The sequence below is a fragment of the Lontra canadensis genome, unplaced genomic scaffold (genome assembly GCF_010015895.1).
Source record: "Lontra canadensis isolate GAN:19392208 unplaced genomic scaffold, GSC_riverotter_1.0 scaffold60, whole genome shotgun sequence".
Lineage (NCBI taxonomy): Eukaryota > Metazoa > Chordata > Mammalia > Carnivora > Mustelidae > Lontra > Lontra canadensis.
In genome coordinates this window covers 8,099,207-8,240,172 of record NW_022631054.1, presented here as the reverse complement: position 1 = coordinate 8,240,172, position 140,966 = coordinate 8,099,207, and the positions used below count along the sequence as shown (strand labels likewise).

The window sequence follows — 140,966 nt, the reverse complement described above, 5'->3', positions numbered from 1 at the left end:
CGCAGCCCAGTGCAGCCCGGCGCAGCCCAGCCCGGAGCAGCGGAGCCGCGGCCGCCCGGCAGGTAAGCAGCGAGCGCTCCGCGCGCCGCGCCCCACCGCGGCCTGGCAGCCCCGGGGCCCCGCACCGCCGCGGAGCGGCGAGCAGCCCCGGGCCGGCGGGCAGCGGACCGACTGGCGGGCGCCGCGCGGGTGGGAGCGGTGCTGGGCGCGGGCGCGTGTGCAGGAGCGCGCCGGTGCCAACTCCGGGGACCTCTGGGACTCCTCCGTAGCCTGGGGTTGCCTGGTGCACGCGCTCGCAGCCTGTGTTTCCCAGACGCTACTTCTGTCACCGCCCTGGGGTGACACAGGCGTTCCCGCGTTCACACTTCTCTCGAACACTCGCGCCTGGCACAGCCCCACTCGCCGCTGGCAGGCGCAGCCCCCGGGGTCCTGGGCAGACCCTCACCCCGGCACACCTTTCTGGCCTGGTGCTCCCTACCCGGTGTGACCCAGAACACCCGTGGGGACTGCTGAAGCGCTTGGGCAGCCCTGGCCGCCCTCCCCCCTGGAGGCGGTGGCAGTTTCAGACTGTCACCGCCAACCAGCTTGGTGCTCCTCCGGCTTACTGGGAGTGAGTGAAGCAACATAGCTCTGGCTCTAACCGTCCTCCTTGCAGAATGGCACCTGGCGCAGGGGGTACAGCCTCGGAGGGGGTGGGGGGAGGCTGTCCCTGGCATAATCCGGAGGGTGTGGTGCCTGGCAGGGAGCTACTCCCCGTCTGGCCGCCTGGGTGTTTCCAGAGTAGTTTCTACTCCATGGGCATTTCTTGGAGCACCTTCCCCTGCCCTCTCCTCAACCAATGCAGGAGGCCAGGAGTGGGGACGGCTGCTGAGCAGGTGCAGGTGGTGTCAGCCACTGCATCTTGCAGGGGCCTCTGCTCGGTGGCTGCAATTGCTTATCTATAGAATTGATCATGTCTTCATTGATGGTTTGGTCAAGGACCCAATGCAAACTGATAAAGTCATTTTGTCATCTGCAAAGTGGGGCTTAGGGTCCGCAGATGAATGTTGTCAGGAAGAATTGAGATCATTCAAGTGAAAATGTTGTGTAAGTAGAAAGCCCTGTGCACGTGCCGCTTACTGTGGTTTGGATGGTTCTGGGCTGGTATTTGCCATGGCTCTGCTCTGTGATTTAGGGAGATGGAGTGCCGTTTCTGTTCAGTCAGCTGCAAGAAAGGGGACACTAATAAGTATCCTGTGTGCCTGCTAGCAGAGGCCCCAAAGCGTGTTCTGGGAAACATTAGTTCCGAAAGCCGTGCCATGAGTAAAGGTTTCCCTGTTCTAGTAAGTCTGGCTTAAAGATAAGCTCTTTATCATCCTCCTGGCCAGTTTCAATCCATATTGGCATATTAAAGGTTCTGAGAAGTACTGCAATAAAAGAACCTGTTTAACATTGTCAAGCCCAGCATTTTTCCAGGGGACCCTATAGCCCTTTTCAAGTTCCACGTGCTTGCTCTCCTAGGAAACAGTGCTTCTGAGGCTACCAGCAGTGATGGTGTGTTGGTGTGGATTTGCAACCAAACTCTGGGAGTGAAGTTCTTGTTACCTTCTTGAATGAAGAGTAGGCAGAAGCTCAGAGTTGTTCACTGGCTGCTCTGAGGTCACACAACTAAACAGCAGCCCAAGATAGCGGTAAAACAGGGACCAGAACCCAGACTCCTCACCCAGTGCTCTCACCCCATTCAATTATATCCAGAGGTTCGTCATTCTCTTCTCAAACCAGTTTTGTTGCCTTGTGTGGACACTCTGCAGAATATATTTAACAAGCCCGAAGATTGAAATGATTTATTGGTGAATGAATCAAATGATGATTGGGTAGCTACTGTGTGTCATTTGTTTTGGGGACTTTAGCATGATAAGTGTTAGGACCTCTGATGAAGAGGAGGGGAAGCGGTGTCCTCACACACACACACACATGCACACACACACACACTGACTCCTACACACATCAATTTCTAAGCACAAATCCCTCTCTCCCTGAGCACACACATGCTTGCACACTCGATCCTGTGTACTCATTCACACTTAGATCCCACACCTACACACACCCTCCTACCTCTCAGCCACCTGCTTCTACACACACACACACACACACACACACACACACATACACACACTCCTAGACATAGGGTCACTCATGTGTATCCATCCTGTTGTGCTCCAGGCTTCAGCCAGGAGGCACCTATAGCAATGGGCATGTCCCCTTGTCCCCACCTCCCCAGAGCTGGTGGGGGTGCCTGGAACCATCTCGCCCAGTTGAGGACTGAGCCCTTAGGAAGCCCTTGCAGGGTCTGTCTGATGTTTGCATTTCCCCAGAGTTGTGCCATTTATCGTATCTTCTGCCATACTGATCCTCCCACCTTTTTGGGGGGTCAGCTATCATGTGGTCACACATGATGTGACTGACAGCTCTGGCTTCTGTGTTGTTTGTTTTAATCAACGGTCACAGCTCTGTTAGGGTAAGGACTCTGTGTCATTTGTTTGATTGGAATCCCCAGCTCCTAGCAGTATGCCTGGCACCGAGGAAGGGTTCAGTAAGCGTTTATTGAATGAGTGAGTGAGTGAGTGAATGGGCAAGGGACGGCGGGCTGCTAGGGGGGCTGCGACCCAAGCCAACATCCGGGGGACTCGCTGAACATGTTTGCTAAGTGCCTGCTGCGTCCTAGGCATCTTTCTAGGGATGACAGCACCGAAAATCATTTAATCCTCTGTTCGTGGAGCCTGCGTTTCAGTGGGGAGAGAGAATGAGTAGTAATGGGCTAGATAAGGCTAAATAGTGATACAACAAAAGGATGACTGTTAGGCAGGAATAGGTGAAGCTGAAGATGGGGCCCGGGGAGTCTTCTCGTGAGGCATTGGCATTTATCCCAAAATCTGAATGAAACAGTGACAGCCACGCTGACTTTTGGGGAAGGAGTACTCTGAGCAAAACAGCAGGTACAAAGGCCCTGTGACATCAAGGAGCTGGGCTCAGGGCCGGTGGAGAGGCCACACTGGCCACTCCCTGCTGCGTCCCCTTGGAGGGGCCAGTGGCTGGTGCCTGATCTCCGTGGTTCAGTCGATAAAGCCCAACTTGGTGTGACCTGGGCTTTGGGGGCGGGGCAGCCCCTGCAGTCTCAGAGGGCTGACCCTCCCCTCTTGTCCACCCCCCACCCCTATGAATGAGCCAAAGCCTGGACTCCTAAGGCCCCTTCCAGTGCCACCGTGATAAAATCTGATGCTATCTGCAGGAGGTTTACAACATTTCAGGTGGTCCATCTGGAGGGATCGTGAATTAGTTGCGCCGCTTCCATTATTAATAACCATGATGTCATACATCTGTGCAGTTCCTGATCGGCTGCAGAGCACTCTCTCCTATTATCCCGCTCACTCTGTGGGCTCATCTGCCAAGGGGGGAGGGCCCACGAAAGGGGGGATGTTGAAGGGGGAGAGAGCTCAGTCCCTTCCATGTGGCCACTGCAGGTTCATGCAAGTCGCTGATGCAGCCCTTGGATCCCTGTGTCCTCAGCTGCAAAGCATGATACAGGAGGAACCTGCCTCCTGAGGTGCTTAGGGGTGTGAAGAGAGAGCCAGCACGTCCAGGACCTGACACACTGTCATAGGCAGTTGGTACCTGTTGGCTCCTACTTTGTAGATGAGGAACTCTGAGTTAAGAGAGACGGTGGCTTTTTTGGGCCACTTCTCCATCTTCCCTCTTCCCAGTCCCGGGGCTGATGCATGCATAGCAAGCTTTGAGGAACTATTTTGTTGAATGCATTTGCTTAAGGTTGCGTGGCTAGTAAAAGGTAGACCTAGGACCCCAACTCAGGACTCTGGGCTCCGAAGTCCTTTTCATAAACACCACACTGTTTGGGAATTGTCGTCATGGTGAATAAAGACACACCTTTACCCCCATTTGTGGCAGTCAGAATTAGTTTTGCTCTCTTGAGAATCCTAGGGTCGTTAGGCCTCAGCTTCCGAGATATCCTTTGTAAACTGTGAAATTCTTTGGATTTCATAAGAAACATTTTAGAACCCTCTGGACGAAGGTATGGATGTGAGAAAATCCCTCCTAACGGCTGAGAACCTGGCTCTTGCCCAAGGGCATCCTTTGCTGTCACCTGAGGGTTTTTAACTGAAGAGTTCCAAGTCCCATCACAAAAGATTCAAAGCCTGTCAGGATGGCATGGGTTCATGTGGAGAAGCACCCTGGTGCTAGAAGGTCAACCTGGGGATGAGAAGCCCAGCCGGCTGACTGCCCAGGAAGGCTGGCAGGCTGTGCCTCTAGTCTCCGTGCATCCTTAGCTATGGCTCTCACCCCCGTGTCCCAGGCCCACACCAGCTTCATGGTGGGAGCACGAGCTGTGGAGGCCCACAGGCCCAAGTCTGCATCTCCTCCTTTACGGCATGTTCCTGGGCCAAGTCCCTTTACCTCTCCCAAGCCCCAGCTTCCTTGTCTGTAATAAGAAAACACGAACACTGACCTACGAGGCGGCCGGATGGGGTGTAGGAAACCATGTGTGTCAGGCATCTTATGAGATGTGTGTGCCTGGCATGTAGTAGGTGAACAGCCAACAGTTGTTTCGGTTGTTGGTATAAAACATGCATGATAATAAAAGCAATGACAGCGTTTGTGAATTGGGTCCTAAAGGGTTCAATAAAAATGGACCACTTGGCTCCAAACAGCAGACATTTGACAAGAAGGTGCACTCCAGATCATTAGCCTCAGTCACTGGGCTGAAGAGTGAGCCCTGCCATCTTCCCACTCCTCTTCATCGTGTAGTTCCAGCTCTGGTGGAGAGCTGAGGGCCAAGTGGGAACCAGGGCCTGTGTCGCTTTCCAGGCCTCCGACATATCCACTGGCTGGGAGAGGGGGTCTGAGGTTTGGAGGTCCGTGTTGATGTACAGGCTCAGGCTCCCCTGCATCAGCCTGCTCTCTCCTCCCCAAGGGCAGCTGGAGGGAAAGCCGTGGCTTATGGGAGATACAGGAGCTGTGCTTCTCACCTCCTCTGTCATTCATACGTTGTTTCACCAGCCATGGATTGCATCCTTCCCTGGGCTCGGCTCAAGGCTAAGCACTAGGAGAGAGGCTGCCTCCTCGAGAAGCTCGGTGTCTGGCCGATCCAGCCACTCGCTAGCCACGTGGCCCCAGACAAGTGGCATTTCCTTTCCAGATATCAGTTTCCTCATCTCTAGAATGGGATTATTCTGGCTCCTTTTCCAGAGGAACGTTCTGTTGTTTTTAGGACCTGTCTCTAGAGTGCTCAGTGCTGGGGTCTCCACGAGCATGGTCAGGCAGAGCACAAGGGCTTCGGAACCAGAAGGAACTCCACGCTGCTGCTGGCTCGGCCACATACTGGCTGTGTGATTTGCTGCATTTTAAAACTTCTCTGTTTCCTTTTCCTCGGTGTGTAATGTGGTTATGACGCCTTTGTTGCAGGGTACTATGAGCGTTAGGTGAGCTGGTAAGAAGGTATCTGGCTCTCACCAAATGTGATCCCCATTTCCTTTCTCTTTGGCTCTGGGCTCTACTGTCCCATGTGTGGGTACTTTTGGAGAGTCCCCCCACCAGCGCTGCCCACACTCATCAGGTCCCCAGGAATGGGCATGAGTAGGGAGAGTGCCAGATTGGAATTCAAGGAAACAAGCACATGCCCCTTGGGGAGAGAGGGCATGGGAGAGTAGGTCCGGCCCAAGAGGAGTCACGACCAGGGTGCAGAACCGGTAGTCCTGGGTTCTGTCCGGGACCTGCTGCTAGGTCGCTGTGTGTCATTTGCCATTTCCCTCTCCTCTCTGGACCTCAGTGTCCTCCCCAAGGCCAGTCTGCAGGATCCCCTGGCTTTCTTCCTGCTCCGAGAGGCCTACAGGCCTTTGATGTACAAGAGCTGAGTGACCACATAATGAAGCAGGTCAGCTGGGTGAGGGGGTTTCACCCACTTCTTCCAGCCTGGGCTCTGCTGGAATTGATTGTGCCGAGAGGCCAGCAGACAGACTCTGGACGTGGAGGAGACTGTGGTTTCTAACTGACAGAGCTGCTTGTGGGAGAGGAGGCAGGTGAAGGGACATTAATGGCATGCAATTAAATTAAAAGAAAGGCATTACTCCTTTTTTTTTTTTTCCTTAAAGAAGGCCCAGAAGCCTCAAAGCCATCTGCTTCCCAAGGAGCTTTTCTCTTATTTGAATTAAACAGTATGTTTGGATAGGAAGGGTTGGTTTTCAGGTTATCGGGATGGATGCGAGAGATGGCAGAGCGAAAGTGAGCATCCAGTGAGTTCTTCATGTACCAAAGATCTGTTGAACACATACTAAGCATCAGGCACTGTTCTAGGCTCAGAGGTGCAGCAGTGCCCAAAACAGACAGCAGTGGTGCTGTCCTGGAGCTTATAAAGCAGCAGAGGGAGGCATACAGTGAACAAAGGAGCACAGAAATGTATAATACGCCAAATAGGCTCAAGTGCTGTGTGAGAAAATCAAGTAGGGGAAGAAGCTAGAGAAAGCCAGGGGGAGGGACTCGGGGGGCTCCTGTCTGTAGGATGGTCAGGGAAGTTATCCTCTATAAGATGACACTTGAGCAAAGCCATGCAGGAAATGTAGAACAAATGAATTTAAGAATGACTTTCTTGGGACGCCTGGCTGGCTCAGTTGGTTGGACGACTGCCTTCGGCTCAGGTCATGATCCCGGAGTCCCGGGATCGAGTCCTGCATCGGGCTCCCGGCTCCATGGGGAGTCTGCTTCTCCCTCTGTGCTTCTCCCTCTGACCTTCTCCTCGCTCATGCTCTCTCTCACTGTCTCTCTCTCAAATAAATAAATAAAATCTTAAAAAGAAAAATGACTTTCTTTCTCCACGGTGTACATGGGTGTCTATAGGTAGATCCTATGTGAGGCTAAAATGGTCAGCTCAGCCAAGCAGCCCAGACTTTGAGCTATCCTGCTTTAGATACAGGATACTGCACCTAATTCCTGATTGCTGTTATAGCTAACAGCGAGCTGGATAGGGCTCTAAGTGAATTGGGCTTTAGGCCTTCAAAATGCCTGTCTGCATAGACCATCTCATCCTAACAAGGTAGAAGCAATCACTTCCATCTTACAGATGTGGCCTCTGAAAACTCCGTATGAGGAGTGACAAGCCCAGGACTGCATTCCAGGGGATGGGTGGAGTGGACACCCAAAGCCAGACTCGACTGCCAATCAGATGCCTTGGGTCTCCTCACAGGGCAGCTTGGCACCCAGCACACCACCTCGCCTGCAGGAGGAGGTGTTCTTTCTTGAAAACAAAATCAACCCAGAGACTAAGAAGCTCTGATGGCTAAATGCGAGGTGGGATCCTGGAACAGGAAATGGACATTAGTGGAAAAACTGGTGACATCTGGATGAAGCTTTGAGTTTAAGGTAATAGTGACATGCCACCATCAGTTTCTGAGCTTTGAATGATGGACCTGGGTTATGTAAGATGTTAACGTTAAAGAAAATGGGGTGAAGGGTTTATGGGAACTGTCCCTGCAACTTTTCGGTCCATATGAGATTATTCCATAGCGAATAGTTGATTTAAAAATAAATGACTAAGTCCACATATGCTCCAACTAGCTCGCCTCCTCAAGGTTATGGAGGAAAAGTCATAAAAGGTCATGAAGTCATTGAGTCCCTACTGTTATTAATACCCCACGCTGCTACCTAGAGTTGCATGGGCGAAAAGAAGCAAAAGGATAAACTGAGGAGGGTATCATATTGGAGGAGGAAGGTTCTCCCCCGGAGTCTGCCCCTAAATGAGTTTCTAGTATATTGTATGACCTATATTTTAGGCTAGAGCAAGTATGCCCTTTCCATGTGATGAAAGTTCACCGACGCGTTTTCGCTTGATGCTGCAGCAGACAGATGGAAACCTAGTTTTATCTGTAGAGCTGTATGACGTGACTGTAGGAATCGTAGTGAGTAAAGGCTAGGAAGGAGGGGTGCCAGGTAGTGAGAACGGAGTCCAGGAGCTGGAAGGGCCTATTAATACGAATCTGGTTTTCTTTTAGGGTAGAAAACATTTACAGCCAGGGAAGGCTGTCTCTTAGATTGAAGGAAAAGAGCCTGGGGTCAAGGTATTCTCAGATTTGGTCCCTTCTCGCTGGGATTCCCCATTCACATAACAAGTGAGCTGGTTTAGGTGAGTCTCTGGGGGCCCTCCAGCTGCCAACCTCTAAGCCCAGAGCAGGTGATTGGCCCAGGCTCACCGCACAACTGTAGAGCGAGATAACTTCGCCTGCCTTGGTCTCCTAGGGGTTTCTAGGAGGCTCATGTCACTCCACACATTGCCTTGGCCTGTGGGCATTTGGTGTTGCCCTAAAATACAGGAGGAGTCAAAGATGACCAGATAGACAGGAAACCGTCATGAGTCTATTAGAAAGCATTTAATTTTTATAGGAGTAGGATGGACCTCCAAGATGGGCTGTTTATTTCACTAGGCTCTAATCTTGTGAAATAAAGAAATCCAGCACTTTCCAAGGTGTGGAGAACACAGGTGCAGAGGGATGGGAAGATGTGTTACAGGGAGGAAATAAAAGTGCTACAGCCACGTACCTTAAGGGCTGTATCCTGCAGGACACCTGGGTCTTTAATAGGAAAGATGTGCAATGGAAATCTCCAAAAAAGCATGTGTGGGGAAATGTGTGTGTGCATGCGTAGAGGTAGGTATTATGTGCAGTTTTCCAAGCTTGACTGATCAGAGAACTCCTAAGCATCTCCAATAGATGTACATGTAAGACATAGGATATACACATAGAGTATATGCATCAGGAAAGTGTGTATGTATCAAAGGAGTGACTGGACTAGAATTCCATATGAAAATATGTGGGGAAACACTAAAGTTATCTGAGGTCAAAGCTGGAAAAAACAACACGAATGCTAAACTGCGCCTCTAAAACTTGGTTCTGCATATTAGTTTCAGCATGTCAGTTTCACACATTTTTCCGATTTTGTTAATTTCTTTTTTCTCAGAAGCAAAGTGGCAAATGGCATGCAAATGATCCTTCGTCCTCCCCTCTGTGCTGCGTTCATGGGAGACAGAAGTAATGTCATTGAGATGAGGGTAACCAAGCCCATGTGACAGCTCAGTGGCAGGTCTCTAACCCAGAAACCCACTTGTGACATTGGTGTTTGGGGAGCTAAAAAAGAACCACATTAAAAAAATGCCACTAAAGGCCAAAAATCTGATCTTTGTCAAGTATGGCTTTTTGCGTGTTCGATCTGTACTTCCATATACGCAGGTGTGTTTCTCACACCGAAAGGACAGCATGTTACTGGTCCACATGCCCGTCTGTGGGCGTGCCCGGGGATGGTGAGAACACCCTTTGATTCAATGATGATTTTGAGCAAGGCTGATTCTCACAGCACTCCTGGGTCCCAGCTTTAACCCATTCCCATGTTGCCCCCAAGCTTGACAATGCTTGTCAGTCCTTTACAGCTGGGCCCCTGCCTCAGCCTCCTTGTTCCCTGACTTCTAGCCCCACACGTAAATCCTGCTCCCAGCCAAACCCTGCTTCTCCCCCTCCAGACTCCTCCTCGAGCATGGCCGCGTCCCGTTGAACGTGCAGGGTCCAGGTCTGTTTTGTGATCGCCTCTGTCAGATTGAACTTCAGTTTCCTAACCTGGTATTACGAGCACAACACGCTCTGAAAACCTCCCCAGGTAAAGTAAAGGAGAAATAACAGAAAGAGGGAAAATTTCAGGGGGGAGGGGTTCTTTCTCTATGACTTAGCTGGAGGGAGGGAGGAAGCTTTGCAAACATCTCCCTCGAGGATGACTTGGTTGGTTCAGCTCATCCTTCAGACTCTGGCTTGTCTCCCATCTGAAATGTGTGACCTTAGACATCACATGGAGTCTTCAACTGAAAAAATGGGCATGTTTTTAAGTGTGCAAAAGATGTAAACAGGTAGTTCACAGTGATGGTCCAAAAACCTAGGACTAATGCTCTAGCTACCAAAACCCGAAAGATTGTAAGTTAGAATGCTTACAGATGGCAACAATGTGAAAACAAATGAGATTCAGTGCTGGCTAGGGTCAAAGAGAACTTGTGAGTCTTAACTGCTGTCAGTGAAAATGATACTTGCCCACGCCTGCTTCCATCCAGCAATTCCCCAGCCCCAGGGAAATACACACGCACAAAGAGGTGTTTGGTCAAGGGTGTGCCTTTCAGCATTGCTTGCAGCAGGAAGAAGCTGCAAATGACCTCAGCGTCCAACAGTGGCCATACTTACATAGGTGATGGTGCCTTTGTTCCATGGACTACTTTGTGGCCATTTAAAAAGAAGTGAATCTAGAAGCCCCAACCCAGGGAGACATTTCCAGCATATTCTTAACTGGAGAAAGGTTTCTGTGTGCTATGTTTAATACAATCCCATTTTTATACAGGGAAAGTTAAACAATTCTGTACGTGTCTCTACATTGAAATCTGTTTTTGTGCTCATGGAAACAGAGTGGGAACATACCAGGGAACTGTGAGTGGTGGTTTCACGTTGGGAGTAGAATGTTGGGGGGGGTGGGACACTTGTCCACATTGTACATGAAATACTTAGGTGTTTAAAAAAAAATTGTTAAACAAAGAAAATAAAAAAAGGAAGCCTGAAAAAAAATCCAAAGAGCTAATGTCTGAGAGGTGATCCTTGACAAACGTGTCACGCAGTACCTGAGCTTAGTAAGTGTCCTTCTCCCTTCCCTTCTAGACTCTGTGCCCCACCCTATCCCCCCCACCACCCCCACCCCCACCCCGTGCATCCCTGTGTTTTCCCTAGACCACAAGCTCATAAACTTATAGGGATTACAACCCTGTCCATACACCGAGTGCCTGCCCTCAAGGAGACCCCAGTTTGGGGAGACCCCCATCTTATTTTCTAGCAACGCTCTGGGGCCTCTCTTCTTGGTCTCCCCATCTCCTGTCCCCCAGAAGGTGCTTCTCCTCGCCTTGCAGTGCGGGGCTGTCTTTGTCACCAGCACATTCTGAGGGGTGAATCCTATCATTTGGGTCAGGTCCGCTCACTGGCTTGGTTCTCTTCTGTTTCTGTTCAGGGCTGGGCTTTCCCACCCCCCAGGGCATGTGGGCTTTCCTGGGTCCCTTCCCCCACTGGCTTCCACCTGGCCCTAATGAATTCCATCATGTCTGCTTAAAATCACTTTACTTCCAATTTGCTAATTTAATTCTAGTCTTACAGAATTTTGGCAACCCTGCCAAATTGGGTGCCAGATGCAGATTTAATGAGCATATTTTCAGTTCTTTCCTTCCTGTCTGCATGAAGATGCTGAAGAGAACAGGGTTTGGAACTGGTCCCCAGGGGTCTCCCTGGGATATCCGTCCCTGGGTTGGACCCCACGCCACTGGGCACTGACCCTCCCACCAGGTGTCTCCCTGTCAGACAGGAAGAGCTCATGTTCCTCTCCCCAGGGAAGGGAGTTCTTGCATCATCCTCCCCGTCCTAGAAGCCCCAACCCAATTCCCATCATTTGGACTTCACAGGAAATGTATTTGGAGAAAATTGCTTATTTCCTCCGGCCCATGTCTTCCAGCAGCCATGTGCAGCTCAACAGATGTTCAAGGATTTGTCTATTCTGTTGAACAAACACACATTGAGTGCTTTCTAGAATGATTTCTCAGTGTGGTCTGTTGCCTACCTGCAACAGAATCACGGCATGGCACAAGGGGCTCGGGAACATGCAAGATCCCTGGGCCCTGCCCCTCGCCTACGGAATCAGACAGGGTAAGGGCGGAGGCTGGGATTCTGTCACCCAGAGGCCACTCGTGCCTCCAGCATTTCCCTGCATTACTTCATTTCAGATTCATACCGTCCCTGACAGACATTTTTATCTCCAAGAGTAAGTCTCAAAGGAGTCCAGTGGGTGGCTCAAGGCACGTGGTAGTGAGTAGCAAAGCTGGGATGCTGCTAGAGGCTTTGGATTCTAAGCGTAGGGCTCTTTTCCCTCTCCCCATCACAGTGGCTCAGGACCCATGGTCACGATGCGCCTCTCAGGACCGACTCGCAGCCTGTCTGTGCCTGCTCTCGTCCCCCACACAGGCCCTACTTTCCAGGCGAGGAAATGGGGACTCGGCTGTTCTCCCTGCCAAGCCGCCAGGCATGCAGTGGCTGTAAAAGCAGAAGCCAGGACCCACACCACATCTGATTCTAAATTCTGCACCAAGCCGTGCAGAGGGCTGAATGGAGAATAAGCGAATGTTCTTCAAGGAGCAGGAGAAACGAGCAAAGCTCCCTGGCTTCGGCGGCAAAGGCCGTGCCTTTGAGCAAGTCACGTCTGTTCCTGAGTGTTGGGCTTGTCCTTGGTGCAAGGATGGGGTTGGTGATGTCCAGACTTTTAAAATAGTGACACCTCTCCCCCTCTCCTCACTTCTTTTTAGCCCAAATAACATCTTACATGGAACCACAGTATATACAAAGAGACAAAACTGAAGACATTTGCACAGCTCTGGGCTTTCTAGGAGGCAATCTGGAAGCATCCCATTTAGCATTTAACATGGGTCACCTATGGGCCTCCGCCCCCAGCCTCCACTGCCCCCCAAAAAATGACATATAGTGGCTATAGTCTCAGCTTTGGAGTCTGGCACATGGGACATAGCGGTCCAGTCTGGGCTCTACCACTGTCTTGCTGTGCAACCTTGAGGAAGTTGTTTGCTTTCTCTGGGTCTCAGCTTCTCTGTAAAATGGGGATGATCGTAGCTGAGTCCAGGTGAGGAGTAAATGAACTTAAGGGCATGCGAAACACTCAGCACAGGGCCTAGCATGTAGAAGTTGTGTTAACTCTTGTTTGCCTTTGAGAGAGAAAACATGAGAAATTTAAGTCGTGGCCATATTTCCCAGGGTCTTAAGGATACCCTGTCGTCGGAGTAGCGTGGACAGTAAGGCCCAGATATTTGCTGATCTCTATACTTCAGCACATCCTTTAGCCCCTACAGGGGATGAGATCTTATTCTTAGAGGAAACCTCCCAGGGATCTGAGGGGAGCTCTGGGAGGAGGCAGGGTTTGGGCCCAGCTTCCCACAGGGGACGCCCAGGGCACACATGCAGAAGGCTGGGAGGGCTCGCCCCCAGTCAAGGCAGGGCAGGGGACCCCTTGGGCTCATATTTCCCTGTTTGGGGCCCCCTTCTGGGCAGGGCCGAGCACATCCTGGAAGCCCGAGGAGAGGCAAGGGCAGAGCAGCACTTGTGACAGGACCGAGGGCGTGTCCCGGGGATCCCAGTGTTTGGTGGCAAGAGGTCAGAGAAGGAAAGGCTGGGGTGCTGGAGGGCGCTGCAGCTCAGGGGTGGTGAGGTCAGGAAAAAGGGGGGACAGCTTTCCACAGGGCTGAGGAGGCAAGGGTACCAGCCCAGCCCTGCAGTCAGATCCCTGGGGTGGGGGGTGGGCGGAGTCCACACCTGCCTTCCCCCACCCCCAGGGGTCACCAATCCCTGGAAGGTCCCCTCGTGCCTGCAGGGCCTGTTGAGAGGGGAGCGTGAGGGCGTGAGAGCCAATGGAGCACCAAGGAAGAGAGAGTCTCCACCTCAGCGAGGTTATTTCTGGCTCAGCTCCTGCTCCAGCAGTCTCTGTGGAAACTGCACGTGCCTGGTTCAGTGCGGAGACATGACGAGTTTTCTCAGGGCAATGTGCGCCGAGCAGGCACCCGGGGAGCTGCCTTGGCGGCTGCCGGTACAACATGAGTGTGTGTCTGCTGCCCCGCTCGCCCCCAGACCGCCAGCCTCGCCTCCTCTCCCCCTCCCTGCCTCCCTCTGCCTGCGCTGCCTGTCTCCTGACGCTGTATTTGGGGGAGATGTGTTCCGTGCAGCGTGATAGGCTGAATAACGGCCTCCAAAACGTGTCCAAGTCCTGATTCCCAGAACCTGTCACTAAGTGACTTTACATGACAAAGCGGAATTAAGGCAGCAGATAGAATTGTGGCCGCTAAGCAGCTGACTTTACAATAGGGAGATTATCCTGGATGATCCGCTTGAGCCCTTGAGCCCGCTGCCATCTCAAGGCCCTTTAAATATGGGAGAGGAAGCAGGAGAAGCCATGTCAGACGTGAGGAAGGCTCCGCCGGGCCTTTGCTGGCCTTGAAGATGGAAGGGGCCGTGAACCAAGGAATTCAGGCAGCTTCCAGAAGCTGGAAGAGGCAACAAAAAAGGGATTCTCCCCAGATCCTCCAGAAGGAATGGGGCCCTGTGAGCCGCTTGATTGTAGCCCAGGGGAACTCATGGATTTCTGACCTCCAGAACGCTGCGGTAATAAGTGTGTGTTGCTTGAAGCCACTGAGTTTGGTGGTAATTTGTTACCAAGACAACAGGTAGTGAGCCAGGGAGGCTGGTCTGCCATGGCGGGAGTTCCTCAGAGGGGAGAGTCGCAGATGGGTTCTTCTGTTTTCCCAGGGTCTGATCACAGGTGCCTGCTGGCCGGCCTGCTGTCCAGGTGGGAAAATGGCTTCCCCTCAGGGAGCGTCCCGCTCTGTAGACCCCAGCGCAGGGTCTCCTGCGGGCACACTGCAGATGCTGTCTCCTCAGCCTGAACACCACCCCAGGCCCCCCCATCAGCCCTCGGATTCCTCAAGGTCCCTTGTCCCGTCTCCTTTAAGTAACTTCTCATGACACCTGGTGCCACCCCTGGGGGACCTGTCGCTCTGGTGACTTGTGTTGTCTCCGTTTTAACCACTGGTATGCTGCTGCCCCTCCCCCAGAACCTAGAAGGCTGAGTGGATTCTGCTGGTGGGAACCAGTTGTGCCCAGGCTCCTAAGAGCCACATGGGCTGTGCAGCTGTGGGGTGATGGCCTGGGGGCCCGTTCCACCTCTCCCATACCCTGGCTAGAGGGCCCCGGCCCTCCATGAGCTGCTCCCCTCCCTCAGCCTCACTTTATGTAAAATGAAAAGTGAGAAAGACCAATCTCACCCAATTATGAAAAAAAAAACCAAAAAAACCACAACAGATATCACCCGGGGGTTGGAAATCCTTGGCTCATAAAGACATAGACGTCGCCACCAAATGTGTTCAAGGGTCTAGACTTGCCCGCAGGACATCCAGCAGGACATCAGTCCTGGCTGCTCACTCTGACCTCGGGCAGATCACTTCTCTCCTTCCTGGTGCCCAGGCTGGAGGTGAACAAGCTGATGGGAGAGGCCTTGAGCACGCTGTGGTCATGGGATGGCTCACTGTCAGCGTCACTTTCCTCTCCCCAACATGTGGCCCAAGAGTGACAGCAACTCTCCCAGCTGGGGCTTATGCCACCCACTGCCTCGATCCCTTCTCCCATTTCTTTCCTGGGCCCCTCCCATATACCTGGACCTGGGCAAAACCTAGAGAAAACACGGAACATGGTTGCGGCCAGTGAGGTGCCCGGGACCCCGAGTCCAAGGCGGTATACCCCTCAGTGTCACACGAATGTGACACGGAAGGTCTAACCCCACACTCCCATTTTCTAGATGAGGGAAGAGGACTAGAGTGTGGAAATGCTTTGCTCAAGGGCCCAGGGGGAGCTCATTGCAGAGCTGGAACCAGAACACCCTGTCTGTCACCTTCAGCTCTGGCAAGTCCCCTCTTCCTCCAATTCAATGCATGAACGAGAGTCTGAGTGAGTTTATTACCCCAACACGTATTTCTTGAGTGCCTTGTCTGTGTTAATACTCTGCTAGGGGCTGGGCTACAGCTTGGGAACAAGACAAACGGCCTGGCTCTTCCCTGAGAACTTATACTCTTGAAGGAGAGAGTGAGTAATTGTGCATTAGCTCCTTAATTACAGTGGTGATGACTGTGATGCCAGCGATGGTCAGAAGTCATGGGCTGTGTACAGTTGTCCATGTTGTGCGCTGAGTAAGTCCATGCAGAGTGAGCCTCTGTTTAAGAGTTTATAGTAGAATTTGGAAGACAGGACCTGTATATCCTCAAAGGTATAGCACAAGACCATGGGTAACAAGCAGGGGAGCTAGGCCAGAGGAAGGTCCCAGAATCACAGCCCTAGCTCCTTACCTTCTCTCTCTCACATGCAGTCAGGGTTCACTGGGGGTCCTAAAGGAGGACCCTCCCCCAACCAGAAGGGCATGGGAGACCAGCAGGAGGAACAGGGCATTGCCCTGTCTTGGGGGTGCAGAGTTTCTATTGTCCTGGATTAGATGCCTGTGATGGCAGAAGGCTCTGGAATCGAGGCTTCTCCGCCTGGACAAAGTCCGGCTCACAGCATTGCCTATTGTCTGGAATGTTGGGCCTGGAAGGAGCCTGGCTTCTAGGAACTAGGCGTCTCCCTCCCGCCAGCTCACTGTGGGGCTTTGTGCCCTCACCTCTCTGGGTGTTTCTGTTTGCGTGAAGAAAGCTCACAGAACAGCACAGAGACAGGCGTGTGCTGTTGTTCTGTCGAAGCGCCCTGTCTGTCAGGTGAGGCCCTAGGCGGGTGTGGAGTGATGACCTGGGGGCTGGTTCCACCTCTCCTACACCCTGGCTAGAGGGCCCCAGCCCTCCATGAGCTGCTCCCCTCCTTCACCCTCACTTTATGTAAAATGAAAAGTGAGAAAGACCAATCTCACCCAATTATGAAAATTGGAGGAAAAAGAAAAAAAGAACAGATACCGCCATGGGGTTTGAAATCCTTGGCTCATAAGGACATCGTAGTTGCCACCAAATGAGAGCACTCCTTCAAGGACCAGTAGGACACCTCGCTTCTTTGCATAGTTGGAGACCCATCTGAGCTTTCCGGAGGAACAGAGAAAGAGGCCTGGTTCTCTCTGTTTTTCTTTAATGGAGAAGAATTACTCCGGCTGGTAAAGAGTATCAGCTCCTCAGCAGGGATTTAGAACAGAAGGGCTTCTTTAGAGATGGGCTTGTCTGGTCTTTGGTTGGGCAGATGGGGCCATAGAGTCCCTGAGGGACACAAGGGCCAGCAGCAGGCTCTTCTGGGGCCTGAGGCCATGGTGCAGAGAGGGACGGCAGGTTCCCTGGGAGAACCATTTGGTTTAGGCGGACTGTGGACCTGCCAATTTGGCAAAAATCAGCTGTTGCTTGTCCTGGAAAGTGAGCTTCCAGACATAGTGACGTCAGAGGTGCTTACTGCACACGCCAAGCACTGAGCCGAGCTCTGGGGGACAGGCTAGTCCACGTTGTCCCTGCCCTTGAGGCACTGGCTGTTGGGGAAGACAGACCGGCGGGAAGGACAAGGACCACACGGTGGCATGGTTGGTGTCACAACAAAGGTCTGGATGGAAGGTCAGGAGCAGGAGAGAGGGGAGTCTTAGCCGGCTCCCTGGACAGTGGTGGGTCTGGGGCAGAAGGAAGTTTTGCCAGAGCTGAACTTTCCAAAGTTGGGTGGGAGTTGGCCTGGTAGATAAGGAGAGGGAGGCCTCTCCTGAGGACGAGGACAGCGTCCACAAGGGTTTGAAGCGTGGAAAGAAGACGATGTGCTCAGGTATTATCAGGTAGTTGAAAGGCAAGAAGGTAAGGGAGAGTGTCAGCAGAAGGGGTTGGTGGCTGGACGGTCATGGTGGCCCAGTGGGGAAGAGGCTCCTTCCAGTGGAATCCAGATTTCTGACAGCAGTCGGTGGGCATCAGAAGTGGTCATGGAGCACTGGGCCGTGAGCCTCTTCCGTGATGCGGAGATGCCACTCTGTTCTGTGTAGAGAGTGGACCCAGTGACCGGGGTCGGTGGGGAGCTAGAAGGCTGCACATACTTGAGCCAATTCCTTAAGAACCTGGCAGCATACAGGACGTGGAGGGAGAGGGAGAGGTCAGCGATGGCTCCTGGACTTCTTAGGATGCCTGGGTGACTTTCAGGACCCATGTGCTGAGATTCAGAATCTGACCCTAGGCTTTGGTCTGCTCACCCAGGGCTCAGCAGTAGAGACCGCGTTGGTGGGGGGGGGGGGCTGTGAGCCCCTTGCGGTCCCCAGTCCCTGGCTGGCACCCCCATCTGCTGGTTCCTTCAGAAGGAACCAGGAAGAGTGTGTGGATGCTGTCGGGATGTTGACTCATCCACCCCACCTACAGATATTTTCCCCTGTTACCCAGGGGTAGTAAATTGAGAGAACTCAGTGTTTATTCACTCATTTATTGTCACCAATTATGTTCAAGGCTTTGTGAGTGATACAGAGATGAATCAGACGCATCCCAGTCCTGTCCTCAAAGCTCGTGTGGTTTTTCTGTGATGCCGACAAGAATTTGTATATGTTTTATTAGACACCCAGGGGAGAGGAGGTAAATGCCACAATAAAGAGACCAAATGCTGTAAATAAGAGATCATCTCTGGCCAGGAAGAGTAGGTCATGGAGGGCTTCATGGAGGAGGCGGCATGTGAGCGGGGCTCACACGGACAGGTGTGGTTGGATTAGGCCACAGTGGAATGGAGAAAAGAGTTCCAGATGGAGATTTGCTTGGAAGGGAACATGAACCCTCTGGGCAGGCATTTGGCCAGGAGCAGGGTTTTGTATGGGGACGTTGAAGTCAGGGGGCCTCCTGGTGTATTTGTGAAGGCAATCCCATGTGTAGACCGTATTCTCCAGGAGGAACCACTGAAGGCTTGGGGACAGGAAAGGGCAAGGAGAGAGCTGGGTATCAGGGTAGTGTAGCTGGCCTTACAGAGAGGGCGAGCTCAGGAGGACAGTTCAGACCCTGCTATGTATTGGCCCAGATGAGGGGACAAGTACTGGATCTTAGCGAGATTGACAGAAAAAAGACTTCATCCTCATTTACTGACATTTACTGAGGCTTTAGGCCGGGCACCATTCTAAGCATTTTATGTGCATTAACTGATTGAGTCTCCCTAGCATCGAGTCTGGTAGGTGCCAATTTTACTCCCAATTTACAGACTAGCTCACCGAGGCCCAGGAATGTTAGGTAAATAACCTGACCCTGGTCACACAGCTGGGAAGCGGAGGAGGAAGGACTCAAACCCAGGAGGTGGTGCCCTTAAATCCCACTGTGGAAGTGTCTTCCTAATGGGTCAGAGCAGACGACAGACAGCCCTGCAGGGGGTGGAGGCCGTTCCTCCCACCCACCGGTCTCCCCGGAATAGCAGCTGACCCAGGCCCTCCACATCCCCGATAAACTGAGAAGGGCCCCACAGGCCTGATCCGGTTCACCGGCTCTAACAGCCTCTGTCTAGCTGGTGACAGTGTAAATAACGGATGGAGTGGAAACTCTCTATGGAAAAAGGTACCCACTCAAACAGCCACAGAGTCCAAAAAAAGGAAGAAGAGCAGAGCAGACCCAGAGGGCTCTGTAGCAAACAATTTCCTTTGGCACAGCACCTTCTGCCTGACTGAGCCCTTGAACTAGGGGGTGGGGGAGGGGCAGCACTGGGCAGGTTTGGGGGCAGGTTGGGACCAGAAGCTTGTCTGGGTCCCTGGCGGGTCCTGGGTCACCAGGCTTCCCCCATTCGCTAAGGAGGCAGTCACGGTGGGGACACAAGTCAATTGTCCCTCCAGACACACACATCCGGCTTGCTTCTTCCCAGTGACCCTTCATTACTAACCTCCCTCCCGAAGGTGGACCAGCAGTTGAGGTCTCCCGGAATCTCGATCTGCTCTTCTTCTTTGTCCTCTTGTTATGGGATCTGGAATCTTCTTCTTTTAAAGAAGACAAAATCCTTGTGAGTATCAGTAAAGTGAGATGATCAGAAGTAACCAAAAGAGGAACAGCAAGAAGGTCATGCTTTGGAAAGTTGACTCTGTATGAAATTCTTATATGGCCCATTTTAGAGATCGGGAAACTAAGACCAAAGTACTAAGTGGCATCCAAGGTTACACGGTGGCAGAGACTAGAGGTGCCCAGTTTGGTCTGCGACCTTAGCCTGGGGCTGACCTGCTCCGCAAGGCTGCCCACCCATATCTCTCTGGTTTCTGGACCTCTGCTCCCGTGGCTGTCACGTGGTGGTGGGGGGAGCCTCTCCGTAGCATCAGTGCCGCAGAGAGACGATACAGGGACAGTTTGAGCATATGGTAGGCTCTCCGCAAATGTTGGTTTCCTTCCCTACCCCTCCCTTCTTTCTCTGCAAACTGGGGAAGGTGTTATGAGCCTTTTGGTGGAGGAAGCAGCTCAAGCTTGGGGTTCCTTGGGAGAAAGGGTCTAAGCCCCGACTTTCTGGCCCATCTTCCCTACTAGATTCATGACACCCGAGGCAGGGGCCAGGTGTCTTCACCTTGGCTCCCTGCGGCCTAGCCCAGGGACAGGGACCTTGTGGAAGTTCACTCAGCTGGATGCGGCAGGACCCCACGTGTGGGCCAGTCCAGTGAGCTTTCTACTGTACCAGTGAGAGGACACTTCCGGTGCGAGAGGGCCCCCACGAGGCGTGGCCTGGTATGCCAGGAAACACTCCTCTACCCCGCTCTGGGCCCTGGCCGCTCAGAACCTCAGCCTCCCGTGCTGCCCCGGGGCTTCATCTGTGCCTCCTCTTCCTGCCACTGTCTAGTCTCTGGGACTCCTGGGCTGGGTGCCCTCCGTGTGCCTCCGTGTCTCCCTTCCCTGCGGTGCCTGAAAACAGTATTTCTTCTGCCTAGTGCCAATTGAGTTTATGGGCCCAGATATTCCTCCTGATCACGAAACAGAATCCATTATCCTGCACTTGGCATTCCTCTTTTTCTGTCGTCAGTACAAATGGAAACGTATCGCCATCCTCTATTTTAAAAAACCCTCCTTTTTTTGGAAAACATTCTGGATATTCTCAAAGCACATCTTGTCCCTATCAAAGGCTCTGAGCTCCACTGCTTTTCTCCCTGCTCACTTTCCATGTCTGGGACACCTCACTGCTCCACGGGAGGGAGAAGCCTCTGGTCTGGAGAATGTAGCCAGGAGCCAGGAAGGTTCCAGAAGCGACCTCTGAACTTGCCAGTGTATTGGCAGCCTTCTCAGGAAGAAGGGCAGGCATTTGAAGCAAAGGTGAGCACTCCAGGAAAGTGAGAGCCCCAAGCTTGGCCACAGGGAAGAGGGCAGGAAACTTCGCAGGGCCAGTCCCCGAAACAGGATCTATAGGCAGAGAGATGGACAGAAGAAGGGCAGTATGTGTGTTTTCCCCACTGTAACTGGAGAAGGTCACGGGCATTTGTCAAGTGTCTCGAGCACGCTGTCTTGTCACATCTCACACAACATCGTCTCATCTGATCTACACCACAAACTCAGGCAAAGGGGATGTTTATCACTTTTTACTCATGAAGAAAGTGAGGCTCAGAGAAGTTAAGTAATTCAGCTGAGGTCACACAGATATTAATGGGTAAAACCAGGGTCTGAACCCAAGTCCTGATGGTGTCTGGGCCAACGCTCTGTACTATCCATGCCGTGTGACCTTGGGTCAATGAGGGATGCTGGCAGTTCTCCCCGTGTCCACTCCCAGTTGCTCAGGAGCCCAGCATGACCCACCAAGATTATTCTGTGTGATTCTGTCTTAGATGTGCATGTTTTCTTATCAACCCACAGACCATGATAGCAGAAATGAAAATATAAATGGAAAGACTCGTCCTCAATTCCCTGCCCCAAGCAGATCAGACTCAGTTAGACCACATGCCAGCCCCATCTACAGATGTCCCGTTCATAGTGGAGGGACAGGCTGTATGTCAGGAGGGCAGCCAGGGCTTTCCCGGGACCAGGGTGTGAGGTCCAGGGCTGGAGCCCCAGTCCCCCTGGCTGCCTCGCCGGCCCTGGGACGAGGCTGGCCCCTGCAGGTATCTGGGGGGTTTTCTGTAACTCCTTCCCCGCTAAACTTCCCCTACGGGGATGCCAACCCCAGTGCCCACACCGGATGTGGGGCGCCTTCCACCTGCCAGCAGAGGCCGTGCCGCGCTGCTTCGGTTCCACAGGGAGGATGGGGAGTGGAGAGGACAGCCCTTCCCCCACTCCCCTCCCTGAGGTTTTGGGTGGGGCCTGTAGAGAAGTTACTGAAGAGTCCTTCCTGCCCTGGGTGGGCACCACATTGCAGATGGGCCCCTCTTGCCCTAATAGGGCTTCCCTGTTCAGCTGTGCTCTGAAGAGAAGACATTTTGATATCATTTTAAAATTATAATCCTTAATTTATAAGTGATAAATGTGCTGATTGTAAAAAAGAGAAAAAAGAAAAAAAAAGAACAGTCTAGAAATGTATAAAGAAGAACATGCACACTCTAAACCCATCCCTTCACAGTCCCACCTGTCAGAGGAGCTAACAGCTTGGAGTTGATCCTCTATGTCCACAGACCCACAGCTACGTGGACAGGTGTGGGTCTGTGAGGCTGCCTTTCTGGTTTCTCATACCATTCCATTGACAGGAAGTGTGCATAGTAGCTAAGAGTGGGGGTTCCTGGGTCAGACACCCTGAAGTTCACCACTTGTCAGGTCTCTTAGCCTTGACTAAGCCTCATGTGTAAAATAGGGTCCCAGTCCTGCCTTCCATCCTGCAGGCTTTGAGGGGAGGCAGGGAGGTCGCCAGGGAGAAGCGCTGAACCCCATGGTCAACGCATACATGAAGCCACAAAGAATCTCTATCATTGGGAGGAGTGCATAATTATTTTTAATTAAGAAAAGTTATTGTCCTATTACTACTATTCCATTGGGTGGATTTGTCACCACTTACTTATCAAACTGCTTCCCTGCTGATGGATGTTAAGATTGTGTCCATGTTCAGTGTTAGAACTGTTACTGCAGTGATCACACGTGTGCATGCGTCTGTGTCTATGTATGTGCAAGATGATGTGTATTTGTGTGTGCACTTGGGAAGCTGCTGGGTTGACATAAATTTTGACCTCTTCTCTGCAGCACTGATGGTGGCAGTCGATTTCCTCTTTGCCAGTCAAATGGGGGAGAGTTGATATTGACTTTAACTTCTATCCCTTTAATTATTAGTGAGGCCAAGCATCTTTGCATATCTTTATTAGACATTTTCATTTCTTTTTTTTTTTTCCAGAGAGGGAGGGGTAGGAGCAGAAGGAGAGGGAGAGAGAGAATCTTAAGCAGGCTTCATGACCAGTGCTTTATTATTTTTTTTTATTAGCTTCTACTATTGTTTTATGGGTACTTATCATAGATCATTGGATATTGACCATTTTTTTATATGTTGCAAATAATTTATATGTAGCCTGCCATTTGTCTTGTAACTGTTGCTGAGGCCCTTTTTTTTATATGTAGTGCTTAATATTCTTGTGCAGTTGCACTCAACTTATCTCTTCCTTTAAGAATACTGAGGCTTGGGGCACCTGGGTGGCTAAGGGGTTTAAGGCTCTGCCTTTCCCTCAGCTCATGATCTGAGGGTCCTGGGATCAAGCCCCACATCAGGCTCTCTGCTCAGCAGGGAGCCTGCTTCCCCTTCTCTCTCTGCCTGCCTCTCTGCCTACTTGTGATCTCTCTCTCTCTGTCTCTATCCTTCTACCTTTATTTATTTATAAATAAATAAAATCTTAAAAAAAGAAAAGAATACTGAGGCTCAGTTCAGGTTTGAAAGTTATTTTTTAACACTAAGTTACATCAATATTGTAATAGTTCTGGTATTTGGTAGATTTGCTTCTGAGGTTTGTTCGTTTCTTTAATGCAAATTAATTTATGTACGTATGGGGCACAGACCCTTTTTAAAATAGATTTCTCCAGCTTCCCTCACTCTGTACCCCATTTTGTTGCAAACCATTTATTTTACCTGCTGTAGGTTAATGGCTCATCCTATCTTGCTAGAATCACAAATCCAGAAAGGCAAGAATGTTGTTTTCTCTTTTATTCACTGCTGAAGCTTCAGCACCCAGAATAGTGCCTGAAACACAGTAGGCGCTTAATAAATGCTCGTTGAAGGGATATACAGCTGGTTGTCACAGCTCTTTTATTTAAAGAATCCATTCTTCCTCCATTATCATTCCATCTTCGACAGTCTCTTCTGTCTCTTCTAACATCACTGCTGGATCAGGTTTTCTCCCTCTTCTTCACTTTTACAGTTTATAATCTTCTAGAAAATGATCTGTTTTCAAATTCATTGACATCGAGTGATGTATTAATTTCTCTCAGTTTTTAAAATTGTGCACATACGTGTTTACATCACCCTTCTTTTTTTTTTAAGATTTTATTTATTTATTTGTCAGACAGAGATCACAAGTAGGCAGAGAGGCAGACAGAGAGAGAGAGGAGGAGGAAGCAGGCTCCCTGCTGAGCAGAGAGCCCGATGCAGGGCTCGATCCCAGGACCCTGGAATCATGACCTGAGCCAAAGGCAGAGGCTTTAACCCACGGAGTCACCCAGGCGACCCTACATTGCCCTTCTTAACAGTTGTTTACAATTTGGCTCTTGGCTGCCACTCAGATTAACCAGAGGTTTGTCCCCGTTGCTGGTCTCAGCGAACGAACCCGCCTGCAGTCTTTTGAGGTGGTCGCTGTGTTTTTTCATTCTCTTTCTGATAGACTATTTCGTTTATTCTCCCCTTTTCTCAGCCTCTTGGGTTAGATGCTTAATTGGTTTGGTTAACGTCTTTCTTCTTTTATCATGAAAGCGTTTAAGGTCTGAATCTCCTTCTAAATGCAATATGGCTACATTCCCCAGATTTTTTGAAAGCAGGGTTCTCAATGTCACACACTGATAAATGTCTTACCATCATAGCTTTGTACCTCTTTGACACTACTTGTTTAGAAAAGCATTTATAAATGTTTGTGTGCGCCGTTTACTTTTTCATTTTTTGCTGCTTGTTAATTTCTAGTTCTGTTGCATTGGGAATGGAGACTGCGGTATACATGTTGGAATTGGAGATTTTCTTATAGTCTGCTACAAGGCCATTCAAGAAAGAGATGTTTTCTCTGCTTCTTGCATCTAGATGAAGTTAAGCATAAGAACTGTGTCTTCAAATACTCCTTACTTTTCTTTGGTAGTTACTTGTACCACCAGACTTAGAGTACTGCATTCAAGAGCTATGCTGTTCTGTGTGTCCCCTCCTTGTGGTCCTAAAACTATGTTACCTCATATATTTTACAGTTCTGTGATTCAGAGTGAAGGTAAGGTTCATGATTTTTGTGTCTTTTTGGAAAAACAGACCCATTAGCAATCTAAAATGCCCCCCATTTTATTCTAGTTAACATTTTGGCATTTTATCGGCTGTTAATATTAACTTTTCTGCATTGTTTTCATTACTATTTTGCTTGTTATATCTCCTTGCCATTTCTTGAGTTCAACCTTTGTCCATTTGTTTTAAGTGTATCACTTCCAAACCGCATATGGCTGGATTTTTTTTTTCCACTCAATCTAATCTCTTATCTTAAAATAGAGTAATTTAATTTAGTCACATTCTTATATTTATTGATATGTTTGGGCTTATTTTATGTCTTTTGGTTAAAATACTTTTTCCTTTCCTATCTAGCTGTCCCTTTCCCAATGTTTAATTGAATTAATTAATTGAATTTTTTGATTTCCCCCCTCCCCGTCACACATAGTGGTTAAAAGGTCTGTATCTTATTATGTTTTCTAGAAATGGTTACCCTTAAATTAAGAAAACCCTTGCTTCTGGATTAATGTCAAGAATTAAATGGTATCTAATTCCCAAAGAGATGAGACCATTATTATCAACATTGGCTTAGATCTGACTGTACATTTTTCTCATTTATTGTTCATCACTGTTTCCTGTGTATCCTGTCTTGCCCTCCCCCGAATCACTTATTCTGATACAGTTTTTGTTTTATTGTAGTAATTCCTTGAGTAACTGTTTTAAGAGAAGATAAGTGCGTGGCATACTATTTTTAGTACTTCTTTCTTTGGCTTTAAGAAGGGGCAGAGTAACGGATCTTTTAACCCTTTTTCCTCAGAGCTCTGGAGTCTTTGTTGCCTTCTGGCAGTTAATGAAGGGGATGTCAAGTCCCATGTCAATTTGATTCTCAAAATTTCAGGACAGAGCTGTTCGTCTGGGTAAAGGGTAAAAACATCACCTCCTTGGAGCTTTGGCATCTCCAGAGAAGGCATGCAAGGTCGGGATTTGCTGAGGATTGAAAGCCTCCTTTAAAATAGATATGTCAATGTGGGGCTTCCTCGGGATCATGCTAGGAATACAATCCAACAGACTAGGACTGAGGGAAACAGTGAGGGGGAATTTTGAGGCAAGGCAAGGGACTCAAAGAATCTTAAGTTACAAACTGTTGACTGACCAGCTGATGGATCCTTCTGGAAGTTTCTGTCATGAGCAATCAAGCCATCTGTCAGGGCTAGAGTCTCCTGGAAGAAGAGTGCTGCTAATGAAGACAGTAAGGCATGGGGTAGGTGGTGTCTGTCCTCCTCTCCTTCCTCCTTTGGTCTCTTTGGAAACCCAGAAGATTCACTCATTATCCTTGGCCTGCCCCAGCTCCCACTGCCGCTGAGCAGGATTCCCTGGGGAATTTGGCGGGTGGGCCTTTGCTTGCCCCTGGTGGGTGAAGCTGGCTTAGCTTTGATTTGATTTTCTGTCATTTCTCCTTATCTGCTTTTTCTCAGACTTGCTGGCCAGCTGGTGCTACCCTAGAGCTGCTCTTTCTTGAACACTTCTCTTTTTATTTCACTGGTGTTGAGGGGAGAAGAGGTAAACACATGGGCTCCGTTTGCCTGGAGAGGCTCAAGTGTGTGTAATGTTTCCTGGTGACCGGGAGGCAGGTGTGTCCGCCTGGCTCTCTTACCTGCTGCTGCTGGAGGCCAGGAGTGGTACTCCAGTGATGCTGACCCCACTGGTTGGGGGCCGGGCAGGGGGAGAGCAGTGGCTTGCTTCCTGCACCCGATCTGGTCCTCCCCTCCAGCCACACCTCTGGTCCCAACCACATTACCTCACTGATTTCAAGGAAGCAGTGACCTCACTCCACTGCGAGATCAAGTCCAGACTATTCCATGCATCGAGTTCTCCCCACCCGCCAGCCCTTGCTTCCTGAGCTCTCACTGCCCCTCATCGCCAACCATAAAGACACCATGCAACTTGGTGAACATTTGGCCAGTTTGGGGTCTCCTGTCTGCGTACCCTTCTTACTGTTTGAAATGCTCTCTCTTTCTCATGCATTCGGACACTGTCAGAATTGACCACTCTTTTCTTTATGGCTTCAAGATGCAATTAAGATTTGCACGGGTAACCCTTTGTGTTCCTTCGTTCCTGGCCCCTCCCCCTTGTCATTCCCTTGAAGGCAGGGGCTGAATCTTAACTCTTTCATGCTCAGCACTTACCATTGAACTTGACCCCAAATAGGTGCTGCATGTGTATCTGTTCAATGAATGAGTCATCCAGGCAGATTCTAAAGAGAATTGCTCTACACCAACTGTGTGTGAGACACTGTCCTGGTCTCTAGGGGTGGGGAGGGGGTTGCACTGACATGCGGAGGTGTCTGCAGTCATAAGGCCTGCAGGACTCTCAGAGTCTCTGTGCACATCAGGCCCTGCTGTTTATCTTGAGGCGCCACAAATACACTCTGGGTATTCTGGGGAGGCAGGACTTACATCCAGTTTTCGAGGGGCTGGCGGAGCCTTTTGAGGAAAGATAGGCAGGATTTGGCTGGGTAGGCATGGTTGTGAGGGGGAGGTCAGTAGCATTTGAGTCAAGGCCCAAAGGTGGGGAATCGTGGACTGGGTTCAGAAGATAGCATATTCTAAGAAATCAGTGTTTCCACACTGGGAGGGATGGCACACAATGTTTGTATTAATAATGGAGATCAGAGAGGGTGGGGTGAGATCAGAGGCTGATGAACACCAAGGAGTGGTGAAAAGCTGGGATGCTGTGGAAGACAGAATTGGGAGATGATAGGCGGAGGTCCCTGTGTAGCGGGTGTGATGCTGCCCTGGGATGGGGGTCAGGGCTGGATGGATTCTAGAGTAGCAGGTGCGGTGACAAGGGGACAGCCTGGTGGCTTTGGCTACCTGCATGCCCTGGAAGAACCCACAGTGGGATATAGTTGCCGGAACACTAATTCTTCCAAGGCTGTGTCAGTAAAATGCACGGAGTCCCAGAGAAGAAAGGGGGCAGTGCCCCAGGCCCGTGTACAGGTTACTCTAGACCTAGACCACTGGGCATGTTGTGGGACAAGCAATGCCAGATCATGAGAGACCCGGGAGGTACCTGCCATTCTTAGCAAACTGATTAGTAAGAACTGGTGCTCCCTCATTCATCTCCTAACCGGTAATCATGTTTGTTTGTTTGTTTTTTAAGATTTTATTTATTTATTTGACAGAGAGAGACATAGAGAGAGAGGGAACACAGGCAGGGAGAGTGGGAGAGGGAGAAGCAGGCTTCCCTCGGAGCAGGGAGCCCCATGCAGGGCTTGATCCCAGGACTCCTGGATCATGACCTGAGCCGAAGGCAGATGCTTAATGGCTGAGCCACCCAGGCACCTCACCAGTAATCATGGTTGAGGCCCTGCCCGGAGCCAGACCTCCTTTGGCCTTGAATGCTCTGTTCTGTTTAGTGATTTGGGGAGTCCAGTGTGCTTTTGGGTCTACCTGTTGTATTTAATTTTCGACCAGTCCTGAATATTAATCACGTAGGCCAGTGATAGTTGTTTTCCCTCGCTGTATAACAAAGTGTCTCAAACCGAGTGGCACTTGTTTCTTAGCTCACAATTCTCTAGATGGGAAGCCTGGTGCAGAGAGGCTGGATTCTTTGCTCAGGGATGAAATCAAGGTGCCTGTGGGCTCAGCCTTCATCCTGAGGCTCTGGGGAAGGTTCTGCTTTTCCAGGCTCATTCACTTGTTGTGGGAGTCCAGGTACAATCCACTGGTTGTAGGACTCGGGTCCTATTTTCTTGCTGGTTGTCAGTGGGGTGCTGCTCTCACCCCTAAAGGTGGACCCCAGTCCCTTCCACATGACCCCTCTGTCTTCAAGGCAGCAAACTTGCAAGTCAAATCCTCCTGATTCTAATCTCCATGACTTTCTCTTGGGCCACTAACCAGAGAAAATTCTGCTTTTAAAGAGCTTTCTTGGTTAGGTCAAGCCCATGGAACAATCTATTTTGAGATCAACCTTGTCCTGTAACATAACCTGATCACGAGAGTGAAGGGTACCATATTCACCGTCCTGAGGATTACGCAGCCTGTGTGCACTGGGAGACCCTGGCGGCCATCTTGGAATTCTGCCTTCTTTTCTGTGGAGAAATAGGGACTCTGAGAAGTTAGGTGGTATGTGCGAGCTACAAGGGGGTACCAGGGCTGCCTCTCACACTTGTCTCACCAGGGGACATGGGGATCTAGCCCAAGACAAGCAGCATGGGAAGCACTGTGGGGGCCTGGGCCTCCTGGAACCAGCCAGAAATTGTTCAGTATCTGAAGAAGTTGACCAAGCAAACTCTTTGACCATACTTTTCGACCATCCTCTGCAGGATTTGAGGCACAACCTGGCAGCCTCTAACTATTTCATGGCAGAGCCTCAAGAGATACTGGCCAGGCCAACTCTCCCTTCCAGAAGGCAGAGCAGAGCGTGAGAGGAAGGCCACGCAGCGGAAGTGGACATGAACGCTGGTTTCCAAAGAGAACAGTGTTTTAGTTTTGGTCATCGAAAGTGGTGCCTTCAGCACAGGTAAGAAACGGGCTGTCACTGAGTTTGCTTGCTGGGGACACCATTTTGGTCTTTCTTGCATGAGCTTGCTAATGTTCTTCCTCTTTCGAGTGTATTCCTCTTTCAAATTATTATTATGAGTTATTATTATTATTATTTATTACTGTTGCCTTCCTTGAGTCTCTGTGGAAATCGGAAGTCCTCAGGACTTCCTTGGTGAGGAGCAGAGACCTTGAGGGCCAGCACTCTTTCCCTGCTCTCACCTCGTCTCCTCAGTTGTATTCCTAGTTCCTCAGTTTCCCTTCTGTCCCTGGCAACACCTCTTTTCAAGGAATCACAGCCTCCCCACATGTGAGCCCCCACACCAGAGCTCCACTGTCTTCTCTGCTCCCCTCTCCACCTACCCCATATGATGGCTCTGGCCTGAGGAGCCCCCGGCCACTCCCTCCCTCCTCAGAGGAGCACAGTGGGTGTTGAACCTGAGCCGTATCTCTTCAGGCCCCTCCCTGTGGTGAGGAATTGAAACAATGTCAGGTTCTCAGCCCTGGCTACATGTTAGAATGTTCCAGAAAGTTTTTTAAAATTCCAGTATTGGGGCCCCACCTTCAGAGATGCTGACTGAATTCGCCTGGGGAGGGGCCCTTGTGACTATGTGGTTAGCTCTTCAGCTCTGTGTTGTGGTCCCAAGTTAGGTTCGGGTTGTGGTTCAGGTTAGGTGTGTAGGGTTCAAGGTCTTTGGGCTGGGACTATGTCTTTGGATGTTTTGTCTGACTTTGGGGTATATTGGAATCACTTAAGTAGGTTGCAGGGGGTGCCTGGCTTTAAAAAAAAAAAAAGGTAGATTCCCTGGCCTACCCGTGTTCTCTGAATCAGACTCTTGGGATTGGGGCTACAAAATCTGTACGTGGATTCAGATACAGCCAATGTTTAGGGGCTCTGGGGCCTCCTTCTTGTAACTCTGGTGATGCTCACCCTGTACTTGGGTCTTTGGGCTGAGCTAGGAGTCCCGGGGGGTTTAGCAGGCTGGGTGCAGTGAGCACTGCATCATCTCCTTCCTCCAAGTGCTCTCTCGCTTGCAGAGAGAAGGACAGGGCCTCAGGCAGCCCTCAAAGATAGCATCACTGTAACTCAACCAACCTGTGGGCCCAGGGCTCTGCCCACAGCTCAGATGCACCACGTGGGTCCCCTAGACCCAGGCTGCGACCAGGGCTTTTCAGTGGAGATGGAGGAATCACCCCCTTGGTCTCTGAGGAAGAAGGATGGAACATCTGTACCTCCCTCTGAGAGGAGAGGTTTGATGTGGTACCTCATAGTGGAGGCTCTGGATCTTCCTGAGTTCAAATCCTAACTCTGGCACTGACTGGTTTTGTGAGGGTTTACTATTTAGAAGGCAAGTTGCTTGGTCATCTGACCTCAACTTTCTTGCTCGTAAAATGAGAAAGTGATGGCTGTTACCCACCACGTTGTGGTGCAGATAGATGACAGGCCATAGAATGCAGCTGGACACATAGCAAGGGCTCCCCAGATGGGAGGCCGCCCTTCCGACTCAGGCAGGCGGGTTGGCCACCTCTCTGCCCTCGTGGCAGCTGCTCTGTGACAGATCCGCCAAGCTCTACCATCTGGTCCTCAAGAGTCAGAGCAAAGAACAGCCACCAGCACTGCATATGAGGTCCGGCACTTTATAGACGAGCCCGAGTACTGCTCAGACCCAAGTGAGTCTTGGTTCTGTCACCCTTTTTGTAGAGATAAGGAAACCGAGCACAGAGAGGTTCAGTAGTTTAAAGATAGTCACATCTAGAGAAGGATCAGAGCCTCAGGCTGCAGAAGACCCAGCACTGTCTTCTCCACCAAGACGCTTCCTGAAAAGAAGCAGTAACAGCTTCAAGAATGACCCTTCCCCAGAAATAGCTACATTTTAATAGGAACCAGTAGCACCATAAGGAATGGGTCCCCTTCCTTGGGACGTCTCATGCCTCAGGTTAGCAGTTGTTTCTTCCTGCATATATCACAGCCTTTGTGGGTCTCCTCCACCAGGGGTCTCAGGGCACTGGGTTTATTTAGCTAGGTGTGCAGGAAACACTTGAACCTGGCTGGAGGCCGAAACCTCTGAGGGATGCAAAAAGAGATATGGGAAGACCATCTAGGGTAGTACAGGGAAAGGGGAGGGTGCAGGGGGGATCCTCCCCAAACCTGGTATTTGCCCTCCCCTACTTCACTGCTAAATTCTCTTTTTGTCCATGTGGGCTGTGCCAGCTGTGTAGAAGAATGGCTAGAAGATGGGACTGGTCTAGAGGGAAATAAGCTGTCAGTTCCAGCAAGAAATCTGGGCCCCGCCCCTTCCTGTGCTCTCCCTGCGGAATAAAAGCCTCTGGGATTAATGGGGTGCTGATTTGGGGCGTCCAGAGCATCCAGGTCCTCATGGCCCCATGGCTGGCCCAGCCTCCCCCAGCCACCACGGAGGGGGTTGGAACAGCTGCTGTCTGAGGCAGGTGGAGGGCTCAGGCCTGGGCCGGTAGGAGCCTCCGGGGGCATTGCAGACTCCCCTGTGCAGGGGAGGCCCATTCACACATGTGAGCTTGGGAATGGCTATGCTTGAGATTATCCGAGGGCAGGGAGATGTGGAGGGAGCTGGCCAGGGAGCTCTCCAGACTACACCTGATTTCTGAATCGGTCAACATGAACCTGATCTGAAAACAGGCAATAAAGCATTTTCTCAGCAGCTAAGCTCTCTGCTAGTAGTTTGCCAACTCCTGTGGTCTTAGAAGCCATTGTTCAAAGTAAAATCCTCCATGGAATGCCAATAATAAAACAGATGCAGGTAGTTGTTTATTAATATACATGTATCATTTAAATTCAAAATTTTGGTATCTATTTATAATGAAAACGGTCAGTAAACGCACTGACAGCTCAGGGTCTAGAACAGGAATTGGCAAAATCCTGCCCGTGGGCTTAATCCTAGCTGTTGCCTGAGTTTTGTAAATAAAATTTTATTGGAACACAGTCATACCATTTATTTCCACATTATTTATGGCTGCTCTTCTGCTCTAATGGCTGAGCTAAGTAATTGCGACAGATTCCCTCTCCCACAAAGTCAAAGATATTTACTATTTGGTCCTCTATAGAATTTTTCTGGCCTCTGTTCTAGATAATCATTTAATCCCTTACCAACTATAACATCCAACATTGCTTTTTTACTTTTGTTTTGTTTGCCTTGGTTGCACAGCATTAAGAAAATTCTCGATCCTATCTATATGGTGATATGAAGGGTTCCAGACTTCTAACAGCTTAGCTTAAGCTCGAGATGATTGTCAGTTCCATGCCATATGGACATTGGGGAAGGAGCAAGAGGGAATTCTGGTTTGCATCACTGACAATATCAAGCAAACTGCTTGAATCCCTCCTTATTACAACACTCAGACAGGAAGCCCACAATCAGTGATGACGTTTCTGTGATCATTCACATACCGTAATCTCATATCATGGAAAGTTTTAGAGTATACTTGTTTGTGTGGTTTTATGTAAGCGTGTTTAGTCCCTAATTTAAGAAGCAGCAACATAAAGATGCCCAGGAAAGAGTGCCAGTCTTTAGTTGAAGACCTGTTTTAATACCGAAGTTCAAGACCTACCCAGGCTTTTGTCTGAGTTCTGCACAAACCACGTTCAGCCAGCCACCCCTGTTTATACTTGGTGTGTTACTGCGATGGGCTATAGAACACGTCTGACTGTGCAGGTCCATTTTCCATGACAGATTTAGTTAGGAGGAGTCATGCTGTAGTTCTGGAATAAAATTCTCGAGTGACTTTTGAAGAACTTCTGAAACGGCTTATGGAGCACAATTTGAAAGGCATCCCTTCAGCAAATACTGGTGGTTCTCATTTTCTGTGCTCTCCGGAGCCAAGGGTGCTGGGGCTGAGAGGCAGAGGAGGAAGGCGTGGAAGGTGGGGGTGGGGTCATGCTGTGGATGGCGGGAGAGGGTCACGGGGCAGGAGGGGCACAGCTCAGTGCTGGAAGAAGTTCCTGGGAAACAGTGAAGCCTCGTGGGCTCCTGCTGAAACGGGGGTGTCTCCTAACGATTGTTGATGACCTAAGCATAAGCCCAAGGCTGCCCTCATGACTTCCAGCCTTTGGCTCAGGAGAAGAGGTCTGGAGGAAGGTGGGGAGAATAGATTATGTGCAGAGAAAGCCGAGGCGTAGGGCTAGGAGATATGGAGGGAGGACACAAATGGCTTCCAAGGAGCAGGCAGAGACCCCTGCAGCCACCTGACAGATCCAGGTGTGGGCCGGGGGAGAGGGAGTGGGACGGCAGAGCGGGCAGCAGGCTCAGCATGCCAAGCAGGTTTGTGTGGGAGGAGGGTCTTGTGCATGACCTGGATGGGGACCAGTGTCCCAGGGAGGTGGCCACTCCAGTTGGGCCGTAGCTTTGGGCATTCGAGGCAAAGCCTGCAGAGTTAGGAATATAACCCAGGAGTCCCTGCTCCCAGGCCGCCTGCCTTCCCTGGTGGGTGCCGGGAAGGGAGGGTGTCTTTGGGAGACTGTGGGCTGGAGAAGGCCTTTCAGGGATAAAAAACCACCAGTTCTTTCTGAGGTTTTGCTGCTCACCCCATCGAAAAAGAACATTTTTAGATTTTAAAAGGATGACCTCATTTTTTTTTCTTATTTACATAGCCCTGTTTGTTTATATAGTCCTTTAAAAATAGCGAACGTGTGCTAAGCTTAGGGCTCTCTCCCACCGCCAGTGGCAGAGCCACCGTGTGGGGAGAAACACCTTTTTATCTGAGAGAGGGGCAGCCTTGTTTCCGAGGACAGATGGGAGCAAAACGGGACAGGTAGGAAGTTTCGTGGTTTTTCGTGTCGCTTTTCCAAAATAGCCACACTCCTGCCTCCCACTTCCTGCCTGACTCGACTCAGGGAAGATTTTCTCCCGTAGACGGCTTGTGTTCTGTGAATTCTCAGGGAAATTCGAAGGGATCTGTCAACCAGCAAAACATGCTTGACCCTGAAGACCTTGAGCTTGGCACTGATAGCCCCCTTGAGCTTGGCACTGGGTTTGCTTTCTGGCTCTGCTGCCTACCAGCTGTGTGACCTTGGGCAAGTTGTTCTACTTCTCTGTGCCTTATCTATGTGCCTTATCTATGTGAGACGAGAACAGCACTACCGGCAGTTGCTATGCAGAGCGGACGAGGGAATATGTATAAAGGGCTTAGCCCAGTGCAGAGACATGCGACTCTTAATAAATCTCTTGATAAACAACAGTAGTGGTGTCATAGCTGCCCCCCACCTGGAGAGTTACACTAACCTCTCAACCGCCTTCCCTTCCTGCCAGCTTGTCTACTCTAGCCCATCCTTACATTGTCCCAGAGGGATAGGAAGATAAAAATCTGACCATGCCGTCCCCTGCTTAAAATCCAGCGGTCCCTTCCCACATGCGTGGCAGGGAGCAGCAACACTTTTTTTTCAAAATGGCCAGATAGTAACTATTTTAAGCTCTGCGAACCGTGCGATCTCTCTTGCACCTGCTTCTCTCTACTGTGCTGCGTGCAAGCAGCCATGGACTGTGTGTAGAGGGATGGGCGTGGCCGTGAAACTTGATGTTCAGGAACTAGCAGCAGGCTGGATCCGCCTACCCTTGACCTACAGGATGAGCCAGGCTCCGCTCCTCTCCTCGGGGCTCTGGGGTTCCCAACCCATTCCCATCCTCCATCTCTCTCCCTCCTCCTCCCCCACGGCAGTGCAGAAGGGACTCCTCACACTTTAATCCTTTACCCCGAGTACCTTCCTTCTGGATTCTCCTTCTCTTCCCCCCTCGTCACCTCCCCTGTGACATTAGGAACTTTTGCTCAGGGGCCCTGTGGGACCCTGTGGGACCCTCTCTGTATTTCTACTCCGGGCAAGTATGCAAGTACCCTCTATCTTTGCTTTACAGGGGGCACCCCTCATGCAAGAATTGCACCCCTCCTCCTTTGTGTGCCCCTGGGGTGTGTTTACGTGTTCAGAGATGCTCGGTAAGCATTGCTGTTGAACTCAAAGATCTGTAAGATGGACAGCTGCCCTCAGGGAGCCTACAGTCTGGACAGAAAGCTCAGATGGGAGCTGGTGAGAAGCCCACCAGTAACCCAGGAGGGAAATGGCAGGGAATGTGCCCGCTGGGGTACCCACAATAAGGTGTTTCTGACCTTTATGGAGGAAGGAGAAGTCATTTAAGTTGGGCCTCGCAGGGTGAGAAAGGAACTTGCAGAGAGAGAGTTCAGGAAGGCTTTCCATGCTGGGGAAGTGGCAAGAGAAGAGTTTTGCATTCAGGCTGGTGAGCGGATGACTCGGCCTGGTGACCACGGAGGGCCCTCCTGCGAGAGACTGGGGCCGGTGCCTGGAAAGCAGGGTGGGGTCTGCTCAGGGACTGGGGGGATGGAGAGGGAATTTGAACTTTATCTCATGAGGCAGAATTTCTCCAAGTGTGGTTCACAAACCATCCCCCTACAATGGTATCACCAGGGGTGTTTCTCTAAAATGCAGATTCTATGGTCCAATCTCAGGAAGCTGGGAGGTTGAGGGGGGTCAAAGCCACGGTCTGTAGGAGGAGGAAAGCTGCAGTATGCTTGAAGACAATGATCAGAAGCATTCTTTAGATGGACATCCCCTGTGGGTGTCCCTGCCAGGCCGGGGAGAGGAGAAGCAGGGAAGAATCATCTTTCCCAAGAGTAGAGAAGGACACTAAGGCTCAGCCATGGCAAGTGACTTTCCCAAGATCACTCTGTGACTGACTTGCAGACATGGGACTGGCCAACTCGGACTAGGCTTCCTCTCATGATTTCAGGGCCTGCGGTGGTCCTAGAGGGTCCACAGTGGGAGGAAGGACAGGTATGGTGAATGTCCCCAGACCCCAGCATAGCCTTCAGGGCGCTTGGTAAGTGAGTGTTGAACCAGTGAGGGAATGAGTGGGCCAGATGGATGAGTCGGCGGTGGGGGGCAGGAGAGTGGGGTTGTGGGGTGCTTCTGAGCCCGCAAACCTGGAAGTGGAGGAGGATGGCTCTCCCAGAGGGAGAGGTCAGCAGGTTGTCCAAGCCGAGCTGTTGCCACTGGAGACGCAGGCCTGGGGCACTCCAAGGCAGGCCAGGTGATGTGTGTAGCTGGGGAAGCTGCTAATCAGCCAGGGTGAAAAATGCAAGAGAGACACAAGGGATTAAGGACCAGAGCCAGAGGGAGGCACACGCACCTCTTCAAGTGAGAGAGCCTGACAGGTGTGTGGAGAGCGGAGTCAGGATGGGCAGGGGGCCCCCTGAGCAGAGAGGTGTCCCCAGCCAGTCCCTTGGGCACGTGGTCTGAATAAAACCAACTAACCTCGAAGAAATGGTGCCGTGGCTAAATAAAAATGTCAATCAAAATAAAACCGAAATCACGAGTTTCTGTTTGCCAGAGATTTGTGCTTCCGACCAGCATAGCTGCAGGTGTGGGAGAGCAAGTGGGAACTGGAACCGCCTGTCCCACCTGTCAGGACAAGCCATTCTGTCTCTGCTGGGGTTCTGCCTGGAAGGCTTCCTTGGGATCGTTCTGTGGCTCCAAGCCTTCCTCTCCTCTCCTGGGTCTGTCTTAGGTCCTCCCCCTTCCCTTCGGTCTTTCTCTTTATCCACTCCGAGGCTCTTCCCCGCCCCGCCCCTCCTGGGGAATAGAACTCTGTGCAGAGGGGCTCAGCAGAGGCCGCCAAACCCGGTGGGGACTAGGAGTCTCCCACTGGAGGGCTTTTAAAGTGATAGAGAGGTTTTTGGGCTTGGCGATTCAAGGTACCTGAGAGTGGGGTGGGGCGGCCATGCCTCGGGGGCATCTCTCTGTGGGTGCATCTGGGAATCGGCTGGACAGGGCTGAGGAGGCACTGATGCCCGGGTCTGGTGTCCCCCCATCAGGTCTTAAACATAGAGCTTCTCAGCTGGCCTCCCTGGAGCCTTCAGAGCCTCTCTTTCCAGTGATCCTGCCTGTGCCACCAAGCTCATCTCCTCCCCCAACTCTGAACTCACATGGGCTCTGGTGCGGTGACATGAGGACCGCCATCACTGTCACCCATCTTCAGAGATGGAGCCTCCTTAAAATCAGCCAAGCCTAAACAGAAGTTGCCACATACCGTTCTAGGCACCAAGATGCAGATTCCTACCTCTTGGAGTTCCATAGTAGTCGGGGAAATAGACGGCCATTTTGCCCCTTATCACATACTGTATATTTCATATTATCTGTAAAATAAATAGACAGATGTTATCTTATACTTACGTAAAGTACCTAATGTGTGGCGAGGCGAGCCAGGAAAGAAAAGGAACCAGGTGGTCAGAGTTGGCCTCGGAGGGTGGCATTGGAGCAAAGACCTCAGGGGTAAGGGAGTGAGTGCTGTGCTCTTTGGGGAAGAGTGTTGAGGCCATGGTGAGATCATGTTGGGGGGGACCCCCGGGGGGCCAGTGGGGCTGGAGGGGTGGGGGAGGAGGCCTAGGAGGAAAGGAGGCTGGAACTATGATGGAAGGGGTTGGGGCAGGTAATTGAGAAGCCCTTGGAGGTCTGTTGAAAGTTCTAAAAGGCCCACCCTGGCTGTGTGTGGAAGCTGCGCTGCAGGAGGCCAGGCAGGACCAGAGGCAGACCACCTGGGAGGCTGATGTTGTCACCAGGAGGTGACGGTTTCACCGACCAGGCTGGCGGCTGTGGAGGCAGTGGGAAGTGGTCGGATTCTGGGAAGTGTCTGGGATGTGAGGTGTGAGAGAGTCCAGGGGACAAGAGCCCTGCTGATGGTCACATGGACTCAGGCTAGTTAACTACCACCCACCACCCCCCCAGTCTCAGTTTGCTCGTCTGGAAAATGGAGCAGGTGTAGAGATAACATCCAAGATATCTTTAGTTTGGGAAACTCCCTCCTTGAGCTCGAGGACTGAGGGCTGGGGTGCTTGGGGGAGGTTTTTGAACTTGGGGTAGCACTTGTGTTTAACTAAGAGGGGTGCTTGACCAGCACCACTGACAGAGGCGAGGGAGGGGCAAGAAAAGCACACCAGGTCTGAGAATGGCAGGAGCACTGACTCCTGGGAAGCAGGGCTGAGAGGTCCATGCATGATGCCTGGGCCCTGGTAGGCAGTCACCGTGGCTGTGGCCCAGGGCCTTGGTAGAAAGGTGCTGGATGGACTCACTACACCCTTTGGAATAAACCAGCCATTTCAGGGCCTGAGCATTTTTTTTTTTTTTTTTTTTTTTTGCCAAGACGGAGGCCCTGAATTTTGAGCGTTTTTAGATGGACACGCTCCGACAAGAAGGAGCAAGCCTTGGCTCCCGTCTGGGGAGAGTTAACCTTCTGGCCCTGCATTGCATAACCACAGAGTCTGCTGAGTGCAAGGGGACTCTTCTGTGTGGCAGCCAGAGTGGCAAGCCTGGTGGCTCCGGGCTCTGGCACTGTCCCGAAGCAGAACAAACAGCCCTCCCTTCCTAGATAATGGCCCTCATTGAGCATTGTGTCCATGGCCAGCGCCCAGCACAGGGCTGCTCAGCCTGGGTAAGTTTCCTCTCTTGGCTCCTTAGCAAAATATTTACACTGCGCCTTTCTAGTAAAAACGGTTCCTAGGGACCAGCAGGCAAAGGGAGCTAGAGCCAAGCACCCCCCGGTGACCCGGCTCCCGGCTCCCGCACCCCACGCATGAACCTGGGCTGGTCATTGCCCTCCATAGCTCTTTTATAAAATAAGGCATTGAGCTTGAAGATGCTTGAAGGTCATTGGCGTTTTCCGTAATTGAAGAATGAGCTCCATTTTCTTATGTGGGGGTAGAATTTGGTTGGTGGGTCTTTTTCTCAGGAAGGCCTGTGAGTGGTTTGGGGGGAGCTGAAGAGGAGGACTGAGAGCACTACCTGCTTGGATCCCTCCTACTGTGCCATTGACATCAGAAAAGATTCTGTCACTCTCCCTGTGTCTTTCACTGGGGAGGAGCTCACCCCAGAGGGATCAGCCCCAGGGGACATATAACCCCATTATCAGAGGAACATTTGAGGAAACTAGAGAAGGGAAGATTGTCCTCAACCATCCAAGGGATTGTCCTGGAGACGGGGGGTCAGAGGTGGTGTGTCTTCAGGACAGAATCAAAACCAGTGAGTGAAAATCACATGGCTTATTTCTTAGGAAGATGCTGCAAACAATAGGCCCCCTAGATGTTCCCATGCAAAACACACATACCCTTTGACCCATGGTCCTGTTTCTGGGAACCTGGCCTACAGAACAATAGCACCGGTCTATAAAGATATGTGTACAGAGGATGTTTATTACAAAATTCCAGTGGCAAAGAAAAATTAGAAAAACACAGGGTCTAGAGACAAATTGCCAGGGTTCAAATCTGGATCCCACTACTTACAAACTGGCATGAGACCTCTCTGACCATCAGTCTCCTCTTTGGTAAAATAGGGATTATAATGGTGCTTGCCCTATAGGCTTGATGCATGTGAGGTGCTTATAACTGTGCCTGGTATATACTAACTGCTCAAAAATGTTGGCCTTTGACCTAGAAAGATGGTCCATGAGAAAAGCTAGGGGCAGAGAAATGTGCACCATGACCAAGTTTGAGATGTACCGTTTGCCTTGGTTGACCTCAGTCATGCTCAGATTCACCCCCAAGTGCCCCAGGCTTTGGAAGTGGAGGGAGAGATGACAAACCAAGGAGATCCCCAGCTGGGGTGTCATTTCTTCCTCTTCAGTTCAAATTGTACTTGTTAAAGTGATATTAGCACAATGAGCACAGGGTGTTTTACACAAACAATGAATCCCGGAACACAACATCAAAAACTAACGAAGTACTTTATGGTGACTAACATAATTTTAAAAAAGATATATTCCTATATTTAACAAATATATTTAAATTAAAAAAAATTTTCAACCAAATAGTGACAACAAAATAGGCAATAATACAACCAACAGCAGAAAATCTAGCAGCCCACTTGAAAAAGACAACAGCAAATATAGATGGAAGCCACTGCACCGTCCCAGGGCCCTCCCTCCCTCCAAGAAGCAGTCATCACCCTGAACCTGGCAGTAACAGCTCTCTCGTTTTTTCTGAGCACCTGCTATGTGTCAGGCAGAGGGCCTCGTGTGGGAGTTACCCTACTGAAAAAAAGAGACATGGTTCCTGCCCTCATGGGGCTTGCTGTGAAGTTGGCTGAGACCCCATCCGTCCAACAGCCAGCCTCCTTTGGTGAGTTCCAGTCTTCAGTTATATAAATGTTCATCCATCCACGTAGAGCAGTGGCGACAGTGAGACTGGGAGGCTCCTAACTTGTACATTGTTACTGGCTTTATGATTTGGGACAAGTCCCTTCTGTTCCCTGAGCCCCAGTACCTTTGTCTATCACATGTAGGCTGTAGGCTTGAACTTGGATGCCGTTCAAGGCCCTTCCCTTGGTGGAGTGTGATGAGAGACCCTAACCCAGGGCTGGCGCGTAGACTGTCCCCATCACTCTGTCAGGCGGAGGGTGGGAGGGGGAGCTTTGCTGTCCATAAAGTGTGCCCCAGTGCATCGAGAGTTAGGGGTGGGGGCTTATTTCTCAAGTGCAGGACACAAACTACTAGTAGGACATGAGGTGATTTTAGGGGAACATGGGTAAAATTCCCTACATTAATAGTTATTTCTTTAATTCAGTAAAATCCTAGACTTATACCTCTGATCCCTATTGCTCAGTAGAGCCTATATTTTAACAAATTAAATCCATCAGTGTAAATGAAAATATCACATAAATAATCAAACAGATAGTATGTGTTTCGGGCAAAACCTCAGATGCTGGTCACCAAATGGCACGGTGTTTCCCAAACAAAAGCTAATGATGGAAAGGGTGGGGCCCTCTGGCATCTTCGATGCCAGCGGGCCCAGCCCAGTCCTGGCCCATGGGAGCCCAAGCCGTAGTAGAGGAATAACTCCATGGAGGGCTCCCTGTTGAAAACAGCATGAGACAAATTCCCTTCCTATCTTAACGCCAAGAAGAGCTATGATTTTCAGAGCACCTGGTGTGTTTATCATCAGGACATGGAGAATATGCAGCTGTGTGGTCCTTTCCTCTTACTGCCAGGAAGCTATACCCCAAACCTGGGGCCCAGACACAGCCACTGTGTGGGACCTTCTCTACTTATCCATGTTCTTCTATCACACTGATCTAGAACTTGTGTCTTCCCTTTCCCCTGGGTTGATTTGTGATTTTTAATTTGTGCTCCTGTTTTATTTTTTTAAACCTCATCAGATGCTCTGCGTAATAAAGCAGGTTAAAACTGTAAACAAACACACAGAAAGGAATTAACTATTAGCTAATTAATCAATTCATGGACGAACTACCTAAGACCAAAGCATTCTTGGCTCCCCTCTACCTGCTGGGATTTCCTGCCAGGAGTTGTCCTCCTGGCTAAAAGGATGCCTGGGTTACAGTGTGTGATAATACAGTTAGGAGGACTGCTGTTCATTCTGTACCCCAAAATTGGAACCAGCAAGTGCTGAGGACCCACACCTTCTGTTGAGCTTGGAGGCCATCTTAGAAATGGGGCTCTCCCTTCAAACTTGGAACAGCAGGCCCAGGACTGGTGGCTTGACACAGTTCTTTCCCCACTGGAGAATGAGGTTTGCAGGAAGCTGTTCCCTTGGGCCCTCCAGGGGTCCTACCTCAACCCCTGCAAGGAACATTCTGAGTATGGTCCCCATACCCGACTGGTTCCTAACCACTTGTTCTTTGCCTGCCCCAGACTTCCCCTGCTGTGACTACCATCTGATTCCCACACCTCCTGGTCCCATCCATCTATTGCCAGGCCCCATGCTGTCCTGATGGCTCATGCCCGCTGGCTTCTACCTGCATGTCCCCCAGGTATTATGGCCTTAGAACCCCCCAGGGCCCAGGATGCTATGAGAAACACCATGAAATACTGATATTTTTAAAGCAAATGACTAAAAACTTTATGCTAAATGAAAGAAGTCAGACACAAAAGACCAAAGATTGTATGATTCCGCTTATATAAAATGTCCAGAATAGGCAAATTCATAGAGACAGAAAGATAAATTACAGGTTGCCAGAGACTGTGTAGTGGTGGGGAGGAGGTGGGGGGAGGGAATGTGAAGTGACTGACTGCTAGTGGGTACGGGGTTTCTTTTTGGAGTGATGAAAATGTTCTGGAATTAGATAGTGATGACGGTTGCACAATCTTCTGAATACACTAAAAAACACTTTATTGTACATTTAAAAGGGTGACATTTATGGTGTGTGAATTCTATTAGACACCGTCTAATAGAGCAGGTTGCAGAAGCTATGTTTACGAGAGCAACACTCAACTTTAGAAAATCTGATTCATTAACAGATTGATGAAAATACCCCCTCTTCCCCAAAAAGGAATTAAGATAACTTGTGTAAACTACTCCTTAACCAAGGTTTCCCACAATTATAACTTCACTCATTTGTTCATTCACTCATTTGTTCATTCACAGACACCCACGAGTGCCCGTGGGGTGGGCACGGTGAACATACAGGTGATGAAAACAGAGCCTGTGCTTCCAAAATCTGTAGCTAAAGACATGACATGTGAAACCATTAGCTTGGTGAGGGGACACAGTATAAACTGGCTCAAGCCCAGCCCCACGCAGGTGGTAAGCAATCAAGAATGGGCCACGGTTGTTGCCACAAGAGAGAGGGGTTGTGTATGCCCTGAGGGGGGAGAGCAGAGGTGTGATCCTCTTTGGGAAAGAGATATCACTCATCTGGGCCAAACTTATTGGGAAACCTGTTTGAAGAGGATTGCCCTATGTCAGAGGGGCTGGGAGTTCTTGGAAGGGAGCACGCTGTCCGTGCAGGTGAGTGAGCAGGGCTGGGGCTCAGGGAACATGATTCAGCACCCAGCACTCCTGGCTGCCTTCCACCACTCCCTTCCCAGGCCACCCTGGCTTCCCCCTTCTAGATACCCCAGAACCTCCAGGCTGCATGAACCCTGCCAGATGGGTGCTGGCCAGCAAGTGGTAGAGGCTGCCTCATTTCTGCAGGATAAACAAGAAATGCTATTGGGTCTTCTGAGGTTCTGGGACAAGGAAAAGACACCAGGGTCCCACGGTCTCTGCCCATCTTCTCAGATGCAAAGGTGAAGGGCGGGGGCAGGGGCTGGCATCATCAGGTTCTGGAGGGAGGTACCGAGGTGGGTGATTCTAGGCCCTGGTGAATTCATTTCTCACAGAACTAAACCCCACCTGGTTCTGTAGCTCAGTAATGTCAGCCCCGCCGCACTCCTTGTAATTATCCAGAACTGATTCTCAGTTTGTCCTCTTGTCACAAGATGTGATTCCTCTTTCTCACAGTGCCAGTCCCTTTGTCAGTCTATAGCTTATCTTGTCTTGTGGCTCTTTTCCTTTTTCCTGAATTAAAGGCAATTGGTCCTAGTTCCTTCTGCAAGGAGGAACCTGTGTGTTATAACCCTTTTTATTTAACACTGGTCTGTTCGCTCCCTTATTTGTTCACGATGCCCTGGGCAACCAGAGACCTGTGCTTGGAGCTCTGGGAAGCACAGAGCAGTGGTTCTCAAAGGTCCACCTCCTGCCCTGTGCCCCCAGGTCATGCCTTCTGCCAGGGTAGAATTTTCAAAAAGCACCTGTTCTGGTTTTGGTTTGGATGAGGAAAAGGATGTGTGAATTGAAATCAGCTTTTTTTTTTTTTAATTCAGCCTCAGAAAAATTAGACTTGGCAACATCTTCTTGCTTGATGAAGACTAGAGAGATTTGAGGAACAGGCAACAAGTCAGAAAACGCAGAGAGCTTCTCCCTTGGAGGTCACAAACAGCGCATTCCCCAAGTGTTTCTGGCGCTTAGGTGTCATCGAAAAAGGAAGACCCAAGTGAGAATTCCTGACAAGAAACTTTGGTCAGGATTCAGGAGATACTGGATTAAACCAGGCTCCTGGGCTGGGACTGGTTATAGGCTGACCCTTGGGGTCCTCTCCTAGATTGATCAGCCCTTTGTTGACCTGTATTTCTGATGGGCTCTATGAGCCTGGTTTTCAGGAGCTAGTTACCTTGTCCTCTGGTCCATCTTACAAGGTCCCTTTCAAGAGTTTGACCTGATTCCTTCCACCCAGTGGGATTCCCCTAGGCCACCTGCTTTAGTCCTCTCTCGTTCTCAGTTGTTCATCTACCTGTGGACAAGCATTAGTTATTAAACACCATTTATTAGTGTGTCTGCCACTTTGCTGGGTGCTCAGGCTTTAATGGTGAATGAGAGAGGCTCTTTGGTCTAAAAGAAGCCTGTGTCTTTGGAGGAGAAAAGTCTGGAAACAAACTACAATACAGTGTGAGATGCACAGGGTATTTGATTGAATGTTAGAGGGACACCCAAAGCTTGATGTCTGGGGTGGTGTGCAGTCAGGGCTCTCCAGAGAAGCAGAACCAGCAGGATGTCAGTACATATATTTAGAGAGACAGAAAGAGATTTATTTTAAGGAATTGGCTCACCCAATTATGGAAGCTTGGGAAATCCAACATCTGCAGGGTGGGCTAGCAGGTTGCAGACCCAGGGGAGTCACAGTTCGAATCCAAAGACTGTCCATCTGCTGGCAGAGTTCCTTCCTGCTCAGGAAAGTTCAGTCTTCATGCTAATCAGGTCTTCCACTTACTGGATGAGTTTCGCCTATATTCTTGAGAGTGTCTGCTTTACTCAAAGTCTGCTGTTTTTAATGTTATTAATCTCATCTATAAAACACCTATGCAGAAACATCTAGTATAATGTCTAGGTAGCATGGCCCAGCCAAGCTGGTTCCCAATATTGACAAGCACAAGTGGTTCTGAAGGACACTGAGGAGTTTGCTGTGTCTAGGAGGGATGGGGCATTTGGGGCATTCTGAGAGGTCTACAGCTCCCAGTGGTGAGAACCACAGACTGGAAGGAGAAGGGGAGAGACAAGTCCAGAGACGCTAGCAGGAGCCCCTGAAGCAGCCTTCAGAACCAGGCCATGGAACCCATACTATGTGGAAGCCTAAGGGGTCTTAGGGAGGGAAGCTGTTATGGACTAGAGACAGCCTCTGGGCAGCCTCCAGGAATGGGATGGAGCCCATCTCTCCCAGCATGTAGTGCAGACAGCTACATGACTCTTGGGCCTGTGAGTGTCAAGAGGGTTGGGTGACCAGCTACCTCCAAAGGCTCTTTACAGAAGACGAAAGAGGACAGAAGCAGCATGTCATGTGACACATACATGGCATGTGACCATGCAGACCTCTTGGACAGTCCAGTCACTGACTATTGCCTGAACCACAGGCTGCCCAGGCAAGCAGGATGAGCTATTCCTGCCCTTCATGGAACTGGGTGGGCTTGCTGCCTCAGTGTTGGGACCGTCAAGGGCACTCTCCATGGAGGTGGACTCCGTAGGGTTCTAAGCTAATGGCCCTCAGCTGGAAAGACTTGTCTTCCTTCTGATGCATCAGGATCCTGGAAAGGGCATCGGCCTTTATGCCAGTGAACCACAATGCATGATTTCCTAACCACTAGCACACAAGTGTCCAGCTCCATATCCTAGAATTGTCAGAAGATAAAACCTTTTTTGAAAAGTTGACATCGTAATATTAGAAAACAAGACAGAATGCCATCCATGGACCAAAATGTTGATAGGTCTTAGGAAGATAGGAAACCCATAAGATTGCATAGGCAGAGAAATCAGAGCAGAAGACAGTACAGACAGGACCCCAGAGGCCTCAGAGATTTTTTACTCCAGAAAACCCAAGCATTGTTCAAGCCAAAAGCCAACAAAACAAAGAATAGGAATGGCTGCCTTGGTTGCAGTGTTCCTTAAAGAGAGTAGGTACAACCCAACCCCTCTCACATTCTACATATGGAGACAGGTGGCCAGTGCCAGGCCAAGCCTAAGAAATATTCTCTAAGGGCTCAGGGTCTGAGAACCAGCTGAGAGAATCCAGACTCCCTGCCAACCCAGTTTGAGGGGCAGGGATCATGCAGGGCACTTGGGCAGCCTGCCTCCAGTGATGTGTACCACCATGCCCACTGCAGAAGAAAGCCCTTCTTTCAGTGACTGCTGGAGCTCCCTGGCTGGCTTCCTCCTCACAGTCCTTACAGGGAGACTTGCCATCATAATCCTTCACCCTCTTACATAGAACCCTTTCCCCCAATAGGATGGGTTCATGATTTCACCTTCACATTTAAGGACAAACCTGTCAGAAAAGGAGACCAGAAACTTCACAGGAAGCCCTATCCAGTTAATTATTTCATCAATATCCTCTCCCTCTTCTTTTGTAATGATGGATATTTGATCAGGGCACATGGCCATCCAGCTAGAGACTATGTTGCCAAGGCTCTCTAGCAGTGAGGTGCGGCCCTATGGCTAGTGTGACCAGAAATAACATGTATGATTTCCAGTCTTGCCATCCCTTTTCCCTTTCCTGCTGACCAGAGTGTGGACACGATGCTGGAAGATGGAAGCCAAATGTTGTGGATGGCAGAAGAGTAAGATGGAAGATACCCACACTGTTAAGTCACCATACCAGCCCATGGCCACTTACACTCAGACTTACATAGAACAGAAGCAAATCCCTGTCTTGTCTAAGCCCCTCTTACAGTTGTGTCCTTATCGTAGGAGCTGGAACCTGTATCCTAGTACATATACTAATTCACAATGTAGTCTTACATTCACAACTAGGATCACCGAACATTAGAAGAAAACCAATAGCAGAAAGAGAAGGCCTAAAATGGGGGAAAAAGAAAAAAGAAGAGCTCACTCCAAAGGAAATGGATAGTTCAATTATAAGAGAACTCTAAAAGCAATAATCATTAGTATCCTTGGCAATAATTGAGATTATTTCATTTACTAGAAAGGAATCAGTTGCTATAAAGATGGAGTAATCAGAGAAAAGGAAATAATTACTGAAAATTTAAAATATAACTCCTGAAAAAAATTCAGTGGGTGAAATGAATGATGTAATTGGTATGGATGAAGACCAAGTTGGTGATCTAGAAGTTAGAACTGATATCCAAGAAGGTAGAGCAAAACATTGAGGAGAAAAATTTCAGATCCAGAGAGGCCAGATCTGGGAGGTTCAGAATCCACCAAGTAGGAGATCTAGAAGCAGAGACCACAGACAATGGCAGAGGGAGGGGTAGAATAGTCAAAGAAGTAACAAGAGAAATTTCCTTAGTTGAAGAAACAGAGATTTTAAAATTCAAACAGCATACTGAATTCAGGATAGGAATTAGTGAAAAAAAAAAACCAAAACATTTAGCCCCATCTTGCTGAAATGTCAGAATATCAACGGTGAAAAACAAAAAGCTTCCAGAAAGAATAAAATCTTACATCAGCATTTCTCATCAGTAAAACAAAATGCCTAAGGACAGTGGAGCAGTGCTCTCAAAACTGTGGAGGACGTTGATTTTGAATTAAAATTCTATCCTTTCAAACTTTGAAATCAAAAATAAAGATTTTTTTATGTGTAAGAGCTCAGAGAGTTTATTACTCAATCATCTACATTCTGGGAAAAAAACCCAGAAACAATAATGAAAATCTCCCAGAATTATTTCTCTCAATCAGAAATGGAATCCCAAAAGGTGACGACATGGGATTCAAGAAGTGAAGGAAGCCATAAATTCTTTAGAGGAAGATGTGTTGGTTCTTTACTTGTGGTAGACTTCTCTTGTGATGAGGTTTCACTTATGTGGAATTACATTTTTTTTTTCTCAAGTCCTTTCATACTAAGTGGTCCCCCAGCGAGTGAGATCTTTACAATCATATTGTTGATTAACTTCAGTTTTTTAAAACTGGCCTAAGTCTATAGACTAGACTTAATTATAATATAGAAGAAATTTAAGTGTTTCACAACTTGGAAATGTAAGAGCATATAGCTTACCAAAAATTCGAAGGTGGTTGGAGAAAAGGAGGTGGAAAGAAGAGTATGTACACACATTTCTTCATTGTTCATAATAGGAAGTGGATAGATACTGTCTAAAGTTGATGGACAAGGAAACAGCAATTTAAGTCTATTATTTGAAGATGTTAAAGGCAACTGCTGGGACAACCAATATGTAAATATAAAAAATGGTGAGATGGTTGGAGGAAGTTGGGGAGAGGGTACATATAGAAAGTTACTCAGGTTTCATAGCAGAGACTCTGTCCCATAACTGAGTGAGGATGGTTTTGAATTCTGAGGCCTGGGAGACATCATACTTTGGGGAAATTAATAAAAAGAAATGGACTCCACGACCACACTAGCACTGCATCTCATCAGTACTTGCTGCCATGCAAACACACCTGTTCTGCGACTCAGGTGTGTGATGACTGTGGAAAGGTTCATTCATTCATTCAACAAACATTGGTGGGGAACTCGTTGATACAAACATATCAGAAGTCTGATTTGATTCATGTTCTTGGCTGCTTCTCCCACCACTGTGCACTGCACACCTGGTCCTCTAATGATGGACTGCCCACCACCTCACACATGCCGGGTTTACCTAGCATCATCCTGCCTTTGCTCACACTAGTCTCCTTTTGTGCTTGTTGAAATCCCTTTGTCCTCCAGAGCCCAGTGTACTTTCTCTATAGCCTACCCTCATGATCCCTCTCTTTCCCACCAACCTGTGCTCAGAACCTGCTACTGTCACGGCATCTACCACACCTTATCACCTGGTTTTGTTTGTGTTTCTTAGAAGGCTTTGTAACTTTCAACTGCAAAGTCCATGTCTTTTTTTTTTTTAAGTTGAGGCATGACACACAAACAGTTATGTACATATATCATAAGTATACAACACAAAGATTTTTTGTATATATACATCTCTGTAATATATTTGTAAGCAGATCAATATATAGAGCATTTCTATCACCCCAGAAATCTCCTGCATTTCCCTTCCTAGTTAATATCCACCTGCCCCACCAGAGCTAACCACTATTCTAGTTTCTAATGCCATAAAATTAGACTTGCCTATTCTTAAACTTCAGTTAAGTGGGATTATACAGTATATCATCTACTGTGTCTGAATGCCTTGCTTATTATTACATCTGTGAGATCCATTCATATTTTTCCTATAGCAGTACTTTGTTCTTATTTATTACTATGTAATAATTCTTTCATGAATATACTGTAATTTATCTGTTCTATTCATTGTTGGCATTTAGGTTTCTTTCTGTTTTTGCTATTAATGGGTAAAGCTACTGTGAACATTCTTGTGTTTTATGGCAGACAGATGTATGCACTTATGTGAAATACCTTCTTAGGATTGGAATTTTGGGGTCTTGGTTGGGTGTGTGTTTGGCTTGGAAGATTTTGCCAGTCAGTTGTCCAGATGGTTGTGTCTATTTACCTTCCCACCAGCAATGTACAAGAAGGGTTCCAGTTGCTCCACATCCTTGCCAACATTTGGCATCATTCCGTTTGTTTTATGGTAGTCATTCTGGTGAGTAACTGGTAGATTTAATTTATATTTCCCTAATGGGTAATGGTGCTGACACCTTTTCATATGCTTATTGACCATTTAGACAACCTGCTTTTTAAAATACCTGTTCAAATCTTCTGCCTTTTTAAAAAATTGTGGTAAAATAAGAATAACATAAAATGTACCATCGTAACTGTTCTGAAGTTCACAATTTTCACATTGTTGTACAACGTGAATAAATCTCCAGAATTCTTTTCATCTTATAAAACTGAAACTCTATACTCATTAAGTAACAGTCTTCCAACCCTCCCAGCCCATCAGCCCCTGTCAACCACCATTCTCTCAGTCAGGTCTGAACTTGACTATTATAGGTATCTCATAGAAGTGGAATCATACAGTATTTGGGGTATTTTTTTGTGACTGGCTTATTTCACTTAGTACAATATCCTCAGGTTCATCTATGTTGTAGAATGTATCAGAACTTCCATCCATTTTAAGGCAGACAGGATAATAATCCATTGCATGTATATACCACATTTTGTTTATCCATTCATCTGTAGATGAACACTTGGGTTCTTCCAGCTTTTGACTCTTGTGAATAATGCTGCTATGAATGTAAGTGGACAGACATCTCTCTGAGACTCTGATTTCAAGTTTTTGGAGTTTATACCCAGAAGTAGAATTTCTAGATCATATTGTAATTCAATTTTTAATTTTTTTGAGGAAGCACCATACTGTTTTGAAGTTATACCATTTTGCATTCCCATCAGTGGTGCACAGTGGTTCCAGTTTTTCCACATCTTCACCGACACTCATTCTTTTTTTTTTTTTAATAATTGCCATCCCAATGTGTGTGAGGTGATATTTCGTGGTTTGATTTGCCTTTCCCTAATGATTAGTGATATTGAGCATCTTTTCATGTGCTTGTTGGCCACTGGTGTGTCTTCTTTGGAGATATATCTGTTCAAATCCTTTGCTTATTTTTTTAATCTGGTTGTTTTGTTTTTCTTTCTGAGTTGAAGGAGTTCTTCAGATATTCTGGATATTAACCCTTTCTCACATATATGATTTGCAAATATTTTCTCCCATTCTGTAGGTTGCCTTTTTACTCTGCTGATTATGTTCTGTGGTGCACAAAAGTTTTCAATTTTGATTAAGTCCAGTTTATCTATTTTTACTTTGATTGCCTATACTTTTCATGGCATATCCAAGAAGTCATTGCTAAATCCAATATCGTGAAGCTTTCCCTCTATGTTTCCTTCCAAGAGTTTCATAGTTTTAACTCTTATGTTTAGGACTTTGATCCATTTTGAGTTAATTTTGGCCATCTTTAATTGGATTGTCTGCCTTTTTACATTCATTTTTAGGACTTTTCTATATTCTGGGTGAGTACTTTTTGAATATGTATTGCAAATATCTTTTCCCAGTCTGTGGTTTGTATTTTTATTCTATTATTGGTATCTTCTGATGAACAGAAGTTGTGTGTTTGGCTTTAAAGACTTTGCCAATCTTTAGAAAGTTTTCTTCAGAAGTTTTTCATTTTAATGAAGCCAAATTTATCAGTCCTCTCCTTTATGGTGATATGATTATGCATTTTGTAAACTGTAAGAAATCTTTGCTGGCCCCAAGTTCATGAAAATATGTTCTTGTGTTTTCTTCTATAAGCTTTATTATTTAATCTTTTGTATCTAAGCTAATCATCCTTTTCACCTTAATTTATGTATGTGGTAGGGGTAGAGCCCAAGGTTCCTTTTTTTCCCCCTCATGGATATTCAATTGCTTCAGCACCATTTATTGAAAAGACTATCATTTCCCTCACCAAATACAATAGCACCTTAGTTACAAATCAGGTAATTGTATATGAGAGGGTCTGTTTCATTACTCTGTTGTTTCAGTTAATGGTTGTGTTGTGTTGTGTTGTGTTGTGTTTTGTCTCTCCTGTGTTGATACCACACTGCCTTGATTACTGTAGCTTTATAGTAAGGTCTATGATTTATGTCTGTTTTCATATTACTGGCCTGGCATTGAGAAGGACCCTGTGATGCTTGCAGACTGAGTGAACAAATGAGTTGTCAAGTAATCATTATAAGTGCTGTATCATTACTTGTACCCTTACATTCATCCTGCCATGTGGGCAAGAATGGTAGAGACCACAGGTCTCTATTTTTGTCATTGTCTAACTTTGGAATACACTATATATGTCACCTAGTATTCCTGGTCATTTTTCTTTATGTGGTTTATTCTATAATGTGTGTGTGTGTGTGTGTGTGTGTGTGTGTGTGTGTGTGTATGATAGTGTATTCTATATATTGCTCTTCACAGTGGACCAAAGAACCTTAACTTCCAGAAGGTTTGTAAATAGATGTGCCTTTTATACCACTGTCATTTGTGTAGAAACAAAAGGCCATTGAAGGGACAGCTAGAGACCTGCTGGAAAAATGAGAGAACAGGCCATGGCAACAAATGTGAAGTATGAAATCTTGGGCAGTTATGATGAGAGACTGGAAGAATGAAAATGGCTGACAAGTCTGCCCAACCTGGCCCAACTCTCACTTTAGGCTTTGTTCTTCCCTAAACCCTTTGACCTACAAGTCCTTCCTGGACCATTTAGATAAGCAGGTCGAGTTAAATTCAGAAGCTCACCAGTTCCCATGGACATCCAGAAGCCTCTTTTAATCTTTACCAAACAAGTCAGATATGCATAAATGATGAGATAGGTAGGTGGATAGATAACTAAAGATATAACAACAGAGAACTTAGTAGATTAATTAGCTACAAGCATCTGGGTTTCACTGGGCCCTTGCTGAGACCAGACTATAGTCCCTGACCATGGCTCATTTTCAATCTCAACAGGAGCAAGACTTAAACATTGCACTTTTCTAGGTGGAAGGGGGAAACTAAACTCTTAACAAGGCCAGCCCACCTGCTAGGAACAGGGTTTAGTTACCCAAATATTAGGACTGTGACTCCAGTCTGAGTTCTATCTGCCAGGATTCTACTGCCTTTTCTTCTTCTTCTTTTTTTTAAAGATTGTTTTTTTACTTATTTGAGACAGAGAAAGAGAGCACAAGTGAGGAGAAGGACCTGAGGGAGAAGGAGAAACAGACTCCCTGTTGAGCAGGGAGCCCAATGTGGGGCTCTATCTTAGGATCCCGGGATCATGACCTGAGCCAAAAGCAGACGCTTAACTGACCGAGCCCCCCAGGCACCCCAGGATTCTACTGCCTTTAGGGTCTCTACCGCAGAGGTCCTTTGATGGCCCAGGTTCCATTTCTGGCTGTGTTATTACCAGCTTCGTCATTCTGTGCCCCAGCTTCCTCCTCTGTAACATGAGGATTATAATAGCACCAGCCTGATAGAGCTGTTGTATAGAATACAAGGAACAACCCCAACATATGTTAAGAGCTCACTTGTCCCTCTAGACATGGAACATAGGTCAGGACTTTCCTTTCCTGAGTTGTCACAACTACATGTACTCAGGACTAAGTCTGGGCTTCCACTGGTCTGACAGAGTGAAGTTCTGTCCACATTATTTCTTGGTCTTGACTGTGAAGAATGTTCCTGCTTTCCTCAGGGATGTTGCTAGAGACCTTGTCTGCCCTGTAATGTCAATTCCACCTCAGTCCCTGGGCTCTTTAACAGGAGGACAAACACCAGCCTGGTGTAACTCACCCAGGGTTGCCTAGGTTCCTCTTTGTTATGAAGAGACTTTACTTTTTGACCAGTGTGCAGAAATTCCAAGTCCTGTCTGAGTTTTGGGGTTAGGGAGGAGGAGAAGGAAAACTAGAAATGCAGAGACCACAGTCATCCAAGGGAAATGATTTGGGAATCTTTCAGACAGTGAATAATCAACTACTCACTGTGGTTAGGGAAGCATTTATCAAGAAACTCAGCCCTGAGTTTAGCGGAGTCATGAAGAGTGATTTTACACATGGGGAGGAGAATTTGATGCAAATGGGGGTGGCTCTAATTAATCAAGAAGACTTCCTGGAGGATCTGGGGTACTGAAAAGGAAGAGGAGATCTATCTGAGCCTTCGTGATCAAGGTCAATGTTCTTGAGGGTTTTGCTAGGTGACAGCCTGCTCTTGGGGTTCAGTCCTACCTCTGCCCTTTCTTGTGTCATCTGAAGCAATTGGCGTCACTTCACTGAGTCTTGGTCCTCTCATCTGCCGAAAGAGGACCTGGGTGGGGATCGATATGTTAATCTTTAGTATAGTTTGGGGACATGGTGGATGCTCCTTTAAGTATTTTGAAAATATGTTCAATATTTTCCTCAATACTAGATCCAGTGCCAGGCACTGGAAATATGAAGATAAATAAAGCCCAGTCCCTGTCCAGTCCGGGGAGACACAGGTTTGCTGGAAAGATGCTAATGAACTGGTTAAGCCACAGGCCCAACATCTTAGGCTTCTTAAGGAAGCACCCTTATTGGACCTGTTGGATTAGTGGAAAACTTCATCCCAACATAGGTAATCCATCAGAGCCTGGGAGTGCCTATTTTCCATGAGTGAGTCTAGGCCAGAGCCTGTGTGGGTCTGGTTGCCCTGAAAACTTTATCCAGCCAGCATTCTGCCTCTGGCCACCACCCCATGGGACAGACTGTGCCTTCCACCTGCTTTCCAATGGCCAATGCTAACCCCAGCTCAGTTAGATGTGTGGGACAACTGGGCCTTCACAGTTTGGGGCATTTGTTTTGTTTTGTTTTGTTATTCTAGGGTCTAGGAGGGAATGTATGGAAGCTCCTGTCTGTGCCCTGAACTCACCTCAGCACAGTGTAGGATCCTTGCTCAGACTCTGGGCTCAGGAGCCCCAAAGACTTTGCTAGGGTAGAGGCCACAAACTCAACATTCCCAGTAGCCACATTCAGCCTCCTGTGCTCTGCATGTGTTGTACCTCCCACCTAGACTAGAATCCCTTCCTTCCAAATCTAACTATCAGCATTTTCCCCATCTCTCAAGGCCCAGCTCAAACACAGCTTCTGCCTGCATTCCCTAACTCCTCTGTGGGATTAGTGTTCAGATTCCTTTCTCTGCGTGTTCCCTTGGCAACAGCAGTGTGTAAACACAGAGAGGTCAAGAGCGTGCCAGTTAGGGGGTATGCACAGGGAAAGTGCAGGGTGGAGAGAGGAGGCTGGGAACGCTAGGTGGGGCCTGTTATGGGAGCTGAAATGCCATTGGCTGCATCTCCCTGCAGTGGGGAGCTATTGGACATTCTTGGCAGAGGGAGAAGCTGGGTGAAGTTGACGATTGAAGAGATTATTCTTTCCACAGTGAATGGTGGGGTGAGGTGGAGAAGGTTGGGAACCTAGAGGCAAGGTGATTCGTTACAGGAGGCACTTAGAGGAGTTTCATCAGTTTTTCCCAAATACCAGGCTGTAGAACAGAAATGTATATGTTAGATTTACATGGATAAATTTGTAATAATGTGGATTCTGGGGTCCTTTCCCAAGAGATTCTTTTTTGGTGGATCTGAAATGGGGCTAGAATCTGTGCTTTCAGAAAATGTCCCAGGGCATTTTGAGAGCATGGGGTGGACTCTTCAATAATGATGTCAGGAACACTGGATATCCGTATGGGGAAAAATTAAGCTTTATCCCTACTTCATTCCTTACACAAAAACAAATGTCAAATGGAACCAAAGACTCAATGGAAAGGAAAGAAGTAGGAGAGGGAAGGATGGAGGGAGGGAAGAATGGAGGAACAAAGAGGTCGAGGAGAAGAGGGAGGGAGGAAAAAAATTAATTCATAGAGGAACTAAAAGAAATTGGGTGACATTCTAGAAAATAATCTTGGACATGAAATCTAAAAATCCAAAAAGGAAAGATTGATGATACATTTGACCACGTAAAAACAAAATTTTCTTATTCAGAAAAATTAAAGACTCCTGGGTATATTAAGGAGGGCACGTATTGCATGGAGCCCTGGGTGTTATATGTAAGCAATGAATCTTGGAACACTGCATCAAAAACTAATGAGGTGGTGTACGGTGACTAACATAAAAAAAATAATAATTAAAAAAAAGACTACCAATAAATAAAAATACTTGCAGTTCATATAAAAAGGACTAATATGCCCAACATAAAAAGAGTTTTTGTAAAACAATAAGAAAAACATAAATTATTAGGAACACAAACAAAGGATATGAAAACTCGATGGATGAAATAATGGGTTAATAAGTTTGTGCAGAGTTCTAAGCCTCACTGGAGATTAAGAAACACTGATTCAAGACAAACAAAATATCACTGTGGTAGGCAGAATAATGATTCCCCAAGAAGTCACGCATCTTAATCCCTGGAGCCTGTGAATATGTTGCCTTTCATGGCAAAATGAATTTTGCATATGTGATTAAGAATCTGCAGGTAGGAGATGATCCTGGATTATCCAGCTGGGTCCAGTGTCATTACAAGAGTCCTTACAAGTGGAAAGCAGGGCAGGGCAGTCAGGGTTCATGATTCAACGTGAGAAGGATATGGCTGGCCGTTACTGGCTGGTTTTGAAGATGGAAGGGGCCACGTGCCAAGGAAGCAGGCAGCCTCCAGAAGTGAGAAAAGACAAGAAAATAGGTTGTCCCCTTGAGTCTCCAGAAAGAAGAAGGTTGGGAACTTAGCCCTACCTTGATTTTAGCTCTCATGAGACCCATTTCGGACTTCTAACCTCTAGAACTGTCCCATGAGAAGTTGTGTTGTTTGAAGCCACAGTCTGTGACAGTTTGTGGCAGTAGCAGGAGGAAACTAATACAGCCATTTTATCTCCTCTATTAGTAAATATTAAGAGATTGGTTATATTCTAGATAGGAAGATGTTCGGAGAAACAGTCCTTGAATGCAACTGGTGGGTGCGTGAACTTGTGCTTTTTGGAGAGCGATTCGTCAGGGCCCATCAAAAGCTTCAAGGTATATTCCCTTTAGCCAAGTAGTTCCCCTTCTAGGAACTGATCCTGTGGTTATGCTCACATGAGTATGCTTTGTGGGTCTCCAGCCCCAGCAACCTCCCCTCTTCCCTGTGGGCTGTCCTGACAGCTAGACCTACAAAGCTTCCAGAAGTAGAAGCCAGGTGGTCTGATATGTTAACCAACCGGCTCTTGAAGCTCAGGTTCTCCTTGCAGTTCTAAGCTGGTTTCTAAGCCAGAGCTCTCTGAGGGCTGTGGTCTGGGTGCCAGACAACATGGGCCCCCGGACCCTTCTGCCACCATCAGCAGACAGTGTCCATCCTCCCTCTGTCCATCCCTGTTGGCCCGGCTCCCAGGCTCTGTCAGGGGAACCCTCTACCTCTGACCTCACGTCACTGGTGACTTTTACAGGTGCCCTTACCAATTCTCTGGAGAAGCAGCTTTTTCCTCTGTTATATCAAGTTTATATTAACATTTTACACATACCCTCAGAAGCACAGACAGTAGGGAAAAAAAAAAACTATTTTCTTGGTGTCACTTGGTCACAGTGATTAGAAATCATCCTTCTAAAGGAGCTAAAAAGTAAGAAAGCATTAATGCCAGTCTGAATTGCAATCCACTCCAAGGCTGAGAGGCCTTTGAGTTCTCATAGGTTTTCCCTGAGCCTGCACCCCCAGTTCTGACTGCCTCTTGTATTAAGAACCTCAGACCCATCATGTGGTATAGACAGCACAGCAGAGAGCCCTGTCCCAGGAGTATGAGGACGAGTGTGGTCCTGGGCTGCTCATGGCTCACCATGGCTCAGGAGCCTTCCCTGCAGAACAAAGGAGCAGACCTTCTGGCTCACAGGCCTCATTAACTCCACAGTATGGTTGTGTCCTGGTTGCTCCTCCTCCAGGGGGTTGAGCCAGGAGGGCCCCGCTTGCAGGTGGAGGCCGGAGGCTGACCCTTGGCACATGGTGCTGGCCCAGCGAGTCATGTGATGACCCAACAGTTACCTGACTGTCTTCCTCACCCTCCTCACCCTCCCCACCCCTCCTACCTGGCCCCTGGAGAGCCCATGGCTGGGTGAAGGGACAGCCGCAGGACTTAAAATGTAGGGTCGTCCTTGGCCAACAGAGCCCCACTCAGATCAGTCATGCTCCAGGGTCCCATCCATCCATCAGAAGAAGCAAAGCTTACCACTAGCTAGTATTCTGAGGGTGCTTTGAGATCCTTGCTTCAAAGGATCAGTGGAAATAGTAACTATAGAAAAACGTTTACTATCCATACACAGTACCCGAGGGCCCACCAGGCGTTCCAGACCACCCCAGAGAATAGTTCTGTCCCTGCACTGCCTCTGCTTTGTCCTACCTTAGCTTAGATAAGCTAGGCCTGGGGTAATGCCATCGTCATAACCTCCTCAACCTAAGCTGTGCCCCCCATTTCTCCTGTCCAGTAGCTGCAACAAGTGTAGAATATAGGTTGAAAGGCCTCTTTAGCTTTAAGCTTCTAGACACCTTCGGAAGCTCTCCAGGGATACAGCCCTGGGATACAGCCCATGCCCCTTGGGGCCAAGCCAGTGCTTTCATAACACATGGAGCCATAGACGGATGCCCACTAACTCCTCTAGAAGTCATAGAGGACATTTATTCACTGAGGCAGGGGACAGGCCCTGGCCAGGTATCAGGAGGCACAGGGGGTTCTGATCCCACCACCATCGCTGTGCAAGTTTTAGGGAAAATCCCTCTAGCCTCAGCCTCCTCATCTGTCGAGTGAGGGGGTTAGACTAGACACCCAATCTCTACGATTCTATTAGGAGGCCATGGTGTAATTTCAGTCCCCAGAGCAGAGATGAAAATTTGTACCAGACACCCAGAAACAGCACTTGGGCCTGCCTGGGGTCACAAGGTAACTATGGATTGTAAGGAGACCATTCATTCCAGCTTGCCTGGGACAGCGCTGATTTTGTCCTGTTGTTCCTCCATAATTACTAGTCATGCCTCTTTCACTCTCAAAAGTACCCCACTTTGGATGATGCCATTTTATGTGACCATCCTACTGAGAGTAATATGAGAAATGAGATTCCTCAGCCTTCCATACACTCAGCCTGCTTCGTGAGGATGCCTTCTCTGCCCGAGTTAGAGGCCTTTGAATTGCTCAAAGAAGAGCCTTTGCTGAGTTATGACCTTCTGTTGACAAAAGTCAGTCGCTGCCTTTGCTGGAGGGCTCTCATTTGAAGATGTAGGGTGACCTCGTGCACCCTCACTGCCCCTGTCTAAAGTAGCACAGGAAAAAGTTCTTTGCAAGCAAAACTTAGCTTCATGCAAAGAACTCAGCTATGTCTCCCTTTCTGGCTGCCACAGCCCGGTGATGGACCCCATGCCCCCTCTCCCCTTTGGCTGGCAGGAAAAGCTAGAGGAACCTGCCAGAATGACCCTCCCAGCTGTTGTTTGGCAAACTAGCCATGGCTGTGTTAGACTGTGGGTTTGCATGGGCTGAGGCAGTGGGTTTTAGCTTTTCCATGAAACACGGGCTTGGGTTAGCAAGGGCAATAAGATCAGGAATGATGCCCCTTGTAGATACCTTCAGAGCCCAGGACCAGAGAAGGAATAATACTAACCTGAGAATAATCCATTTTCATATTATTGCGATTATATGGGAGAGCTCATCCCTGAATCACACCCCAGCACCTCCTCCACCAGCTGTAGGATCAGCCCACACTTGCCCAGTGGCATCCATATCCGTTATCATGTTGAACTCCGTTGCAGCCCCGAGATGCAACTGAGGCAGGATTTGATGTTATCCCATTATATAGATTGGGCATTGGAGGCTTTGGGAGCTGAACCTGCCTCAGAGCAGAGCCTAGGCCTCCCATCCCTGACTTCCCTGCCATTCCCAGAGCCTGCCCTCCCCCATCTCCCACTCCTACCGCCCCACATGCCCACAGTCCTCAGAACTGCCAGTGGCATTCAGGTCACCCAACGCCTCTGTGAATGCAGGTGAGGGAGGTTCGGGCTGTGCTCAGGTGCACGGAGGCAGGGCTGTGACTTCTGGTCGAGTCTCTCCGGTTAAACTTCTAGGGATATCACCGTGTCTCACAGAGTCCATGCTGCACAGGTTGTGGACACATTGCAGTAACTCTCCCTTCTCTTGTGTGTATGTGTATTTCTGTGTTTGTGCTTTCATCACTAGAAGAGCGTGACTCCCCCTCTGTGGCCGCGGATCTCCAACACGGGACTCCAGGGGAGAAGGGGCTGGATCGAGCTGCCTGAGGCAGCCAGCGTGACTTCTCCAGCGCCAGGACAAGGGATGAGTGGGACGTGCCTGCAGATGTCTCTAGCCTCCGACCACTTGCATAGCACACAGGGGACTTGTGGGTGGCCACTTGCCACTGCCAACTGAAACAGTATGATGGCAACATTGACATCTTTCATGACGTTTCCACAACAGACATTCAAGCGGAAAGTGCTGACGAATTTTCTGTCTTCAAAGTAGAGGGCCATGCCTCACCCATGTGAATAGTTTGGGCCCCAATGACCTGCTCTGAGTCCACTCACAGCCAGTGACACTTGCAAAAAAACTCCCAAAGCCCATCTTGGGTTTGGCTTCCGCAGCTCTTGACCAATGTGGCCAAAGCCAGACACCACCTTGGGACACTTGGATTATTCATAAATGCAGCCTACCCCAGCCCTCCCTGAATAGCATCTGAATTCTCTGGGGAGGTCATGGATCCTGAACAAAGTGTCAAGGGCACCAAGAAGGCTGAGGGAAGTCCCCGGAAGCGGCTGACCAAAGGAGAAGCCGTGCAGGCCAGTGTTTCGTCCAGCGCCCCGTACCCAGGGAGCAGCACGGCTGTCCCCCAAGAGGGCCCCCTCCAGGAGCTCCTAGCCCCACAGCCCTTCTCGGGCCCTGCGTCAGTTCTTAGGGAAGGCTCTCAGGAGAAAACAGGCCAGCAGCAGAAGCCCCCCAAGAGGTCCTCCATTGACACCTCCATCCCCATCTCACAGCTTCCGCAGCACCCTCTGACACCAGCATTCATGTCGCCTGGCAAACCGGAGCATCTCCTAGAGGGGTCCACGTGGCAGCTGGTCGACCCCATGAGACCTGGACCCTCAAGCTCTTTCGTGACCCCTGGGCTTCATCCGTCAGGCCAGCTCCTCCCTTCCCACGCTTCCATCATCCCTCCTGAGGACCTGCCTGGCCTCCCCAAAGTCTTTGTGCCCCGTCCCTCCCAGGTGTCCTTGAAGCCCCCAGAAGAGGCACACAAGAAGGAGAGGAAACCCCAGAAGCCAGGCAAGTACATATGTCAGTACTGCAGCCGGCCCTGCGCCAAACCCAGTGTGCTCCAGAAACATATCCGCTCGCACACCGGCGAGAGACCCTACCCCTGTGGCCCCTGCGGCTTCTCGTTCAAGACCAAGAGTAACCTGTACAAGCACAGGAAGTCCCATGCCCACCGCATCAAAGCTGGCCTGGCCTCAGGAGTGGGCAGCGAGATGTACCCCCCGGGGCTGGAGATGGAGAGGGTCCCCGGGGAGGAGTTCGAGGAGCCCACGGAGGGGGAAAGCACAGATTCGGAGGAGGAAACGGGCAGCGCATCCGCCCACCCTGCAGAGCTCTCCCCCAGGCCTAAGCATCCCCTTCTGTCCAGCGGTCTGTATAGCTCCGGGAGCCAGGGCTCCAGCCACGAGCGCTGTTCCCTGTCCCAGTCCAGCTCGGCCCCGTCGCTCGAGGATGCCGCTCCGTTCACGGAGCCCTCGTCAGAACACCCCCTGAGCCAGAAACCCGAAGACACCCACACCATAAAGCAGAAGCTGGCCCTCCGTTTGAGTGAGAGGAAGAAGGTGATGGACGAGCAGGCATTTCTGAGCCCAGGCAGCAAAGGGAGTACAGAATCTGGGTATTTCTCCCGCTCTGAGAGCGCCGAGCAGCAGGTCAGCCCCCCAAACACCAACGCCAGGTCCTACGCAGAGATCATCTTAGGCAAGTGCGGGCGGATCGGGCAGCGGACCGCCATGCTGACGGCCACCTCCACCCAGCCCCTCCTGCCCCTGGCCGCTGAAGACAAGCCCAGCCTGGTGCCTTTGTCTGTGCCCCGGACGCAGGTCATCGAGCACATCACCAAGCTCATCACCATCAACGAGGCCGTGGTGGACACCAGCGAGATCGACAGCGTGAAGCCAAGGAGGAGCTCGCTGTCCAGGCGCAGCAGCATGGAGTCACCCAAATCCAGCCTCTACCGGGAGCCCCTGTCGTCCCACGGCGAGAAAGCCACCAAGCCCGAACAATCACTGCTGAGCCTCCAGCACCCGCCCAGCACCACCCCCCCTGTGCCTCTGCTGAGAAGCCATTCAATGCCTTCTACCACCTGCACCCTCAGCACCCCCCATCACACCTTCCGAGGTAGCTACTCCTTCGACGACCACGTTGCCGACCCGGAAGCCCTGAGCCGCAGCAGTCACGTGTTTACCTCCCACCCCCGGATGCTCAAGCGCCAGCCGGCCATCGAACTACCTTTGGGAGGGGAGTACAGTTCAGAGGAGGCAGGGCCCAGTAGCAAAGACACGGCCTCCAAGCCCGCGGACGAGCCAGAAGCCAAGGAAAGCGAACTCACCAAAAAGACAAAGAAGGGTTTGAAGACGAAAGGGGTGATCTATGAATGTAACATATGTGGTGCTCGGTACAAGAAGAGGGACAACTACGAAGCCCATCGAAAGTACTACTGCTCAGAGCTTCAGATCTCGAAGCCCGTCTCTGCAGGTGGTGCTCATGCGTCCCCGGAGGCGGAAAAGAGCCAGGCCGAGCATGAGCCCTGGTCCCAGATGATGCATTACAAACTGGGGACCACCTTGGAACTCACGCCACTGAGGAAGAGGAGGAAAGAGAAGAGCCTTGGGGATGAGGAAGAGCCACCGGCCTTCGAGTCGACGAAAAGTCAGTTCAGCAGCTCCGGCCTGTCGGATGCGTCTCGGAACCTTCCCCTGGAGTCCGCCAAGTCACCAGCAGAGCCGAGTAAGTCAGTGCCCTCCCTGGAGGGACCCACAGGCTTCCAGCCAAGGACTCCCAAGCCAGGGTCTGGTCTAGAGTCAGGGAAGGAGAGGAGAACAACATCCAAAGAAATCTCTGTCATCCAGCACACCAGCTCCTTCGAGAAGTCCGACTCTCTGGAACAGCCCAGCGGCTTGGAAGGGGAAGACAAGCCCCCGGTCCCGTTCTCCTCCCCTCCCCCTGCCCCGCATGGACGCTCAGCCCACTCCCTGCAGCCCAGGCTGGTCCGCCAGCCCAACATTCAGGTCCCCGAGATCCTGGTGACTGAGGAGCCCGACCGGCCAGACACGGAGCCTGAGCCGCCCCCTAAGGAACCCGAGAAGACAGAGGAATTCCAGTGGCCCCAGCGCAGCCAGACGCTTGCCCAGCTCCCAGCTGAGAAGCTGCCACCCAAGAAGAAGAGGCTGCGCCTGGCAGAGATGGCCCAGTCGTCGGGGGAGTCCAGCTTTGAGTCGTCCGCACCCCGGTCTCGCAGTCCCAGCCAGGAGAGCAGTGTCTCCCTGAGCGGGTCCAGCCGCTCCGCCTCCTTCGAGAGGGATGACCACGGAAAAGCCGAGGCCCCTGGGCTCTCATCCGACCCACGCCCCAAACCCTTGGGCACCCACATGCTGACTGTCCCCAGCCACCACCCACACGCCCGAGAGATGCGGAGGTCAGCCTCAGAGCAGAGCCCCAACATCTCCCATTCTGCCCATATGACTGAGACACGCAGCAAATCATTCGACTATGGCAGCTTGTCCTTGGCAGGCCCCTCTGTGCTGGCCCCAGCAACCCCCGTGGCCCCCGTGGTCCCGCCGGCCCCACCAGAGAGAAGGAAATGCTTTTTGGTGAGACAGGCCTCTCTGAGCAGGCCTCCAGACACCGAGCTAGAGGCCACCCCCAAGGGGAGACAGGAGAGCGAGGAACCAAAGCCCTCATGCAGTAAACCTTCCACCAAAATCTCATTGCTCCAGAGTTCCTCAGCGGCCACCTCGAACAGCGGGCACCCGGGAGGCAAGAGCCAGGTGCAGGACAGACCCCCACTAGGGTCCACTCCACCCTACACAGAAGCCCTGCAGGTGTTTCACCACCCCATTGCCCAGCTGCCCCTGCATGAGAAGCCGTACCTGCCCCCGCCCGTCTCCCTTTTCTCCTTCCAGCACCTCTTACAGCATGAGCCGGGACAGTCTTCAGAGTTCTTCTCCACCCAGGCCATGTCCAGCCTCCTCTCCGCACCATACTCTATGCCCCCTCTTCCTCCCTCTTTATTTCAAGCCCCGCCACTTCCTCTCCAGCCTACCGTGCTGCACCCCGGCCAGCTCCCCCTCCCCCAGCTCCTGCCTCACCCAGCCAGCATCCCCTTCCGGCAGCCCCCTTCGTTTCTCCCCGTGCCCTACCCAGCCTCATCAGCACTCTCTTCTGGATTCTTCCTGCCTCTGCAATCCCAGTTCTCGCTTCCACTCCCTGGGGATGTGGAAAGCCATCTGCCCCAGATCAAAACCAGCCCTGCCCCACTGGCAACAGGAAGCACGGGCCTTTCCCCCAGCACAGAGTACGGCAGTGATGTCCAGCTGCCCCCCAGGGATCCCCCAGCCAGCTGCTCAGCACCCACATCAGCCCCTCCGCCTACCCTGCCGGCCTGTCCCGACGCCACGGTGTCCCTGGTTGTGCCGGTCCGCATTCAGACCAACATGCCGTCCTATGGGAGTGTCATGTACACCACCCTCTCCCAGCTCCTGGTCACCCAGTCCCAAGGCAGCTCAGCAACTGCACCTCTTCCCAAGTGTGAGGAGCCCCCATGCAAAGGGACGACAGTGTGTGGGACAGACGTGTACGAGGTCAGGCCTGGCTCAGCTGGGGGAAGTGAAGAGCAGAGCAGAGGCTTCCCGACTCCATACTTGAGAGTGCCTGTGACGTTACCAGAAAGAAAAGGCACTTCCCTGTCATCAGAGACTGTTGTGAGCTTGGAGGGGAGTTCTTCCACAGTCGGGGGGAGCAAACGCGTCCTTTCACCGGCTGGCAGCCTGGAACTTACCATGGAAACCCAGCAGCAAAAAAGGGTGAAGGAAGAGGAGGTTTCCAAGGCGGATGAAACACTCGAGCTGGTAAAACCATGCAGCGTGGTGCTCACCAGCACAGAGGACAGCAAAAGGCCAGAGAAATCCCACCTGGGCAGCCAGGGCCAGGGCAGGAGGGAGCTAGAAACAGCATCCAGCCTATCCTCAGATCCTTCTGACCCAAAGGAAATGACTCCCCTTCCGCACTCTTCATTGCCCCATGCAACAACCCCAGGCTCAGAGGCATTGAAGGAATACACCCAGCCATCCAGTAAGCCTCACCGAAGAGGGCTGCCCCCACTGAGTGTGAAGAAAGAAGATTCCAAGGAACAACCTGACCTCCCTCCACTGGCACCTTCCAGCTCGCTGCCTCTGTCAGAAACGTCCCCCAGGCCAGCCAAGTCACAAGAAGGTACGGACTCAAAGAAGGTACTGCAGTCCCCCAGCCTCCACACGACCACTAATGTCAGTTGGTGCTATTTAAACTACATTAAGCCAAATCACATCCAGCATGCAGATAGGAGGTCCTCTGTTTACGCTGGTTGGTGCATAAGTTTGTACAACCCCAACCTTCCGGGGGTTTCCACTAAAGCTGCTTTGTCCCTCCTGAGGTCTAAGCAGAAGGTGAGCAAAGAAACATACACCATGGCCACAGCTCCGCATCCTGAGACAGGAAGGCTTGTGCCATCCAGCTCCCGCAAGCCGCGCATGACAGAGGTAAGTCAGCTTTAGATGTCCTGCTGAGCTTTTAAAGGCACATTCCCCTCAAGTTCTATTTGCGTAACTAGAGCCGGGTGAGTGGGTGGGTTTGCCCCCTGTCAGCTGTGACTGGGCATCTTATAAGGAAACATATTTATTGGGTTTCTTTGTCAGTGTGTCTCTCCCATCACCAGACTAGATACATTCCAATGAAATGAGCTTTAAAGTCGTCCTGTTTTCCCATTAGCCACTATTGTCAAATCAAAGACACAGTCGGAGCCAGGGTGGAAAATGTTCTCCAAGAGACCAAGTTGGAAAACTTGGCTGGTGGGAAAGCCTACTACATTTTCAAAACTTTATGCCACTCCACGGGTTCCTCCGTAGTCCTGTTAGCCTTCTCCTGATTTTCTTATTCTCCACACCTGCTATTTCCATTCTCTGGTAGCACTCAGAATCTTCCCACTCCCCAAGTTTCTAGAATGTGACACAGCAACTCCTGAAATACCACTGCTTTCTCTCCCGTGAGCAGGATAGCCAACAGAGCTTGGCTGCAGTGTTCCTCGTTGCCACTAGGGGTCAAGATCACGCACAGCCTGACCCATCTATTCCGTGTGGCAGCACCCAGCCCTGACCAAGGTCACAGCTTCTCCTCCAGTGCCTCTGACCCGAGCCTGCTTCAGGAGCCATACAGCGAACAGACCCCTGCCAGTCCAGGGAGTTTGACATTTGATAATTCCCTCTTTGCCTCAGATACACGACACCCGCATACCCCGGTAGGGCCAGCCTGAGCACCCAGGCCATGTGAAACTACGCCAGCTTGGTGTGTGTGGAATAAGAGTTGGTCTTGTTGATTGAGTCACCTTGGTGTGCCAGGTGCTGTGCCGAACCCAGTCAGTGCTGTCTCTACCTGGGAGGCAGCCAGACCACCTCCCAGCTCAGCTATGGATGACCCAAGGGTCAGAGGGTGAGAGAGGTCAAGGTCACATGGCAGGTCTTTGGCACATTCAGAATTTGAACTTAGACCTCTCTGACTCCAGAGAAACAATTTTTTTTCCCTTTCTATTAATGGAGGAAACAAAACCATAAAAGTGACTGCAGATTTTAAAATGTTCATCAAAATGTCTTCAGATCAGACACTTTGATCAAATCAGGCCTAAATCCACTAAACTAAATTCGTATCACAGACACACGAACAAAACTGTGTTCGGGAGCTCCTCCTATATTCATCTCCTCCTCTTTGATCACCCAGTGAATTTTGTGCACCAAATTCGTCCTTAGCTCAGCTGGATAGTCTTCACAGGATTATTTCCCAGATCTAGTCTCTGAATATCCTTGTCAGTTTACAGACATCCCTAGATGAGATCTCCATGTTTGCCATAAACATTGTGACTGATTTCTCTCCAGCATGTCTTCCTGGCCACGGCTCCCCCCAAGATGCTTTTGTAATTTTATTCATACTTACAACTTCTCATGCCCCTGCTGTGGGCCACGTCATGTAGAACTTTGCTTTCAACCTCACAACGACCTTGAAAGTTAGGGTACTGTATCACCATTTTATAGATGAAATGGCCAGTTCAGAGAAGTTAGGTAACCTGAAGAGGGCTACACAGTAAATGTCAGCACCGCAATTCAAAACCAGACCTCATTCCAAAGCCCTTTCCAACGATCTGGACTTCCTCTGTTTGAATGACTATATAATAAAAGTCCGTGTACGAGAAAGGAAGAGTTAACTTAATTGAGTTTGGCCATCTTTGGTTTAAAAGGCATCTTTCATCAAATGAGCTGAAACCTGCAAACTTTTTCTTGAAATAAAATGCTAGATTCACTGGCGTGTTTCCTACCAGAAGCGCACCCGTATGGTGTATTCATATAGCTGCATGGCCCACCGCTTCATGCCTTCCTACAATTACACACCTCTCTCTCTCTCTCTGGCCTCTGTTTGCATAGCTCCAGTGATGGGGAGCTCATCACCTATTGGTACAACCCAACCAGTCTTTGGACAGTACTTTAAGAGAGTTCTTTCCTGAGCTGTTGTTTGTCTTATAGTTTCCACTCTCTGTTAGTAGCTCTGAAAAGCCCTTTGGGCTATTTTAGCATTGTAAAGATCTTCTAAACTATCTAAACTATGTAGGTCTAGGCCACACTATCAAATATCAGTTGGGTCACAGGTATTTTTTCCCCCATATCTAAGCCCTGGAGAAACCCCAGCTTAGACAAAAGTCACTTTGCAGCCATGTCCCATTTCCCAGTTTCTCCTGCTTTTTTTTTCCCCTTTGGGGGTCACTTTGACAACCACATATTGCAAACAGATTGAAAACAAGGACTCAGTGCCACATTTCCCGCAACCTCACATACTAGCTGTGTGACCTTGGGCCAGTTACCTCTTCTGTCTGTGCCTTGGTTTCCTCATCTATAAACTAGAGATGCAAAAAATACTCAGCTCTAGGGCTGTGGAGGTAAGTGAGTTAAAATATACAAAGTGTGTTCAGAACAGTGCTTGGCATACCAGCACTCAACAATCATTTTTATGATGTAAAGACAATCATATTATTGTCTTTAAAAGCCAGTGCAGACTCCTGGTCCCCCTCTCAGTTCCAACAGTGTTTCCGATAGAATGGCACATTGCCACCAAACCAGTCTCCTCCAGCTCTGCCCAGACATCACAGCTGGTTGCGAGAGAGAAGTCCTCCGTCAGCCTGTGGAAGTCCCCCTTGGTCATTCCACGGATGGCGCAGATGGCAGGCCAAGATAGGAGTGAAAAGAGCGTGTTCTGGAACTCCATGGGCACGGCGCAGTATCTGCTACCTTCTGCCAGAGCAGCAGTCCTTAGCCTCCCTCGGTTTCCACTCCTCATCTCCAGTGCTGACGAGACAGTTTGGGGGGGGTCACTGAGTCATAGACATTGGCCCTGGGATAGATCTTCAAGATGATCTAAATCCCCTCAGAGGTGAACTAAGCCCAGAAAGAGGAGGGCTTAGAGCCACCCAAGCATGGCTCAGTGTGCAATGGAGTCTGTGTGGGGTTAACACCCAGGTCCCCTGACTCCCAACCAGCTCCCTTTCTGCTCAGCCCAAGCACCCCACATAAGGGCAAACAGCATGGCTGGCCTGGGAGCCTGTGGTTTAGACTGTCCTGGCATCAAGAGAAATGGGTGCTTCTCCCACGGGCTGTAACCATGACCTTAACTGACAGTGGCGTGAAGTAGGAAGAGAGTCTCACTCTGGGCCCCCAGCCCAGCACCGCTGCTCCCCATGCAGGAGTGTGCCCACCGCTGCTGCCCTCAGAGGGTCTAGAGGACCTGTTTCCCTCCTGAGCCAGCTCCCACCACTGAGGCCCATAGCTCTGTGAAGAGAATGGGTTCCCTTAGACTACCGGCCAGAGCCTGCACACGCCCTCCAGGTGCATGCGCATCAGTGTGCATGCAGAGTCTTGGTCAGGGCCCTCAGAAGACCTACACTCTGCTCCTCGCCATGCCCTTAACTTGCAGGGTGACCTTCATTTTCTGATTTGTAAAGGAGAATTGGAGCAATTAATCTCGGCATGGAGGCTTCATTTATTTGCTCCTCCTCCCTCACACTCTTCTCTGAGGCAGGCCTTGTTTCGGGTGCAGGTGTGACCGAGGACACCAAGATAAGGGCCTGTCCCCAGAAGGTTCTAGACCAGTGTGAAAAGAAAAAGCAAACACGGCTCTCATGGGAAGGCCTGGTCTTTCCACGACAAAGTCCTGATGAGAGTCCCAGTTTGGACACCAACTAATCAGGTGGCCTTGGGAGAAGGGACTTCAGCTCTCTGGGGAACCAGCTCCTTCTTTCTGCCAACTGGAGCTTCCAGCACGTCTTCGCAGGGTAGAGGGAAGAGCGAGTGCGGCGCATGCAGGGAAGTGTAGGCACGCAGGGCCCCCGAAGGCCCCGTTCCACGACTCCCGCTCCACGCAGTGCTTGTGTCATTGACTTTGTGATTTTGTCATTCCTGTGGTGGGCCAGGTTCACCTCCCTTCGCTGGTTTCCCCGGAAGGCCAGAAAGATCTAGCTAGAGTGCAGAAGGAAGAAGAGAAGCGAGGGAAGCCGGAGGAGGACGCTCCCGCCTCCAAACGAGGGGAGCCAGCGAGGATCAAAATCTTCGAAGGAGGGTAAGAATCGTGTCTGGTTGGCAGTATTTGGTTCTGCTTCCTGCGGAGGCAGAGGCGGTACCGTCCATGGTGAGAGGCGGTGAGTGTCTCCCTGGGCCACGCGGCGCGCATGGGCGCTTTCCAGCAGCCACCACCTTCGCGGGACTCGCTGGCCGTCTCTGTTCCCCAACGCCGGGTTCTCTGGCGGGGGATGGGAGCCTACTGTGTGCCGAGGACTGGAGCAGTCTGGGTCTTCCTCCAGCCCCTTCTTTCTTCGGATGTCCACTGCATTTCTGGTCACTGCACTGGGGCTGACAGCGCGCCGCTTAGATCCCGTGTCCCGACTGCCATCTACCTCGTGCATGGTCCCCCAGATCACTCTGTCCTGCGCGAACAGCCACCTCGGCATGTCCACTGTCCCACAGGGGACTTAGGCTCTGCCCACACGCTGTTCGCCAGGCTGATCACAAAGGCACTGCTCACTCCAACTGTCTACACCGGTCTCCATTCTGACTGGTCAGGGCCCGGGACTCATTGGTTGGTAAATATTTGGAATATCGTCGCTGGTTTTTTTACCCTTGGTGCTTATCTTTGAAAACCCAACGATCTAAGCATCTCACAACTCACACTGTGGGGCCCTCTGGGATTCGGAAGGGTGCCTTGTTGTGGACTTGCTTTGTGGAAGTTTTGTGCCAGCTGTGTTCTGTGTGACCACGTGTTTGCTCCCGGGGATGTGGTGTCTGTCTCAGGGTCCTGTGTCTGTGTCCCCAGTGTGATCAATGCAGCCCTCATCCCACCCAGTCCCAAGGGACGATAGCACTACCTGCCAAGGCGGAGAGTCGTCACGAGCATGAGCACCTGCAAACGGGGCGTGTCACTGGGGACCTGCCAATCTCCAGCACCTGCAGTACCTAACTCACCAAATCAAAGTGGGAGGTGCCGGATTCCTCTGTTGGTTGGGGAGAGCAGAGATGGCCAAGCTCCCCAGGGCCACCGGAGGGCATCTTCTGGTGGCAATGAGGAACAGGGGCTGTCGGGAGAGGGGGTGTTTGGAAACAAAATTGGAGGAGTTGGGTTGTCGTAACTGGGGGTCAATGGAGGGGGTCAAGGATGGCAAAAAAAAAAAAAAATGCAGTGGTAGAGGTTTCTCTCTAGGGAGAGAAACATCCTGTCCAAAGTTCCAGTAGCAGCTTCATGAGAAATAGTAGCCCAAAGGTGTGTTTTTTTTTGTTTGTTTGTTTGTTTGTCTTGGTTTTGGGGGGTTTTTGGTGCAAAATGGTGGTCTTATTAAAGCACTGGGACAGGACCTGTGGGCAGAAAGAGCGGCTGCCCCGGGTTTGTGAGGTGTGGCTGATTACACACTTGGAAGTTGGGGGAGATAAAGAAGAAGGAGGTTTCAAAAGGATTTTTATGTATTTTTAAATTTTATTTTATTTTTTCAGTGTTCCAAGATTCATAGTTTATGCACCACACCCAGTGCTCCATGCAATATGCACCTTCCTTAATACCCACCACCAGGCTCACCCAACCCCCCACTCCCCCTCCCCTCCAAAACCCTCAGTTTGTTTCTCAGAGTCCACAGTCTCTCATGGTTCGTCTCAAATCTCAAAGGTTTTTCAAAATACTAAGCCTCTTTCCAACTGAGGGCAGAACGGCTTTGTCCCTGTTATTTGAATAGAGCGCCCTCTTGTGTCTCTGTGTCTCATATAACTGGGTACCAAAGAGGCCCCCTAAGACTTCATTCATCCTAGGACTGATGCGTCTGGTCACAATGACTTGTCTTCTCGCCTCTGGCTTCAAGAACCGTCTGTGAGACACTGAGGGGCTGCTGAGGGATAGCTGGTGTGCACCAAGAGGTTTGCTCTTCCCTGAGAAGCAGCAGCCTCCAGACTGGAGATGGGGGTCCCCAAGGTGGCTCCCTGCTGCCCTCGTTTCCCTGGGAAGCCCGAGCTCGGGAAAGGCAGCTGGCAGGAACCTCTCCCCCTTCCAGTCACTTCACCTGGAGTCTCCGCCTTCAGCTGAAACATGAGAGGTTACCCCTGAGTCTCCTTCTCTTCCTACAGCCTGGCCTTGGGACCCCCCTCCCCCCACTGTCCCATCCAGGTTGCGACTTAGTCCCACCTGCTCTGTTCCAGGATCTCCCTCCTTTCCAGGCTCACCCTCCTTACCTCTCCCGCTTAGCTCTCTCCTGCTCAGACTAGCCGTCGAGTCTCCAGCTCTGTTTCCTCATCCGTAAGAGGGGAAAGGACGTGCTTTATGTTTTGAGCAGGAGGTCCTATGTTCCCCCACATAAGGGTCGTGGTTCAGGACGCTGACAAATGGGCATCAGAGCATGTTGTCACTGCTGGAGCTACCTCGTGTGTCCCCCTCCCTCCGGGATGACCTGGCTCAGTTCTGCGGACTGTGAGACATGGCTTCCTCATGCTCAGCTCGCCATGTCCCGCTGGGGCAGTTTGGGGTCACATTGGTGTCACCCATCAGATTCTTTTCTCCTGCTGCCCAGCTGTCCCCTCGAGGCCCCCGCTGTGCCTCCCGCCCCCAGCTTCTGGCGACCCCTCTCCATTCATGGTTCTCTGAGGGCTGCTCTCTGCCCCCCAGGAATGTTTGGAAATTTGAGGGGCATGTTCTAGATTGCTGTGTAATGGGGGACACCTCCAGCTTTTCATGGTTGGGGCCAAGGATGTGACAATCCATTCAACCAGCCACGAAACCCCTTGTCCCCTTCAAACTGCTGAGGGTGTCCCCCCCACCCAGAAACTGACTGTATCCTTCAAGCACCCCCATCTGAAGCCATTACAGTTTTGTCTTTGACTGGTTTCTTCCTTTTTTCTTTCTTTTTCTACTTCGTTCCTTTCCTTTTTTTTTTTTTTTTTTAACACAGCAAGCGTTGCTATCCTTCAAGGACATGTTTGATAAAGGTCTGTGGTGGGCTTCTGTCCTTAGGGGTCACTCAGAGACCTAGGGTGATGGAGACTGAGAAAGGAAGGTGAGAAATAGTCAGCTGTGCACTGGCCCTTACAGCTTGCACCCAGAAGCTTCTATTCCCGTGAATGGCCAGTGCAAGCCCCCTGCGGCCTCACCTGCTTCAGGGAGAATGAGGGAGAGCACTCCCGTGCACATGGGGGACCCCAGAGATATTCAGTCGACAGTGCTAATGACTTCAGTGGGTCTCACATCTGTCTGCACCTTGTTTTTCCTCAACAGCGTTGTTGAAATGTATCCTTGTTGATTGACGTAGATTGAATTCGTAGCCAAAAGTCGAGAAGCCAGACACAAAGAGGGGATGTCGCGAGTCCCATGCTCATGAGTCTTTTATCACTAGTCAAACTACCCGCTGGTCTCCTTACCCTTCAACTTGACCTCCAACCCAGCAATCGATCAGTCCATCCAGGAGGACCCATTTATTCAGTGCCTTCTGGGTGCCTGTGCCCAAAGATACCAAGAGCCAAGGGGGTAAACCATGGTTCTGTGCTCCAGGTGCTGGGAGACTGGTTCGGGTGGCAACAAGGGCTGGATGCTGATGTGTGGGCTGCTAATGTCGAGATGCTCCCAACAGGCGGGGACCTCTGGGGCTGGACAGCCAGAAGGGGCTTCCTGGACAGGGTGGAGCTAGGCCTGGGAAGGTGGAGGAGACGGGGACAGGTAGAGAGGGAAGGTAGCTGGGTCAGCAGTCTGGATGTAATGGTGACTCGTGTACCTGGTCAGTCGGACTGATTTCTTTTGACCTTGAGTGTTCTCCCTTGTCAGCATCATCTCTCTCTCCTTCTAACCTTGTCACTCACTGTGTGAGCAACACTAAATCTGGATCTCCAGATAGAGCCTCACTCCTGAACTGTGTACCCTTGCTTCTGATGCCTCCTGGGCCCCTCAACTTCAGCATGTGCTAACCAAACCACCAAGAGAATCTTCTGCATCCAGATCTCAGATGATGTACCCACACCTTGACACTCAAAACCTTAGTATCATCTTGGGCACCTTTTCCCCTGACCACCCCCCACTTCTTATCCCCAAATTCTGGTGTCCACATGAAGTGGTTCATAACTCAGCTCTGGTCTCTGGCCCCCCTCTCTCCAGACTCCCCTGTTGGTGCCATTGAGTGTCTGATCAGAGTTCTGCCTATGTCACACTTGGGCCCCAGGGCCTTCTATGGCTGCCTTATCTACAGAATGGACCCGCAGTCTGACCTGCCCCTGTTGTAGTTCCCCCTCTGGGCCTGCTGAGTTCTGCCTACTACCAAGTCCTATCCAGCCTCCAGAGTACTCAACCCTCTCTTTTAGCTAAGCTCCCAGGTCCCACCATGGAGAAAACTCCGTGGTTCTCTGTGTTACTTCTAGAATAACCATGGCACTGAAATTCATTCCAGGACCCCTCTTGACTTGGGTCCTAGGGCCTTGCTTTGTACACCATCAGTTCCTATTTGTTGCCTTGATTTCCTGGCACACAGCCCCCTCCCTTTACTCTGCATCACTTCCACACCCAAACAAAGCTTGCATTTTCCAGACGGCCTCTGGGAGTGCCCATGAGGAATGTGTTGGCTCTCTCACCCAGCACCTATGCATTTGCCTGGGTTGTTTTAGAAGGCCTCCTTTGTTAGGGAATGTTGTTTTCACTCATACAAAGTTATATTGTTCATTGAGGGTTATGCTTATATTGTCTTAACTCAAGTTCACTCGTTGCAAGGAAAGCTGGGAGCTTAGCCCCAAGGACTGGTGTGAAAGAAGGAGAAACTGGGATCTGTAACACTACGCGGCTGCTGGAGGTGGTCATCCGAGCTTTGAGGGATGGGGAGCTTGGTGCTTCTGTCCGAAGGGAACGATGAATCAGACATACGAGCCAGAAAGGCCAGGCCCAGCAAGGGTGGGGATGTTCAGAAAGGTGACCACGGCCAGGGAGTAAGGGGTTGAGGAGAGACTGGTGTTTAGAGGGGCAGCCCGGCCTCAACTCGGAACTGGAATCTAGGGCAGGGAACGGAAGCCCTGCTGTGGGTGGGCTGGGGAGGGTGGGTAAGGTGACTCAGGGACACGGGGTTGCCCCGGGGCTGCCCCTGAGCCCTTCAGGCCTTTAGCAGGACTCCATCCCAGACCCTGCCGACCGCATCACCCAGCAGCCCAGCTGAAAGAAGAGCACCCGGGTCCCCCGTCAGAGGGTACTGGGTCCCATCTCTTCCCACCGTCCCTGATATTCCCCAATATGTCAGTGCAGCCTTTGCCTCTCTCCTGGCCCATTCAGTTCAGTGTGTCCAAACTTGAAGTTTCCCACCTTAAAAGCACACCTTTGATTGAACGGCCTGTATCACCAGATTTTTCTGATGCCCAGAAGGAGTTAACTATACTTACTCCCCTCCGTGTCTTTCCTCCCGTTCTTTCTCAGCCCATTCCAGGTGTGCCTTTGGGCTCATCGCCCCTCAGACCTACTCTCGTGAAGGTCAACAGCACCCTCTACCCTGTAGAATTCTGTGGTCTGTTCTCACTTCTGTTCTTCCCCGACCTGCCGGCAACATTTGGCACCACTGATCCCTCCTTCTTCTCCCTTCCTTGAAACCCTTCGTCCATTGGTTTCTATGGCGCCATCTTTCTTGATGCTCTTCCTTTGCCAATGGCACTTTCTCCTCATCTTTGGTGATTTCCCATCATCTTCTGATTTATGAATATTAGGGTTCCTCGGGCTCAGTCTCCGGTATCCTCCTTTCCACTGTCTAAAATCCCAAGGTGACTCACTATGCTGTCTGCAGGCTGATGACTCCCAGACACGTACGTCCAGTTGGACTTCTCCCCAGGGTTTCGTGTCAGGTGTCCAGCCATCTGTGTAACGGCCACTGGGGTGTTCGGTGGACACATCCTCAGAGCAGCACACACAAATGCTAAGAACCACGGCGACTCATCAGGTTCTTGGGACAGTCGTTAAAGAATTTATTTTAAAAGTTGACTTAATTCAATATTGCTCCATTGGAGGGAGATAGATTTTTAAGAGACGTGCTGTTCTAGCTCATGTCTTTTCATTTCTCCTAGCTGAATTTATTTTATCCAAGCCTAAGAGCTCATGCAGTATTATGGTACACCTATATTTCCATATTTTTAAAGTGTATGTGTGTGTGTGTTTATAAAATAGTCGCTTGAAGAGAATAGTTTTCTTTTTTTTTTAATTTAAAGGATATTCTCTTTCTCAGTAATTTTTCAGAAACTCATTTCTTCTTGGACTTTGAGTCTTACTAGTGTCTCATTATTTTTCATCCCAAATTTCCAAATTTCTGCTTTGCCTAGCCCCTCCTCCCTGGGAACTCCTGATGAAGGACGATGTTGGATTTTGTCTTTAGTAATATTTGTTTTCTCTGTAATATGTTTCGAGGAGCCATTGATAAAATTTTGAATCACGTGGTGTTAAGTTGGAGTTCTGGGGATAGATGTAAGCAATAAACTCATCAGGTCTACCGCTCTGAAAATCCACACCAGAACAAAAAAAAAAAAAGCCCCTGCTCAGGAGCTGGTAACGTACAGGGTGTGCCGTGTCACACGGGTGGAGAAACTGGGTGCCTCACCACGCACTCGCTCAATGTCCTTTTGAATGTCTTGTAAGTGGCCAGAGGGGAAAGGAGCATCTTTTGCAAGAGAAAAACAAAGCGCTTATTCACACTCTGCATGGGCAACTTTATTTTTCCAGGTGTTCAGGCCCCAGACTGTTCTGTCTCATGTCCATCAGCAGATCTTGTCAGCTCAACCCTTGAAACCATACCCAGAAACTGCCTATTTGTTTCTCACCTCCTGGGGCAAACCATTGCCATCTCTTAAGTGTCCTCCTATAATCACCTGCATCCCCCCCCACCTTTCCCACCACAGTGTATTCTCAACCTGGCCACCATGGGGATCGTGTTTCACATCAATAGACCTTGTCACTGCTGTCCTGCACCCTCCACAACCCTCAAGAGACCTTTGTGTGCAGACTTCAGCTCCTCCCTAGCCACTGGCTGCCCCTCTACCTGTGCCCCCTGTGCTCTGGCCAGTGGCCTCTGTTCTTTGTCAGATAAGCTTCTGCCTCAGGGCCTTTGCACTTGCTATGCCCTATGCTTGAAGCACTTTCTCCAGGAGTCCCATGGTTCTCTCACTTCTTTTAGTTATCCTTCAGTAAAGCGTTCTCAGACTGCCTACTTTCCCGTGCCCTTTTCTGACATTTCTTATTCCCCTTCCCTGTTTTATTTTTTTTTTTCCATGTATCTACTAGTTTGCTTCTATTTCCTCCACCAGAATGTAAGCTCTGCATGAAGGCAGGAATCGTCTTTTGGTCATTGTGGTATCCCTGATGCTGAGCAAAGTGTCTGGCACATAGGCAGTGCTAAAGAGTGTTTATTAAATGACCATCCCTCCAGCATGGTCAAGAGACTGTAAGTGAGGGGCAGGTCCCTGGACTCAGCAGCTCTTAGAACCTGTGAGCAGGATCGAGGCTCTGGGTCTCACAAAGGAACAAGGACAAGAGCCAGGACTGAACCAGGCTGGGCACTTAGAGTCAGGCTTGATCTGGGGAGGGTAAAGTCAGATGGTCTCAGTGATGGGGCTGGCATCTGGGATTGTCAGCCAAGGTCATTTGCATGCTGACCTGTCCTGCAAGTGTTCGTGGTCAAAATGAAACATGTGATGCTGAAAAGCTGCCAGCTCCCAGACTGAACCAACCCCTTATCCTAGGGGCCAGAGAGAAGTGGTCCCACGCGCCCTGCTCTGGATGTAGAGCCTGAAAGAGACCAGGCTGCCAGGGCCCTGTCTTCTTCCTGAGAGGACCCCAGTTCCCTGATCTGTCCTTAAATCTCAGACCTCTCCCTGGAAGTGTGGATGAGCAGTTCTGAGTATGGTCCCAGTGGGCTAGGGAGTGAATTGTTCAGCCCCATCACAGGTGCCCACACTGTTTTGTTCTCTTTCTCCTCCTCTCCAAATCCTGTTGCTCCAACTCTCCTAAGGAAGATGACCTGGACTTCGGGAGGGGATGGGGTGGGGCATGAAAGGGCAGGATGCAGCGGAGTCCACGTGCAGTATCCGGTGGCTGAGACAGGAATGTAACTATCGGACTCCCGGTGAATCGAGTGTGGAGGGTGAGAAAGGGAAGCTTGGAATCAAGAATGACTGCCCCACTTCAGGCTCAGGTGACAGTGGGTGGGTGGTGGTATCATTTACTGAGCTGCACAGGGAGGGGAGAAGAGAGCGAGAAGGAGGTTTGGGGAAGGGGAAATCCCAACTTGGTGTACATGTTGATTTTGAGATGCTGGGTCATTACAGGTCACAGGTGAGCCTGGCATTCAGATGTCAGGTCTGAGCTGGAAATACACACTGGGGTATGTGTTTGTCAATGCTACTTAGGGGATGGGTCTGGAAAGGGTCACCTGGGGAGACAGAATGAGAGAAAAGAAAAGGATATCAGGACCCAGCCCGGGATCCACCAGCAGTTAGAGGCTGGTAGAGACTAAGCTGCAAAGAGTTTGAGAAGGAAAAGCCAGAGGAGTAGGAAGACACCCAAAAGAGTGAGAAGTCCTAGAAGCCAAGGGCAGAGGGTGTTCAGGGAGAGAATGGTCATCTGTGCTGAGTGCTGCCCAGAGGCCTGGGAAGGTGGGGACAGGCAGTGTCCATGAGATGTGGCCATGAGGGGGTCACTGGTGGCCTGGATGGGAGCTGTTTGGGTCAAGGCAAAATCCCAATGACATGCGCTGAGATGAGGAGTGGAGGCCTCAGGGGAAGGTAAACCTCCATCCAAGAGGCTGGCTGCGGAGGAAAGCAGAGAAATGAAGGGAGTGGGGACGGGAGAGATGAAAAGTGGAGCACTTGGGTGTTTAAACTGAGGAATCCTGGGGCTGCTAGGCATGACTTCTACCAAGGCACAGAATGCAAGAGCAGGACTCTGGAGAAGATTTGAGGGATGGGAGCCAAAGCAGAGTTAAGAAGAGAGCACTTCCTCTGGAGCGGCAGGAGGAAAGATGCTGGCTGCCAGGCGAACAGGTTGATGGTTTGGACTGGGAAGCCGGGAGGGTTCTCTCAGACCCAAACCGGGTTCTGGGTCTTGGCCAACGATAGCTTTGCAAATGGCTATTTTGAAAACTAGGGCAGGACATTTCTGTTCCCAGGAAACCACTTAAGATTCTTGGGAAGGTTATCCCCTCAAATGAGAATACAGGCATACCTCGTTTTACCGGGTTTTGCTCTACTGGGCTTTGCAGATCAGTGCCTTTTGATCAAAGAGAGGTTCGAGACTTTAGGGAAGGAGGTAGCCACCGATGTGTCGGGAAGAGCAGGGGAAGCAGACTTCCAGGTGGAGCCTGGATCGTTGCCATCTCATGATCCAATCGAACGGATGAGGAAGTTACTGTGTTGGGCAAACGGAGAGAGTGGCTTCTTGAGATCGAAATCTCCTGCCAGTGAAGATGCTGTGCAGATTGCAGAAATGACAACAACGGATTTAGAAAACTCCATACGCTGCAGGGATAAAGAGGGGATTGATTCCAGTTTGGAAAGAAGCTCTCCGGTGGGCAAAATGCTATCCAACAGCGTCACACGTGCTGCAGGGAGATCATTCATGAGAGGCAGAGTCAACTGATGCAGCCAACTTCATTCTTGTCTTGTTTTAAGAAGTCGCCTCAGCCACCCCACCCTCACCCACCCACCCACCCACCGCCCCGACGAGTCAGCAGCCACCAGCACTGGGGCCAGACCCTCCACCAGCGAGGAGATCATGACTCACTGAAAGCTCAGATGAGGGTTAGCATTTCTTTAGCAATAAAATATTTTTAAGTTAAGGCATGTGCACCATTTAGACATAATGCTGTTATACACTTATTAGCCTACGCCTAGCATCAGATGAACGCGACTCTTGTATTCACTGGGAAACCAAAAAAAAAAAAAAAAAAGAAAAAAGAAAAAAGAAATCCATCATCTTGCTTTATTTCAAGGTCTGGAAGTGAACCCGTGGTATGTCCGAGGTGGGCCTGGATCAGATGTCAGTCTAGTGAGGTTGGCTTTCAGTACTGGCCTCACATCCTTCTCCTGAGGACTCAAAGGACTTCCCAGGAAACACTCAACTCCAGGCATGGGAGAGAGTGGATTATGTCACTACGAAACCCAAGTCCCGGACAGAAAAAAAAAAAAAAACCAAAAAAAAAAAAACAAAACAAAAAAAAACAGCGTGAAAGCAAAATGGAAATGAGAAAAGACATATTGATCATGGGGCAGACTGAGTGTCTGCGTGGGCTGGGACCAGAGTCCCCGGAGCCCTGAGCACGGTCGGAGAAGACCTAAATGCATCCTATTAAAATTTAAAGGAGAATCCATTTCTCAAGCAGACGCTGCCCCCTGGGTTCCAGTAGGGGATCTAAGGAGGCATGGGTCTCAGCCCGGGCATGGGGGGGAAAGTGCAGGAGGTCGGGTGCTCACCCCAACCCATTGTGGCCCCTGAGCGCTGAGGACTCCATCCGCCTGGGTCTGGACGGTGTGTGTCTGAGTCCTGGACTCTCGCATCCAGGGGAATCTGGCGCAGCGCCTAGGAGGAGGCCGGCTTCTTCCTGTCTCTCCTGCGGGAGCAATGGCCTGTCAGGGATACAGTGACCTCCGCACAATCTTTCATTTTTTCTGGTTTTAATTTTATCGAAGTTGCACAGGCATAGAGTTTAAAGAACGAATTATTTCCATAAATTGCGTTATGGAAAAGAGCAGTACCCTTCCTCTTTGTTCACCCTCCTATCTCTAACAAACGGGCCCAAGTTGCTACCACAGTAGCATTTCGGCATTAACTAGAGAGCCGAGAGTCTCTCCACATGCCCCCAATGCCCCCCGTTTCCCCAGCCTCTCACAAGACTGCCACACACATAATTCACAGCCAAGTCACGTAATGACCCGTGGCTCCTTTTTCCTTCCTGCACAACTTTTCTATTTTCTCTTAGGATAAAAGTGGGTGCATGTGTTCACTTATTTTCCCATATATTTATTACTAATTCAGCCCTCAAATTCTCTCCTCACTGAAACCCCTTCCAGACATTTGGCTGCATGGGCTACTGTGAAAACTCCACAGTACCTACGCGGGCCCCTCCCGTGTCACCCAGCGGCTCCCTCTGCCCGGTACCAGCTGCCACCCCGGGGTCTTCCTTCACCCCTCATGCCTGGAGAGTCTCTTCCTCCTGTATCAGGTCTCCTCTCTCCACAAACTTACCTTTTCCTTTTCCTCCTCTTCTTCCTCATTTTCACAGAGGCCATCCTTCTGCAGGTTCTTCTAGAGAAAAGGGTCTCTGATGAGTGGGGGTTTTTTGGCACTTGATGTGACTCAAGGTGTTGGAAAGTCTTTATTCTGTTTCTCAGTTGCTCGAAGGGTAGAATTTCAGGTTGGAAATAACGTTCCTTCCGAGTTCTAAAGGCGTCGCTGCCCTGTCCTCGAGGCTCCGGTTGCTGGCAAGAGTTCCATATCCGTTCTGGTTCCTGTGCCTTCCCTTCTCTGTGACTGTCTCTGGATCTTCCCTTCAGGCTCAGAGATGGGAAGCGTCGCAGGTGTGGCTCCCAGCGTGGGGCCGTCCCTCTGAGGCGGTGACTCTTCAGTCTGACAACTCAAGGACTTGGGCTTAACAAAATGGTCCTGTGCTGTTACCTTGATGACTCCTCCCTTCTCTCTGGGTGGGCTGGGAGTCAGGGCTGGGACCTCCTGGCTTGTTTCTCTGATTTTCATACTTCTCTGTCAGATTTCCCATTTTTCGTATTTTCGCACTGCTTTCTGGGTACTTCTCTCCATTTTGTCTTCCAGCCATTTTGTTCTTTTCTGTCGTTGCATCTTTAATTATCAAAAGTTCCTTTTATTCCCTGGAGGTCTCTTTTTAATAGTATCCTTATAGATCCCCATACCTTCTCTTATCTCTCAGAGGCTGTTAATGTTCATCGTTTTGGGTTTTGGTTTTCTTTTCTACCTGGTTTCTGTCCCCTTCAGGTTCCCTTTGGTCCTTGTGTTTGTCCCTTTTCTCAGGTGTCCGGCGACCTCTGGCGTCTTTGCTTATGTAAGAAGGAGGCTCATAGGTGGGCGGCAGCTCTGGGTCTGAGGGGGGCTCATCGATGGTGCTCATCCTGGTCTCTGCCCATCCAGGCCCTGTCGCTGCAGTGACAGCGCCTTTAGGGCTTTCTGCTTGGACAGAACCCCCATGAAGATTCCAATTTCCTGAATGAAGGTGTAGAGTTTCTATTTTGTGGGCCACAAAATGGAAAAAGGTGGGAGGTAGAGGGGAGAGACGCCCTTCATCCTCTCATTTATTCATGGTGCCCTTGCCTGTCCTCAGCTCGCCTGATGCCCTCCTCAAAGGCCTCCCATTTCATCCTTTGTAGAGAAACTTCCAGACTTTCTCTAGGGTGGAGGAGAAGTGGTCTCCTGGCTGCTGAAGTTGAGAAAGGGATAGGGGTCTAAAAGCAGTCATCCTGAGGGGCACTTGGCTGGCTCACCTGGTGGAACTTGAGACTCTTGATCTCAGGATGTTAAGCTCCAGCCCCACATTGAGTGTAGAGATTACCTTAAAATTTTTAAAAATAAGGGTGCTTGGGTGGCTCAGTCAGTTAAGAATTTGGCTTCGGCTCAGATCATGTTCTTGGGCTCCCTGCTCAGTGGAGGGTCTTCTCCCTCTCCCTCTGCCTCTCACCCCTGCTTGTGCATTCATGCTCTCTCTCTCTCTCTCTCTCTCAAATAAATAAAATCGTTTTAAAAATTAAAAATAAATAAAAATAAAAGCAATCACCCTGGGGTGCCTGGCTCTTGATCTCAGGTTTGTGAGTGTGAGTCCTATGTTTGGGGTAGAGTTTACTTAAGAATCAATCAGTCAGTCATCAGCTTCTGTCACCCTTCATCCTTGTCCCTGCTCTAAAAAATAAAATAAGTAAATAATAAAATCAGCCTCCTTCTCTTGGTTCCCCCCACTCTCATCTCTAGAGTCCTTGAGAGAGTCTGCGGTGTAAGGTGGGATGGTTCCCATGTTTCCCTACTGTTGATGCAGGATTCCATTTTCTTGAGTCTGCAAAAAGTCTTTTCCACCCCTTCATTTCTTCCCAGCTTCTGTGAGCTTATTGCCAGTGTCCTGCCTTTCTCTGCTCTGTAAGTTTATGACGCCGAAGGAAAAGAATAAAAGAGAAAGGGGGAAAAAGAGAGAGGGTGTAGAGCAAGGATGGAGAGAGGTAGGGAGGCAAAAAAACAGAGAAAAGGAAGACTGCTTTCCCCATCATCTTTAATTACAGACTACTAGTAGGGTTGTTTTTAAATTTGTTTTAGCCATGAAAATCATTCTTCTGAAGAACCCCAGGGAAAGCCACCCTGCCAGGCTCCCCCATAGGCCCTGGGAGCCCCATGGCGCCTCCCTAAACTTCTAGGTGTCAGAGGAGCACAAGGCAAAGTGCCAGTTCCAGAAAGTCTAGAAAGTCTTTGGGCTCTGGACTGAGATGGAATCAGATTCCCACCCCACCTCCAGCAATTACTGGCCAGTCCCTAAAAATAGGGTCACAAGTATCTACTTCCCAGGCTGGTTGTGAGAAATGAATGGCAAGATAGTGCGGGCCCCGTACCGCTGGCCTGGCATACAGGAAGTGCCCACAAAGGCTCCACTTCCTTCCTTGCTTCCTTCCTTCTTCATTGTTCTTTCCTTCTTCCCATCTTCCTCTCTTTCTTCCCGCCTTCCCTTCCCCGGCGCGACTCTGTTCTTCTCCCAGCTGAGGTGTTCTAAGGTGTTCTTTCTGCCTGGTCAGGGAAGCCGCTGAGGGCTCTAAGTCAGGGTGTCTCTGTGGGCCCGGCTGCATGAGGACCCCACATGACAGCGGGGAGAGTTGGAGGTCAAGCTCCAGGTCTGTGACTGGTAGATCCTGGGACAGTGAAAACGACACCTGGGCTGTGGGGCAGAGGGAGTGTATGACACTGGCATGGAGCAGGCTGGATTTTATTAGCTGCAAATCACAGGAAACGCTGGCCTTTTCTGCCTTGGGTGTTGTTGGAAACGAGGCCCCGACAGGGAAGGAGGTAACATGGTGGGAGCCCAGCCATGGCAAGTTTGAGTAAGTGTGTCCCCTCTCTGGGTCTCAGCTCCCTCCTTGGTAATTGGAGGATATAGGAGAGGACCTGAGTCTTAGAGTCGGGGCTGGGGTCCGAGTGCTGACGGCTGCCGCTGGCTCTGAGATCCCGGACGGTGCCTGTGCTCTCCATGAACCCTGGTTCGTATCCGTAGAATGAGTGCTTGCTGCTCAGCCTGGGTGAAGGATCTCTGGCGATCATGATGTGACATGCAGGAACTTTCCAGCTCTTGTCAGAGGATGAGCTCATTCAGCTCCATACTGGATCCTGGGAAGAGCTGTTGCTCAGATACAGTCTTCAGGGAAAAGCCTGGGCAGGGGAGCTCCGCAGCCTATTGTGAGCTCTTGTCCCTCCCTCAGGAGAAGCTGGCCTTTTCTAGCTGTCAGAGGATCGAAGCCACACGGGGTGCCCCTTCTTGGGCAGGAGCCTCTGGCCGAATGCCCCAGCCTGAGATGAGACATCTGTTGGGGAGAATTTCTTTCGGAGCCCAGAGCCGGGCACTGGGGATCGCTTGCCTGAGCACATGTGGGTAAAGGGACAAGGACGGAATTGGGAGGCTCAGTCTCTAGGGTTCTCTGGCCCCACAGCTTAGAAAAACGAGAAGGGAGCTGCTCTTTCTTCATGGTGCAGGGTCTCTTGAAGGAGGGGTCCCAGTTATGTGTCTCCCCCTCCTTGCCATCCCCAGGGTGGAGGTCCAGCCCCAGGAGACACCAATCCTCCCACCATACCTTGCTGCCATGCGTCTGCCCGCCTCACTCTCTGGGGCTCCTGGGGTGTCTTTCTCCACTCTGGAGGCGGAGAGCCCTCTCGGGGCTGTCGTGGGCATCCGATAGAATCAGGCACATGAAACCCTCCACCCCAGCCCATTGCCAAGCAGAGGGAGTGGGGGGCATCCTTCACTCCCTGCATGCCGCGCTGAGCACCCGTCTCGTTCTGGCAATAGACCACAGTGACAAGAGCATGGCTTTGGCACCAGCCAGACCTGGGTTCAAATCCTGGCTCTGTCACTGATTAGAAAGTCTTCCCCTCTCCCGTGGCTCAGCCCTCTCAGCTGGAAAGTGAGAATCCTAATGGTCCCAATTTATCAAAGTTGTTGAGAATAAAAGGAAACAATGCTTGTAAGTACCTGGCACTGTGCCTGGCACGCAGAAAGTTGACCTCTTATTCTGTCATGAATTATCAATATTTACTTATATGATTGCCTCTTCAAGTAAAGGGTCAATTCCTGCGTCTCCTGCCTTTTACAAGCACTTTGCGGTAAAGAGGACAGAAGCCAAATGGCCCGCTTGGGAATCCTGGATCTATCAAGGTGCCCTTCTGATGTGAAGCAAGCTAGCTCACGCCTCTGTGCCTCAGTTTCCCCATCTGTAAGGTGGAAATGGTAACAGTAATTCCATCTCAAAGGATTTACATGGATTAACTAAGACACTCCATGTGAAGAATGCCCAGTGCTCAGTGCATAATAAGTACTCAGTGAAAGTCTATTATTACTAGTATTACAAAAAGGTCCCCAGAAATCATTTCACCCAAATTCCTCACTTTGCCAATGAGGAAGCTATGGCCCAGGGCGTGTTAATAACAGAAACGCTCTTGCTGACCCTCATTCAAAACATCCCAATGGGAGGAAAGGAGGAAGGATGGTGTGGTACGTGTGTAGGAGTGAAGGAGGGACACGTGTCATCTTGGTGACAGTAGGGAGACAGCTCTGGTGTGCTACTGAGTTGGAAAACCTCTCAATACCTTCAGCTTCCGTGAAGAGAGATGATTGACCCCAGAGGGTGCCTTTGGTTCTAGAGATAACACAGGGCGGCCGGTTGGGAGGGCCATGACCCCCACAGGTGGAGGAGGGCACTTCCCTCCAGGGGCTGGGCCATGGCTGGAGAGGCAGAGCCTGACCTGGCAGGGGTGGCCTGGCATGGCCTTGGATGGAGGAAATATGAATGAAAGAATTCAGGGAGGATGGGATATGGCAACTTGCCCTCCACCGATTCAGGGAGAAAGGGGGTTTGTTTTTGTTTTTGTTTTTGTTTTTTCATTTTACTTTTAACTTTTTTGTATGTTTGTCATAGTTTCAAAATAAAAATGTAAAATGAAAAAAGAGAGCCAGTTTGGCTCAGAAGAAAGGAGACTGAGGAAGCCGGGAATCAAGGAAAGAGTTGAAAGGGGACGCAGGCTTTCAGGGGCTGTCTGGCAGATTTCCGGACAAGCCAAGGGCATCAGACCAAAGCACAAGGGGGACCTGAACTCCAGGCAGAAGTTTGGGCCCATGCTATGGACAGGTGTCTTCTGTCACCATGGGTGGCCTACAGACCAAAGAGGGACAGCCCAGCTGGCAGGAGGGTGGAGGGTGGTGTGTCCTGGGGCACAGCAGCCAGCGGAAGACAGATCGGGCCAGAGTGAGGCAGCTGGGGGTGTGTATGCCAGGCAGGCAGGCTCCCAGGAACATGGTGGCAACAGACAGGGCAGGACACAGGAGCCAAAACGAGCCTGAGGCAGCCAGCGAGAAGCCAGGCTGTGATCGAGGCCTTATGACCTGTTGGCAAGTACAACTGGCAGACTGGGGCCAAGCAGGGCTTCCGGGGACAGGAGCCAGGAACAGAGAGGGCATCTCCCCAGGGACGGTGGCAAGGAGTGGAGGCAGCTGGCAGGGTCCAGAGGACTGAGGCAGGGAGGCGGGGGGAGGGTTGTCCACAGGCTGTGCTGTTCAGGATGCCAAGGGGTCAGGTTGGAAAGTATGTTTGTGTGGTGGGGGCCAGGTTGGACGCAGGCTGATTCAGGGGGAAGGAGAGCCATCACCCCCTGCAAAGAGGAGGAGGCCGGTTCCTGTAGACTTTCAGAACGTCAGCAGATCCAGCAGCTGGGGCACCTCCGATCCGTCTCTCCGAAGTTTCTGGGACTGCTTAGCTTGTGAGCTCAGGAGCAGATTCTGGAACCATGATTTTCCTGAAGGTTGTAACCCACCGGCAGTGGCACTCTGTGGACTCTGGGTTTCCACCGTCACAGTGAGTGGGGAGCCCTTGCGATGAGGAAGGCAGCTGGGGCCTCGCCTCCCTCCTCTATGATAAGCTGTGAGGAGGGAGGAGCCCCTTGGGGCAAGCAGGAGATCCTGGCTGGAATGGGTCTGGAACCAGGGAAGCCAGTGTCCCCTAGGAAGCCAGCTTCAGGAGGGGCGGTGACCCAGGAGTCCCCCCACCCCACCCCTGGGGATGGAAGGAGACAGCCTAGGTGGGACTCAGGCCCAGCTGCAGCCCCTGCCCAGGCTCCAGCAGATGTCGCAGGGTCTGGCTACAGCAGGAAGAACAGAGCAGTTCCCCGCGGGTGTCCCCACATTGCTCTAGGCTCCCTCCCTCCCCCTTTTTAGGGGCCTTCATCGGCCCCCCTACTTTCTAAAGGGCTTCTGAAGGTCAGCCCTCACCTGGGGCTGGGAGAGACTGTTGTGACTGCAGGAAGGCTCTCTCTGGGGTCCAGCAGGACAAGGCATGAAGGCTGCTCAAGTCCTCATCAAAGGGGGTGCCCTTGCTCTCAGACAGGACAGCACACTGAAAGCAGCCAGGCTCCCCCATGCTCCCTGGCACCCCTGGCCCTGGCAGGGGGTGGAGCCTTTCTCTCTCGGACAGGGATGAGATGGGGGTCAAGTGCTGGTCTCTGCAGGGAGGCCCAAGGAGGCAGTTGGAGTCCCCACAGGCTCTGTAGACAGGCGCGGCTGTCCACCATGGGGACCCAGGCTGCTCTCCACACCCCAGCTACTGGCTGGACCTAGAGGACACTGTCACTGTCCTCCTGAAGAATCATGGTGTGGGCGCACCATGCTCGGAACACTGCTTCTATCCTTCCAGGAATTCCTCCCAGGCCATGTCCCCTCCCTGGACTCCTGGGCACTTGGCTCCTGCCAGCATTGGCCTGCCTCATAGCTAGTTCTTCATGTTCACAGCTCTCTGAGTGAGAGCCTCCCTCGGGCTGTGATGCAAACCATCATGGGGATTTTCGGCCATATTGGGACAAATGCTCCTTATTTCGTCGGCCACGTTTTATTTTTATGTGTGTTAGAGAGATGACCCGCCGTTCCATGACTGTGAGTCCTTAGGGTGAAGCTGTGGCCGGATGGGCCCTGCAGGCGGTGCTCGGGAGGTCTGTCTCTCTGTTCAGAGGCTGGAGAGCCCCAGCTGTGGGGCCTTGGGACCAGCCCCCAGGAGCAACAAGGTGGCCGTTTACCACACTCACCGTCAAGGTCACTTCCACCGTGTCAGGGCATGGCAGTAAATCGGAGGGAGGCAGCAAGGGACTGGAGGGTGGGCCCTCTGCTCTGGGTCCTCTTTGCCAGGGAAAATCACTGTGTCTGGAGGGGCCGCGTGATTTGGGGCAAGCTGTGAGCCCATCTGTGCCTCGCGATCTGGAGGGTGACAGGCTGTGTCCTGGGCTGAGGTGAGGATTAAATACGCAGACAATGAGATTAAATAAGGAAACACCCCCGCTCCTCCCCCAAGCTTGGAAGCGGCCTGTTGCCTGGTGGAACAGAGCCTGCTGGGGGGTGGGGGGGCGGGGGGAAATGGGCAGAGCAGGACAAAGGCAGGATTGGGGCATCTGGGAGCTCCGCCTGGAGCTGGCCCAGCTGGGTTTGAGTCCCTGCTCTGTCCCCTGCTGGTGTGTGTAACCTCTCTGTGCCTCCCTTTGTCCCCGGCAAAGTGGGGAGAGTCCTAGTGGCGCACTGAATGTCCGCTTGCGGGCCCCTGTCTCCGCACCCGGGCACCTCCAGGATGGCTCAGCACAGGCGGCCAGTGAACAGGAGGACTGGGCTGCGCTCTGGAAGTGCCTCTGAGGGCCGGCCACAGTTGACAAAGGCATGGGGAGAGGTGGGGGAGGGAGAACTGTTCCAGATGAAGTGACCTGAACAGGGGGCCGGTGAGGCAGGAGGGAGGCCAGAAGGAGGCAGCAGTGAGGGGGGCTGGTGACCAGAAAGGACAGGATGGGTGGGGAGGGGCCTGGGATCCTGTCACAGGTGGGTGGGGAAGATCCTCTGTTCCTTTTCATTCACCGCATTTTTGCAGGGGAGAGTGGGGATGAGCAAATGGGAATTACTGTAAGTTGTAAACACATCACCCTTTCGGAGTATTTTTAAATCCCCAAAGCTTGGTATTTTTGTGCCTCTACCACACAGTTGGCCCTAAAGCCTGGCTCAGAGTCTTTGCTGGCGCCCCAGTTCCCTCCCAAGCGCCACGTCCTCAGTCCCTTCTCCCGGGCCCAGCCGCTGTGCTGCCCACGCTTCTCTGCCTCTGTGCCTTTGCTCATGCTGTTCCCTCTGCTTGGAGGGCCCTCTCCCTGTCTTCATCTCCAAATCCTCACAGCTGAGCTGTCTTCCCAGCCCAGGTCAAATACCCCCATTCCAGTCCCCTGCCTGACCTTCCCCCACCTGCCACTCCCTGCCAGAACCCATCTCTCCTTCCAAACCCCAGGATGTGTTCTCTTACTTAAGCTTGACATTTTTACTTTTGGTTTGCTTTGGACAGACAGATGTTGCCCCTGGTGGACAGCCTTGAAGCCCATAGGCAGGGACAATCCGTTCTATAAAACCCATGTGTGGTTTAAAACATGTTAAGTTGAAAAATGTAGGCAGTGAGCACAATAAGAATGATCTTTGGGGGGACCCAGTGCCACTTAGGAGCTGTGTGGCTGAGAGCACGTCCCTGTGCCTCTCTGAGCTCAGTCTCTCCATCTCTGCGATAGGGACAGCTACCTGGACTTTCACAGGCCGTTGGGAAACCCGGAGGCTGCTTCAGCCTCTGCCAACACTCCCAGCAAGTACCCCGTGGGCCTGCAGGAGATGTTAGCAGGTCTGTTCTCTCTCAGCCGTTTCAAGCTGACTCTGCATCCCCTCTGGGCTTAGTTCAGGCCACAGGGTCACTCGGAAAGGCCCTGCGGGCTGTAAATAGCAGTCGTAAGTGACACTTGGTCCAGGCTGGACCAGGGCTGCTGGACAGGTGCTCAGGGCTTTCTGGAGACACTGTGTGTTGACTCAGTTCTCTACTGGGCACCAGGCCTAGTGTGGGGAATTGTGTGGGGAGCGTCGGGTCGCCTGTAATGAGGACACACCCGGTCATATCAGCCCTGCCGTGGGTCCTGGCTCTGCTGTTGATGTCTGTGCGAGCGACCTTGGGGAAGCCACAGGCCCTCATACACCTGGGGTCAATTTACTTAAAACCTTTCTGAGGGGTCTGTTCTCAGAGTGTAGCTAGACCCTCTTGAGGGCTCCTCTTCTGCCTCTGGAACTCTTCTCGGTCAGCTCTTGACCTGCTGAGAACGTTCCTTGCTCTTCTGCACCCGGGACTAAGCATACTCCGGCCCCACGGGGAGACTCGTTCTCCCACGGCCGGGTGGCACTTGGGCTCCACGTGCCTTCTCCCCGGCAGCCCTCCCTGTGCACGCTCTCGGGGGGACCCCAGGTGGCTGACTTCAGCTCCGGGGAATACCTGCTGAGGTGTGGCACAAGGTCCCCTGGGCTGAGCCCTGTCCCAACCGCAGTCACCTACCCCGGGCCCACCCATCACCATCACCACTTGCAGTAACGACAGCCCAAGTTTGCTGAGGGCCTGCCGTGCCGCAGTACAGAATGGAGCACTGAGCTCTCCAAAACTGTCATTCCTGACCCTCGTCACCACCTGCTAAGTCACAGTTACCTATGTAGACACATACACACACGTGTCCGATCTGCAGACGTGAGGCTCAGAGGAGCAAAAGGACTTCTAACTCAGCTCAGGTCCTGAGGAGCAGAGCTGGGATTCAAAGCCAGCCCTACCGGCTCCAAATCTGTGTTCTTTCCTCCACAGCCCTACACACTAGGGTGCCTGACTCTCGGCCACCTGCGTGGCAAACTCCTGGGGAGACCCTGTGGCTGCCCCCGCATGTGCCCAGGGCCAGGCCCTGAGTGGACCCCCCCCCCACCCAAATGCTTGTGCATGGAGATGCTGCCGATGGTGGTGCTTCCCCTGGGGCCCATGGTGAGAGCTGGACATCTCTTCCCTTTCCCTCTCTCCTTCCATGCTCTGGAGAACAGTCACCCCATCAGTGGCATCTTCTCCAGCCCTGAGAGCTAGAAGGGTGTGGGGGCCAGAGAGGAGCTTTGGGGATTGGGTGCCCTTCCTCTGCTGCCCACTGGCTGTGTGACCTTGGGCAAATTACCTTACCTCTCTGATCCTCCACTGCCTTATCTGAAAAGAGCCATGACGTTACGCACCTCGCTGATTTCCAGTAAGGGATAGACGAGCCCCGTAATGAGTAAGGCGGCTCCATTGTGCTAAAGGATCACAGTTGTTCAGTCGTTACTATTGTTGCTGCCATTGTCCCTCCGGAGCAGGAAACGGCTCAGTAGTTGTGTTGAGTCCAGTGGCCACAGGCAAAGCCGTCCTCAGCAGCCCCATCAGACTGGAGACTTTCCACTTCAGCTTGACGGTAAAGGTGATCTAAGGCTCCCATCGGCAAAGGTGCTGCTTCCTACCCCACCGGAAGATAAGGAAGAGTCTTCTGAAGCTGTGATCTTTTGAGGGCGAGATTGGGGGTCCCACACACGGGGTACCTGGCTCCCGGAGAGGAAGGCTGTGAGGCGTCTAAGGGCAAGGGAGCAAGGCAACTGCCTTGTCTGAGGGACGGTGCGCAGCCAGTGAGGAACTTTTCCAGGGAGTTAAGAAACTTCTCCATTCCCTTCATTTGCACTGGAGGATTTCAAAAGAACCAGGTCCCGAGGAGCCTCCATCTCGTTTCATGTGCCCTGGGTCTGCTCTCTCCCGTCCAGCCCCTGGCCACGGTCAGCTTCACCGTGCTGGGGACACACGAAGTGTTCTCTGCCCACTGCCCCACGCACCTTGTCACCTCTTGACACGGTTTCGTAGAAATGGCATTTCCGGAGGCCGGCTGAGCTGGGACAGCAGTGCTCAGTGGGATCTTCACGACCAGCTCGGATCGCCAGGGTTCCCACCCTGCCTACCTCTCTGCAGAGTGTCTGTTCCATCTGTCATGCTAAGAACTGTCCAGAGCGTTGAACTTTTTAACTGAAGGCCAGATGCCATGTGGTCATCAGGCAGAAGGTCAGACTGTCCGTGACCAGGCCACGCCTGCTTGCAGCTGCGCTGTGACCCCTCCTCCCCACACTCCCCTGGCCAGGGTACTAACTGGGCCACCGTGATGGCCTTGGGGTGAAGGCGATGGGTTGGAGAAAGACTCTGTGTCCAGTCAAAGCCAACAAGGTCCCTCCAGCTGGCAGAGTCCTGGTTTGCGGCTTTGAAATGCAAATAACCAAATCCCTTTACTCTTAAACTTGGAATTCCCTTGAAAACTGTCGCCCACTTTGCGCCTGTATTATCCTGATTGGGTTTCAAACGCTTTGGTTGACTTCACTGAGGCTTCTTCCTCCCACTGAGGCTTCTTCTTCCTCCTCTGCGTTTTCTTTCTCTGCACCTTGATCCTTCTGTCCTCCTAATTTCCATTTTGCAAGTAGTCTCACGTGGGTGGACGGCTGGAGTCTAAAGACTAGTCGAGTTCGCTGTGGCATGGATCATGTTCATAGGGGAAACTGAAGCTGCTTCGGCCATCTGATCACCATCAAAGTTTGGATGCTGGAATGCTTCACGTCCCAAGTCAGCAGCTCCTTCTTGTTCCTCACCACCATCACCTTGGCTGTGGTCGTGACCGGCTTCCCAGGGCACAGGCATCCCCATCAGCATGTCTGGGATTGGTTTGCAAACCTGGCCACAGCAAGGGAGGAGGAGATGGTGGAACCTCCATTGTTACTGCCTGCTATTCCATCAGCCGGTCCACGCGTGGCCACAGATGGACGGTTCTCCTGGCATCACAGCACTGAACCATTGGCCTCCTTTCTGATCAGAAGGGAAGGGGACATCTCCAAGCTTCTCAGTCGATGGACAACTGGGCCATTTGGTTTTCCTTACATTGTTGAAGGATAAATTTAACTGTCATGAGGGCTATCATGGCCAAGTGCTAGAGGGAGAGGGCAAGTACTGACAGAGCCCTCTGTATGGGCTGGGTGCTGTTCCATGTGACTTGGATTAACGAAGTTAACCTCGCAAGGACCCTGTGAGTGTGTACTATTATTTTTCAGTGATTTTTAAAAGGAAATGTATCCTACATATAAAAAGCAATCCAAGTCCTAAGTATATAGTCCATGAGCTGTTTCGCAGTGAATATGCCGTCAGTATGCTCTGTTAGTCCCAGCTCAAGAAATAGGACATCATCGCCATTTTACAGATGAAGAAACTGAGGCACAGAGAAGTTAGGTAACCTGCCCAAGGTCATGCAGCTAATGAGAGAGCCTGGCTTCAGCCTTGGCAGTTCTGGCTCCTAGGCCTGATTCTCTTTACTGCTGCTGTTCTCTGCCCCTGGGAAAGCTGTTACTAGGGGGGAAGGACCAGGCTGAGAACTTGCATTGAGAGCTAGATTGGAATAACGAGCAAGGTGGCACAGTAGTCTTAGCCATTGGCTTACAAGCATTAATCAGGCACTTAGTGTATAAACGCAGTTCAGCAGCCGCTGCTAGAAGACGGCCTTAGTCAGCGACCCTTCTAGCCGCGGCCCCAGCGTGTGCTTCCAGAACACAGCCCTCACTGAACAGCCCTCCCCAGTCCCTGCCGCCTGCAAGACACGGGCCCAGCCTTTGTGCTGGCATCTGAGACTTTTCAAGCCAGCCTTAACACGACCCTCCCGCCTCAGTTCCTGCCACGGGTCCTACAGAATTGTGCCGTGGCTTCCACAGTAGAATTCCTGGAAAAAGTGCCTATCACAGAGCTAGCACTCAACAGACAACAGCCCTCTCCCGTGATAAAAGCTGACCGCTCGAACCCTGGCTGACTTTCTTGTCGCTGCTTTTTCATCAGGAGTAAGGCAGGCATTCAGTCTCCAGGATCTGGTCCTGTCTCCATTCTGGGCCTGCTTCCTGTCTGGGGAACAAGGAAGGGAGGCAGGAAGAACTGAGACCAGAGTCCTGCTTCAGCTGGGCTGGTCCAGCCCCACCCAAAGGCCCTGGGGGGTAGCAGCCCTTCCGTCTTATGAAGGACAACCCAGAGGGCCCTGGGGCAGTCTGCGGAGACCTCCAGCATCCATCCTGAGTGGTGTAGCCTGGGGCTATGGAAATCACAGGCCTGCAGGAGAGCAGTCTTGGGTGAACTGGCCCCCTTCGGAGATTGTCATGTAGAAGAGGGGCACTAGCCGGACCTCTGGCTGCAGGTGGGAGCACAGGCTGACCTCTTTAGCTTTAGTAGGAGAAGAGCTGCCCAGAAACCGTGAGACCCCCAGGTACCCAGGCATATGCAGCCCTGGGAGAAGGCGGAATGGGATCCTCCTGACCATGACCATATCAGAGGCTGCACAAGGCCCCTCCGCCACCCTGAAGTCAGAGGTTTTAAGGTCCTTCCAAGCATGGATGTTCTTTAACAGTAATTTTCAATGTTTTTAAACCCACAGAGCTTTTTGCTACCAGGTTCAGTTTGCCTAGATGCCTCCTCTGAAAAACAGCTCAGTGTGGAGGGAGAGGCCTCCGGGAGTCCTGAGCATGGTATGAAAGTCATTGTTCTAGAACCCTGCAGGCCAGGGCCTGCCGAAAGCTGGAGCAGCTCCGTATCTGCGCACATCTAGGGAGTGAGTGCCTCTTTGGCAGTTTCACTTCTCCGAACATGAGAGGCCCAGCTTCTGGCTTCCTGCCACTCTCTCCCTAATCTCCCTGTCTGCTCGGAAACAGGGCCTTTGGCTGCATTCTTTTGACCCCAGCTGGCATGAGCCCAGGCGCGGTGCCTGCTTGGTGGCTCTGGGTGTCTGCCCTTGGTCATTCCCTCCACAACATCTCCACAAATTGTACCAATGTCTTTAAAATCAAAGACGCCTCCTGGTCTTAGCTCTGGGCCTGGTCAGTCCCCAGAACTGCTACTCTCTCCCGGAAAGCTGATGCTGTCTGCTGATGTGCCCCCCAAGAATGGAAAGTCATTACGGTCAAACCAAGGAAATGGCCCAGAGGCACAAATGCAAGCCTGTGAAATGGACAAGGACTTGCTCCCGTGGTGGAAGTCCTTCTGCAAGATGGAACGAAGGCTCTTTGACCCGCTTCTCTCCAGCCTCTGTTACGCCAGCTGACCTCCAGCCTGCATCCTCTGTCCTCCTGCCTCTGCCCTGGCTCGGACTCCCCGCAGAGGAAAAGCATCTCTTCTGAGAAAACCACCTAAGACACACCCTGATCATCCAAAGCACCTTGTACCTGATCGGAGTTACTGTTCCCCTTTGTTTCGTGATCTTGAAGTATCTGTTCATCGCACTGGAGACCAAGGTCCAAGTTTTATTTAGCTTTGTATTCCTGGCCCTGGTCCAGCCTCAGGCTCAGACTGGGCCTTGGTCAGTACTGTTGAGTAAATACACAGAACACTGGCTTAAAATAGACAGCCCGCAGGTGGGCTCTGAGCCTGCGCTCCAGTTAAAGACCAGCTGTGGAATTCCTGGCCCAGCAGGCCTGTCTCTGGACCGTGCCTTAAGGGCTGCCCCAGCCCCAGATATTGTGATGGAATGTCATCTCTGCAGAACCCCGCAGAAGGAGAATCCAGGATGCACCGAGAACCTGGTGGGCACGTCCCCCCATGGCCCAGAGCTTGGCCTCTCTGGTTTACTTCTTGCAGAGGGATGTGTTCCCTACCTCTTAGCAGCTGAGTATTTATTTGTAACAGATACACATCTCAGTGGGCTGGACCACCTGCCCCTTGTTCCTCTTCCCATACCCCTTCCTTTGGGCTGTACCACGAGAGCAGCGTGTGTCTGTGGACACGCCGACAGGCCGCTGTGGCGGGACCTTTGGGGACACAGTGACCTCTGGGAACCGACTCTAACCTCACTGTGGGGGACACAGGCTCCCTGCAAAAGTGGGACTCAGAGCGGCAACGTACACACCTCGCATCGCCTCTTCCTCGGGCTTGGCATGATTATATGTGAATTTGGAGGATTGGTGAGGGTTTAATGATAAAATATTAATCATTTATGGAAAAGTCAGTAACATAGCTGCAGAATAGCCTCAGAGAGCTCGGATTAGGAAGGTAACTTGAAGCCACAGAGTTCACACCCTCATTTAGAAGAAAAATGCAGCGTGGTGGAGAGAAAAGTCGTGGACTTGAAGGTCAGACGGGCCCCCCCGCTAGCTTCGTGACCTTGGGGAGAAGGTCACGTGACCTTAGAGCCAGAAGGTTAGCTCTGGGCTGGATCTGCCTCTTCTTCTATTTTATGTGCCTTGAATTGTCTTTTGAAACAGGTGATTTCAAGTGTTAGTCAGCATTGCCTAGCAGTTAAGGACCTGAACTTTGTAACGTGTAACCTGGGATCATATTCTCGCTCTGTTAACTTACTGGCTGTGTGGCCTTGGGCAGGTTACTTAACCTCTCTGTGACTCCAGTTTCTCCTGTGTAAATGAGGATGACTAGAGCCCCTGTCTTATGGGGTTTAAATGAAGTAATGCATATGAAGCATCTAGAATAGTGTTGGGTACCCAGGAAAAGCTATATACGAGTAGACCCATATTATTAAAAATCTGTATTTGTGGTTTTCTTGAAAACCCGGAAGATCTGACAGCGTCCTGCAACCCTTGGCTGGAAAGGTGTAACCCCTGTCCCTTTAGAGAGGGACTGTGTCCTGCCTTCCAGCCCGCCTCAGCCCTCCCTGCCCCATGCCTCCTCTGCACACTCAGTCATGTTGCCAGCCCCCCACCTAGTGCCCTGAGCCTCCCTTTGGTCAGGAATAAATATATTCATGTTTATTGGAATAAATATGAAATACTTAATGGATAACTATGTCCATCTTATAGCGCCATCATAGGAGTAGGCTTCACGGTGCTGGACGCGGCGTGGGTATGCAGTAACCTTGAACTTCCACCTGCTCCAGGCTCCCTCTGGCCTCTGGGTGAATAGTGCTACTGACAGGGAGCTCACTCCCACACGGAGCAGCTTCCTTGCTGAGTCTTCATCATCAGCAGAGCCAAGCATGGCTCCCCTGTCACTGTGACTGAGATGACATTTATTTTCCACCCCCTCCGTCTCCGGGGTCTGGAGCGGAGGGTGCACATTGTACACTGAGCTCGGGGGAGCTTGGCGCAAGCTGCGGGCTTCAGAAGTGCCGCTGAAAAGTCTGGAGCCACAAGCGTTCCCAGTCAGACGGCTCAGCATCCCTGGCATCAGAATTGGGAGAGAAGCAGGTGGTGCTGTGCCCTCTGTCCTCTGGGGTCACACCTGGGGTCCAGGCTCTGCCTCACCACTCTGTAGTTGCCTTGTAGCTGTGGCAACACACTTGACCTGTCTGGTTCTGTTTCCTTCTCTATCAGAGGACTATAATAAGACCCCCTGGATCGGGGGTTGCTTGAGATTCTCGCTCTTTCCTTTGAGTCCGTTGAGTCTGACTGCTGCCGTGTAAGAACAAAACCAGACCTGGCAGAATCTGGCAGCTCCATGCCCCTCTTGGCAGTCTTGCTCTTTGCTTGACCTAAGGCAGCAGAACCAAAAAGCTGCATCCACGAGGCAGCGGTCTGGGACACCCCCACCCCCGGTGCTACGGCCATGGCCCAACCAGCCCTGCTCTGCACAGCTCCTTTGCTGCGTGGCCAGCCTGACTCTGGGCCTCTGGTCTTGAGGTCCCTTTAACCAAAGCATTCTGGAATCCACAGACATAGCTATCCGTCTAGGACAAAACTTAACATTTCTGACACTGGCTAACACCTCTGGCTTGTCAGGGGAGCAGAAGACAGGCAGGTGGTAGGGCTCAGAGAAATGACTCCCTATCCCAAGAGCTATGAGTCTGCTGCAACCACGCTTGTCAGCGGCGACTGTCTGTGGCCTCCGAATTGGTGGGGGGCGGGCAGGGGAGGTGTCACTCCCCCCCCCCCCGCCCCCGAGTCAAGGGCAGCCTTGGGGCAATGGGGAGGAGCCAGCAGACCTGGGAGGCAGAACTGTTCCCCTCAGGGCCCCACCATGGTTTTCTGGTTTCCTGCCCTGGCTTTCTGCAAGGCATTTTTCTGTAGCTGTCAACACCTGCGGGTCCCACCCAGAGCCAGCGGCCCTTTCAGGAAGGGCTGGGTAGAGAATGATGCTGTTCTTCTTTGTCTGCCATGTCGAGGGCCCCTGGGAATCCTGGAGAAGGAAAGTGCTAAGGAAACATCAACATCATCGAAAAGTATTTGTGCAGCACGTCTGTGCGGGGCTGAGGAGCTGAGGGTGGGGGAGATTGCTGACTGGCTGACTCGGCCACGTCACTGAAACTCCAGGGGCCTTTGGTTCCCTTTTCCATAAAATGAGGACAATGGTAAAAGGCCGATGCGAGCACTGGTTGAGGTCAGATGTGTGACAGGGCTTGGCGTATCTTAGGACAATGAAGATTGACTGTGTCCAAGGAATGGGACTGATTGACTCAAGGTCACCCGACAAGTTTGAACAGCAGCCGGAACTCGGACCCAGGTCTCCTGCTGACCTGTGAGCAGAATAGTTCTTACCAGGGACTGGAGAGAGTTCAGCCTGTCCATCGTGGCTAGGAGGGACTGGCTAGGTGCCATGCCTGTGGAGAGGCCACTGCATTGTGTTGAGCCCGCGTTCTAGCCTCATAGAGAGGGGATGTCATGGCTGGGAGTCTGATTAGAGCAGACCCAGAAAGAAGGCCTTGGTCTGGCTTTCTTATGGGCAGCCGAGGAGTGCTGAGCCCTTGTGGAGGTCGGGCACTGTGCTGCGTCCTGGGGATGTACCAACAGCTGGGATAATGGGAGCTACACACGTTGAGAAGGCCGTCCCAGTGCACACAGCTTGACCGTGCCGGGAAGGAAGAGCGGGGGGACCCCCAGGCTCAGAGGTTTAAGAGAGGGCTCCGGAGGAAGGGACGTTTTGGCAAAGCCCTGAAGGAGATGAGGAGCTGGACAGGTGTAGGGGGGTGGTGCTGGGGAGGGCAGAAGGCTGGAGGAAAGGGCCTTTGTGGCCCCCAGTGATGTTTGGCATGGTTGGTGGGAAGGTGCAGGGGTCAGGGCTCTGGAGAGGTAGCCGGCCTGGTGGCGTGCCCGTGCAGGGACAGGGCCTTATCCTGACGGAGGTGGAGGAGCATCTCCCCAGGCTGGGAGGAGCATGACAGAGCATGTCAGGGCCACTGCTCTCCGACTGCTCTTGTGTGGGAGAGAGGAAGGACTGGCTGCCGGCTTCGCTAGCCATACACGTGTGTGTTCTGCTTGTGGAGACGGGTGCCCAGGAGGAGAGGGTGCTGCAGAGGGGACGTGGAAACGTGCTTCTGGACGTGCAGGGCGAGAGGGGCCTGACCACCACCAGGCGAGAGACTGAGGGGACATCTGGATGCACTGCAGGGAGTCAGACCTGGAGAGCACAGGGAATCCATCGGAGTCCAGGTGGAAAGTCAGGCGTGCGCAGAGGGCGTAACCTGGGAAGGGTGAGGGGAGAAGAGTGTGGGCTGGAGCCTGGGGAGTGGCAGCAAGGGAAAGGGGTAAGGAAGGAGCCTGCAGAGAAGCATCGCCAAGCCAGGCAGGAGCCTCTAGAAAGCGGGCAAAAGGGCAGACAGGAAAAGGCAGCTGTCCTTTGGATTTAGCAACGTGTGACGGAAGCGGAATCATGGCGGCTCAGGAGTGGGCATGGGGAGGAGGCAGGGAGAGCAGACCTGGGCTGCCCTTCCCTGGCTTGGGCTGAGAAAGGGAGCAGAGGGAGCAGTAACTGGAGTGGGCTGGGGTCCAGCAAGGCTTTGAGGTTGGTTGGTTGGTTTGTTGGTTGACTGGTGAGCGTGTGGTCCGTGATGGCAGAATGTGCCAGAAGGCAGAGGCTGTGGAGTGCTGGGGAAGAAGAGGCTGGTCCTGAGCTGGTGGGGAGGATCCAGGCCACACTGGATGGCGGCCCCATGCCTGTCCTTGGGCTGGGCCCTTTGGGAACCACAGAGTGTTGAGCTGTACAGATCCCGGTCTCAGCCTTCAGGGAGTAGAGAAGTCATAGGCTCTGTGTCATTCAGCCAGGACCACGCTCTTCAAGTCCTGGGTCCCTTCCTCCTCCTCCTAGGGCCCTTCCTCCTAGGGAACCATCCTTCTCCAGGACCTTGGAGCAGGTGGCTGCTGTCGCTTCAGTCCCGTTCTCTTGGCTTCCAAACCTCCTGAGCTCCCAGGAAGTTGCTGCTTGGGGGGTAGGTGCGTTGGGACTGTATTTCTGCCCCCCAACATTGGGGAGCCTCCTAGACCCTCACACTACCCTCTTCTCTTTTTCAATCCTCTCCTGCACTGTCGTCTTCCTCCCTACAGATCTGCACGTCCCGTCGTGAGTCCCAGTCATACCCTGGGCATCTCTTCTCATCTTCCTCACGGGCATCTCACTCTCAGCAAAGGCCTGGGGTCCTGCATCACTCCCCTCCACACCCACGGGTGGTATCACTTGAGCCAGCCACATTGAATACTTTGATCTTGGTTTCTGCCTCATTGTGACCCTTCCCCCATTCGATGGCCCCCTGTCCTAAAACACGCGCTTCTTATGGGGACTCGAAGGCTCTTCCCCCTCCAGACCCTTCCTCTTGATGCCAAGGAAGCATCTTTTCTCTGAGCCTTTATCTTTGATCAAGTCTAAACTTCTTAGCGTGGCGTTCAGGGCTGATGGGAATGGTGATCCCATCCGTCCTGCCCATCCCACCTCATCTGCTCTCCCCACCAAGTCCATCAGGCCTTTTAATCCCTCTTGCCTTTGTTTCTGGTCCCTGCCTGGAGTTCCCCCTTCCTGCCTCCATCTCTCACCATCCTCTCTGGCCCCTCCAAGCCCCCTTATGCTCCCCAGCAGGTTATACACACCTTCCATGGCCAAGGCACCCAAGTCAAGGCACAACGCTCGAGAGTTCAAACAGAGTTTTTTCTATGTGTATGTGCGTGCACACATGTGCCTTTCTGCACACATGCAAGCGTGAGCCAGGGAAGACCACTTATGGTCTAAGCTTGCTGTGGGGGAAGAACTGGGGGGTCTGAGAGCAGCCACAGGTCACAGACTCTAGTACTGACACTGATTGGCTCGAGCACAGGGCAGGGGCCAGATATAGGAGAGTCAGAGTGGCGGTGGGCCTAGCTTACAATGCCCAGCACAGCAGTTGGGGGGAGGGCCAGGGAGCACCGAGGGACGCCTATGTCATTGGATGTTGGAGGGGTGGGGGTATCATGGACCCGCCGGGCAGGGCCAAGTGGAGGTTAGGATCCAGTTGGCATAGCCTCCATTGCCAAGAAGAAACCAAGCCATTCTCACTTCTTTCTTCTCCGGCTGGGAAAAGGGCACCGGCTCCATCTTAGACTGGTTTCTGGGGGGCCATAGAGGGACACAGGAGTTAAAATCGAGGTGTGGTTTGGGTCCCTGGTGGCCCTGAGGCATCCTGCTGCGTGAGGATGAACTGTTGTCTCTCGGAGACGGGTCTCCTGGGCTTGCACATAGGGGGTTCTTCATAAGAGTGATAAGAATCATCTCTCCCCGCCACCCCCACAGCCCTCCCTTCCTCCCCTTGAACACAAGATGTCACTTCGCCCTGGACCAGGTGAAAGTTGGCCCCTCCCCGGAGAACAGGGTCCCACCACCAGCCAGTCAGGGCCTCTAAGGAGGGAAGGTGGTTTCAGACAACAGGAGAGGCACTGGTTGGCCAAAGGGAGCTGACAAATACCAGGGCCCTCAGGGACTCGTGGAGAGCAGTGCATGTGTGAGACTGTGTGTGTGAGTGTGGGGAGGTGGTAGGTGTGAGTGTGTGTGTGCATATGTGTGTGTGTGTGTGTGTGTGTGTGTGTGTGTGATCACTCCACCGCCACCTGCTGGCGCCCTCCCATAGAGTCCCCTCTTTCAGGTCATCCTGTGACATCCTCTCAGCCAGAAGCTGATGGTCCCTGCAGAACAGGACTGAGTCCCAGCTGCTGTCCCCACTGCCTCACCTTCTCCCGGCCACCTCCCTGCCCCCTGTGCCTGCCCTGAGTTTGAGAGCCAAGACTGCTGGGCTGGGACCTATTGTGTAGCCTGAGTCTGGGGCATAGGCAGGCCCCTTGCTGGGTGGTGGGGGGCATGCTCAGTGGGCTGAGAGGTCGCACCTCCCCTAAGGCGCCCATGCCGTCAGACCCCCGCTCCCACCGGCCTCATGCATCGGAAGGCTCTTGTCCTGGAATCCCACCAGGAACCACCCTCCCGGTCCCAGCAGAGCCTTTCCTGCCTCTGTGGGGAGATGGGCACGGCTGTAGCATCAGGGACAACCAGGCGTTCTGATAAGGATCGTAGCGTGTGAGCCTCGTGGCCTTCCTTCTCAGTGGAAATAAAACCATTCTGGTTCAGGTCCAAGAGCCCTGGTGGCTCTGAGGCCTGGCAGGTGGGCTGGCTGCCCCAGGAGCTGCCCTAGGAAAGCTTTGGGCCCTGACGCGGTGACCCCGGAGGGTCCCTGGGAGCAAGGTGATTGGAATCTGGGTCCTGAGAGCTTTACAGCTCATCAGGAGATGTGGTCGGGGAGACCGCGCAGGACTCTTAGTTTCTGACTCTCCAAACAGGGACGCGACAGCGGTCCCACATACCTCCTGTCACCCCGGTGTCCAGGCGGCTTCCGAACGGGCTGTTTTAGCACTTGTTGCCACTCCCGGGAGATGGGCAGGCTTTGGAGCAGGCAGGTTTAGATCCTAGGTCCATACCTTTCTGGCTGCGGGACTTTGAGCCTTAGGCTCTTAAGAGCTCGTGCTCACGGTTGCGATGTAATTTGTGTAAAGTGTGGGCCCAGAGGGAGCCCTCGGCAAACGGTAGCCGCTGGAGCCGCTGGAGAGTGGTTGTCACCTTCCCTCACTTGCGTTGTGATTCTGCTGGCCCAGAGGGGCCGTCCTTTGCAGGCAGAGCCTGAGGCCAAGGCTGGCTCTGGGACAGAGGCACTCCGTGAACCTGTGGCTTCCCTTCCTGGCGGGAAACACAGGGCCTGCTGCCTCTGGAGGGAAGAGAGAGGGCAGCCGTATGCGGCCAAGGGCACGGCAGGTGCAAGGGGTCCGCGGCGGATCCCCAGGGCGACTCCCTGTCCCCTGCCCCCACGCGGTTCTCTCTGGTCCACGTCCTTCTCGCCCAGTATCCGTGAAGGGCTGGAGGTATACCTAGGAAGTGTGTGCGTCTTCTGAGGTGGGAACCAGCCTCTTCTCCTCCTTTTTTTTTCTCCTTTACCATGACGCCTGTTGCTCATAGGTACAAATCAAACGAAGAGTATGTATATGTGCGAGGCCGCGGCCGAGGGAAATATGTTTGTGAGGAGTGTGGAATTCGCTGCAAGAAGCCCAGCATGCTGAAGAAACACATCCGCACCCACACTGACGTCCGGCCCTATGTGTGCAAGCACTGTCACTTTGCTTTTAAAACCAAAGGTAAGAGACAGTCAGCTGGAGCACTGCCCCGGCCCACTGTAGGGAGCTCCCCTCTGGGAGCCCTAGCTCAGAACTCAGAGGCCCGGACCCGCTCTGCCTGGGGCCTGGGCCCCTCCCTGTCCCCCCACTGCCCGTGCTCCCCAGCGGCCAGCTGTGTAGCCCGCTCCAGAAGGGGTCGTGGCACCCCCCCACCCGCCGACCCCGCACCCCCCCAGCTGCCCCAGCCTGTCCTCTTGGACCCCACACAGCCCCTCCGCCTGCCTGCTTCCCCGGCCGCCAGGTGGCACTCTTGCACACAGTTCCTGGTTTTGATTTTCTCTCCTCACCCCTGTCCTGCTGCATGTCTCCTTCGCCCTCAATCCACCGAGCCGGGGAGCTCCAGCATCCACACTTGTCACCACCACTCTTGCGTTTGGAACTCCATTCCACTCCGAGCCACATAGAACACTCGCATGGTCACTTCTCATGGCAGAGCTCGCCCCTGCCTCCACCCGCCTCACCCCTCAGACCATGTTCGCACCCACCCACCTGGCCACTCTGCAGCTCTCAGCCCAGGCCCGCTCACCTCCCCACTGCCCTGGCTGGCAGCCCCGATCTGGGGCCCCGGCCACGCCCCAAGGCAGGCTCAGCACAGGCTCTGGCTGTCACCTGAGAAAGGAAGAATTGTCCCGCTACAGCTGCCCGGACCCTCAGGTGAACAAGTGGGGCCGAGTCCCTGGGACTTGGACCAGGCTCCTACCTGAACGGTTCCCGCAGGCCAGGCAGGGAAGACGCGGTGGCTTACGCATCGCTTCCTGGTAGCTGAGCGGAGGGACAGAGGTGAAGCCGAGGAAGGGCTGGGGCTCTTGACCCCCCCTGATGGCTTCAGCCTCTGGTGCTTTGCAGATTCTTGGGTAAGGATTTGGGCATGAGGGCCCTGTCTCCCACTTTGAGCAATTGGGGGGGCCTCCATGTTGGCCCCCACTGGAGCCGTGTGGTGTTTCCACAGACAGAACCTGAGAACAGATTCAGCTGTGCCCCGGTTGATCTTTCTTCTGTTGGTCAAGCTGCTCCCAGCCAGAGAGGCCAGACCAAGCCCTGCAGAGTTCACCAGCCTTTCTCCCTTCCTCTTCCTCTTGCTGGCCCCCGTGGCTCTCTCTGGACTGGATCCGGGGGCAGTTTACCACATCTCCTGGCTCCCAGACCCTGTCTGCCCGAGCTCCATCTCTGCTCGCCTAACCCCGTTCACCGACCCCTGCCCTCCTCTGTCCTCTGGCCGTCCTTCTCAGGGGGCCTCAAACTTTCCCACCTACATTTTGGGTGGCATGGAGGCGCCCTCTCTCCCACTTTCTTTCTCCAATCTTCTCCCTTGGCGTCTCATAAACAATGTTCCAAAGGGTCCCCAGAGAGGACAGGTAGGCCTGGTACCTGGCCTCCCCACATCATGGGTGCGTCTAGCCCCAGAGTCCTGTATATATATAGTACATCCCAGCGCAGCGTTACCCAGAGCTCACCTGGGCCCAGCACCCAGAGGACCATCTTGGGGAGCCTTCCCCCTGCCATGTGAGACTAGAAAAACCCATCTAGGTTCCCACCCAGAGCACTCTCCAAAGACGGTCCCTTCCAGCTTCCCCTGCCTTTTTGGAGAGAAAAGGTCTGGTCCCTGGCATGAACATCTCTTTTCCAGAGCTCTTTCCACTGGATGCCATGCCAAGCCTGTCTGCAGTCCCTTCCTGGGTCCCTCTGGACTGGCATGGAGCCCCGGAGGGGCCAGAGGACATAACCTGAGCAGAGGGGCAGCAGACACTCTGCACGCCCCGGGCCGTGGAGTCCTGGGTGTGCAGGCTCGCCTACACTGCCTGCAGGCCAGGCCCAGGAGGGTGGGTTCCCAGCCAGTGATCAGGGAGAGTTCTGAGCTCTCTTCAAATGCTCATAGAGGCTTCTGGAAGACCACACCTTCAGAGCCAAAGCAGGAAGCGGATCTGAAATGGAGGCATCTCTAACTGTGACTGCAGAGAGGGGCCGGTCGGGGTGGGTGGCGGGCAGCTGCAGCAGATGAAGTTTGCTCTTAGCTGTCTCTGCGAACAGGGACTGAGGGAAGCAGCGGGATGCTGACGCTCCTGTTCTTCCAGGGCCTTGTGTCTTCCCGGCCGGGTGGGCCTTCAGCCATCACTCGGGAACCTCCGACACCTCCTCTAAGGCTCTCGGCTTCCTTCAGGCTGCCGTACCCTCCCTCCCCTCTTACCCTTGGGCTCTGGCTGGGCCCGGTGGTCCTCGGGATGCCCCCCACCACCACCCGGCTGCGCCCAGGCCCGGGAGCCCTTCCTGTCTGTCTCTGTCTGCCTGTCTGTGTCTCTGTCTCTGTGTCAGACATTGCGGCGGCAGCTTGGACTCCTGGTGGGAGCGGAGGTGTCTCAGGGGGTCGTGTGGGAAAGGCTGCCACGATGTCCCTGTGGAGGTGTGGGCGTCCCCTTTCCTCTTCTCAGATGGTTCCCAGATGCCGGTGGGGTGGCTGTGCCACATACAGGCCCTTGCGCCGGTCGCCGCAGGGGACAGCGATGACAGCTGTGGGCAGGCATCAGTCTGTCAGGCCCTCGGGGGCCAAAGGAGGGCGAGGGGTCAAAGCTGAATGAGGCAGAGCCGTTGGCCGGTGCCCTCGGCAAGGGTCCCACCTCTTTTCCAGACACGCATCATTTTCCATCTGCTTGCCTTTCCTCCTTCATTCCAGGACCGGGGGTCTTCGGGTGGGGGCTGGGACGACCGTGAGAAGCTGTGGACTTGGCCTGGCAAGCTGAGGCTCTGCCCCTCGACAGAGAAGGGGTGTCTGAGCTGAGAAAAGATGCCTGCCGCCATGGGGTACACCTCCCTGCGTTCACAGAAGAGCCCCAGGGAGGGGAGGTCAGGGAGGGCACCAGGTGACACTCAGGGCTGCTCAGACAGCCTCGTCTCCTGTCACCCACACCAAACGGCCTGTCCCGGCAGAGTACCCTCAGACTCCCCGACTCCTCCTTGCAGCCTCTAGGAGCCACCAGCACCTTCTCCTGGGAGCCCCTGAGCCCAGACCAGAGGGTGAAGCCATTTGCCTCCTGTCCCCCATGACCAGCATGGCCTGTGGCAGAATCCCTGGCACCCAGTCTGGAGGGGTGGTCACGCGGGCGGGGATGGGTTCCTGGCTCAGGAGGGAAGGGGGTCCCACAAGGTGAGCGTCAGCTCCTCCCAGCACCCCCGAGAGGTAGGTGTGACTTCAGAGTTGCTGGGGGAGCTCAGAAGGTTAAGAAGCCTGCCCGAGAGCACACAGCTAGCCAGCGACGGGGCCCAAACTCAGACCCAAGGCTGGCAAGCTCCTGGGTCAGCCTGGGTCGATTCTGCCAGCGTGCGGCGAGCGAGACCCCTGAAGCCCCGGAACCTGCTTCTAGACGGGGTTAGCTGTATTAACCCACCTGCTGGGGGGTCACGGTGCTGGTCCATGGGAGCCCTCCCGTGGCGTCCCAGCAGCTGAGACAGTGATCATGTCCAACAGCGTCACGGCCCCAAGTTAGAGCAGAAACAAGAAGCCACCCTCCCCTGCCCGGGGCCGGGTGGCACTTGGGTTACAAGGTCTGGGAGGTTCCTTCCAACCCTTCGCTTCTGTGGTGAGGAGAGCAATTGCCCCCGTGTGGTGACTGTGCACCCGTTGTGTGCTCGGTACCTACCTTGGTTGAAAAGAGACCTAAACCTTCCCGATGGAACATGCATGATGAATAGTGTCCTAGCCAGGATGGCAGTGTGTGCAGTCCTCTGTGGTCTGGGGACAGTGGGCCAGTCCCAGAACCTCAGGAGACCACGGATATCTTGGGCCCCTGGAAGACCCCAGCTGCCTTCACTAGCCCTCGACATCCTACTCAGGGCTTACTTGGTCATGACAGGGAGGGCAGAGGCCCCCAGTGTTAGATAGGGACCTCTGGGGACCCTCTGGCTCCAATATGCCTCTTGAAGTTATGACTCTGCTTTCCCTTTGGCCAGGAGTAAAAGATCCAGGTTTCTGTCTGGTTATAGGAGGAGACTTTGAGTGGGGAAGGATACAGTCACAGACTAGGAGTAAGGGAAGAAAGAGGAAAGAAGTCCCCTTCCATCCCCACTGCCCTTGACCTGCGTATCCTAGGGAATCCCGGGTTGAGGTTCCCATTGCCTTCTCAGCAAAACCCTATAGATTCCTTAAAATTCTCGGAATGATTAAGAAGCACCCTTTGGCTCACCCACAGACTCTTCTATTTCGCCTACCCACCCATCCATCCATCTGTCCTCCTGTCTATCCATTTCTGCCATCTCCGAGTTTCTCTTCCTAACATATAGCTTTCCATTTATTCTCTCATTCTGTCCCTCCCGTTCTCACATCTGTCATCCCACCAATCCACCCTTCCATCCACCTGCCCAGTCATTTTTCCTCCTGTCTGCCCCTCCTGCACATAACCCCTCACCCTTGCAAGCCAACCAGCCACTCTCCCATTCGCCCCTGCCTCTCTCTCCTCTCCAGTTCTCCAGCCTCCCACCTGTTTATTAGCCCATTTTCCTAACTACCCTTCAATTTATTTTTTTTTATCTAACCATCTATTCCCCATCTGTCTCTCCATCTGCTCATCTAATCATCCAGTGTCCTGTCCGTCTGTCCGCATTCTTCCCCTTCTTCCTTCACCCCATTTTTCATCTTACCCACTAACCCGTCTGTCCGTCCATCCATCCACCCACCGGTCGCTCTGCATCTGTTCAAGTGTCCATTCTGTTCTCTTCCAACCATCTATTCAAACTTGCCAATTAATAAGCTCAGTGAGACAGAGCACCTGACTCGGGGCACTGACGATTGTTATATGAACGATCATGGGCGAATGTAGCAATCTGCCAGCTATGGTGAGATCATCACCATTTAGAGGTGGCTGCTGAGCTCAGAGGAGCATCCTGAGGCTTCTGGCCTGCATCCTTCTGGGGCAGACTGGGGTGCTCTGCCTCTCCTTCCCCGGTGCTCCTGCCCACAGAGGTTTGTGATCTGTGATGTGCTGTGCACGCCTGGGGGAGAACAGAGGTATCACTACCTTTTCCCCGATCCCACAGAACTGCTGCCCCTGCCCACGGCTGTGGGGCTGGTTGGACGGCTTAGGGCAGAGGCAGGGATGGAGTGGGCAGAAGCTTTGCCCAGCCCTCCCTGCCTTTGTCTGCATGGCGCAGTGACCTGGGAGAAAGAGAGGCCCGGGCCATGACTTCTCTAAGGAAGGCTTTGTTGCTCAAGGTCCCTGTCCAGCAGACTTCCCTATATCTTCTGCTCTTTCTCCATTTCTAACTGTAACTTTGTCCTGGTTCTTCTCCCAAACCCTATGGGGTGCCCCACTCATGGCCTCAGTCAGAAGGGCATCCTTAGTACCCACCCAGCACATCGGTTCACAGGGCCCCTCCGGGCATCCCAGCATCTGAGAAGGCCAGAAATCCTGCTCCATGAGGGTCACTAGCTCCTGGGGCCCAAATTAAACCCAAAGCAGGAAAAACCTATTCCACATGAGTTGTCTTTTTAATTTCTGTTTGTTTGTTAACCAGCATCTCACTTCCTCATTACACCCTCTGCCGTCTCCCAGCCCGCTCCCCTCCCTCCCTCCCCCAGCTCCTGAGCACGGTCCTAAACTATGGCTGTGGGACACATCCCAGCCTGAGCACCCAGGCGCAGGGATGTCCCGGCTCCCCTGCTCAGCCCCTGAAGACGGCGGGGCCCTGACGGGTCTTCGAAGCCACAGCCTGCCCACCGGGCACTGCATCAGTGAGCCCCTGGCCTTCTCTGTCCCCCTGCCCTGCGGCCAAGAGCCTGAGTCCATTCTCATTTCTTTCCAGGGAATCTGACTAAGCACATGAAGTCGAAGGCCCACAGCAAAAAGTGCCAAGAGACAGGGGTGCTTGAGGAGCTGGAAGCCGAAGAAGGTACCGGACTGCCAACTCCCTCCTCCCCCCTCTGCCCTCCTCATGTCTCCCCTCCTTCCTCTGCCTGCTCCTCCCCCTCTCCCCCTTGCCCTCCCCTTCCTTCTGTCCTCTCCCTGCTGTCTCCTCTCCCGCTTTTGGGCCCTCCCCAACAGCCAGGGTTCCCATCTACTGGGAGATAAAGGTCAAATTCAGAGGGACGGCCCCCTCCTCTCCATACACTTCTAGTCCACTTGCTGTGTCACACTGAGCGTGCATTGTGGTCTAGCAAGGAGGCGGCGTGCCTGACGCCTCGCAGGTGCTCAGCCAACGTGTGGTGCATACACTAGCACATGAGTGATTGCAGTCAACATTGACTGAGCACCTACTATGTGTCCGGCGGGTTGTAAACCTGGGGGTTATCTCATAAATCCTCACGGTGATGCAGGGGATGGGGGTACCTATGCTCCACATCCGCCCCCCCACCTCCACACTCCGGACCTGAGCCTGACACCTGGGTCTTTTAGAACTTGGGAAGCTATCGAGAGAGCCAAAGCCAGACCTGACAGCCCCTTGTCACCTCCCCATCAAATCCCACAGCCCCAGACCCGCACCCTGGCCAAAGTCCTCCATCAGCAAGAGGCACATTAGAACCTACTTCTGAAAAAAAAACAACAGAGGAGGGTGTGGGAGTCAAAGGTCCTGGGCAGCCACGGCATCCAGGGAGGAGGCCAGAAGGACTTTGGCAGGTGGACAGCAGTGTCTCCCCCTCCCCACCCCGGCAAAGGGAGTCAGGGAGGCCAGGGGCATTCCCCTGTATGCAGCAACCCTTTGACCAGATTCCCTAAAATCAGTATCAGGATTTAGAGTGTGACAAAGAGGATGTGTGTGTGTGTGTGTGTGTGTGTGTGTGTGTGTGCACGCACGTGCCTTTGTTTTTCCTATTTCAAGATCCATTTACAGTCTTTCAGAAGAGGTAAAGCACGTTTCTTTTTAGGCATACTACATCACCTTTACTGCACTAAACACGGTGAACTTGGGACTGTTTCCACCAAAATGAGAATGGGGGGGCGCTACTGTGCTTATCTAGAATGTACATTAGGCCATTTACACCTGTTGTCTCACTGAGTCCTCATAGTGAGTGGTAGGAACTTGTGTGACCCCGTTTTCAGTTGAGGAAATTAAAGCTCAGATAGGTAGAGGCAGCTGCTCAAGGTCACACAAAAATGCTGACTGTACACCAGCCTGCTGGGCTGGACCTGGGGGAGCCAGAGCCTGAGCGCAGAGCCTGCCCAGGGAGGTTGCCACTGGCACGCACCGAGGGTCCACTGAGGGACCCAGAGCTGGTCCCTGACCCTCTCCCAGTGTCAGTTTCCCAATGAGGCAAAAAAGGATAACCATACCCACCTCATTTGAGGATAAAATCAGCACATTTATTCTAGAAGTAATTACTGAACACTGGCTCTATCCCAGGCCCTATTCAAGCTGCTGGAGATCCCACAGTGAATAAAACTATATGTTTTATTCTGAAAGCTTACATTCTCGAAGGGAGCAGGGCAGCAAACAAATGCGGAATAGGACAGGGTCAATGAGTAGGAAGCAAAGATGCGCGTGAGGGGCTGGGAGATGTGGAAAGGGTTCGCTCTGGCAGGTGTGAGCAGAGAACGTGAAGGGAGTGGTCAGGAAGTTGGCGGGGCAGGGGTGGGGTTCTGGGGAAGGGCTCTCCCCCAAAGGGAACAGAAGGTACAGAGCTCCTGAGGACCCGAGCGGGGGCCGGGGGATGAACTCAGAGAACAGGGCCATGAAGGTCAAGGGATGGGCTGGGCTGTGCGGTGGAGTAATGTCCCCCAACTTTCAGTGACTCTGTGTGCAGAGTGGCTGGAGGCAGCTGTCAGGCCAAGCACACATTGGCTTGGACTAGGTGGAGGTGGGGAGAAGTGGTAGGGTTCTGGAAACATTCCACAGGTGGAGCCGACAGGTTTTGCTGCCACGAGGGCGGATGGTGGTGGAATGAGAGAAAAGGAGCCAAGAATGAATCCGAGGTTTATGGCTTAAGAAACTGGAAGGACGGAGTCTCCCCTTCCCGTGATGATGAGGAAGGTTCTGGGAGGAGCCTGTCTGCTAGATGCCAAGTGGCGCTTGGGAACACAGCCTAGAAACCACTGCTTCCCTGTGGCCAGGTTCCCCCCCCACAAAGCCCCGCCCCCAACAGGAGGAGGTTGGGCACCAGTGCCACCGTGTGGCCAGACTCCCTCAGCACCCTCACAGGCTTCATTCTGCATCTCCTCCTAGGTCCCTGGCCTGAAGTGGGCTGGGCTTTGTGGAGGGAGGCTTGCTGGTAATGCCAGCAGTGGACTGGCAGCTCCGTAAGGGGCACTGGGGATGGGCCCCCCAGGCAAGGGCATCTTACACAGTCCTGCAGGAGCCCAGATGCAGGGGGTCTGGAGAACCCCATTCTAGACAGGGGACCCTTGGCTTCCATCATTCCTACCCTAGGTACCTAGGGCAGGCCACTCTGGGCCTCCACTTCCTCATTCGTAAAGATATCCCTGCTGGATATCAGGGGACACTGGTCTTGACTCTCTCTCACAAGTAGAACTACCCTTCTGACCATCAACTGTGAGATGCTTGCAAGGCTGACCATCTGCTTGGCATTTTGGGGTACTTGAGGTATTTGCTAAGTTGTATTGGGTACTTACTATGTGTCAGACCCTCATGATCCTCCTACCAGCTTCATCAGGTCACTTTTACTGCTCTTACCCTCATTTCACAGATGAGGAAACTGAACACGGAGAAAGTCAATTGCCCACCACACAGCTAGGAATGGTAAAGCTGGGATCCAAACCCAGACCATTTCCTGCTTCTTGGTGCATAAATATCATTTTATACTGGCAGAGTAATAATGCAAGGGTTGTAAACCTTAGTCCTGATTCAGCCAGTGCTCCCTGGCTGATCTTAGGGAGGAAGCCCTTGCCCCCTCTGGGCCTGGATTTCCCCATATGTAAATGAGGGGTGAGGTGAGGTGAACTGCTGGGTCTGAAACCAGGTCTGAGGCAGGGCCTGGGGCACTGCAACTCTGTGTTTTGCATACCCCCCCACCACCACCACATCCCTCCTGCCTTCCCCTTTGCTCCTGGTGGTTAGGAGACCCTGCCCTTGGTCCCTTGACCTGCCCTTCATCTACCAACCCCAGTTCCCATGGTTTTTGACCCACCAGCATCCACTTCAGGCTTCTTACCACTGCATGCTGAGCTATTCAGAAGCAGGAACACCAGACTTTCCAGCCCCAGGGCTGCTGGGGTGTGGTGGAGTTTGGAAGCCCGGCCATGGTCAAGTCAGCTTGTGTGTCCAGCTCTCTTGGTTGGTGGTGGCATGGGTGCTGATGATGAGCGTGGAGAGGGGCCGGCATGACCCAAACCCTCAGGAGCCTGACAAGTGGGCCAGATGTCAGCAGAGCTCTCCCCAGAGTCCTGACTGGTGCCCATCTCAGGGATGCCCACACTGGACTGGTGTCATGTTAGAAGTGACCTGGCTGGTTGGGGCTGCCCCACCAGCAGCCAGACCTGAAAGTATTCCAGAAGTCCGTTCCCTCCTCACTGGGAGCAGCCGGAGTTCTCCCAAGGGCAACACATCGTCTGGACAAGAGCGGCTGGGAGGGGACCCTGCTGTGCAGTCTGAGGCCAGCTTAGCCACCCCTCCCCCCTCCCAGAGACCAGGACCAGCAGCCTGGCCGGGGTGGCAGGTGTGTGTTTAGATTGACCATGGCCGGTGCTGCTGGACCAGCCAACCTGGCTGCTGGGTCCCAGAATACTAGATTTCTTCATGAACGTATTGAGTGGCCATAATTATTTGAGCCATTTCCTCTGTGTCCCATGTGGTTATTCCTCCTGGCCAAGCCTGTGAAGGAGGTGAGAGTATCACATTCGTTTGACAAAAGGGGAGATGACAGTACAACAAGGTGACTGCGTGGGCTCAGAGGGGATCCCGTCCTGAAATCCTAGTGAAGAGACAAACCAACAGAAAGGTTTGTCTCTTTTGCTATGGTTCAGTCCCAGCCCTGGGACTTATCTTATTGAGCAAGCTACTTAATCTTACCTTGGTTCCCTCATCAGTAACATGAAGATAAGACCAGTGGGACCTCTCGGAGCATTTGAGAATTAGATGAATTAACACACGTGAAGGTCTTAGAAGGAACCTGGCCCAAGGTAGTTACAAGGTTTAACTATTGTTCGCTGGGATTCTTTACATAGTGTTCCCATAGGTGTTGTGGCCCCCATTCTCTCCACAAGCTTGGACCATGGCCACTTCTATCAGGCCCGGTTTGCAAACAAGGACAGGGGCATAGATAGGGCAGCGGCACGTGGGGCCAGCTGTGACCCCGGGGCCTCCTGTGTCCACCCCTCAGGAACCAGTGATGACCCGTTCCAGGACTCAGAAGGGCGAGAGGGCTCAGAGGCCGTGGTGGAGCACCAGTTTTCAGACCTGGAGGACTCGGACTCAGACTCAGACCTGGACGAAGACGAGGATGAGGATGAAGAGGAGAGCCAGGACGAGCCATCGGGACCGGCCTCGGAGGCACCCCCGCCTGGCCCGCTGGCCCCGCTGCCGGCAGACTCCTCCCCCGGTCCGGGCCCTGAGCCCCCCGATGCCACCTCGGGCAGCCAGGCCACGCGGGGCAGCTTGGGGTTGGAAGCAGAGCTCTTGGCAGCTGGCAGTGGCTCCATGTCCTGCCTCAGCACCCCGTGCCTCCCCCGGCTGGGACCGGCCCCTCCAGGCCCAGTGGAGAAGGACACAGGCTCAGCCCTGAGCTCCAAGGCTGTGTCCCCAAGAAGGCCGTGGTCCCCAAGCAAAGACGCAGGCAGCCGCCCACCACTGACCCACAAACACTCACTAACCAAAAGCGACTCGTCTCCCCAGCGACACTCACCGGCCCGAGAGCCACAGGCCTCCACCTCAAGCCCACCTGGCCCCCCGACGGGCCCTCTCCCTTGTAGGTCTCCAAGACTCGAGCAATCTCCTCTCACCCCCCACCCCCTGGGAAGGGAACTGCCCTCTCGAGTGCATCCGCCCCCCGAACGCAAGGGGGCCCCGGACCTGGGCCCCCCCAGACACTCACCCACCAGGAGACGGTCCCCGGGCCAGGCCGAGTCACCGCCACGGTCGGCACTGCCAGGGAAGTGGGCCTTGGCTGGGCCGGGCAGCCCCTCAGGAGGCGAAAGCGGCCCAGGCTCGGGGCTGGCCCCGCGGGCTCTCTACCCGCCCGTGCCTCTACCTCACAAGCTTCTTGGCAGAAGCCCCGAGACCTACACCTCCACGTGGGTGAGTTCCTGCCCCCGAGTGGCTGGGCTGCTCATCCCTGATGGGTAGGGGGGATGGGGGGGGGCACAGTGCACTCCTCCTTGAGGCATCAGACCCGCAGCTACACAGCCCGGCCAGCTGGGTGATTGCTAACAGAGCAGAAGTTTGTGGGGTGCCTCCTATGACAGGCACCCCACAGGGGCCCCCAGAGCCAGCCAGTGTAGCCTTGGAAGCAGCAGAGCGTGGACACTGGGGCTGGTCTTGAATGCAGGCAGAAAAGCTTGTGTCATTCCCCTCCCAGCCCCCCAACCCCACCTCCCCAGCAGCCCTGTCACCAGCAGCCTCAGGGACACCACAACCAACGCCATCCTTGCCAAACCATCACTGTCCATCAGCATCCTCCCTGTCCCCGCCCCCAGCGCCATCTCCACCATTACTAAGCTAATAAGCGCCGGCCACCGCCGGGTCAGCTCCGTCCGCATTCCCATGTCGGCTGCCCAGCACCCTCCCATCACCGCCAACTCTATCCCCGTCAGCTTACCTTTACCTCCCAGTGCCTCTTCTGTTGCCCTATTGTCATAACCCCATGCCACCGTCCCCTACCAGCAGCACTGACACCATTGCTCAGAGGCTTAGGCTCCTGGAGGAGCACGGGCTGGGAATCTTCCCTCTTGGTGTCACATTATCATTGCTGATGGTGGGAGAGTGTAAAGAGCCTGGAGTGGGAGCTCATTTCCAAGGGTCGAGTTGGGTCAAGACCATGCCAGGAACAGGAGAGGCAGCAGGATTGAGCCAGAGGGTCAGCTGTGCTGGCCTGAGGCATGAAGACCGTGGGGACTCGTGTGCTCATGATCACTGCAGGGCTGGGGACAGGGCGGCACCATGGGCCGGGGGTCGGAGCTCAGCTCCTGCCCTAGCTTAGCCAAGACTTGTCTGTCATCTCGGGCGAGCCCCCCGCCCCTCATCTTTAGGCGGCGGGGGTCTCCATGTGCCAGCACCTAGCCTTACCCTGTCTTCTCTTCTGACCCCAGCAGAAGACCGCATCCCGGAGTCCCTCCTGCTCACCAGGCCCTGCTCATCCTCCCTCTTCCCGACCCTTCTCAGCCCCCCATGACTTCCATGGCCACACCCCAGCCCGGACAGAGGAGAACATCTTCAGCCATCTCCCTCTGCACTCCCAGCACTTGACCCGTGCCCCGTGCCCCCTGATTCCCATCGGCGGGATCCAGATGGTGCAGGCCCGGCCGGGGGCCCACCCCACCCTGCTGCCAGGGCCCACCACCGCCTGGGTCAGTGGCTTCTCAGGAGGTGGCAGTGACCTGACAGGGGCCCGGGAGGCCCAGGAGCGAGGCCGCTGGAGTCCCACCGAGAGCTCGTCAGCCTCCGTGTCCCCTGTGGCTAAGGTATCCAAATTCACACTCTCATCGGAGCTGGAGGGCAGGGACTACCCCAAGGAGAGGGAGAGGACGAGTGGGGGCCTGGGCAGACCTCCTGACTGGGAGCCCCGAGTGGCTGAGGTGCCCACAGAGTCCGTGCCCACCCACAGCCCCCACACCCCGCCCGAGGTCTTGCCCCGGCTACCCCAAGGCCGCAGGCCAGAGTCCTGGAGCCCCCGCTTGGAGTCACCACGCACGTTGGCCAACCCCGTGGCCTCCGCCGCCTCGCCCCTGGACCGCAGCAGTTCCGTGGGCTGCCTGGCAGAGGCCTCCACTCACTTCCCAGCCCGGAGGAGGAACCTCTCTGGGGAACCCAGGACCAGTCAGGGCTCCCCCGAGCCCTCAGGAAGTGGGGGGCCTGAGGCACTTCCACACCAGCCCAAGGACAGGGGCCCCCCAAGCACTTAGCCTCTCTCCGACTGCTTCAGCATCTGGCTTCCGGTGTTCAGCAACAGACATTTCCAGCCAACTTCCTCGAATCATCTTGCTCTCACAGGCTCCTTCTCCCATCTGTCCGTCTGTCCAAACAGCTTCTGCTCAGCACCCAACTGTTCTATCTTCCCACGTTTGCAGTTTCCTGTGCCTTTTTCTGTACCTTTTGTTGCTTGAAAAGAAACAAACAAAACACACGCACACATAAAAAAAAAAAAAAAACAAAACCACGAGGAGTTTGAGGCTGTGAATATTCTGTGCTTTTTTTGAGCAAGGGTGTAGGTGTGGCCTCAACCTGGGCCACTGTGGTCTGCAGCCACCCCCCTGGGCTGGCAAGAGGTGGCCACATGCTGAGGGAGAGGGGGATGCACCGAAGGAGAAAGGAAAAAAAGAACAAAAAACCTTTAAAAATATATAATTAAATGTAAAAGCAAGCACTCCTATGTACAGATGTTCATGGTTCCTATTTATTCCCACTTCATTCCACCCCAGCTAGCGGCCACCCTCACTGCCAGCAGAAGGTCAGTGGCCCAAGGCAGGGGGACCCCACTCAGCCTCTCAGAAAACTCCAGTTTTCTTTTTCCCGAGGAAAATAAAATGTTACCTTTCTTAGGATTTCAACACAGATGAGAGGAGCAGACAGAAGGTAGGAGCTTGCTGGTTCCCCCAGGACTCCCTGATACCCAGGTGTCCTGAATTATGGACCCATCCTGGCATCCTGACAAATTCCCCCAGCCCCCCACCCTCAAACCCTCCCCTCTATCCCCACCCCTAACCCCTAAGCTGCGAAAGGAGCCCTGACTGTTCATGTCCTGGTTCCTGAGGACCCAAATGGGGCCTTGCTTTGGGGCCCCAGCTACAGACTGCCTCCCTTGTTCTAGAAACTACCCACAAGGCCAAAGTGACAGGGCCCAGACCCTAGGGGTCAAGATCCAAGGTGTATTGCCTTGCATTACCGAGGCCAGGGCTTGGGTTTCGTTGCATGTTTGGTCCCTAGGGCTCAAAAAGCCCTATTTATTCCATGGCTGAGCTTTTCTAGTGCTCAGAACTGTAAGTGTAGTGTATAGGGACCCGTTTCTGGACCTCTTTTCAAAAGCAGGACTGGGTTCCTCCCCTCATCCCCACCCCACACACTGTCAAGCCTCCACTACCCCCCAGGAAGCACCCAAAACCATGACTGCTGGGAACTGCCCAGGCCTGTTTGTTGGCTTAAATCTCTTTGAAAAATTACACACACACACACACACACACACACACACACACACTCTCACACACAGGATGGTATTTGGTACCTCTCCCAGCCTCCTCAGATTCTCTTGACCTAGAAGAATTGTCCTAAAGCAACTGAATTCTTCTCCAAAGCAATCAGTACTAGGCAGCGTCTCCTCCCTCAGCCTTGTCTCCTCCCTCAAGAAACTGCCCTGTATTTGCTGGGGGGCAAAAACCTGCTTTGTAAGAGAAATAATATGACCAGAAATGAAAATCCCAAGTTGAAATAGAGAACTCATGTTTACCCTGCACTGGGAGAGGCGGGTTCTCTCCCAACCTTCCAGAATTTCTTTTCTTTCATTTCTACAGAGGGGGAGAAACCACAGGGACGATGGCCCCGGCCCACCCGGGCTAGGTGCTGAAGCCGCCTTACAGAGCAGCCAAGTCCCTGGCCAGTCCCCAGGCCTCAGCCAGGCTGTGCGAACCCTGTGCCTGGGGCCTCCTGAGCGACTGAAGTTGTACAGACAGGATACTGGTTTGAGCCTCTAATTCCCTTCTCTGCCAGTTCAGGGCCTTTCCCTGTCTGGCCTCCGCTGAGTAGACAGGCCAGTCCCAAGTTCCGTTAAGACACAAACCGAACAATGGGGAAGGGCCTCCTTGGGGGTCTGCTGGGCTCTGGGGCGCGGGGGGTGAGGTCAGCTGGCCGTGCTCAGCTGCCTGCCCCAGAGTCCGGGGCTCCTGCCACCCTGGGAGAAGACCAGCAAGCCCAGCCTTGACTCTACTCGCCCTGTTTTGGCCTCACAGGACATGGGAAGGTGCCTGGCCCTGGTTACAGCCCAGGCTTCCGTCACTTTCCCTCACCCTCACCTCTCAGCCCTACCAGTGGACACTTCTAGCCTTGGGGTCCGGGAGCTAGATAAAGGGCATCACTTCAGCCCAGGTTCGAAACCTTTCTGGGCAAGATCTTCCAGCCCAGACCTACAAAGTAGCAGACGGGGGTTTTTGCTAGCCGAGCCGAGCCCCTGACCTTGGGGGTAGTCAGGCCTCTCCCCCCAGGCACACACCCCTGCTCTCCTGGGCATCATTCCCCTGTTCTGGGATAGCCCGCCAACTGCGATTTCCTCCCTGAGAGACCCAATCATGGTCAATGTGGCCGAGTCCTCGCAGCCACTCAGGCCCACAGGTTTAAGCAGAGGGGACAGGGACCAGGAGTCACTGGAGATCCGTTTCTCAATGACAGGGACATACTGCATAAACAGAATCTGGCTGAAGGGCTGTTGCCCCACACCGATCCTCAGAGGGATGGAATCAGTGCCACCAGCCTGGGACAGATGTCGCTGGGCAAGGGCTAACCCCTCCTACCATCCTCTGCCCCGCTCCTCCAAGCACAGAGGCCCCAGCACACACACACACACGCCTCCAGAGTTCGGAAAAGGACGCTCACTCCATGCCCCCTCCCCGAGGGTACCCTGTCCCACTCCCAACCCCTCCCACATTTGCAGTTTTCGTGTCATGCTCCTGTCCCTGTTAAGCAGGGGCAGCACCAAGAGTAGTGCTGATTGGCTGCCACAGACACCTGTTGGTGCTCTGTGGAAACGTGTCGGCTGGTCCTTGGCTCTTGGCCGTGTGGCTGGAACCAAGCTGCCGAGGTCTCCCAGCCAGCCCTCACCCTCTGTTAGGAATTCTAAGACACTCAGCCCCCAGGCCTACCCTCCAGGATGCCCCCCCACCCACCCTCAGCAAGCTCAGGGCCATTCTGGGTACTAACCCCATTCTTCTCCGAGGCACCACGCCCAGACCCCCCCCCCCAGCTCCTCTGCCCATGGCTTGCATTCTGGCCCAGCCGCAGAGCCCCTCCAGGACACTGACAGCAGCAAACTGGCTACTCTCCCTTTTCCATCACCTCCAGCTTCCAGGCCCAGAAGTCCCTCTGCCTCCCTCTGGGGGTTAAAAGTCTGAAAGAATTACCTTCCAGATCCCTGGTGCCCCGTTCCATTCTCCACCCTGCCCTTCTGAATAGGAACCAGCAATATATCTGAGCTGAACTGCTCTCCAGTCCTTTCTCCAGGAAAAAAATCCCCCTTAAAGCAAAAGCCCTGCCTCGGAGACAGATCTGCAGCCCTGAGCAGGGGGAGAAAGTTCCCGAAGGCCAGTCCCGCAAATTCTGCTTCCGTGGTGTGGCTCCAGTCTGCTTTCCATTAGAAAACTGCTTCGGCACTTATGATCACTTTACTAAACCTAGAGTTTAAAAAGAAGAAGAAGAAGAAGAAGAAGAGGAAAAGAAACCGAAAAAGGAAACGTGTAGGCAATTGTAAAATATATGTGCTCTGTAAGATAAATATTTGCCTTTTTTTTTTCTAAAAGGTGTATGTATTCTGTATGTGAAATTGTCTGTAGAGAGTTTCTATGTTCTTAAATGGCAATACATTCCAAAAATTGTCCTGTAGATATGTACAGCAGCAACATGGGGATGGGGGTAGTTTTGCCTGTAATTTTATTTAAACTCCAGTTTCTACACCTGCAACTTGCAATGTTGGTATGGTATCTATCAGTGCAAAAGAGAAAAAAAAAAAACTCAACAAAAAAACCCATGCAGGTCTAAAGCACAGAGTCTGATGTACAAAAGGAAAAAAATGCTCAGTATTGATGTGTGTGACCTTTGTTGTAAATTACATCTGTACTGTGAATGAGAGGTTTTTACAAGTATAATAATTGCCTTTATTACAGCTCTGGCTGAGTGTTCAGCCTGAGGATATTTTTTAAAAAAAACACACACACAGCACGTTGGAATAAATTTGAAAATCCCAACATAGCCCTGCTCTCCTGGCTCCTAGTTTCTCGTGAGGGTTGAAGAAGGTCAGAGTTGGAGGGACACTTGCTGTCTTGAGCGCTGTTTTACAGGACAGCAATCAGGCCCAGAGGAGGAGGTGAGCAGGCCCCAGACACACAGCCTGGGCCTTGTGAGGCCCCTGGCTTCCAGGCCTGGCAAACACTGGATACATCACCATTGTGATCTGGGGGTCTGTGTTTCCTGGGGTTGCCGTGGCTAAAAACAACAGGAATCTATTCCCTCAGAGTTTTGGGGACCGGAAGTCTGAAGTCTGGGTGTTGGCAGGGTGGGCTCCTTCTGGGGGCTCTGAGGGAGGGTCCAATCCACACCTCTCCTGGCTTCTGTGGCCTTGCGCTGAGACTTGGTGGGCCCTGGTTTGTAGCCCTGCCTTCCTCCTGCCTTCTCCGTAGGTTCTCTCTACCTCCCCTTCTCTTCTAAAGACACTGGTCATGGGATTTGGGGCCTACCCTAAACCAAGATGATCTCATCTCCAGATCCCTAACTCAATATATCTACAAAAATGGTTTTCCACATTAAGGTCACACTCACAGGTTCTGGGGACCGGAGCATGGGTTCCACTTTGGAAGGACATCATCCAACTCCCTGCAGAGTAAGACGGGGAGTCAGACCGTGACCCAGCCCCTTTCTGCCTGTGTGACCTTGCGCAAATCACACAACCTCTCTGGGCCTCCGCTGCCCAGCTATAACGTGGAGGGTGGTGGTGGGGAGTCAATGAGATGGTCTATACGGGGAGGTTAATGCAGCCTTGAACAGAGAAAGCCTCCAAAAATCTTCTCTGAGCAGCTCTGACATGGGGGCCTGGGGATGCCAGGGAGAAAAGGCCGGCATAGACCCCCCACCTTTTGAATTCTGTAATGATTTGTTGAGTACCAGTGAGGGGCCGATGGCTGGATACAACAGTGAGCAAAACAGTCCCACCCTCGAAAAGCTTACATTCTAACACGTCATTGCATGTATATTACCTCCTGATGACGACATTAATGACCCAATCACCGTAATTGCTGTGGCGGGAGAGAACAAAAGCTGTAGTCCAGACTGGGTCTGAGTCATCCTAAAGCCCTTTCTTGGGAAACACCTAAGGGGCAGAGAAGGAAGGGGAAACCCGGAGAAGGAGCAGCTGGGAAGTTCAGTCCTGAGAACCTAAGAAGTTCTGTTTCAGCTATGAGGGGATCGCTGCTGACTTCTGGAAAGTCGGGCCTAGCACGGTGCCTAGTGCTTCTTTCCCAGGTACTGCTGGGTGTCAAATAAAGGGTGGGAAGTGGGGACAACAGATCCAGACGCCTTCCCAGGGGAGAGTGGGGCAGCCGTTGGAAGGGGCATGCAGCCCAGGAAAGAAAGACTTGCCGTGCTGCTGACGGGGGGCGGGGGGCGGGGGATTTGGATGAGAACAGAAGCGACTGTGAGCTGTCTTCGCTCGTTATTTCAGAGGCAAGCCAGGTGTGGCAGAGGTTGGCTGGCCTCCGGCGAGGCTGCTGGGGTGCAGGGAGAGAGGAGGCCACCACCGAGGGACAGACCGGGGGAACGAGTGGCCATGGCATGGAGATCATCTCTGGTGACTTCAGGGCCTGGGCGGGGTGGGGACTGGGGCTTTGAGCGAAGGAGTAAGTAGCAGTCAGGAGAAAGGCTGCCTCCTGCAGAGCCAAGCACCGCCAAAACTCCGGGGCTGACTCGGCAGAAGCCTATTTTACCCCCTTGACCACACTTTCAATGTGGGTCAGCAGGACAGCCCCACGGATCCCAGACACTTAGAGACCCACACTGATGGAAGCTGCATCTCCGTGCTCCTGTAACCTCAGAAGCAGATGAAGAGCACTGTGCTCCCTTGGCCTGACAGATAAATGCTTCCAGCTGGAAATAAACCTCCCTCCGCTCACATTTCAGGGTCCAACGCAAATCACGTAGCCAGGCCTCAGGGAAGAGATCCAGAGTCCCTCCAAGCAGCCCTCACGATAATCACTCAATGCTAGGACTTCTCGAAATCAGAAGTGCCCGGGAGAGGGGCAGAGGTCCACGGTGGCAGGGGGCAGGGCAGGCCTGATGACATCAGCCTCAGAGGTGCTGGATTTTTCCAGGCGATGAAAGAAACAAAGGTCTGGAAGGGGCCCAGAGAGGGAAGATGGCCTCTGGCATTAGAATCGTGGGGTGCGCAAGGGTGACGAGATACCAAGGGAGTGGCTTCCTCGCCACCCCTGGGTCTCAGTCCAGGCCAGTGGGAAAAGTCCCCAACAGCCCCACAGAAAAAAGAGATTTTGTAGATGCCACGCCCCATGCCTAGCATTTTACAAACCTGATTTGCAGTCTTTACGACAACCCAGGAAGGTGAGAGCTATGGCCCCCATCTTTAGAGGAGAAATGACCGCCACCATTCGCACGTGTGTAGCTAATCAGGGGCAGCATGAAGACGGACCTGACGCCAGGGCAGCTCCTCATGGAAGCCCATGTTCCTTCCTTCTCTCTGACTGGAACTCTGGCCAGAGGGGAAGCCCTGAGTCTCAGGCAGCTCCCCTCCTCTGCCCCAGGAAGCAATGGGATGAGGCAGGCCCAGACTGGGGCTTCTCCCCAGCAGCTGCCTGCTTTCTCTGCAATGCCATCTGGTAGTCACGTGGCTTCCTCATGACGAGGCCGCAGGCCCAAGGATCAACTGGCAGGTGCCAAGGTTTGGCTTCCCCGACTCAAGAGTGTGAAGACTGTGCGTGAACTCTGAGGAACTCACCACCTGCCCTCGGCCACCTGCCTCAGGGCCCAAGTCCTCCCACTCATTTACACGCTGACAGGCCTCCCATTGCTGCTCCCTAGAGGTCATGAGCACTTTCCCTTTTTAGGTAAGGCAGGATGGGGTACATACCCCCATTTTTCACAGGAAGGGTCAAGTTCCCAATCACACCCTAGCCAATGGCAGGGCCAATGACCTAATAAGACCTGACCCAGAGCTCCAAGAGGGTTTAGGCTGCTGTCCGTGACCATGGGGGCCTGAGTCAGGCTTTGCCTGGCTCCTCATCCAGCGCTGGGGTGACCCTGCCCTCACCCCAAGGCCTGGATGCTCTCTGGGCTCGGGACCTGGAGACACCTGGGGCCAGGCTGCTGCAGCAGGCCAGCCTGAGATGGGTGTGAGTGGAGGAAAATGGGAAGAAGAAAGGGTTGGGGGAGGACAGTGCCCCTGAGAAAGAGCGGCCTGGGGCTGACTGCAGGGGCCCACCACCAGGGCAGGGGGCTTGTAGCCCCATGCTATTTATAGAGGAGGAAGACTGGGGCTCAGACAGATGCTGCTGCCTCCCAAGGTCATCGTGTTAAGTGGCAGAGCTGGGATTTCAAACCAGGCCCTGATATTTGGGATGTGGTTGGCTTCCTATGGAAAGAGAATCTGCCTCTTTGCTACTGAGCAGCCCCGGAATCTGGGTTGGGCTTGGGGGACCCCAGCATACCTTTTCCCTGGTCCCATCAAAGCCTCAGCCACTTTAGGGAGACCGAGCTGCCAATTGCCCCCTTTTATAGATGAGAAAATGGATGTCCAGAGCTGAGAAGGGCTTGGCCCAAGGCCAGGGTTAGGATTCCTGAACCCTCAGCACACTCCCCCTGCACACCTGCCCACCCCTCCTCTACCCACCCCAAGCCCAAGTTCACCTGCCTGGCTATCCTGCCCAGCTCTGCCTTTTTAGGAAAGGAAAAGAGCAGCCCCAGTGGCAGGCAGGCTAGTGGGCAGGCGGCCATGCTAATCCACCAGCTCCCGGCAGCTCTGGTTACCGTGGTTTGAGGCCCCGGCGGCCCCGGCTGGGAGTGCCGGCCCAGCCAATGGGTGCTGCCGGCTGAGCTACCCTGCCAGAGCCATACAAGGCCTTGCTGCGGCCCAGTCTCAAGCCAGCACAGGGCAGCCCTAGCGCAGGCACCCGCCCCGCCTGGGAGCCTGCCGGCCCAGCACGTCCTCGGACTCTGCCTAATCCAACCCGGGAGTGGGCAGGGCCGTGGTGCACGTGCACCAGGCCCAGGCCTCCCCAGGGTCAGGAGGGTGGCACCACGAGGGCAGAGGCCAGAACTGGGGCAGGGGCCTAGCTAGCCGTAGGGATCCCAGCCAGATAGAGCCATGGCCGGTCCAGGCTGAGCCGTGTCTCGACAAGATGCCCTTCTGTTCCCATCACCCCTTTGGCCTCACTGGCCACCTGTCCTGCCCTCTCTGGGAAGGGTCTCAGCAAAGTTAGTATCTGGTTCTTTCTGGGGTCTTCCCAGGGTCCAATCCCTAACTCAGCTAATCCACCCTGAGTGTAAGCTATATGCACCTTTCAGCATTAGGGGTGTCTGTGAGTGTGTGCATGTTGTGAGAGTCATAGACATATATGTCTCCTGATGGAATTTGTGGGGTTTCTGCTCACTGCTGAGGGCCTGGGCCTGGGAGGGTGGGAGCAAGCAGGGACTGGCAGCCTCTTCCCAGCAAGCTCATCCCACCTGTCAGCTCACAGTGCCTTCAAACTAATGCTCACAAGATCCCTGGGAGATAGGAAGGTTTGGCCCCATTTGACAAGTAAGGAAACTGAGTCACAGATTATTTGCTCAAAGTCAAGATGCCAGGATTCAAACCCAGAGCAGTCTGACTCTGGACCACCATGCATGCAGACTTCCTCCTCTGGTAATTGCAGATCTTGAAGGGACGGGGGCGGCCACTTGGACCTAAGTGCATATGCAGGAAGGAAAATGGCTGCCCGAGATGAGAGGACCTTTGCTCCTGTGTGGGGTGGGCTTTCCCAGACCCCTGACTGCCATTGCCCAGGCCACGGCCATGGCTGCCCGCATGTTCAGAGGCCCACATGGAGCTTCCCTGACTATCAGATTCATCATGGAAGCCACCGGGTTTGAGTATCATTATGGGTTCTATGTGGACATAGCTGAGCTTGGAGCCAAGATTGCGGTACTCTCCAGGGCCACCTGGAGGTGAAGGAAACGTGCCGGCATGGGGAGGGGCGGGCCCAGGCTGCCACTGGGCCCTGCTGGCTCACCCAAGAAAGGAGATAAATATAGACCCAGGATTACTCAGACACAGCCTGGGAAAACCGGCTCCACGCCTTGACTTCAGCCCTGGACCAGTCTCACCTTTACCTGCCTGCCCACTCTGTGCCCGCTGCCAGGCCCGCCCCGCCTCCTCCTAGGACTCCCCACCTGGGAACTCTGGGACAGCCCTTCCTACCTGCTCTCTGGGGGCGGGACAGAAACCAAGGCCCAAGAGGGAGGAGGGCACTTGCCTCAAGTCCTCCAGCAGGTCAGGTGCGGACAAAGCCAGGGCTGCACCCGGCCTTAGAGGTCACCTTCTCAGGCCCAGGCCCTCCATCCATCCGGACTCAGTTTCCCCATCTGGGAGACAGGAGCCTGGCGCACCTAGCCCTCCATTGCCTTGGGCCTGCTGCAGGTACCATGGAACTGGAGACCTCCCAGCAGAAAGGGGATGAGGCTGGGACCTCGTGCACGAGGAGACGCTGGCCCGAGTGGGATGTGTACAGCTCCCCTCTGGCACTGGGACTCTGGAACCAGATCGCATGAGCTCAAATCCCGGCTGTCCCTTTGTCAGCTGTGGGACTTCAGTCAGGTTACTGGATATATTTGTGCCTCAGTTTCCTCGTCTCTAAAATGAGAATAGCAATGGTAGTTCTTATTACATGTTATGATATAATATAAATATTGCATGTAATATATATTGCATACATACAATAACAAGAGCCCATAAGGGCGCCAGCCTCCAAGAGTGCCAGGGAGGTTTAGATGAGTTATTACATGCCAAGCATTGACACCTGGGCTTGGCATGGAGCAATGGCTCGTGCATGTTTATTGCGATCACCTAGCTCAGCAGATGGGGGCTATGAGGCCGGGGCCTGGGAGGGCGGCTCTGAGGCTCTTGCCTGCCAAGGGAACAGCCTGGCCCTGGGCCATGCCATGTTCAGGTCCCTGCTGTGCTGTGGCCTCTGCAGCAGCCCCCCTGCCCCCCTCGTGCTCGTGAATGTCCACACGGATATATGTGCCCCCCCCGAGTACCTGCACACACACACACGTCCACGAACAAATGGGCACCCAGGGCACAGCCTTGCACACAAATGTACACCCATGTATGGGCACAGAGAGGCGGGTGCCTGCAGGTGTGTCTCCATACACCCTCACCAGCACGCACGCTTTCAGACTCAGGGGTGTCCCGGCCGGGCCCGGCCCTGAGGTGACCGTCTTCACAGCAGAGGAATGCAGACAGCTGGGGATACTCTGCCAGCGGACGTGAGGGAGAGGCCCCGGGGAAACCACACAGGCAGGCATCCAGGCAGGCATGCCAGGCTGAGGCGGGGCCCTTGGGTGCCAGAAATTGTGCTGGGAGGGGGGCATGTGCAGATACTTTCATACTCTCGTCTCTCCCATCACCCAGTGTCCTCGGAGCCTCTGGGACTTCAAGGCCAAAGGGTCTCACAGACCATCATCCTCCCCTGGAGGTAGCAAGCAGGTTCTGACTGCCCAGCCCTGCTGTGTGGCAGGGCCCTGTCTCTCTCGGGGCTGCAGTGGCTGGTCTGAGCTGTGAGGGGCCACACCAGCTGGTCTTCCTCATGCGGGAACCAAGAGAACCTAGGACCACAGAGATCTACAGGAGGAGGACTGCAGTCATTGACTCAACTCAAGGGACGGACACGATGTGGAAGTCTCTAGAACTCCTTGGGTAGGGCTCATGCTGACCCAACAGCCACTGTGCGCTAAGGCACTTGCATTTACCAGCTCTCTGGATGCTCACAAAACAGGCCCTACTCTCATTTACAGACATGGAGTCTGAGTCTGTGACCTTCCCGGGTCCCAGAGCTGGCTGACTCCCGAGCCCAGCCTCCACCCAGGGTGCATGTGTGCGGCCTCTGCCACTGGGCATGTTGCATACAGCAGGTGAAGGGGTCTGCAGGTGAGGCCTACACACGGCAGGTAGCATGAAAAGCACGGTCCCAGAGGCAAGGATCACTGGGCCCAGGTGGCACCTTGCCACATCTACCCTCTGCAGATCACAGCTTTGGTACCCACGGGTGGGACCACATGGGGGTGGGGTGGGGCAGGGCGGGGGGAGGCTGAGAGCCACCTGGGGGCATCGGGCTCTCTGCCAGCACCCAGTACGGGGGACCAGCTGAGTCTGCATGGGGGCCATGTTGGTGTACCAAGAGAGAGAACGCCCTGAGATGGGAACAAGGTCTCTGTATCATCAGCCCCAGGGTCGGGGAGGCCATCCCCTATCTCCCCCATAAAGAACATATGGCTTCAGAGGAACAGGAGCCAATGAGTTCCAGAATAGACTGAGCAGGAGGAGGGGCTGGTGAGGACCCCAGTGAGGACCCGCTTGATGGCAGAGTCCCTGAGACCAGACCTGATGCCCATAGGCCCCTGTGAAAGGTCCCCAAGTCAACTGGGTCCCCCATGTTCCAGCCCCATGGGACAAGGGGCATTATGCAGTGGTGCCTGTGGAGGAAGGGAGGGGGAAGGAGGGAGTGAATAACCAAAATCCCATCCAGAGAACCCGAGCTGGATGGGTACCCCTGCGTGCCCCTGGCAGGCTCCCCCCACAGGCTGGGCTGCCTTACTCCTGGGGAAGCTAAAAGGGGAAGATGACAGTGGAGTCAAGGGAGGACCCAGCAGACTAGTGATATGCCAAAGCTATCCAGGGTAGGAAGGATTGTAGCTCCAGCGCCACGGCTCCTTGAGGAGAGCCTGAAGTGGAGCCTCGGGGCTGGTCAGGTCAGCAGCGCTCAGCAGCCTGGGGTCTCCAGCCTGCCTGTCCAGCTCTTTTCAAAAGGGGGGGGGGCATTCTCACTGCCCCAGGCTCCCACCTGCTCTGACAGCACCAGGAGTGGTGGAGACAGGTGACTCCGCTTCTCTGGGTCCCAGTCTCCCTGAGCAGCAGCAGTGCCCACCACTCAGGGTTGTTCTGACCCTTGGCTGCCGTCCCATTCCGAAAGAGCCAGGCACAGCTTCCTACACAAAAGCTCTCACCGGGGCCATCTGCAGTTTCCAGACTTCTCAAGGCCCCTGCACTCCTTTCCAAAGCACTCCTAGGCTAGAGACACTACCCAGCACAGGACTCTGGAGCAGAGCAAGACAGCCAGTGCCACCCCACTTCTCAGCCTCCCAGACCCAGGCCCAGAGAGGGGGAGTGATGCAGGGAAACAAACAGGCAGGGCCTGCAGGACTCATGGCCAGCTTCCTCTCCCACCGCAGCCTCGAAGAGGAGGAGAGACCATGGGCTCCCAGCAGTGTCCTCGGGGCAGCCCTGGGGTCTTGCTGTGGCTTCTCGAGCTCTCGGTGCCACCCTCTGGCCCTTCCAGGGCACAGGCCTTCCTCCTTCTGGGGAACCCTTCCCTCCCAGTTCCCGCAGTTGCTGTTTCCTTGTGCCCCACGCAGGGACCACGCAGAGCCAGAGTCCCAGAGGCGGGAGGAAGGGGCGGCCTCCCCAGGGTGTCCTAGAGTCCCACAGGGGGAGCCGCGGTTGGCTTGTGTGTGTGTGTGTGGGGGGGGGTGACACGTGGAGGCGCTGCACCGCGGTGATGTCAGACCCCGCCGCGCCCCGGTCCCAGCACGTTCGGCCGCCGAGCGGGGAACAAAGCGTCCTGCGCATTCCTGCGCGCTGACTCACCGCCCGCACGTAGCGCGCCGCCGCCACCGCCGCTTTGCCCAAAATTGGTCGCGAGCGAGGGCGGGCCAAGCGCAGCGCGGCGGCTGGGAGCGCGGGGCGGGGAGAGAGCAGTGCGCGGGCCGCCACCCCTCACCCCGCCCGCCCCGCCGAGGATTTCCCAAAACAGGCAAGAGAGGGAGCGGCGGCGGGGACGCCCGCGGGTCCCCGCGATGGCTCGGGAGGGTCAGGCAGGGGCCCACCGCGGGGTGGGAGGGTGAGCAAGGCTCCGGCGGAGGGCCAGGAGCACCTGTCTTGGAGCCTCTGTTTCCGCATCTGCTAAATGGGGATGCGCAGGGCACGGTCGTAAGCACTTGGTATGAGCCGCCTCAACTAGTTCTTACACCAACCCCATGAGAAACGTGTATTATTATCACCGTTTTACAAAGAGGGAAGCGGAGGCCAGGGCACTGATTAGCTTGAGGTCCCGTACGAGTGCGTGGCAGAGCTAGGGTTCGAACCCAGGTTGTAAGCTTCCAGAATCTGCATGTACCCCCCGGAGGCTGAAGTATGCAGCGAAGCATCTGGCGCAACGCGAGGGGTGTGGTCCCTGGCCGCTGCCCCTCTTGGTGTTGCGGCCAGGCCCCTCACTTCAATAAACCTCCATTCCCTCGCCTATTAAGTGGGTGCCTGTGGAAGGGCGCCCTCCAGGGGCGGTCTGGGGAATGACAAGTGAGGATCCAAGTGGGGTTGGTGGGAGGAAGACATGGTGGTTTGATTCTACCGGTGTTCTAACCCCCGGGCCAGGCGGTGGGCTGGGCAAACAGCAGAGTACAGAGAGGAGCCAAGCTAAGCCTGGGGACACCTGCCAGGCACGGACACACTGGGGTGGCCTCCAAAGGGCAGCCAGGAGGCTAGAGAGCACTGAGCTGCCTGTGCCCCTTGGGAGAATATTTGAGACAGTGGGGGGCTCCTTGCCCTGGTCCTTCTTCCAGCCTGGCCACTTTACCCATTGCAGCCTGATTTCAGAGAAGGTGGAGCTCTGTGTAACCCTGGGGTGTCTGGGCCAGAGGCCTGCCCTGAGTTGACAGGAGCAAGATGGCCAGCAGGTGGCCTTGCTCTCCCTAGGCTGTGGTGTCACCCACCTGGGGTTCATCTGAAAGTCAGGGAAGGCCCTGGAAGGAAATCCCAAGGAATCCCAGCCAGCACAGCTGAGACTCGACTTGGAGCTCAGGGGAAAGTCCACTCCCAGCCGGACACACAAGGCCTCTGGGCTGGCCTCCAAGCTCTTCTCCCATCACTGAGTCTCTCCCACCGTTCACTGCTGCTCTTAGGACAAGCCACGCCTTTTCAGGCCCACCAGCCGGCACCCATGCTGCTTCCTCTACTACCCGGAATGTTTTATCCGCCTTCAGAGCCTTGCTCGAATGTCTCTTCTTCCGGGAAGCCTTCCTGACCCTGCAGATAGAGGCAGGCACTCACTCCTTGGTGTTCCTGGGGCTCCGTGTCTCTCCCTCCCTTTCGACCACCCCAGAGTGTGGCACAGAGCACAGTAGTCCTTGGGCCCAGAGCCTTGATCCCTGGTCTTCCACGCTCCTAGGACCCTGTCCCAGGCTGGTACTGTGTCTCTTTCCCTGGATCTCAGGTGGGCCAGCTACCCAAAGACCCAGCCCACATCTGATGCAGAACTGGCTCAGCACGCTCGCTGTGTGACAGTAGAAGGTACAGCCCTGGGGCCTGAGGACCCCTGTCCTCTGGCCCTGGCTGTGGGACCTTGGGCTGCTGAGGTAGGCCCTGCCCTGCCTGCTTCCTAGGCCTGTTTGCAAGATCGTTTGAAGGAAAGCAGTGAGAATCCTTGGCACGTGGGCACAGCACCCCCACACAGCTATCATTATGACGGACCTGCCTTGTGCCGGAGGCTTGGGTGCTGAGGCTGGGCGGCAGACGGCTGATGAACTCAGCAGCAGCCCCAGCCCCTGGCTGACTCAGGCTGAGAAGGCCCCGGGAGAAGCGCTGCTTTCTGGTCAGCCTGAGCCAACCCAGCCCTGGCCCTCTACTCCCCACCCCAGGATTTGCCCAAATCCGAGGCCATTCTGGTCCTCTTATCTGGGGAGATAAAGGTCCCCTCCCCCTGGAGGACATAGCTATTCAGCTGGCTTCCGTGTGACCTTGGCACCCCTCACCCTCTCCGGGTCAGCCTGGGGGAGTCCTGGTGGGGGGCAGGCAACGGCTTCACAAAGCTTATGGGCATGCTTTCCAGGCAGGCAGGGTTGAGGGGAGAGGGGCTCCCTCACGGCTTCTGGGACCCTGAGGAAGAGGTCCTGCTCTCTTGCTCCTCAGTGCCTGGCCCAAGGTGGTGGTAGGAGTTTCTAACAACCCCATGACATCATCCTTCTGAGAGCCTGGGGTGGTTATTTTTACATTCCACTTAGGGAAACTGAGGTGCAGAGATCGGAAAGCCTTTACCCCAAGCCACACAGCCAACAGCTGGGCCAGTGGTGTTGTGGGTCTGTCAGCCTAGTCAGAGCCCATATGTTATAGCCCTCCATTTTCTGTGGGCTCCTGGCTGGTGCTGGCTGCCTCCTTCCCTCTCCACCTGCCAGGACACCAGCTGTATGCCAGGGCTTGGACAAGAATCCACTTATGAGCCCTCACATGAATCCCTAGGACAGAAGAGGTCATCAGAGCTCGGAGAGCTGGAATTGCTTGGCCCAGGTCACACAGCAGAAGAGGCAGAGATTGGGCCCCCTTTATCCCTGCTCTGGGCCCTATACCAGCTGCTTCCCCAGTCGGTCAGGGCTTCAGGGCTCTGCCAATACCAGGCCTCGGGGAGCCTGCAGGGGGACCCTGCAGTCTCACAGACACCCCGTGGCTATGGGTGGCCAAAGAGGGTGTGTGCCCATCCTGCCAGGGTGGGCCCACCAGACCTGCCTGGGCCCGAGGATCCTTGCCAGGCTCACATGAAAGCGTGAGGTCATTGGCCATCCCAGCTCCCTGTCCCATCTCGCTGCTGTGACTCAGCCCTGCCATACCCAGACCTCCTCCTTCAGGGGACCCCAGCAATGGCATAGCCTGGCCTGGGCTGCCCCCACTCCCTGCCTGCCCGCTCGGGGCCTCCCACCCTGAGTCACCACTCACCTCACCACCCAGCACGTGGCTCACAGCAGAAACAGCCTACTCCTCTCATCCAAGCTCCCAGAGTTCCCACTGCTAAAGGCCCACCAGCCAGGCTGAGGGATGGGGATCTTTTCCTACTGCCCTTAGACGCAGGCCCCGAGGCTGACCCCCAGGACCCGCTTCTGGGGATTCTCTGGCCCTGACAGCAGAATCTGGAATTGAGGTAAAGAGCTCAGATCAAGGCCTCAGACTGACCTGGATTCAAATCTTAGCTCTTCTGCCGTCAGAATGGGTGATCTTGGACAAGACACCTCAGTTTCCCCATCTGGAAAGTGTTGAACACTGCCTGGGGTTCATTCTTCAAGTGCCAGCTGCTTAATAAGCCCAGGAGGGTTTCAGTGGCTGGTGGGGAGACCGTACATGGTCCTTGATGCCACTCCAGGGAAAGACTCCCTGGACACTGAAGCTTCCAGACTGCCCTTTGCAGACTGGGCACCATACTTCCCTAGGTGGTTCCAGAAGGCTCTGTGAAGAGGCCACAGGTGACCCCACACTCTGCAGCTTCTAGGGTAACCACAGAACAACTCATTTCCTGGAGGATGCTTAGACCAAAGGAGGGGCCTGCCTGTAGCCACCCAGCTGAAAGTTGAACCTGAGCCTGCCACTCCATGCCCCTCTTCCCAGCCACGTCCCAGGACCCAGGATGCCCTCCCCTGCCAGTGCCAGAGAAAACATTCTGGGGAGGACTGCAGAGCTCATCTGCCCTCGGGAAGCTCTCAGGAACCCTGCTCAGAACCCAGTTTCCCAAACTCCTTTGGCAATGGAGTCCCACCTGCTTCCAGTGTTTTCCTTGGAACATACTACAGGAGACCCTGGGCTGGGCTGCGTCAGCCCATGAGGCTTTTGTCTTTATCAGGTCCCATCATGCTCAGAAGGCCACTCCCCAAGCTGTGGACCCCCAAGTGGGGACCCAGCAAGCCTGGGCCAAGGCCAGTGGAGGAAGAGTGGACCCAAGAGAGAACATTCCCGACTTCCCCATTTCCAATTCAACAAGTCCTTATGGAGCATCTGGTTGGGACAAGGGGACAGAGGCTGGAGAGTTCACATAGGAGGAGAAGGGCAGAGAGGAAAGAGAAACGTCACGGACACTGGGATCCGACAGACCTGAACTTGAACCTCTGACCATTACAGGTCAAACTCTCCAAGCTCTCGGAGTCTGAAGCCTCGTCTGAAAATGGAGGCACTGACACAGCTCAGAGGGTTATGTTGTCAGAATTAAGCGAGCACGAGAACATGACTCTGCTCTGTAATTAGGTGTTCAACAATGGCTACCACGGACAGAGCCCTTTCTCACTTAACCCTTCCCACAGCCACAGTACTGTGATGACGCCTACTCGTAGATGACGAGACTGAGGAGGCTGGGGCTTGAAGAAAGAGGGAAGCGCACAGGTCATGAGAGGTGGGCCTCTGCTACAAACCTGGCTCGGCCTGACACGGGAGGCAGAGCCCATAGCCACAGCCTGCCCTCGGAGACCCCAAGTAAGGCCTAGCTAGAGACTTAGAGCCTAGCAAGGCTATAAATGAGAACCACATGGGTGTTCAGAGGATGGTTTGATCTCATATCTTAGATGGAATCGGGAAGACTTTCTGGAGGAGGTAACATTTTGGTGGGCTTTAAGGATGGCCAGAATAAATCAGGTAAGACTGGAAGGAGGCTAGGAGGCCCAGGCTTGCACCGAGGCAAAGAGGCAAGAAAATCTGTGATGTCTCCAGGGAATGACAAGCCCTGCGGTGTGGTGGGCTAAAGTTTTACGCACCCAGGTCACCATTGGTGGGATGAAGAAGGAAGGATAGCTCAGCGTCGGACCCCTAGCAGGTCGGACGCCAGGGTGGGCATCGGGGCATGACAAGTCGCTTCACCCTGATGCCGGGCTGGGTCCTGGCTACAGGCTTCCTGCTGAAGCCTGGTTTTCATGGGGAGGCTGCGTTTCCCAAATCTGCACATGCTTCTTGTCTGCTGTGGCATTATATGGCATGCCAAAGCCAATGGGGGTGGATGGAGCAAGCCGGGGGTGGGAGCATGTGCTCTGGGGGCGTCTATGTGACCCAGAGTAGTAGAGGGGCCTCGTGGGGAATCTGGCCTGTGGCATGACAATTTCTAGTAGATCTAGCCAGGCAAGAGGCCAAATCTGCCATTGGCTCTACAAAAAACCCTCCCAGTAGCTGTGAGGTGGGATTTTTCTTCTCAGATCCCTTTGACAGTTGTGGCCTCTGACCCTCGGGAAGGTTAAACTGCGGTGTGGCCTGGGTCACATGGCCAGTGAGCACGAAAACCAGCCTCAGACTGTCCAGCCCCTGCCCCACACTACCTATATCCTGGCCCGGGGCTGAACACTCAGCCATAGGGGATTGGGGGCGGACTGGGGGGCAGGACAGGGGTTCAAGCCTGAGTCACAGGGCTTTGAAGCTGACAGTTGGATCTGCCAAGCCACAGAGGCTCCAGGGGTGGGCTGGCCCCTGACTCACCCCCACACCCCGGACCAGCCCCAGGCAGAGGCTTCAGCTCCTGACCGCCCTTTTGCCTGCGCCTCTCCTGGGTCATTCACGGCTCAGGATTCCCAGGTGCTGGGCAGGAAGGCCAAGGCCTTTAGGCAAGGAGGTACCCCAGGCACACCTCTGCTCAGGAATTTCAGCCGGGAATCACAGTGGGAACCTGAGCTTTGCCTGCCTGCTGGGCACCAAGCAAACCTTGATGATCTAGGCAGCGAGCACTTATTTTTAGCTGACATTTAATTCTAGAACCCAAGTACTATACTTTCGGTGGCCCGACCTCCTGGTGGCTCACCCCTTCCCAGAGGGGAAATACATCCTCCTGGTGGGGCATTGGGTGTGCCTTGGAAAACCTGGCTTCTAGGCAACAGAGTGGGTGTGACTCTGAAAACCCGCCAGCCACAAGTCCTGGCCCCTGGTGGCGGTGGGATGGGGGAGAAGGCTGGGGCTCCAGCCCCTCCAAATGCAGGGGCCTGGGTCTCAGAGAGAAAAGAGTCCAGGCATTCTGGGTTTCCAGATCCAGGCCTGGCAGGATGACCTCTGGCAGGTTGTTCCTCTCCCTGGACCTCGACTTCCTCATCTAGCTATAGTCCAAGGACCCTTCCATCTTTGGATACTTGTCTGATTTTTTTTTTCTTAAATATTATCTCAAGTCTTCATCATTAGAACATTTTAAAGATGGTACCATGCAGGAAAAGGGTCTAGATCTCTCTCATCAGAAAAATGTTTATGCAAAAACAGGCTTTGTCTGGTAGGACGAAGCTATCTGTTCCATCTCGCTGCAGTGCTAGGCTTACAGCAGCAGTGCCCAGGCCTGTGGTAAGCCCCAGGTAGGGATTTCAGAGCAGACTGTGCCTCAGTGAGCTCACTGGCTCAGTGAGGAGACACACCACTCCCCAGGAAATAACCAGATATTTCCAGGACAAGTGTAATGTGCTATTCAAAGCTTTTGAAGTTTGACCTTTCTAATTTCCCTAACCACATCTGTTACAAAAGAGGTGGATGAATGTTGTGTAGATGTATGGCTAGAAGGATAAATGAAAGGTTAGTGGATGGATGGATGGATGGATGGAGGCATGGATGGATGGGTGGATGGATGGATGGATGGATGAAAAGAACACTGGATACACATGATATAGGGTCATTGAGGGAAAGTTCCAACCTTGCTTCTTAATCATTGTGTGACCCTAAATAAGTCACTTCTTATCTGTAAAATGAGAATCTTATCTGGAAAGACCTCATCTGCAAAGTGTGAATTATGAGCTGAGCCTGCCTCCCAGGTCTATTGTGGGTATCCTGTGCGATAAGAATGGACTGTCTGTATCTACCTAACAGCTGTGACAAGGCCTCAGAGAATGACCTTGTAGGCATGGGCTCTGTGGTGTGTTTTTACTATGGGGTGAGGGCCTCCATGGACACGGGTGGGAGGCTGCTTCCGCTTTGGGGGTCCCCACTCTCCCAGTCAGCCTAGGGTTCTCTGCCTTACAAGGGAGAACTAGCCCTGGAGGAAAGTTGCTGCAGGTGAGGCCCCCGTGGGCTGCAGAGCCAGGAAAGCACATTGAGGGCGCACTGAGTTCAGGGTTAGGGCTTTGACCTTAAGCTGATCCACTTCCTAACCTTGGCTCTGCCACCTGCTAGCTGTCTGACATTGGGCAAGTCGTGAGCCTCTGGTTCCTCATTTATAAAGTAGGGTGTAATGACAGTACCTACCTCTTGGGTGTATGATGTCCACCGATGGGGATAAGGTGTGTGAATTAGGTAGCAGAATGCTTGGAGTATGGAAAACACTCTGTAGCCGTGTGTTTACCCCACAGCCCTGAAAGGCCGTATGGGGAATTGGGCCCTTAGCACTTTGGAGGGAACTTGAAAATTCAGAGCGCAGAGATGTTCATCCTGGATGCCGAGTCCCTAAGCTGGTTTCCTTATTTTGGAAAGTCCAGCAGGAGCCACATGGCCTCTTGACGAGGGTGCGTTGACTGAACAATATCTACTTTCGGCTGAAATGCCAGCAGTTCCGTGGGCCTCGCTGACCCTGACCTGATCACCCCTAGATTAATAACAAACAGGGCCCATGAATTATTCCTTTACAAGTACAGTTTATATGGGAGATAGAGATCTCTCCAAATGGGCAGAGGTAGAGGGAGGGGGAGATCTGGCAAGGGTTGTCCTCCAGGGAAGCCGTGGACACCAGGGGAGCTGGTCCCACGGGGCCGAGACGGCCTTTGCGGAGACGCAGTGTGGGGACGGTGGTGTGGGTGGTGGCAGGCCCCGCTGTCTCAGGGTGAGCTCTGGCTGAGGGCAGGAGGCCCAGACCACCCGCCAGAAAGAGGCCCTGAGGCTGAGTGGCCCCAGGCCTGAATGGGGGCAGCCCTGACCTGCAGCCTTGGGGACAAATAATGATGGGAATGTCTGAACCTCCTCAGTCCTTAAATGCCCGAGCCAGGCAGGCTCCAGGGCCAAACCTTCCCCAAGCCCTCGTCCCCTGCAGACTCCAGACATCACCCCCCGGCCAGCCCCATCTTCCCAGCTACTCGCTCTGCTAAGCCGCCTACACGGTATGTGCTTACAGCCAAGACGCTGTGTCCCTTCCGCTGGGGCTGCAAACAGAACTTCCTGAAACCTAGTGGGACCAGGGTGGCGGGAACAGGGAAGCCACTGGTTTTCCAGAAGGGAGAGTGCAGAGGGTCCCAGGCGGCGAGCAAGAGCTTGCGGGGCTGTCTGGTGAGCTCTGAACTTGGGTCAGGTTAGTTCTGAGTGCCGCAGGCTTTCAGAGCTGAGAGCACCCCTCTCGGTCAGTGGGAAAAAAGAAACACTTCAGGGAAGCCAGGGAAGGGGCAGGACTTGTCCAAGGCCACACAGAATGAATTGCAGAGGTGGGACAATGCTTGCTGGTTCTACAACCAAACCAGGCTCTAGTCCCCACCACCAGACATTTCATCCTCCTTCCTGGGTGTCCTCAATCCCACCAAGTGGCTTCAGCTGCTGGACAGCCCAAGAGACTTACTCTCAGTGCAGAGGGGAGGGTGAGAGCTTTGGGGGTCAAGGGAAGATGACCTAGCCCTGTCCCAGGTGTCCCAGATGTCCCTAGCCCCAGATGACCTAGCCCTGTTTCCTCCAGGGCTTATTCTCCCTTGTCCCCTCTCCTTGTTCTGCTCTGGCCTTCCTGCCAGTGGGTCCTTCCTGGCAGCCCTTCCCAAACAGACCCTGGGGCTGTCCTTGGACCCCTGACAGCTTCGCGGCTGTGCTGGAAAGTGTGGGGTTGGATCAGTAGCCAAGAGAACATGTCTGGGCCCCATCACTGTCTTGAGCAAGTTGCCTCTCCTCTTGGGCTTCCGTTATCCCATCCAGCAAGTGGGAGTGGAGACTGGAGAGAATTTCTAGAGGGCAGTTTCGGGCACCGTGTGTCACCCAGAAATATGCCTCGACTTCTCTCTTCTGCCTACCTGCCCTCCTCACAAATCTCTCCTTGGATTGGGCCGGGGCCAAGCCTAAGCGGGGCAAATTATTTTGTGTGCAGAATGATGCCTTCCAGATCCCGCCAGGGGACCCTTGGCTGAATCCCCGTCCCTTGACCCGCAGCCTTTAGCAGCCCAGGCAGGAAACGGGGATGAGGCAGAGCAGTGGGCAGACGGCCGGGGTCGTCGGTGGGAGCCCGAGCTATGGGGCTGGGGTGCCATGCAGCCAGGCCAGCCAGGATGGGCATGGGGTGACTGTCAGGGCCAGGCTGGAGAGCTATGGGGCTTGGGCTGACTATTTTTAACTCAGCTTAATTTTCCCTACCTGGAAACCAGCTCTTGCCGGTGGAGTGGCCCTGTTCCGGGAAGGCTTTCACCCCCTCGGACCTGGGCTCGCTCAGGTTCCAGGGGCCAGGCCTCTCCATTTCATGGGAGCCCTCTTTGCCGTGCTCGGGGAAGGAGGGGAACTGGAGCCGGGCGCAGCTCCCCTCACCGACCCTGCCCGGCCCGGGCAGCGGCCCCTGCCCTGTCGTCATCCTTTTTTTCACACCACAGAGGGATCCTGTCTCCTGGTCTGTTTAATTCTCCTATTATGTTTCCCAGACTCGGAGCCTCTGATTCCCTATTGTCCTGAGCAGTGCTGTGCATTTGTGTAAAGATTAGACGCGGTAGAACCCTCGCTCTCCTTCCAAATGGTCTTTCTCTTTTACTTTCTCAAATCCGAGTTCTTTCTCTCACCCTAGGCTCTGCTTCCTTGTCCTCCCTCTCTCCCTGCCTGTCTTTATCTGCCTCCCCGTTTGTTTTCCTCCCCACCCGGACCCCCTCCTGCTCCCTGCTGACCTGCTCGTTCTTCATTCTTCTCTTCATGGTTCAGTGGTTTGAATTCTCTATCCGCCTCCTCCCCCACCCTGACCCTGCTTAATTCTGTATTTATATTCTCCAGGAGACTAATAGAAATGACTAGGAGTATTGCTCACCTCATTCCAGAAATAACTCTTCTAAATTCTTAGAGAGACACCTTGGCGGGGGAGGGCAGTGAGCACTGCATGGGGAGTCTCTGGTTTTTGCTGAAGGGACTAAAATCCCAGTCCCGGTGCCAGTTCTGCAGATCCACCAGCTGCGTGACCTTGGCCAAGCCAGGCCCCTCTCTGGGTCTCCTGGGCCCTAGTGGAGCTGATCCCCAGATCCTAAGAGCTGCCTCCTGGGGCAAGGGCAGAGAGGAGCTGAAAAATGCTCCGAGCGCACAGTAGGTACTCAGAAAGGTTGGTTCCTGCTTCCCCTGCAGCCTGACCGACACTGGGGGAAGGGAGATCACGCTGGCGATTCTCTCTCTCTGTATCCCTCTGTGGCTCGCACAAGGTACGTTCTAGTCACGGCCTAGGAGGAAGCAAGCCCGCCGGTTTCTCTTTGGTCACCCGTGGTCCCCTTCCTAAGCGTCTGATGGCAGAATTGCTGCTAAACACACAAACTGCGGGTTGAGCAGCCTGGGTTCCCAGGGACCTGGTTTCCACAGTTCGAAGCCAGGCGTGTTTTTCTGCCTTCCTTCCTCCCTCAGACAGCACTCTCTCAAGGCTCCTACTGTGTGCACGGCCGGCTCCGGGCCTTGCCTTCTCCAGAGCTCTGGACCTCGAGATTGCTGGGGAGATAAGCCTGGAGTCATGAGTCAGGCAGGCAGGAGAGCAAGGCTCTGGGAGTTCCGAGAAATGAGAGGGCTTTTCCTGTTATACTTGGAGACAGGGTCCCTGAAAGACGTCGCAGCACCTGGACTCTGAGCCAGGCCTGGGCAGGAACAGAGGGCGAGTGCTGGTCCCGCAAGCTGCTTAGCTCAGCACCAGGGCATCCACACTCTGTCGCCAGCCAGGCCCAGGTTCTAGGCTAGCGGAGAGGCAGGAGCAGAATGCTAGCCCCTGGGGTGCGCCCCCCCCCACACCCCTGCCTTGTCTTTTTGGAAGAGAGTAGCCACAGAGGTGAGCCAACCGCCCTGTCGTGTCCAAGGCGGGAGGTCTTTCACTGGGTGCTTTGTGTGTATGCCCATAGGGGCAATAGGGTTTGAAGGGACCAGAACGCCTGCCCCCAGGCCCTGGGAGGAGGGATGGGGAAGGAAGGGAGGGGGCACTTCCTGGGTGAGGTAGGCATGAGGCAGCTCCCAGCGGGGCAGAGGTCAGGGGTGAGCTGCGTCCTTCACTGAGGGAAGCCAGCCCAGAGAGGGCTCTGATTTGCCCAAGGCCACACAGCCTTGAACACCCCCTTTCCCCTCCCACACAACAGAAGGGGTGTCCTCAGCCTGGGTGGCAGTGGGCAGGCAGGATGGCAGGGTCTCCCCCAAGGAGAAGCAGGGTTTTGTTCATGGATCTCCCCCTTCCCACTCCTGACTCAGCAAGAGCCCTGGAGCAGCCACACAGAGAACGAAGAAGGGGGTCAGGCACATTGGGGGTGACTTGAGGCAGCCCAGCAGAACTGGGAGGGGTCCCTAGGGATGGCAGGAGAGCTGCCGTACTCCAGGAGGTGCTCCAGGCACAGAAGGAGGAGAGCGGGGCCTTCCCTCCCGCCTCCACCCTCCCCTGCCCTCCTCCCCCACCCCACACCAGGGAGGCCAGCCAAGGCGTGCACCCCGGGGTGGAGGCGGTGTCATCGCTCTCCTGTACATACAATGGGGCAGGGCTGGATGGGCAGGGGCGGGGCCATGCCTGGTGTTATAAGAAGCCACCAGGGCACTGAGGCAATGAGCTATCAGCTCGGCTTGGCAGCAAGACGCTGGCGACAGGCACACTCCGTCCTCTCATCCAGCCCGTGCGCTCCACCACCGCTATGGTCGCCGTGCCCACTGCCTGGTGCTCTGTTGCTCTGGCCCTGCTCCTGGCTCTGCAGGAAGGTGAGCCGCCCCAGCCTCACCTGCTAGAGCAGCCGCCCCACCCCCTCCGGGGCTGCTTGCAGGTGTCTCCCTCCCCGGTTCCCAGTACTCGCCAGTCAGCTGGGGGCCCTCAGGGGTGGGAGTCCTGCAGCCGCGGCAGCTCCGGGGAGCTTAGCAAGGACAGAGCTGCTGCAAGGCACCGGACAGCACTGGCCCTTCTCACTCAGCATTGCTGGGGCTTCCCCCAGGCTGGCCTGGAGCTCCTGAGCAATAAGAAAGCCAACTTCCTCGATTATGCAAGAGGAG

The 140,966-nt window shown here is 52.9% G+C and overlaps 2 protein-coding genes across 5 annotated transcripts in view; both read left to right on the top strand.

Annotated features, from left to right (window-relative positions):
- The first annotated feature begins 29,382 nt into the window (after positions 1-29,382).
- Positions 29,383-116,231, top strand: HIVEP3 (HIVEP zinc finger 3). Of its 4 annotated transcripts, none has more exons than XM_032877461.1 (7): positions 29,383-29,444; positions 59,851-65,459; positions 69,425-69,570; positions 102,798-102,973; positions 108,803-108,889; positions 113,271-114,184; positions 115,198-116,231. In XM_032877461.1, the coding sequence occupies exons 2-7, from the start codon at positions 60,384-60,386 to the stop codon at positions 116,005-116,007; spliced, it is 7,209 nt and encodes a 2,402-aa protein (XP_032733352.1). In that variant the 5' UTR covers positions 29,383-29,444; positions 59,851-60,383; the 3' UTR covers positions 116,008-116,231. The 4 variants fall into 4 exon arrangements, with proteins under 4 accessions (XP_032733352.1, XP_032733348.1, XP_032733350.1 ...); XM_032877457.1 differs by having other exon boundaries at positions 115,195-116,231; XM_032877459.1 differs by having other exon boundaries at positions 29,393-29,444; positions 59,854-65,459; positions 115,195-116,231.
- A 24,386-nt stretch (positions 116,232-140,617) lies between these two features.
- EDN2 (endothelin 2) overlaps positions 140,618-140,966 on the top strand; it is a 4,904-nt gene continuing 4,555 nt past the window's right edge. The window contains exon 1 of the mRNA XM_032877029.1: positions 140,618-140,681. Coding sequence (XP_032732920.1) covers positions 140,618-140,681 — 64 coding nt within the window. The remainder of the gene's footprint in view (positions 140,682-140,966) is intronic.

What these genes read in the sequence shown, in the direction of transcription:
- HIVEP3 (XM_032877457.1), top strand. Translation starts at nt 60,384, where the DNA reads ATGGATCCTGAACAAAGTGTCAAGGGCACCAAGAAGGCTGAGGGAAGT. An exon ending in GCAAGCCGCGCATGACAGAG is followed by an intron (nt 65,460 to 69,424) that starts GTAAGTCAGCTT and finishes GTGGTGGGCCAG; the next exon opens with GTTCACCTCCCTTCGCTGGT. An exon ending in ATCAAAATCTTCGAAGGAGG is followed by an intron (nt 69,571 to 102,797) that starts GTAAGAATCGTG and finishes TGTTGCTCATAG; the next exon opens with GTACAAATCAAACGAAGAGT.